General features: G+C 41.7%; 2 protein-coding genes across 14 annotated transcripts in view; one reads left to right on the top strand and one right to left on the bottom strand.

Moving 5' to 3' along the window:
* The first annotated feature begins 2,368 nt into the window (after window positions 1-2,368).
* LPIN2 (lipin 2) lies at window positions 2,369-77,168 on the top strand. 13 transcript variants are annotated; one of them, XM_050942133.1, is made up of 21 exons: window positions 2,640-2,711; window positions 28,636-28,833; window positions 29,802-30,002; window positions 40,157-40,252; window positions 51,884-52,182; window positions 55,299-55,406; window positions 58,442-58,565; window positions 60,169-60,505; window positions 60,811-60,910; window positions 62,302-62,489; window positions 63,894-63,987; window positions 64,396-64,465; window positions 64,598-64,687; window positions 66,025-66,107; window positions 67,311-67,455; window positions 68,084-68,232; window positions 68,755-68,841; window positions 70,328-70,480; window positions 71,622-71,736; window positions 72,576-72,679; window positions 73,003-77,168. In XM_050942133.1, exons 3-21 carry the CDS (start codon window positions 29,811-29,813, stop codon window positions 73,145-73,147), a joined length of 2,679 nt encoding a protein of 892 aa, XP_050798090.1. In that variant the 5' UTR covers window positions 2,640-2,711; window positions 28,636-28,833; window positions 29,802-29,810; the 3' UTR covers window positions 73,148-77,168. The 13 variants fall into 13 exon arrangements, with proteins under 13 accessions (XP_050798084.1, XP_050798094.1, XP_050798097.1 ...); XM_050942135.1 differs by lacking the exons at window positions 2,640-2,711; window positions 28,636-28,833 and adding exons at window positions 14,429-14,724; window positions 15,521-15,561 and having other exon boundaries at window positions 29,896-30,002; XM_050942136.1 differs by lacking the exons at window positions 2,640-2,711; window positions 28,636-28,833 and adding exons at window positions 14,429-14,724; window positions 15,524-15,561 and having other exon boundaries at window positions 29,896-30,002.
* Window positions 77,169-84,325: 7,157 nt separating this feature from the next.
* Window positions 84,326-144,179, bottom strand: part of EMILIN2 (elastin microfibril interfacer 2) — a 65,924-nt gene continuing 6,070 nt past the window's right edge. The window contains exons 3-8 of the mRNA XM_050942122.1: window positions 123,358-123,533; window positions 112,274-114,193; window positions 94,844-95,206; window positions 93,718-93,756; window positions 86,962-87,096; window positions 84,326-84,772 (exon numbers count right to left, since the gene is read on the bottom strand). Of these exons, the coding sequence (XP_050798079.1) occupies window positions 84,435-84,772; window positions 86,962-87,096; window positions 93,718-93,756; window positions 94,844-95,206; window positions 112,274-114,193; window positions 123,358-123,533 (2,971 nt within the window). The 3' untranslated portion in view covers window positions 84,326-84,434. The remainder of the gene's footprint in view (window positions 84,773-86,961; window positions 87,097-93,717; window positions 93,757-94,843; window positions 95,207-112,273; window positions 114,194-123,357; window positions 123,534-144,179) is intronic.

A 144,179-nucleotide genomic window follows, 5' to 3' on the forward strand; every position in this document is an offset into this window, starting at 1 on the left:
ATAAATACTTTAAACAATCTGCAATCAAAAATCAGTGTGTGCCTGGTGAAGGGAACAGACTTCAGTTCTGTGTCCAAAATTTTTTTAAATAACAATGAGAAACACATGAGTCAAAAATAATTAAAATATGTTGACATATCTTTCCAGGCCATTTGTTGTAAGACATGCAGAAGTCAAAGCAGAAGTCAAGTCTCTTAGCTGTGTGGTACTTCTGCACGTACAAAAGATATGAAAGAAGCCTATAAGCTGAGATTCAGAGAGCATGTGCCTCCCCACCGTAGTAAGGCTTTCCCTACCCATAGACTCCATCATTTTCTAGCAATGACTGCTGTCTTGTGTTGATTATGCAAAATACCCAATTTTGTGATGTCACACAAATGTAAATGTAAAAACACAGGTAAATATCAAAATGGCCCTTCACCTAAATGGAATGAAATCCATTCTTTACAAAACTCTGATCAGTTATTGGTTTAAAAAATCTACATTAAAATAAAGAGGTAGCAGGTCTAGTCAGGAGCGGCGCCAGGGTTTCTGACGCCCCAGGCGGACGGCCATTTCGCTGCCCCCCGTGGGTCAGGTGGACCTACCGCAGTCATGCCGGCGGACAGTCCGCTGCTGGAAAGTCCCCGGTGGAACTGCCGCAGTGATGCCGGTGGGCGGTCCGCTGGTCTAAAGGCTCTGGTGGACCTGCCGCAGGCATGACTGCGGTAGGTCCGCCAGAGCCTTTAGACCAGCGTACCGTCCACCGAAATGACTGCAGCAGCTCCACTGGAGGCTTTCCAGCAGCGGACCGTCCGCTGGCATGACTGCGGTAGGTCCACCGGACCTGCATGCTGCCCCCCCGCTAAAATAGCGCCCACCTCCAAATTCTGGCACCCTAGGCCATTGCCTAGGTCGCCTAAATGGTAGCGCTGGCCCTGGGTCTAGTCTATAGAACATTGGAGACCTGGGCTGCATTTCCATTTCTGTCACTGACCTGCTGTCAACTTGGGTAAATAATTTCACCTCTCTCTGCCTGTTTCCCCTTTCATCTTTTGTATGTCTTGTCTAAACTGAAAGATATTTGGGGTAGGGACTGTCTCTTATTATGTGTATGTACAGTGCCTATCAAAATGGGGCTCCAGTCTCAGTTGGGGCCTGTTGGCATTATCATAATACAATTAAATAATAACTATCTTCACTGACCTCTAAGCCAGTGGTGTGAAACATCCAGCTCACTTGAGGTATTTACCTGGTTTGCTTGACAAGTGCAGATTCTATAGAATCTTAAGTTTTCATTTAAAAAAATCCAAGCCCCTCATGGCTGCAAAGATAACTTTCACAGTATGAATCAAGTGTAGACAGTCTGAATGAACAGCTCTGAGAAGTTCGAACTCTACTATTCCCTACTTTTCATCTCATTGGGTGTTAATGCGTACATTTTTAGTGTCATCATTTGTTATGCTTTATTCAAACATTTTATTGCCTCTAACAGATGGGGATGAGGAAGTGGGTGGGAGTGAAATCTATGACATAGAAAAAGTGTGTCACACAGGAGTGCTGGTAAGAAAATGAACTTTATTTGCTGGGCACAGTACTGTCAACTGAGTCAAGGCTGCAAAATATACAAGACAGTGGGATCAGAATCCTCTGATTCCAGTGGCTACTTTTACAAATGGGAAGAGAGATTAGCAGCTACTGCAAGGAGGGAAATACCAGGTGGAGAGAAGACAAGAGAAAGAAATAGAAAAAGAGGGATGGAAAATAATGAGAAACTTCGGGAAGAAACAATGGTGGTGCTGAGGGAGAGCATATTTCCCCAGAATTACCGGGAAGGCAGCAAGGCCCATCACTAACGATATTACAACTAAAAGTTTAAATAATTACACAAAGGCCACAGCCAGCAGCCTACCCATTGCCCTTGCGCAAACTTCCCAGCACCAGTGAGAGAACCAACGTGGGAGCTACGGCCCTGTTAAAACCGAATACAACCCCTAGAAAGGCTGTTACTACAAGCAGGGGAGAGAGCGTCGTTAACTGTCTCTCTGTCCGTCCCCGGCCCACAACTCCCCCTGAGCTTTGGTACTTTGCAAAAGTACGGAAATGGACACAGGCACATTTCTTGTCCAGAGAGCGGACCTACAGCAGTCATGATAATGCAATGGAAGACACCCCATTTGCAGTAATATATTGGCATGGACATACTTCTGCAGAGCATCGAGCAGACAGACAGACACACACCCCGGGATAAGCAGCGATGCACTGGGAGACCCGCGCGTTAACAGCCGTGATGCACGGAGACAGACCAGTTTGCGGCGAAGGCGGCGGCGGCGCTGAACACACCGCGGCTTGCCCACAACACACGGCGCCAGAAGGCCGAGCGAGGGCTGCAGGACGGCTCTGAGACACGCGCACACTCATGTTGATAGCCCCTCCCCCTGGTGCTGCTGTCGCTAATTGGCCCGTGGCCCTGCCGCCTGCACGTCGCAGAGGCGGCAAAGCTCCACCCTGGGCGGGCGCGCGCCCCAGCTCAGAGCTGCAGAGCCGATTCGCCAGGGAGCGGGGTCACGTGGGGCGAGGCGGCGGCGGCTCAGCTGAGTGGAACTGGCTGCGCTCGGGGACCCGGAATCCCCCTTCCCCCGCTTCAGTGCGCAGGCGCGCCTGCTTCACGGGCTCCCGGGGCAACCGACGCTCCATTCCGCTCGGCCCCAACCACTGCTCCTCGGCGGGAGGTAAGCGGAGGCCCGGGCTTTGCCCCGGCGCCCGGCTGGGGCTGCGTGTCCTCACGCCCGCAACCCCCAACGAGCCCGGGGAGGGGGAAGGGCTGGATGCGGCCAAACCTCCCGCCTCCGCGGTGCTCCGGGCTGCGCCTGCGGCTCCCGGCCTCTCCCTGGCCGCTGGGGGGACAGCACCGGCTGCCACCTCATCACGGTGCCGCCGCCCCGAGGGCTTCCGGCCTGAGCGCTGCCGTGGCGGGAGTCGGAGCCGCTCGCGCGCGCTCCCCAGGGGCTGGGGGCGGGTCTGTCGGGGAGAGACACCCCGGGAAGCCGAGGCCGGTGGAGCTAGAGCAGCAGGAGTGTGATGGGGCCCCGCAGCCCGACTCTCCGGGGGAGGGACCTGGGTGGGGTGTAGGGCGAGCCTCCGCGTCTGGCACGTACCCGCGTGAAGCGTGCTGGGAGCCCGGCCGAAACATGCCAAATAACGGAACCAGGATTTGAAAAATACTTACCCCAAACACCTGCCAGCCCCCGCCCTTTGTACCCGTGCGCCTCTTACGCAGAAGTTGTTGAACTTGTTTAGCTGCGGGGCATTTTTGTCTTGTTTTCCTGGTTATGTCTGTTGCGTAGCAGAGGGTGAAGTTATGAATCAGTTGGCGTGCACTCGCTGGGTCTGCCTTTTGAGTTGCTGCCAGTGACCTGCTTTGTCTGAGTTGCTTTATGTAGGCATCTGCAGTTTTCATCTTAAGCAACCATGGAATACGCTTTGAAAGCCTTGATAGTTCTGAGCAGGGCTGGATGACAGGGTGTTTAAAACCCCTGCATTTGGTGCATCAGGACATGATGGGAAAAATGCCCACATCTTGACTATGCCTCTGTTCCATAATGACTATCACCAGTTAAGCTACACAGGAGTGATCTGTACATCTGATGATTTCTAAATACTCTTATAGGATTTAGTAGCCAGGGCTGGTCTGAGATGGTGTTTTGTCAATCACGGGAGAAAATGTTTTGAGTCCTCCCCAGACATCACTGTTCATGCTCCTCTCCTTTCCCACTGCCCCCAACACTGAAAAAAAAACTGATTTGGCAGAACCCTGAGATATTAACTTGGCACTGCTGTAAGTAGCTATGTCCCATGAAGATGCGTGTTGCCAAATTGGGATTCCGTCTGAAGAGAAGGAAGATTGCATATGATTCATATGTAATGGTAGGAAAATCCAAAGCATCAAAGTAGTTTCTTAACAATATGAAGATGGGCCCAGTGTCTTTTAGAGTGGTAACTAGTTAATGTTTGTGAAATGCATTCAGTGTCAAAAGTGGTGTCTACGTATTTATGGTGGTTTGTTCCTGATGAGTAGAGGGAATGTGTTCCGTCTCTCTCACTGGTTTCTGTACACCCTTGTATCTGAGATAAAGATCCATTACACTTTTCAAAGATCCTCCAACAAAACCAAGGAAGACCAGATTTGATAAATCTGATTTTGAAGGTAAAAATAAGTAATGTAAAAAAAATCCTTAATGTTTTTACTGATTTATACACTATAAAGGAGCAAAAAGAGCATAAACCCAATCAAAAATAAAGCACCTTGTTGGTCACTTTTGAATGGTGTCTAAAGCTTTTTGAGGGCTGTGTAAAGGTTGGGCAGTTTTAGCTTGCATTTAGAGAGGCTTTAGTTCCTGCCATTAAGCCAAAAATTCTTTAACTGTGGTCTATGGAGCACTTGCTTGTGGTTGATGGAGATGAGATTGGTTGCAGTGTTGCTGCTCCTTGTTTCTAACTTCTAAATAGCATGAAGACAAATGAAAATATTTGCCTGATGCTATGTTTCCATGAAAACAATTTTTGTAATTGCTACAGGTATGTTATATGATTGTACCAATCACCTCCCTTTCTGTCTGCTAATGTGAATAGGAGAGGAGGTGGTCCATGAACACTCTGCTATAGTGTGGGTAACATTCTAAAAAGAATTTTAGAACCCCCTAAGCTAAACAAAGGAAAAGAGATGTCTATACATGGACATAATTACTGAGGCTGTCAGGTTGCTTCTTGAATTAATGACTACATCATCAGTGCATCTTCTTGGGTTTTATTTTCAGATACAGCAAAAATAAACCTAAAAGGAGTGGGAAGCAGCAGTAACAATAAATATAATTTTATCAGCTAGTATCTGAGTTCTTTGTTTAAATATATCAATATTTAAGGTTGATTCTTTGTTTTGTGAACTTTGCACCACATTTTTGAATATGGAACATTTGGTTGTATGTCTAATTGTATACACAACCCCTCCCCCTTTTACATGCAAATCTTGTAATGCCGGTATATAGCAGGCATTTGTCTGCGACAGCATTCAAAACAGCCTATTTGTTCGTAAAATGGATATTCATGGCGTACAGTGGGCATGCACACTTTGCTCATCTCTGAAATCTTGGCCTTGTGGATTTAAGAAATCTCCATTTAAAATGGGCAACTATAACACTTAAAATGTAGATTATTTTTTAAAATGTGGGTGTGATAAAGCAGAAACAAATTTATTAACTACAAAAGATAGATTTTAAGTGATTATAAGGGATAGCAAATAGATCAAAGCAGGTTACCTATCAAATAAACAGAAATGCAATCTAAGCTTAATATACTAAGGAGATTGGATATGAATAGCAAATTCTCACCCTAACTAATGATTTAAGCTGGCTGCCCTTGCTTGCAGCTTAAAAACCCTGGGTATTCCTTTCACAGGCTAGAAATCCCTCTAGCCTCGGTCCAGCACTTGTTCCCAGTTCAGTCCTTGTTTCTTAGGTGTTTCCAAGAGTCTCCTTTGGGTGGGGAGTCAGTGAAGAACCGTGATGATGTCATTCCCCTGCCTTAAATAGCTTTTGCATATTACTTGAAATTGCATACTTAGCAAAGATTCCTTCACTGGCATCGTGCTTGGCCACGATGCTCTTCTGCAACTGGCTGGACTGCTCCTGGATTACAAACAGCTCCTGGCTCTCCGGCTCGCCCGTCTCCCATTCTCCTCCTCCTTTTCCTCATCGAAGACCTCCTCCTTAGTGTTGCCTGCACTGGCCTGGGTTTCCGACTCCTCAGAGGTTTCCACGCTGCTCTTGAGGGTAGTAGTGTGGTCACCGCTGAGAATCGCATGCTGCACCTTGTAGAAGAGGCGTATCTGCAGTGTTGTACCAGAGCAACTATTCGCCTTCCTTACCTTCTGATATGCCTGTCGCAGGTCCTTGATTTTCACATGGCACTGTTGTGTGTCTCTGATGTAGCCCTTTTTCCCCACGCTCTGCACAATCTGCTTGTAGATGTCTGCGTTTCTATGGCTGGATCAGTGTTGTGCCTGCACAGCTGCTTTTCCCCACAGACCAAGACTATCCACCACCTCCTGTGTACTCCAGGCTGGATCGCATTTGGAGTGTGGAGCCCCCGTGATCAGCTGTGCAGGTGAGCTCTCCATGCCAAACAAACAGGAAATGGAAATTCAAAAGTTCCCGGTCCTTTGATAGGGGAGTGACTGTTTCCTGTATATCTGACTTCTGTGTAGCAAAGCTGAAAATGTTTACCAGAGCATTGTTAGACACCTCCTGCAGGGCAGTCAGGTCAGCGTAAGCAATGCAGTGTCTACTCTGCCTCTTTGTTGACCTAGCAACATCGAATTAAGCACTACGCCTCTTGTGGAAATGGAGTAATTAAGCCGATGTAGTGGGTGAGTTACGTCAGTGAAAGGGACCTGGTTGCATAGACACATTCATTATTAGGTCAGCATAAGGTCTCTTAACTACACTACCTAACTGCATAATGCAGATCGGCCTAACGCTCATAACCCATTTGGCCGAGGAAATGAGATTGAACTCAGTAATTAAACTCAAGTCTCCTGAATTAACATACAGAATATTGTAATTGGGCCATTCCATAGGTTAAAAATATTCTGAGTAATAACATTGAGGTCTCATTCTGTAAACTGCAAAATTCTGCATTGGTGTACACTGTACAGCTCCATTGACTGAGAAGTCTCCAGGTATATGCAAGTATGAAATGTAACAATCTCAAAAAGAGATCCTGTCTTTTGGCTGGTGGCATGGTCACTGTGCTGGTTTTTTGAGAAAATAATGGAAAGTAAGCAATGGAGGAGCATTCCTGCGAAGGAGGAAATGTTTCAGTATTGTTCACTGGAACTGAAATATAGGTTTATTTCACCTTAATGAAATATACAGCAAAGATGGACCTCTCTAGATCTTGTTAATCAAATGGAGGACAAATTGGAATTTGTCTTGTGATATATACTGAAGTAGAGTTACCATCTTCAAGCAATTTTTGTAAAACTTGATATTTTTATAGTTTTTTTTTTTAATTTTTTTGGTACTCTTGTTCTTCTGCTGATACATTATTCCTTTGATTTTATTTCCTCTGATTCCCTGGATGAAAAGTCTTTCTGTTATCAGGGTCAAGGAGCTCTTAGGCTGCATTGCATTACAATAATATCAAGCATAGGTGATCTATGAATGCATAATGTAGAAAACACTACCACATGCTGGGGGTTAACAGATTTATCCCTTTCACAAACAGTAGTTTTGTGTGTGTCTATAAAAGTTCAATCAGCAATACCAATATTTTATACTAGAAAACAGATCTAGTCTTCTCTTCCCTCCTCACCTTCCCAGGGAAAATTCTGGAATCTTGATTCTCCCCTCCCCCTTAAATCCATTCATAATAAAGACTGTTTTATATGCAAACTGAATACATGAATAGATTCTTCTTATGATGCATGTGCTTAATTCAAATCAATGTTAAGGGACGTTAAGTGCATCAAGGAGAAAATTGTGTGTGAGAGAGAGAGAGAGAGAGTGTAAAATCATTTAACATTGAAGTGTGAAAGTAGGTTAAGGAAAGTTTCCGGTTGTCATTATGTGGCTATCAAATTGCATATTTGGACTTTTTGGTAAAGTCTTTATGGGACTCTGTGTTTGAAATCTCTATGCTTGTATCTGATAGTGATGATGATGGTATAATGTGTGGATACAATGCAATATATGTTTAAAGGTAAGGAAATGCTATTGATAGCATGAATTAAATTATTGTTGGATTTCTGTTCATATTTCCAGTCTTGTAGTGTACATGGATGCTTTATTTTTTGTTTAAAAGTAGGTGAGAAAGAGGTGAAAATAAAGTCCTAGATAATCCAGATTAGTGCAAATACAAAACAGATGAGATTTGTGGAGAAAGGAGATAGACAATCTCTCTGCCATAGGAACTGTAATAAAGGCTCTTCCCCTGGTGTTGCATGCTTGTGCCTCTCCACAGAGTTCAGTCACTAAATTGAGTTGTAGTGGTGCAGAGGGATGTGTACTTTGGTCATCCCAGGAAGAGATTGAAATGAGAGGAAATACTGCACAAATTTCATGGCTCCCTTTCATGATTGCTAGAGAGAGACCCGGCCAGTTGTGATGTGGCTCCAAGAGGAGCTGCACTGCTGTGAAGAGAGAGGGATTATTAAAGTGGCTGAAGTCTCTTAGGATGGGTCCATGAAAGTGCAAGATTGGGAAGGTGTTCAGCCTCAAATAAACAGATCGCTTTTCCTTTCCACTAAAAGGAAAATGCCAAAAAAACTAAGGTCTTTGTCTGCAGGTATAACCCAAGATATGAATTTAAACAGATACTGGTATAATTATCTTTCTCTTCTCCATCTTGATGGGTATAGGCACTTTTGAAAAAATTCTTATATAAAATCTTTTTTCGGTTTAGCGTATGTCTCTTGGGAAGGGTTTGAAGCTAAACCAAGGTTATGAAAATATCTTATATGAAAATGAGCCTATCCACGGGGAGGGTCAAGTTACTTAAACCAAGCTTTTCAAATTGGTCAGTAATTGTGTGTTCCTTGTTTTCTGGGTGCCTAACTTGGTACCCTGTGATCTGATTTACAGAAATGCTGAGCACCCAGAGCTGCAACTTAAGTAAATGAGAGCTGTGTGTTGAACATTTTAAGTTCTGTATTATGCTAAGTATTCTCAAATATCAGGTCCTAAGTGTCTCAGATTGGACACCTAAAACTAGTGGATACTTTTGAACTTAGAAATATAGGACTGGAAGGGACCTTGAGAGGTCATCTAGTCCAGTCCCATGTACTCATGGTAGGACTAAGTATTATCTAGACCATTCCTGACAGGTGTTTGTCTAACCTGCTCTTAAAAATCTCCAATGATGGAGATTCCACAATCTCCCTAGGCAATTTATTCCAGTGCTTAACCACCCTGACAGTTAGGAAGTTTATCCTAATGTACAACCTAAAACTTCCTTGCTACAATTTAAGCCCATTGCTTCTTGTCCTATCCTCAGAGATTAACGAGAACAATTTTTCTCCCTCCTCCTTGTAACAACTTTTTAAGTACTTGAAAATGGTTACTATGTCCCCTCTCAGTCTTCTCTTTTCCCTTTTTTCAGTCTTCCATCATAGGTCATGTTTTCTACACCTTTAATAATTTTTGTTGCTCTTCTCTGGACTTTCTCCAATTTGTCCACTTCTTTCCTGAAATGTGGTGCCCAGAAGTGGACACAATACTCCACTTGAGGCGTAATTAGTGAGGAGGAGAGTGGAAAACAAATTTATCTTTTTCTGCCTCAGTCCCCCATCTGTAAAATGGGGATAATACTCACTTTTCTGACATGGTTATTGTGAAAATACAGTAAAGGTTGGATAGCACTTGGATATTACAACAACTGCCATAGAAAAGACTATGAGGAAATTAATTCTGTCTTCAGAACAGGGTTTGGATAATGTGTCCCCAAGCCTTGTGTACTTCACACTTTGAACAGTATGGATAAAATAAAATATTAGCTGCTCATTAATTGCACTCTTCTGTGCACTGAATTTAGTAGTAGTCCTGTGGAAAAAATATTATGTGATCAAGTAATTAGACTATTCACAATGCCTATGCCCAAGGTGGTCAAAATGAAGGTTGTGCTGGGAATCTTAATTCTGGCATTTACTAACTGTTGCATACTTGACTTTGCAACCTTAATGTCTTAGCATATTTTTTTCAAATAAAAAAATTAACTTTATTTCTAAAGAGAATTACATTTTGTTTAATTTACTAACATTCAAGAAACTCATTGAGAGGTTAGAGTGTAGCTTTTATCCAAAGCTTCTCCCACCATCCACCCCTGGAGATATGAATGCCTTCTGGTAGGTGCAACTGAAGTGGTGTATAGAAATTTCTCTTAAAGCAGCTATCCAGGGTCAAAGGATCTGTTGAAGTACTAAGTGTCAAACTGGAATGCTGAACTTCTTTAAATAATGGCTAAAAAAAATTGTATAGAAAAGGTAGAGTAATAAGTTTACTCAAAGGTGTTGAAGCTGAAAAATCAATCTATAGATAAAGTGGCTTAGTCTCTAAAATTTGTGGTAAAATATGACCAGTATAAAGAAGGTAAAAGCAGAGGAAAAGCAAGTGGTTTCACTGGCTTAGGAATGTGCCACATGCAATCTTTTTTATGTAGTTACTAGCTTTGATTTAAGCAGGAATACATTTATATCTTAGGGAAGTGGTCCCCAACCTTTTTGTGGCCAGTAGCACATTCATGTTTTCAGAAGAGTGTGGCGGGCGCTAACAATTTTTCAAGGCTTATTTTGTATTTGTACATTAAATAATATGAAAAACATCATATTTAATATTACATAATAGATGAATCCAGAGAGAAAAGAGAAGCCGGAGAGAAGCCGCGAGGACCGAGAACACCAGCGCCTGCAGCCCCAGAGTTCTCTGTCCTCGGCAGGGGCGGGGCCGCAGCTTCTCTCCCCTGCTGGGCACTAGGCGGGTGCACATAAGTGCCCCAGCGGGCATCATGGCACCTGCGGGCACCATGTTGTGGACCACTGTTCTAGGGTATGCTTATGCCTTATGTCTCTTTGCCCACTTAAGAGGCTTTGTCTAACAAGGTTCTTGCTAGGAGAACTTAGGTTTCATAAGTATCAGGAAAGTTGAGAAATAGCAGAAGCAAGTAAGCTGTTTGCAGACTGGAGAAGATTCACATTTGAAACTGTAGTACTTAGGTAAGATTAGCATATACAAAAATTAATTTCTTACTCCCCCTTTACCTCACTGATAAGAAAGAAAACTGGTCTATTCTGTGGCAGTCATTGTAGTATCCAAGTGCTATACAAACTTGCAGGGTGGATTTGATTTAAATCAAATTGTTTTAAATCATGATTTAAATCACTAGTCACAAAGACTTGATTCAATCATGGATTTCTACATAAAAGTGCAGTCTCGTTGGTTGTTATAACCTTAATACATATTCTTCACAACTCAGAGATAGATGTAGGTATCATTTTTAGAAGGTACACATTATACGTTTTAAAAGTGATTTATTTTGAAAACTTTTCAGATTAATTTTACAGCTATATCAGAAAATGAATGATTGATTGTTTTTTTCATTTACCAAAGGTAATTGAAGCAGATATTTATGAAGTCATTGGGAGGTGAGCTATCTCCAATTCAACAGGTTAATCATTCATATTTGGAGGTTTTTCTTGCCATGCTGTATTAGGAGGAGAACATCACCAGACAGATATTTAAATTTTTATTTATCTAAAACAGCGTTATGTATTCTGGATTTTTTTCTTAAACAGCAAACATATAATATTTTAACAAAACAAGCATTTGAATTTAGTTAAATACTCAAGTTTTTTAAAATCAGGTTTGTTTTTGTTTGTTTTTAACTAAAATAGTTAAATGAAATATTAAAAAAAAAATTAAATCGACTGTGTCAGCCAGGTCAACATGAGAAACTTAAAATGTTGGCTTCTGCAGCTAACTCAGTCATCTTCACCTTCATTTTCCTGTTTTTTTTTTCATAGTCTGGAAAAGAAAAACAAGCTTTCCTGGTTTTTCAGGTCCGAAACGATTTCTCAGTTTGAAATGAATTAGTCCAAAGGAGGAAGATATTCTTTCTATGCTGGCAGAAGAAGCTACTGCTGTTTAAAGTGAGATTATCTCTTCAATGGTCTCTGAATCCAAGTGCTTAAGTTACTTCCACCAGTTCACTGGTGCGACTTTCTTTAAAACATCATCAGCAAACATATTCCTTGAACGGTTCTTATTCCCAAACAGGGTCTCTTTTACGGCCTGCTACCATTATAGGTTTTCCCTTCTAGTGAGAGAATGGTATGGTAGATCTCAAATCAGTGAAGGCTACAGTCAGAAAGACCTCAAGACTTCTGGAATATGCTGCTCAAACAGTTTCACTTTTGTTTCTACTGTCTGTGCCCCCCTTCTGACATTTATCTCCAGACTTCTTCTCCTTGTCCAAATCTATTCCCCCCTCCAACAATCTTCTATTCATTGAACTTTTTGAGACTTTGCACTTTTAGAGAGAGGTGAGGGATTGATTCTGTGTGCACAAATTTGCAGAGGGACAGTAGGGTTGAGATCTGTTACTTCTCCCCTCTATATTTTATTTATTTTAAAAACATTTTTGCTGTTAACAAGCATGTTATCTCTGGAGACACAAATCCACAGGTTGAGAACTGCAAAACTAAGTATCTCTGATGGTATCTTCTAGGCTGAGCACTGAATCCCATTGGGTGGATAGAAAAATTAACCTAAATAATCTGTATAGAAGCCCCTGGAACCCCATAAGATTGGGTCCCTAATCCATGAACTATTAGAACTCATTTACAAAACTTTTCTTAAACATTAGATGAATATATTTTCTCATACTATAGAATTAGAATTAATAATCCCTATTCCATTATGAGATACATTATAGCTCAAAGATATCTTAATTAAAACTGTCTTTAGATAGATGTTTTCCTCAAAAATCATTTTATCAAAAAAATCAAATTTAAAGAATTTTTCTTTTTTAAAACTATTGATTTTTATCCACCCTGCAAACTTGACAAGTACTTCATTTGTCAGTTGCAAGTAGGGTCTCCTTACTACTAGCCCTGCTCAATGTGCAATACAGACCCCAAATATACTTGGGGATGGGAGGGGCTTTTCCTTACTAGGATTTTGGCGGGGGGGGGGGGAGAGGGTGTCGCAGTGTACCCAAAGTTCACTACTAATCCTATCAAGATTACAAAATTGTTGTGTGCTGCTTTTAGTGGGTTTAACTTCAAAACTGATTGGTATTTTTACCACTAAATACTCCAGACATATAGTGAATAAAAATTACACTGGTTTAGGATTTACATGTTTTGAATTCTTACTGATCCAGGGCCAAAGTTCTATCAGGGCTGAGGACTAATGCTCTGTACTCCTGGACAACTGGGAATTTGATTTGATGAATGATGTGTTATAGATTAGCAAAGTGTGAGATACTGAACCTCAAAATTATTTCACTTTTAGTAACATGCTTTTCTCTCCAGTGTGGTTCTACTTTCAAAAAGGAATAAAAATTACATTCTCACATTTAAGTCCTAGTTGCTGACTTAAATGAAGGTGGTGAGTGATGGGTGACTGTAAAATCTGAGGGCAAGTGGAGTCTGCCCTTGTCCATCCTCATTTTAGTTACTGCAAGTGAGGGACTATAATCAAGGCTGCATATCTTTCTGGCAAAAATTTAGATTAATCAGATTGGCTTCAACTGTGGCCTCTAGTTGAAGAGTCTTGAGGCCATTTGGCTGCAATCAATAACTAATTTACCTTCATCCAAGTCTTACTTTAGAAGAAGGTAGAATGGAAATGGTGGTTCAACATGTAGGACTTCTCAGAAACAGTTACGTAAATTTGAAGTTAAAGAAACTCCTGTGGTAGTTACAACCTCATTATTTTCAGTTGCAGTTGATAGAGATTGATGAAAGCTGTGTGGAAGAAAAATGATAACATTCTGTGTTAGAGGGTTCATATTTTTCATTATGTGGTCAAGGTCACCTAGACTTGGAGGAGAAAATTGCTTTGTTTTTATACTGAATTTCTCAGTGATTTCATATAGCCTTGATACTAATTAGAGAAGTAGTGCTGCTGTACACTCTTACAGATTAAGAAGTTTGTTTTTTTTCTTCGCCTTTACTGAAATAGTGATTCTGGTACATGGTGAACTATTAGGGTTTGTCTAAACACACAAATTGTACCACCACAATACAGGTATAGTTAAAGTGGTATTAACACGCTAATGTGGATACTGTTGCACTGGTATAAAAGAGCTAATATGTATGGCTTAATCTTAATTGTAGGGAGATAAACTATACCAGTATAACTTCATGCACACTAGGGATTGTACCAATTTAATTATTCCAGTAAAAAAAAAATCACACCCTAACTGAAATAGTTAAATCAGTACAAAACCTTTGAGAGTCAGGACTTGGGTTGAATAGTGGGATTTTTTTCCTTTAAAACTTAAATCTTCAGTTCAACTCCACCGATTTTAGCCGCTGATGGAGTACCAGGGTAGAATGGCTGATAATGTCATATAATTGTACCCGCAGCAAGCTGTGATCTGTACTAAAGCTTACAACATTGCTACAGGTGGTAGTTACAATGGCAAAACATCTAAATCAGCAGTGTTGACAAAGCATAAGAATCATTAACTAAATCCCTGTTTCATTACATAGAAGTCTCATCTAATATCATGTGACTTAGGGTAAATGATTTTGTATTACACTATCAGTACAAACACATGCTAAAGTATATTCATGTTACTGCTTATCTCACAGAGGAAGGGGGTTGTGACAGTTCAAGCAAATCTTATTGGTGAAGGAGTTTCTATGTGACTTTTTCTAAGTAGCTATTTCCTTACTAAACCATACCATTACGTGTGAAAGTAGACTGAACATCAATCTCTCTCAGGAAGGAAGGACTGCAGAGGAGAAAATCTTACTATTTTAAAATACTTGTGGTAAAATTCTGCTTCCATCTTAAGAAGAAAAGTTTGTACAGCATAATGTTATGCTTTTTAGATTGGTATTTACCTGTACTATGAAAAGTTAACTTCTTTGGTGAGATGTATTTCTCAGAAAAGTTAGATATTGAAGATGACATAAACAAGAATGCAGTCATTGCACATGAAGGAATCCCTTCTGGTATCTTGGTGAGTTCTGTCCCTGATATCCTTATTTACTATAAATATAGTGACTTCATTTTGTGTGGAATAGTGAAGTAGTTAATAGTCACAGTGGATCTGTTAGAAACTAAATGTTTCTCTGGCTCTTTTTGAGTTGCATTACTCTTTAGAAAACCTTAATTTGAACTTCAGCAGACTTGATTTGGTTTCACAGTCTCTTTTGTAACTACATGCTAAACCGCAACTTCTGAATCTTTTTTATTATGTTTATTTAAGAGCAAAATGTATTTTTGTGTTTTGCTATGTATACCTTGGCATACCCAGTTCCTCTGTTAGATATACCTCTGTATATCCAGTTAACTTTCACTATAAAGAATATGAAGTGACCTAGTTAGAAATTTATTTTTATACGCAAACTGAAAAATGGAGTATAAAGTAAAAATTAATGAAACATTTAAAAAACATTATTTTAAATTAGGATTTTTATTCAAGTGACATTTGGAAGCTGCCAGTCCCCTGTATTATTTATTGTAACTAAATACAAGTAAATTACTGTGTTTGAGTTGGAATATTATAGCTGCAGTTATAGTCTTGCTGATCTTGTAAGTAAATATGTACAAAACTCTTAATTAAAATGACCAAGATACTAATAATTATAAATGAGGAACAAATCTAATAAAATTTTGAGTAAATGACAATCCTATCCAGTTAAACATAACTCCTACCTAATAAATATGTATTTTTACATGGGCAAAACCAGAAACATTGAAAAAAATCAAGACTACACTCTTTTTTTTCTTTTCCGTTCTTCCCTTTTCTGTAGTAGTAATGAAAAGGAGCAACCCTTTATTACTAGCTCAGAAGGTACGTTGCACTAGATACAATATGAAATCAATAGAACAATTTAATTCTGTTGTCCATTAAGACCTCCATTGACATGATTTTTTCATAGTGATAGTTATGGTTCATTCCCTTTGTAGAGGAAACATCCTGTCAGTAACTTGTGTGTTTGAAAGGTGCGCTGTGTATCATTTGATTGAAGAAGTTGGTCTTACAACATGTATTAGCATGTAATACTTTGGATTTCACAAACAATACAATTAGCTTACCAAAGGTTGGATTAGTAAACCAGATGGAGTACACCAGGACTCTGAGCTAGGTTTTAAAAAATTGTTTTTCCATTGTTGAACTGAAGAAATGCCACAAATACATAGGAAGCTCTTCCTCTTCTTGTAGATGCTGATCCAGTTATGTCACGTGCTTGTATATAGATGTTCTATTAAAAGTTCCTTAACTATGAACAATGCTTATTAAGGTACATTGTATTACTTTTGCAGTATTCAAAAGTGTGCTACGTGCTTTATGGCAGACAGACATGGTCGCTGCCTCAGACCTTAAATTTAGAACTCCTTAAATTTGAGAATTCCCTGCCAAAGGTATTTTAAAAATGTAATTTGAACCTCTAGTGTCTAGAATAAATCATACATAGTCTGAGCTGAAAACTCCTGAGTTGTGTCCCATTTGCCATTATGAAATCTACAGTCTGAGGAACTGAGGCGAGTAAAATCTAGGGGTATGGAGAGTTAATTTAGTTAATACTGGATTGAGTATCTTGTGCGTGGAACAAACTATGCTACATAACCTAGCTATTTTTAGTTTCATAAACATGTTGCTTCATTTGCAGACTAAGTAACTTTTCCCCTGGTTCTGTATTTACTGTTACACTGTCTTAATAGAAGATAGAACAGGCAGTTTCAATTTTTTTGCATTCTGTCATGGCTTTTTGCCTGAAAAACCTTTAATGCTGTAGGGCAGTGTTTTCTGGCAATGCAATTTTTTTGCCTCCTGCTTAGAGCCACAGCATGTTCCACCAATATTTGAATATTTTCAGCTATAGAGAATCTTAAAAATGCAAGCATATAAATTAAGTATTCAAAAACCAAGGCCTTTTGAGCATTAAAAGTTACAAGAAGTTCCCCTCTGCTTTGGAGCCCTCAGTATTGCGGGGCCTTTAAAATCTACTGTTAACTCAGCAGTATTATTGACTAAAATTTAACTTTTGGCTATTACTCAGAAGTCAAGAGAGAAGAGTTTGACTGCGGCAGGTAGCATGCATGTTCTGAGTCCCAGGGACAAATGAAAGATACTTTTTTTTTAAATGCTGTCACATTCATTAAGCCTAACTCAGCTTTCCCAGCAGACTCTCACTTTTTATACCAGCCATGGAAGTAGACTGCTTTTAGGTGGTTCCAAAGATGAAGAGGAAGCCCTGATTTCTTTCTTTTCTGTCTGCAGTCAAGGCAATGTGAGATTTTAGCCATATAAGCCTGAAAGTAAGAGGGGAAACATTACCGGAAAAGTTTCCTTGTAGCATTTCTAAATCTGTGGTCAGAACTGCTTCTGTCACACTGGTGAAGCATCTGCATGTATTTAAGCAATGACATTGCTGCTACTTGTCAAATTCAGTATTACTTACTTTAGGCTTTCCAGAATGCTCTTTAAACAGTAAATCACAATAAAAAAAAATAATCCAGAAAACCTGTGGTCCTCTTGACGTATTGAGACTCCAGGCAGCTATACATTCTCAAGTATGTGGTGGTGTTTGACCCCTATTCATGTCACAGTTTGGATCTACTGAAATAACTATCGGTAGTTCTCATTACCCCAAATAAGATATTCTAACTTCTTCTAAAATGTAGTCTCTTTTTGCACTTGAAACTTAAATGCCTGATTTGCAGCTTATTTAAAAAACAAACTGGACAATTCATATATAACAAAGAGTTGAGTGGCTTTCAATTTTGATAAATGTTCTTCATGACCTTCAGTGTTACATCTGCTGTTTTTGTAAACATAATTCTGTTGTTGTTGCTACAGTAAGGTAGCAAAAATGCTTATTTCTAGAAGAGCTTCCACAAGCTTCTTTATTGCAGCTGCATATTGGTCTCCATAATTCTGTCATGCAGCTGTGTGTTTGCATGACCCCCTTCTTTAAGCTACTTCCAGCAAGTACACACATGCAAATAAGAAAACAAATTAAAAGACTATAACCGCCTTTTTTCTTACTCACAGTTCTGAATAGATAAGAGACTGTAGCAGGGAGATTGGCAGAAACCTGGTTGCACCTCTAGTCCGGTCCAGGACCCAGAGAGAACAAAGCCAAACCCAAAACCCACAAACAAAGGCTTCCCTCCACGAGATTTGAAAGTATCTTGTCTCCTGATTGATCCTCTGGTCAGGTGTTTGCAGGTCACTGTTTGTTTGTTAGCCCTTTATAGGTGAAAGACATATTAACCCTTAGCTATCTGTTTATGACACCCCTCCAGTCCTGGCTCAATGCACAATACCGTCCGGCCAGAGATCCTATCGACACAGTTGTCACAATTCCCCAGGACGTCTTGGACTCTCTCCAGTGGTGGCTGGACCCTTCCGTGGTGTGTGCGGGGCTCCCGTTCCATCTGCCCCAACCCTCGGTGTCCCTGACAACAGATGCCTCCTCCCTGGGTTGGGGGGCTCACCTCGGGCTCCTGCAAACCCAAGGCCAGTGGTCACCTCGCGAGCTAGCCCTCCACATCAATGTCCGGGAGTTGAGAGCGGTCCGCCTTGCCTGTCAGGCGTTCCATCACCATCTGCAGGGCCGTTGTGTCTCGGTATTCACCGACAACACGATGACCATGTATTATATAAACAAGCAGGGCGGCACAAGATCCTCTCCCATGTGTCAAGAGACCTTACAGCTCTAGGACTTCTGTATAGCCCATTCTATTCACCTCATCGTGTCCTTTCTCCCGGGCATTCGGAACACGCTGGCGGATCATCTCAGCAGGTCCTTTCTTTCCCATGAATGTTCCCTTCGCCTGGACGTTGCTCTTTCGCTCTTCCGGAGGTGGAGGTTTCCCCGAATGGACTTCTTTGCATCTCGCGGGAACAGGAAATGCCAGATGTTCTGCTCTTTTCAAGGCCTCTCACCGGGTTTGGTGGCAGACACCTTCCGTATTCCGTGGATGACGCACCTGCTCTATGCCTTTCCACCGTTTCTGCTTGTCCACAAGGTCCTATTGAAGGTGCGCAGGGACAAGGCCCGCTTGATCATGATAGCTCCAGCGTGGCCCCGGCAGCACTGGTACTCCATGCTGCTGGACCTTTCCATAGCCAACCCTGTCCCTCTGCCCCTTCATGTGGACCTGATCACTCAGGACCACGGCAAGCTCCGTCACCCGGACCTTCAATCGCTCCACCTCACGGCGTGGCTCCTGAGTGGCTGACCCGGTCTGAGCTCCGTTGCTCTACCCTAGTGCGGCAGGTGCTCCTGGACAGCAGGAAGCCTTCCACTAGAGCGACGTATTTGGCCAAATGGAAGCGTTTCACCTGCTGGTGCGCGGAACGGAATTTCCTTCCCACCGAGGTCTCCATTGCTAATATCTTAGACTATATCTGGTCCCTCAAGCAACAGGGCCTAGTGATATCATCTCTCCGGGTTCACGTGGCGGCCATCTCCACCTTTCACCTGGGGGGGGATTGGCCGCTCGGTGTTCTTGCCCCTTATGGTGACTAGATTCCTTAAGGGCTTGGAGCGTCTCTACCCCCAGGTTCGCTGCCCTGCCCCTACCTGGGGCCTTAACCTGGTTCTGACCCGGCTCATGTCCCCTCCATTTGAACCATTAGCGACTTGCTCCCTTCTCTACCTCTCATGGAAAACCGCTTTCCTGGTGGCCATCACATCAGCGAGATGGGTCTCGGAGCTTCGGGCCCTCACAGTAGATCCCCCGTATACTGTGTTCCACAGGGACAAGATGCAGCTGAGACCGCACCCAGCCTTTCTACCCAAGGTGGTATCGGTTTTCCATGTTAACCAGGAGATCTTCCTACCTGTCTTCTTCCCAAAACCCCATTCGTCTTGCAGGGAGCAGCAGCTACACTCACTGGACGTCCGTAGGGCGCTCGCCTTTTACATAGAGCGAACTAAGCCATTCCGCAAAACCCCCCAACTCTTTGTTGCGGTGGCGGAACGTGTCAAGGGGTTACCCGTCTCCTCGCAGAGGATTTCCTCGTGGGTAACGTCCTGCATCCGCGCCTGTTATGAACTGGCGCACGCCCCCCCAGGCCACGTGACTGCGCACTCCACCAGGGCTCAAGCCTCATCGTCTGCTTTTCTTTCTCACGTGCCCATTCAGGAAATCTGCCGGGCAGCAACCTGGTCTTCTGTCCATACCTTCGCTTCCCACTACGCCCTGGTTCAGCAATCTAGGGATGACACAGCCTTCAGCTCCGCCGTGTTGCACTCTGCGACATCTCTCTCCGACCCCACCGCCTAGGTAAGGCTTGGGAATCACCTCACTGGAATGAATATGAGCAATCACTGGAAGAAGAAAAGACGGTTACTCACCTTTGTAACTGTTGTTCTTCGAGATGTGTTGCTCATATCCATTCCACACCCGCCCTCCTTCCCCACTGTTGGAGTAGCCGGCAAGAAGGAACTGAGGAGCGGACGGGCCGGCAGGGGTATATATTAGGCGCCATAGCGGTGCCACTCCAGGGGGCGACCTGCCGACCCACCGGAGTTGCTAGGGTAAAAATCTTCCGACGAACGTGCACGCGCGGCGTGCACGCGCGGCGCGCACACCTAACTGGAATGGTTATGAGCAACACATCTCGAAGAACAACAGTTACAAAGGTGAGTAACCGTCTTTTCAACCATAGGCTATGAAAGTGCAGAATAGTGATAGAATGTGCCTTTGGATTTCTAAAGGGGTACTGGCACAGTTTACTCACTAGGACCTCAGCAAAAGCAGTACTCCTATTGTTGTTGCTGCTTGCTGTGTTCTACATAATATCTGTGAAAGTAAGGGGGAAAAGTTTCTGCCTGTGTGGCGGGTTGAGGCAGATCGCCTGGCTGCCAATTATGAGCAGCCGCATGCCAGGGCAATAAGTAGAGCACATCAAGGCACACTGCATCTCCGAGAGGCTTTAAAAATCAGTTTCATGAATGATCCAACACTGATGTGACAGTTGTGTGTGTTGTTCCTTACCAACCTGCCCCCTTTTTCACATGTAGTGCCCTGTAAACTAAACCCCCACCAACCACAGTGTACACAAGGAATAAAAGAGCCTCTTGTACTCAATTCATGCATTTTTATTATGCTGACAAACACTGAACAGAGACAGCAATGAATAACAATGATAACCAGGTAAGGGCCTGATAACACAGGGATGGAAGGGCAAGGACACATTGCTAGACAGTGCAATTATAATAAGCTATCAAAGCTGTGGAAATGAGAGCTTTCTGCTCCATGAACCATCCCCTGGAGTTGAGTTCAAGGGATAATGGAACTCTTCCCCTCCATCCCCACCACATTCTACAACATCTGGGAGAGGAGGATATGGAACTTGGTGAGGACGACAGCTGGTTCATCATTGGGTGCAGCGGGACTCTACGGTCTAACTGCTTTTCCTGCACCTCAACCAGATGTCTCAACATGTCTGTTTGCTCCCCCATGAGCCGCAACATCTCCTGGTGCATGTTACGCTCTTGTTCCCTGCTTGCTTTTCTGCCCTCTTGGTCGATGCGTACGCTGAGTGTGAGAGCCTCTAGACATGGAGCTGGGCCCGGTCAGCCTTGGAGGAACGCATCAAATCACAGAACATGTCTTCCCTTGTCTGTTTTTTTGGCCTTCTAATCTGGGACAAACTTTGTGCTGGAGTGAAGGAAGCAACCAGAGAAAATGTTGCAGCTGTGAGGAAAAGAATATGTTGTTGAAAACAAAAGGTTAAGAGTTGCAGTGAATGAAACAATTCACAACAGTAAATACATTCCCATAGGTACTCAGCCAAATTTTGTGTTTTTAAAAGAAGAGCCTGCTGGTAAGGTATAACACATGGCAGGCCGCTGGGAGCAGATTTCAGTTTGCAGGCACGCAAGGTAAGCACATATGGAAGGGTACGCGGTGTGAGAGCAAACCCGGGGAAATTTTTTAGTGTGGAAACTCTTGACACATAAACAAGCTTTTCTAGGAAACGCTCTTTGTGTGGCTGCACTGGCCGCCACTGTATGCCAGTCGTTTACCTCAAATTAAACAGTAACCACAATTGCATTTAACTCCTGTAGTGTTATTAGAAATGTGCACTCACCAGAGGTGCCTTCCCTGCCATCACAGTCCTGCACCAGTGGATCCTGGGAGGGGATTGGCTCCAGAGTTAGGAAAAGGTCCTGGCTGTTGGGGAGAATGGATCCTCCACTGCTTCTTCGAGAGATGTCCCTGTGGGTGCTCCACTTTAGGTCAAGGTGCATCCCAGCGCCTTCAATCAGAGATTTGTACAGCAGTACCCCTACGGGCTGGGCAGGCGCTGTGCCTGCCTCTCAAGCCATCAGTGTTTGAATAGTGCATGCACAGCCTGGGATCCTCAGTTCCTTCTCTACTGTCCTCGGCTAGAGACGGAGTTCAGCAGTGCTCTTCGAGACTAGCTAGTTAGTTTGTTTCTCAGTTTAGTTAGTTTCAGACATTTGAGTTACTACTTTTATTTAAAAAAAAAAAAACACCTCTGCAGTTTCTGACGTGCCTAGCTCCCCAGACTTAAAGAGATGCACCTCCTGTAAGGATGCCATCCCTATCTCGGACAGGCATTCACAATGTGTACTCTGTTTGGAGGAGTCTCATGTACCCCAAAAATCCATCCACTGTAACAAATTGAAAGCGCGGACCCGCAAGGACAGGGAGCTCAAGTTTAAAATGCTGCTCCTGGAAAACTCCCTCAGACCTGCATCTGACCCTGGCCAGCAAATCTCTGTGACACCCTCCAGAGGCAAAGGAAAAGCAAAAAAATGGCCAGCTTCCTCTCCCCTTGGCGAAAAAGTTAAAACCGGCTCTCTGGTCTCCGCTAACTCCGTCTCTCTGCAGCTGAGCGCTTTGCACACGGCAGGCACCTCAAGCACCGACCATGAGTCGGCTGCCCCACTACATGGTGCTGAGGTTCAGGGCTTCCAGTTGCCCGCCTCTTTCATCTCTCCTTTGGCCACCTTTGTCAATACAGTGCCAAGTGCTGTTACGATGCTGACAGTACAAGTGGCGGTGCAGCTTTTACAGCCGCTGCTCTCAGCACTGAGCCTCCTGATGTCTCCAGCCTCCTTTGCAGTGTTTACCTCAGGGGCTCCTACTCCCTGGAGCCAGCTTGCGCCCCCGGGACCCCAGCAGACTCTGCTTCAACCAGCTACACCGGCACTGACTCTTGGTCAGTCAGCTTCACCACAGTTTTTACAGCCAGAGGAATTAAGGGTGTCCCATGCTCCTGACTCTCCTCTTCTCAGCACCATGTAGTGGGGCAGCCGACTCATGGTCGGTGCTTGAGGTGCCTGCCATGTGGAAAGCGCTCAGCCGCAGAGACGTTATCACCGAGACCATTAGCACCCTACCTTCAGTACTCTCCTACCACTTCAAGCCCTTCCAATGAAGGGTGGGAGGATGATGAGGAGGAAGAGGAATATGATGACCAGATGTTTTCCTTTCAGTACTCTCCCCAGACTCATTTCCTACAACTGGGAGATGCATTACAGCACAATCTCCATATCCTCAAGGCTATCCACACTAGTATGGCAATCCCTGGATGGGACCACCCTCCTAACCCAAATAAACTTGAAGTCTTGGTTGAGGGTATAGAAAACCTTGCACCCTCTCCAGCGCCAGCGCCAACTCCAACCAACCATTTTTTTGAACACCGTCTGTGTCTGTTCCTGGCCAACTGACAAACCATCACTATGGACAGATGGGTCCTGGAAATGATCAGATTGGGTTATGCCGTCCCCTTCCTCTCCTTACCTCCCACCTCATCCCTTTTCAGGGACCCCTCTCACGAACAATTGCTCTGTCAGGAGGTACAAGATCTCATACATCTCGGAGCAATAGCGGATGTACCCCCTCAACACAGAGGGAAAGGGTTTTACTCCCAGTACTTCTTGACAGAAAAGAAAAATGGCAGTTAGCGCCTTAGCCTCGATCTTTGGTGTTTGAAAAAGTTCGTCAAGAAACAGAAATTCCAGATGGTTACTCTCCCAACGATAATTCCAACGCTGGAGCAAGGAGATTTTTTGTTTTTCAACCCTTGACCTCCAAGATGCACAGTTCCATGTCTCTATCCACCCTGCCCATCGACGTTTCTTCAGGTTTGCTGTGGGAGCGGAATACTACCAATACAGAATCCTCCCATTTGGACTCTCCACCACACCACATGTCTTCTCCGTGGTGCTAGCAGTCATAATAGCACATCTCAGGAAAAAAGAATCCTCATATTTCCTTGTCTGGACGATTGTCTCCTCAAGTCTCCCACTCAATTAGAAGCGAACCACTTCTCTTGCAGAACTCTTGCAACCCGTCACGGCTTTCTCACTTTGGGCCTTCAAATAAACAAAAACAAATCTACCTTACAACCTACCTAACAAATCAACTTCATCGGCGACCACCTCGATTCCACCACCAGTCTTGCATCTCTCACCCAGGACAGATTCCACACAATGGGCATCTTTATTACCCAGATACGTCCCAGCCCACAGACTACAGTCTGAGACTCCCTACAGCTCTTAGGACATATAGCTGCTTGCACATTTGTGGTTGCGAATGCTCGCCTGTACGTGCGATGCTTTCAGGGTCGCCTAGCCACGGTATACAAACCAAACAAGCACAGGCTAACTGTGCCCCAGAAAGTCAAGGACTCAGTTCTCTGGTGGACCTCTCCCATCAACCTCTGTACCAGAATTCCCTTCCGACAAGATCCCCCTTCAATTACCATCACTACAGATGCATCCCTCACAGGATGGAGAGCACACATCGGCCACCTTGCCGCTTAGGGTCTCTGGGCCACTTCGGAAACCAAGCTTCACATAAATTTGGTAGAGCTCTGGGCCGTACCCAATGGCTCTCTCCATTTCCTTCCCATCATCCCAAACCGCTTAATTCGAATCATGCCCGACAATATCGCGTGCATGTTTTATGTCAGCAGACACAGGGGAGCCCGGTCACACTCCCTCTGCACAGAGGCGGTAAAATTTTGGAACTGATGCCTTCAACACAACATCCATATCTCCTCCTCATACCTGCCAGGTTATCAGAATACCACCCACAAGACGAGCTCAGCCGATGGTTCCCTATGCAACATTAGTGGAAACCTAATGACACCATTCTTTCCAACATTGTCCAGACCTGGGGTTATCCCCAACTGGATCTATTTGCCAGAACAACATACAAAAAATACCCGACATTCTGCTGCAGAGCAGGCCTGGGGAAACACTCATGGGGAGACGCCTGTATGCTCCCTGGACCGAAACTCTCACGTATGTGTTCCCACCAATGCCTCTGTTGCACAGAGTAATTCAGAAGATACGAACAGACAGAGCCAACATCATTCTCATAGCCCCAGCGTGGCCCAGACAACCAGGTCTGTGCAATAGAGGCATTGATGGGAACGCATACATGAGTTTTGGTCCAGGTCTCATTTTGGTATTTCCTCCTGCACATGTCGGTCAAGCCACCCATTCCCCTTCCCCCACTCAGCAACCTCGTATCATAATGCAGGGGGCAACTATTGCACCCTGACGTTCGTCGTCTCCACCTGAAGGCCTGGCTGATCAATGGTTCTCTAATTCGGAGTTAACCTATTCGGACCAAGTACACACTGTTTTGCTACACAGCGAACACGCAACACGCGCACTACTTACCTTCATAAATGGAAATGGTTCACATCTTGGTGTGCTGACAAGCAGACCTCTCCAGTTTCTGCTTCACTCCCACTGATACTGGATTACCCGTTACACGTTAAAACATTTGGCCTCTCTACTAGCTCACTCAAGGTCCAACTCGCGGCAGTCGCCGCCTTCCACCATAAGATTGATAACGTGACGGTCTTGCCCATCCAATCACCAAAAGGTTCCTGAAGGGTATCCAGACATTATACCTGGACATGAAACCGCCTGCTTCACCTTGGGATCTGCACCTCGTCCTCAAAGCCCTGAGGGATACACACTTTGAACTGATGACTACCTGCTTCCTTCCCCACCTATGCATGAAGACCGCCTTCCTCATAGCAATCACGTCTGCCAGACAAGTAGGAGAAATGAGGGTGCTTATGACAGACTTGCCGTATACCACATTCTTCTGTGAAAAGGTCACACTCCGCACACATCCAAGGTTCTTACCTAAGAGACACTCCTCCTTTCACATCAATGAACCTATACAGCTCCCAACATTTTCCCCAAAACCTCATGCTAACACCTTTTGAAACAGCAGTGCACTCTCTTGATGTTCGCAGAGCATTATCGTTTTACTTGGATAGAACAAAAACCATTTAGGAAAACTCCCAGACTTTTTGTCTGTACTACTCAGCATTCACAAGGAAATGCTATCTCTACACAGAGACTTTCCAAATGGATTGCTGACTGCATACGCCTTTGTTACCAACTCAGACAAATACAACCTCCTACGTCTATTAGAACACACTCTACCAGAACTGTCTCCACCTCCATGGCCTTTCTCCGTAATGTCCTACCGTCTGACATTTGCAAGGCAGCTACCTGGGCATCGAACCTTACCTTCGCTAATTGCTACGCTGCTATTCACACTGCAGTGTCTGACATCAGATTGGGTAGAGCTGTCTTGTCAACAGCCTTCTTGCCTCATCCGAAGTCCCAACCATCCTAAGGGATACTGCTTTTCAGTCGCCTGAAGTGAAGCACCCACAGGGACATCTCTTGAAGAGGAGGCGGTTACTAACCCTGTGCAGTAACTGATGTTCTTTGAGATGAGTGCTCCACAATCTGCCGTCCTCCCCTCTACTTTGGAATTCATAACAGACTCCGTTGTAGAGAGAGAACCGAGGAGCCTGGGCTGCGTATGTGCTATTCAAACACTGACAGCTTGAGAAAAGTGCACAGCCTGTAGGGGTACTGTGTACAAATCTCTGATCGTAGGCGCTGGGATGCGCCGTTACCTGAAGTGGAGCACCCACAGGGACACTTATCTCAAAGAACGTCAGTTACTGCACAGGGTGAGTAACCTCCTCTTGCCTGCTGTGCATTCTCCTCCTCCTCCTCTTCCTAATCAACAATGTCTTCCTCGTTGTTGTTTGTGGCCGTGTGGGTCCCCTGGGAGGTATCCACAGTGTGTGTTGGGGTACTGGTGGAGTCCCCGCCTAGAATCGCATGCAGATGCTCACAGAAGTGGCATGTCTGTGGCTCAGCACCAGCTTGACTATTCGCCTCCCTTGTCTTCCCTTGTTTCCCTTTGAGCTCCTTTATTTTCACATAGCACTGCTGTGTGTCCCTGATGTAGCCTTTTTCTCCCATACCCTATGCAATTTTTGGCTTAGATGTCAGCATTTCTTCTGCTGGTTCTGAGCTCTGCCTGCACAGACTCTTCTCCCCACACAGCAATCAGATCCAGTGTGTCCTGTATGCTCCTTGTTGGAGCACGTTTGCATACCTGGGCAGCCATGGTCAGTTGTAGTGGTGAGCTCTCCACACTGATCAAACAGGAAATGAAATTCCTGTTTTAGTGGCTGAAGTGCAGTGGAGTTGAAAGTGTTGTCCAGAGCGGACACATTAGAGCACTCTGGATCACCTCCGGGAGGCCAAATAAGTCGAAATACACCATGCTGTGTCAACAATACCTCTAATTTGACCTGGGAAGGTCGAATCTAGTGCTACTCCTCTCGTTGAGGTAGTGTATAGGCGTTGATTTAAAAAACCCTTTAGGTTGGCAGGAAGGGCTCTGTAGTGTAGACAAGCTAATTATAAATTCAACCTAATGCGGGGAATGTCGATTTAACGGCGTAGTGTAGACCATTCCTTAGAACAGTACCACTCAAGTCTTGTGGCAAATGTGTTTCTTCCTCTTACCCCCCCTTCTTCTCCCTCCCACCCCCACAAGATGTAGGAAGCAGCTCCTTTTGGATCCAGTGAAAACTGCTTCTTAAATCAGTCAAGGTTGCTTGAGAGCAATGTAAAATGTCATTGCTCCCTGTCTTCACTGGTCCAGAATTGTGACTTACCGTATCTAAGCATTTCTAGTCACTGTAGTAGCTAGATCATGATAGATGGTGGGCATGCCACTAACTCCGCAGTTTTAAGAACTTTTCAAGCTTCTTGGTAGTGGAGGTGAAATTGGCTGAAGCTGCATGTGGATTTTGATCAGCCAGAAGGATTCTGGACTCAAGTGAAAAGCTAGTAAATATTTTTTCCGTAGAATTCTTGTTTAAAGCAATACCATGTTTTACAACTTTTAAAAATGGATTATTGAACTTATCTTTCACCGATAAAACAACGCTGAGAGACCTCAACTTCTTTTTTGCATCTCTTGTTTTTTTCTTTTTGAAGCCCATTGTGTATTAATGATGAGATCTACAAAGTTCCTAAGAGTACTTCAAACAGGAAGAGTTTAAGGTTGGCTATGAGCTAGACAGGCATGTGTGACTTTTTCTGATAAATCTGTTTGAAGTCAGTTTTCATAGGGAACGGATACAAGGTATATTTTTCAGTATTCCTTTACCATTGTGGTGGATTTAAATTTTCTGTAGGAAAACTTACAGTATTAGTGTCAGATCTTAGGAACCAACTTCAGTCTTGTCAGTCTCCCAAAGTGAAACTGAAAACTTTTAAACAATTAGCTTCTAAGGTGATTCACAACAATATTTTTTTTGTTGGTGCTCACTGTTCAAATCCCAGTTATTGAAATAATGAAGTATGTATACAAGGACTGTTGGAGAGGCAAGAGTATTCAGACCTGTTGAGCCCTATGCTGCAGAAGTTTTTTAAAAATGAAAGATTTTAATCTTGACTTGTGAAGGCAACTTCTCATTTGTGAATCAATACCATGGAATTTTGTTAGAAGTGGCTAAAACTTAGCCTGTTGTCAGACATGACTCTTTAAGTCCCCTAACTCTTCCTAAATACTTGTTGAACAGGATTTGGCACTGTTGTGAGGGTGAACTGTTGAACATCCATCACAGAAATCAAGAAGCAGTACAGATGCTGCCTTCTTTCAAAAATTGACGGCTTGGTGCCACGAGTGTCCTGGGTTCATGTTCCAGTTAGTAAGACACCCTGACTGAAGAAAATCACAAGATGAGACTGCTCTCTCTGATTCACCACTGTTGATGTAGGTAGGTGTTTCAGCTGAAATACCTGCCTATCTCATCAACTCTGTGGCTGTATTCTGGTCTCCATTACCTTTGTCTGGACTGTTGCATGTAGATGCAGGTTATATATCTCCCACAACCTGCAGTACCATCAGCCCACCTCCCAAAAAACTCTGTCCATCAACGTCTTATAGAAAAATTGCTGGCCAAGAGTCTTCAGTTTCTTAAACTAGTTCAAAACTGATATAACTCAAAAGATTTCAAAAGTTGTATGAGCATAAAATTGATATAATGGATTGGAGAATCAAACCCATTTTCTTCCTGTTTCATTTTTGTAATTTTGAAAGCATACATTGGGAAAAAGGTTTCAGAATGATAGCCATGTTAGTCTGTATCAGCAAAAACAATGAGGAGTCCGTAGAGACTAACAAATTTATTTGGGCATAAGCTTTCAGAGGCTAGAACCCACTTCAGAAGCTCTTTCATGTTTAAAAAACATGATTTAAATGAGATGTTGTATGTCATATTTAGCTAGGGAAAACTCTTGCAGAGATGAGTTATAAATCCCTGAAAGAAAGGATTTTTAGAGTGTTACTGACACATCATCTTAACTATATCAGCACTATTGGATGCTACAAGAATAAGTTAAATTTAAATTAATGTGATTTATGCTACTGCTAGTATGATTTTGAAAGCTCTGAACTGAAATAATTAATATAACAGAGATGGTTTGGTAGACACTGGCAGCAATCTCACCAGAAAAGAAACTGAAGAGTTTTTCCAGTATATAGTCTCTTGTTTAGGTTCTCTAAGAAAAATCTTGATCTCACAGTTCAATCAGTGGAGTACTTGTAAAAAAAAAAAAACTTGTGCTACTCATGTGGCTTATAGTAAACAGACTCGTTGACAATTAAATGACATTGCAAGATTAAATTTGGTACAAATATCTGACTTAATTTTTTCCCTTGTGTGTTTTTTTTTTTTTTTGGCAGTCTCAGACTATGAATTACGTGGGACAGCTTGCAGGACAAGTTCTAGTTACTGTGAAAGAACTATATAAAGGCATTAACCAGGCCACTCTTTCAGGATGCATCGATGTAATTGTGGTTCGGCAGCAGGATGGTACATACCAGTGTTCTCCTTTCCATGTCCGATTTGGGAAGCTTGGGGTTCTGCGTTCTAAGGAAAAAGTGGTAAGTGTAGCAAATGGCATGGGTCTGGGGGATGAACCTGTCACTTGAAAGAAAAAATTATATATTTTTTCCTCTTATGCATGCACACCGTGCAGCAATGCTGAAGCCAGAACACTTTCACACACAGGCGGTATAAGATGATGGTTTTGAGGTCTGATAGATAATCTTTGGCTGCATGGTCATCTGATAAGGAATGGATCACTGCAAAGATAAGTGTGTGCAGATCAGGAAGGAAAGATGAGATTTCTGAGAGCTACCCATTGAGCTTAATATGAGCCCAAGGGATGTATGGCTTAGACTTTTGGAGGTTTTCACAGTGCTGCTAGCTGAAGAAACATGGATCAAGTGGCTGATTCAGGGCTTTGGAGTGGAGCCCAGAGCTGGAGCTGCAGGTTTTTGCCTGGAGCTGGAGCAGAGTCAGAGCACAGCTCCAAAGCCCTGGATATTGTAGTACTGGGACCTCAGTTATTGCAGATTACTTATGCTTAGGGATGTTTATGTGTTAGTCATTACTCTCTTGACCCTGTAACTTTCTTGGTGCTATAAGAAATGTAATCAATACTCTGACACTTTATAGCAATCAAAGTTGCAAAAGAGTCTTATAACATGTTCAGGGGTTTTTCTCACACTTCAGTCAAAACTACCAGTTTGTCTCAAATGACAGCTTTTTACTAGTAAATGTGTATTTTCTTTTGTTGTTGTTAAAACGGGACTGGCTCTGATACACTGGAGGAGGAAGTACTTCATACCACTTCTTCTGTCCAACTGTCATCACTGTATTGACTAATTTAGGAGGTCATAACCTCTACCCCATCTTAGCTGGGAGGAGGGACACTGCAACATGAGATCTTTAGGACTAGGAGGAGAAGGAAAACTGAGGGGCTCTTGGAGAAGATAAGAATGGCCATACTGGGTCAGACCATGGTCCATCTGCCAAGTACCCTGTCTTCTGACAGTGGCCAGTGCCAGAAGCCTCAGAGGGAATGAACAGAACAGGGCAATTATTGAGTGATCCATCCCCTGGCATCCAATTCACCATCAGAAGTTTAGGGACACCCAAAGAATGAGGTTGTGTTCCTTACCATCTTGGCTAATAGCCATTGATGAACCTATCCTCCATGAACTCACCTAATTCTTTTTTGAACTCAGTTATATTTTTTGGCCTTCACAACATCTCCTGACAATGAGTTCCACAGGTGGACTGTATGTTGTGTGAAGAAGTACTTCCTTATGTTTATTTTAAACCTGCTGCCAGATAATTTATTTGAGTGACCCCCCAGTTCTTGTGGTATACGAAGGAGTAAATAACACTTCCCTATTCACTTTCTTGACCCCATTCATGATTTGATAGACCTCTATCCTATCCCCCTGTAGTCATCTCTTTTTTCTAAGTTGAACAGTCCCAGAGTTTTTCATCTCTCCTTCTGTGGAAGCTGTTATACTCCTAATTATTTCTGTTGACCTCTGTATCTTTTCCAATTGACTCTTTTTTTTGAGATGGGGCAACCAGAATTGCACGCAGCGTTCAAGGTGTGAGCATACCATAGAGTCATATAAATGGCATTCTGATTTTTTTAAATCTCATTTTCCGTCCCTTCCTATTGGTTCCTAGTATTGTTAGCTTCTTTTTACTGCCGCCACACGTTGAGTGGATGTTTTCAGAGAGCTATCTGCAATGATTCAAAGATCTTTCTTGAGAGGTAACAACTAATTTAGCCCCGATCATTTTGTATGTATGTTAGGATTGTTTTCTAATATGCATTACAGTAGAAACTCAGTTACGAACACCAGAGTTACAAACTGACTGGTCAACCATGCACCTCATTTGGAACTGAAGTATGCAATCAGGCAGCAGTGGAGACCAAAAAAAAAAAAAAAAAAAGAGCAAACGCAATACAATACTGTGTTAAATGTAAACTATTTTAAAAAGATTTGACAATGTAAGGAAACTGTTTCTGTGCTTGTTTCATTTAAATCAAGATGGTTAAAAGCAGCTTTTTTTTTCTGCAAAGTAAAGTTTCAAAGCTGTATTAAGTCAATTTCAAAGCTGTCTTAATTCAGTGTAAAAATAATTCTTTTCAGTTTTGAAAAAAACCCTGTCACGTTTTGTTCAGAGTTATGAACAACTTCCATTCATGAAGTGTTAGTAACTCTCTTCTGCTGTGCTTTGTACTTAATCAACATTTAATTTAATCTGCCATTTTTTTGCCTAGTGACCCAGTTTTGTGAGATTCCTTTGTCCAAACTTTGTCAGCTTCGGACTTAACTACCTTCAGTAATTTTATATCATTGACGCACCCCTGGGGTGCAATCTGGAGCTGTGGGACCGTTGTGTCCCCTTAACTCTTCCATCTGGGCTGCGTCTGTCAATGCTGTGCTAGTGACAAGGAGCAAATCCCTCCAAGTGCTGCGATCATTCAGCCAACAACATGCAGGGACGTACCCAGCTAAGTTGCATGAATGCTCTCCAAGCCACTCATGAAATGTACAGGGGGAGACATCAGCAAATCCCTCCCCCCCACAGCCTTGCACCCCAGAAATGTACCGTCTTAACACTGCTCAAGACCTTCTCTTGAACAGTGCAAGCTCATTAATTAGTTTGACACTTTGTCAAAGGATAGTGGATATGCACCATCCTTTGTAATCTGAGCAGATTCCCTAAGCACTTCAGATAAACTCACTGATAAGGATAAAAGAGTAAATTAAACATATTAACTACAGAAAGATAGATTGATTTAATTGCAGTTAACTCAGGTGATGAACTCAAATTAATTGTCGTTTTAATTGCACTGTTAAACAATAGAATATCAATTGAAATGTATTACATATTTTTGGATGTTTTCCTACGTTTTCAAATATATTGATTTCAACTGCAATGCAGAATACAAAGTGTACAGGGCTCACTTTATATTATTTTTTATTACAAATATATGCACTCTAAAAATGATAAACAAAATAGTATTTTTCAGTTCACCTCATACAAATACTATAGTGCAATCTCTTAATGCAAAAGTGCAACTTACAAATGTAATTTTTGTTACATAACTGCACTCGAAAACAAAACAATGTAAAAGTTTAGAACTTACAAGTCCACTCAGTCCTACTTCTTGTTCAACCAATTGCTCAGACAACAAGTTTGTTTACACTTACGTGAGATAATGCTGCCCGTCATCTTATTTACAGTATCACCTGAAAGTGAGAACAGACATTCGTATGGCACTTCTGTAGCCGGCACTGCAATGTATTTACCGTGCCAGATATGCTAAACATTCATATACCTCTTCATGCTTTGGCCACCATTCCAGAGAACATGCGTCCATGTTGATGACACGGGTTAAAAAAAAAAATGTTAATTAAATTTGTGACTGAACTTCTTAGGGGAGACTTGTATGTTTCCTGCTCTGTTTCATCTGCATTTTGCCATATATTTCTGAGCGATTGGCTGAACCAGAAATAAGACTGAATGGGCTTGTAGGCTCTAAAGTTTAACATTATTTTATTTTTGAATGCAGGTCTTCTCATACATAATTCTACATTTGTAAGTTCAATTTTCATGGTAAAGAGATTGTACTACAGTAATTGTATAGGTGAATTGAAAAATACTATTTCTTTTTTTACAGTGCAAATATTTGATATCAAATATAAATTGAGCACAGTACACTTTGTATTCTGTGTTGTAATTGAAATCAATATATTTGAAAATGTAGAAAACATCCAAAATATTTAAATAAATGGTATTCTATTATTGTTTTAACAGCACTATTAACTAAGATTGCTTTTTTTAATGGAGCAATTAATCACAGTTGATTTAAAAAAAATAAATCACTTGACCATCTTCAAATGGGAGCTGTGGGGTAGGTTCTTTGCGACTTAAGAGGGAAGGGGTTTTACTCCCGATATTTCCTAATTCCAAAGGCCAATGGGGTGTGTGTGCGTGTGTGACCGACCTGTTTTAAACCCATACCGTCTCAATGGCTACCTTGAGAAGCTGAAGTTCCGCATGGTTTGTCTGGCCTCTGTCATTCCCTCTCTGGATCTAGGGGACAGGTACGCTGCCCTCAACTTGAGATGCTTATTTCAATGTCTCAGTTTTCTAAGGCCGCAGGAGGTTACTCAGGTTCATTGTAAACCAGATTCACTATCATTTATGGTTCTCCCGTTTTGGCCTTTTGGCAGCTGCGAGGGTATTCACAAAATGTATGGCAGAAGAAAAGAGGTACAGGTTTACCCGTACCTTGACGATTAGTTGGTAAAGGGCCATCCCGGACCCAAATGAGGCCAGTATCCAGCTCAATAATCGACCTTTCAGATGTGGGGCCTGCTCAGAAACTAGCAGAAGTCTACCCTGGTGCAGAGGTTAAAGTTTATTGGAGCAGTGCCCAATTCCTCCCAGGCCAGGGTTTTCCTCCTAGAAATCCTGTTTTCAGGCAATAAGGCCCACACACTCATGACAGCCCATTTCTACATCAGACTGTTAGGCCACATGGCCGCGTGCACATACGTAGTACAGCATGTAACGCTATGCCTCAGACCCCTTCAAGCATGGCTGGCCTCAGTGTACTCACCAAGCTGCCATTGCCTGCACTTGGTTCTCATCATTCCTGCCCTGGTCCTCGCCTTGGTCAACTGGTGGAAGGACCCTGTGTTGGTCCACTTAGGCGTCCCCTTTGCCAGGACCCAGCCCTCATTATCTCTAGTTTCGGATGTGTCAGCTTTAGGATGCGGAGCTCACCTGGGGCATCTCAGGACACAGGACCTGTGGTTCCCGGAGAAGTTCTCCCTACATATAAACATCAAGGAGCTAAGAGCGGTCAGCCTGGCCTGTCAGGTGTTCTTACCCACATTGTGAACAAGAACGTGCTAGTGTTCACAGACAATATGGCAGCCATGTTTTACCTCAACAGGTAGGAAGGGACTTGCTCTTCCTCCCTGTGTCAGGAAGCTATCTGCTTGTGAGAGTTCTGCATAATGCACTCGCTTCATCTCAAAGCTTCTCACATTCTGGGAGCCCGAAACAAGGTGACAGATCACCTCAAAAGGTCTTTCTCCAAGTCATTTCGAATGGTCCTTTCGCTTTGATGTAGTAAGGGTAGTTTTCTAGCGATGGAGGACTCCCCAAATAGACCTGTTTGCCAGAATAGGAAATGTCACCAGTTCTGCTCCCTGCAAGGCTCACTCATGGATGCTTTCCTGCTCCCTTGGATGGGGCAGCTGTTCTGTGCATTCCGTCCCCATTCCCCTTGTGCACTAAGTCCTGCTTAAGAGCAAGCACAAGTCATTCTCGTAGCCTCAGCCTAGCCCTACCAGCACTGGTTCGCCATGCCGCTAGGCCTTTCAGTAATGACTCCAATGCTGCTCCCTCTCCTCCTAGACCTGATATCACAGGACCACGGTCAAATGCTCCACCCAAACTTCAGTGCCCTCCACCTAACAGCTTGGAAACTTCATGGTTATATCCCGAGGAGCTGGTCTGTTTGGAGCAAGTCTGCCAGGTTCTGCTATGTAGTAGGAAGCCCTCTACCAGAGCTACGTAACTTGCCAAATGGAAGTGTTTTTTCCATATGGTCTTCCCAGCAAGGGGTTTCACCCATCTGGTCGTCACTGCAGACCGTTCTAGAGTATTTGCTACATCTGAAATAGCAAGGTCTAGCAATTTCATCAGGTGAAGTACTCCTGGAAGTGATTTTGGTGTTCCACATCTCAGTGGGTGACCAGTTTGTTTTCTCGCATGAGATGACCATTGGTTTTCTCAAGGGCCTAGAAAGACTATGCCCACAGATTTGGGAGCTCATCAACTGTGGGACCTAAACCTGGTCTTGTCAAAACTCACAGGCCCCCCATTTGAGCAACTGACAGCATGCCCCTTGTATCTTTTCTGGAAGGTGACCTCTGTAGTGGCTATCACTTTGGCAAGGAGGGTTTCAGAGATCAGGGCCCTTATGTCAGAACCCACATACACAGCCTTTTTTAAGGACAAGGTACAGCTTTGTACTCATCTTGCGTTCCTCCAGAAAGAGTTTTCGCAATTTCATGCCACTTTCCTGCTGGTTTTCTCTGCGAAACCAAACGCAAGCAGAGAGGAGCAATGTCTCCATACCCTGGATGTTAGACGCACCCTTGCTTTCTATATTAAGAGGACAAGACTGTTCTGTAGATCCACATAGCTTTTTGTGACAGTGGCGGACAGGATGAAGGGCCTTCCTATTTCAGCTCAGAGGATTGCATCCTTTATCACATCATGCATTCACACACGCTATGAGCTGGCGAGGGTCCCGCCACTGGCTATAGTGACGGCCTATTTTGCAAGGTGCAAGCTTCCTCAGCAGTGTTCCTGGATCAAGTCCTGATCCAGAACATCTGCAGAGCGGCGACTTGGTCATCGGTACATACATTTTTCTTCCCAATGTGCAATCACCCAGCAAGCTAAAGATGATGCTGGATTTGGTTGAACTGTGTTGCAGTCCGCATGTCCATGAATTCTGATCCTACCTCCTATGGTACTGCTTGGGAGCCACCTAGCATGGAATGGACATGTGAAAGCACTCAAAGAAATAAAAACAGTTACTAACCTTTTCATAACTGTTGGTTTTTGAGATGTGTTGCACATGTCTATTCCAGACCCACCCTTCTCCTACTGTCAGAATTGGCTGGCAAAAAGGAAGTGAGGGTGTGGGTCAGATGGACCCCTTATATCCGTACATGAACAAGGGCACCAGAGGGTGCTAGAGCTGAACCAATGGATACCACTGAGGGAAAAATTTCTGGTGACTACATGCAGTGTGTTCACACCAAACATGGAATGGACATGTGCAATGTATCTTGAAGAACAACAGTTACGGAACATTTGATAACAGTTGTGTGTTTTGTTTTTTTTTTAACTACTGGCTTCATCATGCACCACTGTCAGGGGCGGCTCCAGGCCCCAGCACGCCAAGCGCATGCTTGGGGCGGCATGCCGCGGGGGGCGCTCTGGCGGTCACCGGGAGGGCGGCAGGCAGGGCTCCGGTGGACCCTCCCGCAGGCATGCCTGCGGGAGGTCTGCCAAAGCTGCAGGACCAGCAAACCCTCCGCAGGCATGCCTGCAGGAGATCCACCGGAGCCGTGGGATTGGCAACCGGCAGAGCGTCCCCCATGGCATGCCGCCTTGTTTGGGGCGGTGAAATGTCTAGAGCCGCCCCTGACCACTGTTAACGAGTAAGCATTCCAAGTGTAAGTTCATTATCACATTGAGGATGGCTCCATCTTATAAGCGTGGTTTTTTTCCATATTAATCTTACTCCTGTTGTATGTAACCTAAAACTTCATCTTCCTGGCAATATCTGTACTAGCTGCCATATTTGATATAGGCTGTCCAGTGCCCCTAACAAGGTAAAGGGACTAAATAGAAACAGATTTGTCATATTCAGACTTTCAAGGTGAGCAAATATCATATGGCTGCAACTTTTTAAACAGTAAGACAAGCCCATTGTGTGTCCTTGTGACAAATACTGGGAATATAACCTCCAAAACTAAATACCTTTGAGTGGATTAAGCTAAATGAATGTCCAGTTTCCACAAAATAGGTGGCTTCACATTCACAAAATGAATAGTCTTGATTTGAATATTGAAGTTTCCTATTCTGTCTGAATGTTTTTGGCTGGAATTAACTTTGCTGCCCAGGATTTCACCATAGGAAAACGATATAAAATGCTGAGGCATTTACTCATACAACTTTGCTCCTAGGTTCTAAAACAAATTTGATGCATACTTTTATTTTTGCTTTCTTATTTTGAAGTTCATGGATCTGAGCAAGAAGGGTAATCTCTTACCTCACCCACCTGCAACTAGTCTAACTTGGAATACCTTTGTATGACTTTTTACATTGGAAATACAATGGAAAATGGGGAGTCGTGTGTCTTGTCTCCATTGCCACGTAAGCAGTACAACCAGTAGCAGCATTAATTGAGCTTCAGAAAGTAATACACCGGACCCTCACTAGAACGCGGGGTTTTGGATCCATGTGTGGTCCCATGTTAACACGGGGACCACTTTACGATGGATTCCAATGCAAGTAATTAAATTTGGGATCCATGCAGAGTCCCGCGCTATAAGCAAATTTGTGCTATATAGACACGCGTTCTAGGGAGGATCTGTTGTAGTCAAAACTCGTGCCCAGAGTAGTATTATGGCTGATATTACATAAAATAAGGAACCAATCCTTTAAAAGGTATTCAAGAGCAAAAACTGTTTATCTGCCATCCAGCATTCTGACCCTCACCTAGGGTTTGACTACACTAAAAAATTAAGTTGACTTAACAACGACATACAGCAGCCACAATAATTCATAGAATCATAGAATATCAGGGTTGGAAGGGACCTCAGGAGGTCATCTAGTCCAACCCCCTGCTCAGAGCAGGACCAATCCCCAACTAAATCATCCGAGCCAGGGCTTTTTCAAGCCTGACCTTAAAAATCGCTAAGGAAGGAGATTCCACCACCTCCCTAGGTAACCGATTCCAGCGCTTCACCACCCTCCTCATGAAAAAGTTTTTCCTACTATCCAACCTAAACCTCTCACACAGCAACTTGAGACCATTACTCCTTGTTCTGTCATCTGCTACCACTGAGAATAGTCTAGATCCATCCTCTTTGGAACCCCCTTTCAGGTAGTTGAAAGCAGCTATCAAATCCCCCCTCATTCTTCTCTTCTGCAGACTAAACAATCCCAGTTCCCTCAGCCTCTCCTCATAAGTCATGTGCTCCAGCCCCCTAATAATTTTTGTTGCCGTCTGCTGGACTCTTTCCAATTTTTCCACATCCTTCTAGTAGTGTGGGGCCCAAAACTGGACACAGTACTCCACATGAGGTCTCACCAATATCTAATAGAGGGGAATGATCACATCCCTCGATCTGCTGGCAATGCACCTAGTTATACATCCCAAAATGCTTCTTGTCCACTGTAATCCCTAGGTCCTTTTCTGTGGAACTGCTGCCTAGCCATTTGATCCCTAGTCTGTAGCAGTGCATGGGATTCTTCCGTCCTAAATGCAGGACTGTGCACTTGTCCTTGTTGAACCTCATCAGGTTTCTTTTGGCCCAATCCTCTAATTTGTCTAGGTCCCTCTGTATCCTATCCCTACCCTCCAGGGTATCTACCACTCCTCCCAGTTTAGTGTCATCTGCAAACTTGCTGAGATTGCAGTCCATGCCATCCTCCAGATCATTAATGAAGATCTTGAACAAAACCGGCCCCAGGACTGACCTTCCGGGCACTCTGCTTGATACCAGCTGCCAGCTAGACATGGAGCCATTTATCACTGCCCATTGAGCCCGATGATCTAACCAATTTTCTATCCACCATATAGTCCATTCATCCAGCCCATACTTCTTTAACTTGCTGGCAAGAGTACTGTGGGAGACTGTATCATAAGCTTTGCTAAGGTCAAGGAATAACACATCCACTGCTCATCCACAGAGCCAGTTATCTCATCGTAGAAGGCAATTAGGTTAGTCAGGCATGACTTGCCCTTGGTGAATCTATGCTGACTGTTCCTGATCACTTTCATCTCCAAGTGTTTCAGAATTGATTCCTTGAGGACCTGCTCCATGATTTTTCCAGGGACTGAGGTGAGGCTGACTGGCCTGTAGTTCCCCGGATCCTTCACCTTCCCTTTTTTAAAGATGGGGACTACATTGGCCTTTTTTCAGTCATCCAGGACCTCCCCCGATTGCTATGAGTTTTCAAAGATAATGGCCAATGGCTCTGCAATTAAAGTGGTAGTTCATATCCACACTGTTCCTTCTGTCAGCGGTGTGTGTCCTCACCAGGAACACTTCCACCGACTGAAGTGGGGTATTGACAGCTGGAGCCCCATAGCCGAAGCTGTCAGCTGGGTGCTGAGCTCCAGTTAATAAGGTATTTTAAGCATGTGGCTAGTCTCAATAACCTCAATCTACTTCCTAAAAAAGCACGGATTTCTTTTGTGGGGTAGGAGAGTACAAAGAGTGAGGTATGACAGTCTTCTTGGGAGAAGCCTGCAGTTGGAGTGGTGATCATAAAGTGGAATGCAGGCATTAATATAAAAATAATCAGAAAGGAATCAGTCTAAGGTAAATATTTGTGTGTTCTGCTGTGTGGAAGATACTCTACATTAAATTGTTTTTGCCCCCCACAGATTGATATAGAAATTAATGGAGACACAGTTGATCTTCACATGAAGCTGGGTGACAATGGAGAAGCTTTCTTTGTACAGGAAACTGAAGAAGAATACGTAAGTGTTTTGTGGCATTTGAAGAGTACATTGCTGAGTACATTGTTTAGTTAATTATATCCTGTTACTAGTGCTGTGTCTCATGTTCTCAATATTAAAATACAACATTTTTAATGATTTTTTTTATTGCTGATTCATAACTAACTTGCATTATTTGCTTGCAATAGTTCAATAAAATACTGTATCTAACTAATTTCCTGGTGGCAGGAGAGTAACAGATCCTCCTTATCACACTTTGTTTTTCAGAGCTGTAATAGGAAGACTTGCTGCACTTTTCACCCTGTTTGCTTAGAACAATAATCTATTATGTTGTTAACTTTAGGGTGACGTTGACTGTACAGACTGTGCAGTGACTATTAACTACTCTTTGCAAGTAGTTCAAGTCACTTGTGTTACTGACCTCAGTATCAGTGTGGTTTGTTTACATTGGCAGGGTGCAGTTTCTTATCTCTGAATTTTCACTAGTTAACTTGTTTTCCAAGACTAGGGGTATGTCTACACTACGGGATTATTCCGATTTTACATAAATCGGTTTTGTAAAACAGATTGTATAAAGTCGAGTGCACGCGGCCACACTAAGCACATTAATTCGGCGGTGTGCGTCCATGTACCGAGGCTAGTGTCGATTTCCAGAGCGTTGCACTGTGGGTAGCTATCCTGTAGCTATCTCATAGTTCCCGCAGTCTCCCCCGCCCATTGGAATTCTGGGTTGAGATCCAAATGCAGTAACAGTGTCGCTGGTGATTTTGGGTAAATGTCATCACTCAATCCTTCCTCCGTGAAAGCAACGACAATCATTTCGCGCCCTTTTTCCCTGGATTGCCCTGGCAGATGCCATAGCATGGCAACCATGGAGCCCATTTTGCTTTTGACCCTTCAGGCATTGGGAGTTCAGCCAAGAATGCAAATGCTTTTTGGAGACTGCCGGGACTGTGGAATAGCTGGAGTCCTCAGTACCCGCCCTCCCCCCATGAGCATCTATTTGATTCTTTGGCTTTCTTTGGCTTGTCACACAGCACTGTGCTGTGGGCTCTGTCTATCATAGCCTGGAGATTTTTTCAAATGCTTTGTCATTTCGTCTTCTGTAACAGAGCTCTGATAGAACAGATTTGTCTCCCCATACAGCGATCAGATCTAGTATCACCCATACAGTCCATGCTGGAGCTCTTTTTGGACTTGGGACTGCTTCACCACCTGTGCTGATCAGAGCTCCATGCTGGGCAAACAGGAAATGAAATTCTAAAGTTTGCGGGGCTTTTCCGGTCTACCTGGCCAGTGCATCCGCGTTCAGATTGCTTTCCAGAGCAGTCACAATGGTGCACTGTGGGATACCGCCCGGAGGCCAATACCGTCGATTTGCGGCCACGCTAACCTTAATCTGACATGGCAATACCGATTTCAGCGCTACTCCTCTCATCAGGGAGGAGTACAGAAATCGGTTTAAAGAGCCCTTTATATCGATATAAAGGGCCTCGTTGTGTGGACGGGTGCAGGGTTAAATCGGTTTAACGCTGCTAAATTCGGTTTAAACGCGTAGTGTAGACCAGGCCTAGAAAGTCATTGTAGTGGCTTGGCTTTCTGATACAGTTGTCCTGAATATCCCCCAAGGCCTCTTGAGATTGTAGGCTTTTCAGCTCTTGATGCTTACACATCTGTTGCCTTAAAAAGTGTAGCCCTGGGGAGTGGAGGAAGCCCAGAGTAACCAGTACAGAATAGTTACTACTTAGAAAGCAAATTAAACTAATCAACAAAAAGGCACTCTGAGGGCTTGTCTACACTATGCAACCTTTAGCCACAAGGTTGTGTCGATACAGCCTTGTTGCTAAAAGGCAGCGCATGTCAATGCTTTCTATTGGTATTTTGTCGGCATTTTTGCCATCAAAATACTTCCAGCCCCATGAGTGGCAGTAGTTTTGTTGGCAGGAGAGCGCTGCCACTTGTCAGCCAAACTTTTGTCTTGGGCAGGGAGGGCTTTTTGTCACAGTATAGACAAGCCCTTAGTGCAGAACAAGATGGTCCACACAGAGAAGTTAGTGTGGAATAGCTATCACACTTTAAATTTAGACCCTACTTACTTCCCTGAATAGACAAGCCCTTACTTTCTTCAATACTTCATATTCATAGCAAACTGCATTACATACACATATGTCAAAGCTTGTCTAAGTTGATAGATATTTTGTGAATCATAAAGCCTCTTCCACATCCTGGTCAGGGACTTGGGGGTCACAGGCATTGATATTTTTGGAGGGAATAGGAGGCATACCAAAAGTAAACACTTTTTGGACAATGAAATACAAACATTAGATTATAAATGAATGTGCAGAGTCATGAAAACTTGCAAATCTTAATGAACTAGCTACTGGGGATGGTGGTGGGAAGAGTGGCAGTTCATTTTTTTTTTCTTTTGAAATAAAAAACACACTATAGAAGCAGTGGTTGTGACTCATTCACAATGAAAGGGAAAGATCAGCATCAAGATTATTAGTACCCAAAATAATAACTTGTGAAGAAGAACCATAATGTCTAGGAAGAGAATGGAGACTCAAATTTTAACAGCAAAAAATCTAAGTACATCGGAAGTAGGAAGTCTGCCAAGCAATCAGTAGTGCCACTGAATGATTGAGCTACTACAAGAGCACTCAAGGAAGAACTGTGGAGAAGTTAAATGAATTATTTGCATCAGTCTTCACTGCAGAGGATGTGAGGGAGATTCCCATACCTGAGCCATATTTTTTAGGTGTCAAATCTGAGGAACTGTCCCAGATTGAAGTGTCAGTAGAAGAGGTTTTTAAACAAATTGATAAATTAAACAGTAATAAGTCACCAGCACCAGATGGTATTCACTGAAGAGTTCTGAAGGAACTCAAATATGAAATTGCAGAACTACCAACTGTGGTATGTAACCTATCATTTAAATCAGCTTCTGTACCAGATGACTTAAGGGTAGCTAATATGACACCAATGTTTAAAAAAGGATCCAGAGGAAGGCCTGGCAGTTACACCAATCTGTTAGAATTCTTTGAGGAAGTTGTCAAACATGTGGACAAAGGAGATCCAGTGAATATAGTGTATTTGACTTTCAGACTTTGACAGGGTCTCTCACCAAAGGCTCTTAAGCGAAGTAAGTGGTCAGAGGATAAGAGGGAAGGTCTGTCCTCATGGATCTGTAATTGGTTAAAAGACAGGAAACAGGGTAGGAATAAATGGTCAGTTTTCATAATGGAAAGAGGTAAATAGTGGTGTCCCCTGGGGATCTATACTGGAACAAGTGCTGTTCAACATGATCTGTAAAAACAGAAAAACTGTGAGGTGGCAAAATTTGCAGACGATACAGAATTACTCATGATTAGGGCTCCGTGTTTGTCATGGAGGTCGCAGAAGTCACGGATTCCCCAGAAGCCCCGGACCACCTGCTCAGGTGGGGGGACAGCCACACTGGCCTCTGCTGGAGTTGCTCTGCGGTGAGCCACTCAGGTGGCCCTGCAGCCAGTCACACTAGGTGCTGCTGGTGCGACCCAGGGCCAGCTGCACTGTCTGCTGCTCTGGTGGTCCCTGGCAGCTAGCCCTGGGGAATGCCTGAGCAGCGGCCAGTGCAGCTGGCCCTAGAGATCACCTGAACAGCAGTTCTGCGGGCAGTGGGATCAGCTGCAGCTCGGTGGCTCCTGTCAGCGGTCCTGGGGCGGCCAGAGCAGCAAGTGGCCCCCCAGGGCTTCCCTCCTCCGCGGCTGTACCTGGAGCAGCAACAGGACCCTGGGACCTCCCTTCCTCTGCACTGGCCAAAGCCGAAGTGTGACCCTACCCCCGCTCGCCCCCAAACACACACACAGCTAGTGCTGCGGGCCTCCCAGGTTTCCCCCCCACCAAGATTCAATCGGATATTTATAAGTATGGGCCATGGTTTTGTTTGTTTGTTGCCCGTGACCTGTCCATGACTTTTGCTCAAAATACCTGTGATTAAATCATAGCCCTACTCATGACAGTTAAGTCCAAAGCAGACTATGAAGAGTTACAAAGGGATCTCACAAAACTGGGTTGTCATAACCTATTCCCAGATTTGGACCTTAGCGTCCAAAATATGGGAGTTAGCATGAAAACCTCCAAGCTTAGTTACCAGCTTGGACCTGGTAAAGCTGCCACCACCCAAAAAATTAGTGTGTTTTGGGGCACTCTGGTCCCCCCAAAAACCTTCCCTGGGGACCCCAAGACCCAAATTCCTTGAGTCTCACAACAAAGGGGAATAAACCATTTCCCTTCCCTTCTCCTTTCCAGGTGTTCCCTCCCTGGGTTCCTGGAGAGATGCACAGAAGCAAGCTCCGTGAATCTAAACAGAGGGATGCCACCCTCCCTGTTTCCAGTCCTGGAAACACAAGTACTTCCCTCTTCACCCAGAGGGAATGCAGAGTCAGGCTAGTAAATCTAACACACACAGATTTCCCCCTGACTTCTTCCTCCCACCAATTCCCTGGTGAGCTACAGACTCAATTCCCTGGAGTTCTCCACTAAAGAAAAACTCCAACAGGTCTTAAAAAGAAAGCTTTATGTAAAAAGAAAGAAAAATACATAAAAATGGTCTCTCTGTATTAAGGTGACAAATACAGGGTCAATTGCTTAAAAGAAATATGAATAAACAGCCTTATTCAAAAAGAATACAATTCAAAACACTCCAGCAACTACACACATGTAAATACAAAAAAAAAACAACATATAAACCATTGTCTTTTCTGTACTTACAACTGGGAAACAGAAGATTAGAAAGCAGGAGACAGAAATCCTCTCATAGCGGAGAGAGAGACAGGCACAAGACAAAGAACTCACACCCAAAACTTCCCTCCACCCAGATTTGAAAAAGTCTTGTTTCCTGATTGGTCCTCTGGTCAGGTGTTTCAGGTTACTCCTTTCCAGGTGAAAGAGACATTAACCCGTAGCTATCTGTTTATGACAGGTGGACTAGGCAATAAAATGGCAGATGAAATTCTGTGTTGATAAATGTAAAGTAATGCATGTTGGAAAACACAATCCCAACTACACATACACAATGATGGGATCTAAATTATCTGTTACCACTCAAGAAAGAGATCTTCTCTGAAAACATCTGTTCAATGTGCAGCGGCAGTCAAAAAAAAAACAACAAAAAACTAACAATGTTAGGAACCATTAGGGAAGGGACAGAAAATAAGAGAAAATGTAATGCCACTATATAAATCGGTGATATAGCCACACCTTAAATACTGGATGCAGTTCTGATTGTCCCATCTCAAGAAAGATATATTAGAATTGGAAAATGTACAGAGAAGGGCAACAAAAATGATTAAGGGTATGGAACATCTTTTGTATAAGGAGAGATTAAAAAAACTGACTTCTCATCTTGGAAAAGAGACTAGTAAAAGGGGATATAACAGAGGTCTATACTTACTCCTTCACATAACACAAGAACCAGGGATCACCTAATGAAATTAATAGGCAGCAGGTTTAAAACAAACAAAAAAGAAGTACTTCACACAATGCACAGTCAACCTGTTGAACTCATTGCCAGCAGATGTTCTGAAGGCCAAAACTATAATGATGTTCTAAAAAGAATTGGATAATTTCATGGAGAATAGGTCCATCAATGGCCATTAGCCCAGATGGTCAGGGATGCAACCCTGTGTTCTGGGTGTCCCTAGCCTCTGATCGCTGGAAGCTGGGAATGGTCACTTGATTGCCTGTTCTGTTCATTCCCTCTAAAGCACCCTGCATTGGCCACTGTCAGAAGACAGGATACTGAGCTAGACAGACCATTGGTCTAATCCAGTATGGACATTCTTATATTCTTAATATAACACGTAACATGACTAAATACAAAACTGAAAGCAGTTCTTTTGCAGACAGAGGCAGAGAGCAAACCAGTCACTGATGGGAATTGATCAGTCAAAAGTTTAAAAAAAAACAAACAAACAAAAAAAAACCCACCACCAACCCAACAACTACTTCCTGAATGTCTTGGGCAGGACTTTAACACAGCTGTTGCACTTAATATAAACTAAAACCAAGTTGTAAAACAATAGTTAATCCACTACTGCCTATCCTATCTGTATAACAGTGTTCCAGATAACTATTAGTGGGTAAGGTACACATAAAGGCAACAGAAAAAGTAGTTGCAGGGCTGAGAATAGAATTGACACTTCTGGTTTCTAGTCCCCTGTCTAGCTGAAATATTTGATATTTCCTCTGTTTCAGCTGCTCATTCTGTCTCACCAACACTTAGTTTTCAGTTTTCTTTTAAACTATGCCATAGTGTGCTAGATGCACAGACAGCCACTGGACACTTCAGCTCCTTAATAAGATAGCTCGTTTCCAAGTGTCTCAGATTACTAACACTTTATCCATGTATACAGTATATTCGCAAAGTTCAAGACCTGAAAAGGGCTTCCAAGATATTTTGAAAGCTGAGCAGTCTGGTTACAGATCCATTTAGTTATTTGGAAGAAGCATGTGCATCATAATAGGAAAGGCCATTGAACCTCTTACCTTTTTGCTGTAAAATGTTCAGCTGGGAAATAGGCTTGAAGCTGTTTTGGATTTTAATAGAGACCCTTATGTCCTGCTTTCAGGAATACTGTAATGTGACTTCAACACTTCATTTCTTAAATAAGATCTTTTAAAGCATCCTTTGTTTTTATTCTCACTCCTGACTTCAATCTTAAAGCAGCATACTATATAATAATTAGGGCTGTCAAGCGATTAAAAAATTAATTGCGATTATCACAGTTTTTTAATCACATGATTAATCACACTGTTAAAGAATAATAGAATACCATTTATTTAAATTTTTGATGTTTTCTACATTTTCAGATATATTGATTTCAGCTACAACACAGAATACAAAGTGTACAGTGCTCAGTTTATGTAGGATTATGTAAAAAATAAACAAACAGAAAAAACCTGCATTCAAAAACGAAACAATGCAAAGCTTTAGAGCCTACAAGTCCACTCAGTCCTACTTCTTGTTCAGCCAATCGCTCAGACAAACAAGTTTGTTTACATTTATGGGAGATAATGCTGCTGCTTTTTGTTTACAATATCACCTGAAAGTGAGAACAGGTATTCACATGGCACTGTTGTAGCCAGCGTCTCAAGGTATTTAAATGCCAAATACCCTAAAGATTCATATGTCCCTTCATTTTTCAACCACCATTCCAGAGGACATGTGTCCATGCTGATGAGGGGTTCTGCTCGATAACAATCCAAAGCAGTGCAGATCAATGCATGTTTGTTTTCATCATCTGAGTCAGATGTTACCAGCAGAAGGTTGATTTTTCTTTTTTGGTGGTTCGAGTTCCACATAGGAGTGTTCTTTTAAGACTTCTGAAAGCATGCTCCACACCTAGTCCCTTTCAGAATTTGGAAGGCACTTCAGATTCTTAAACCTTGGGTCGAGTGCTGTAGCTATCTTTAGAAATCTCCCATTGGTACTTTCTTTGTGTTTTGTCAAATCTGCAGTGAAAATGTTCTTAAAACAAACAACGTGTGCTGGGGTCATCATCTGAGATTGCTATAATATGAAATATATGGCAGAATGCAGATAAAACACAGCAGGAGACATACAATTCTCCCCCAAGGTGTTCAGTCACACATTTAATTAATGCATTATTTTTTGAATGAGCGTCATCAGCGTGGAAGCATGTCCTCCTGGAATGGTGGCTGAAGCATGAAGCACCGTATGAATGTTTTGCAATGCTGGCTACAAAAGTGCCACGCGAATGCTTGTCCTCACTTTCAGGTGATAAAAATAATAAGCAAGCAGAATTATCTCCCGTCAATGTAAACAAACTTGTTTTATCGTCACGATTGGTTGAACAAGAAGTAGGATTGAGTGGACTTTTAGGCTCTAAAGCTTTACGTTGTTTTGTTTTTGAGTGCAGTTATGTAACCAAAAAAAATCTACGTTTGTAAGTTGCACATTCATAGTAAAGAGATTGCACTACAGTACTTGAATGAAATGAATTGAAAAATCCTACTTTTAGAGTGCAAATATTTGTAATAAAAAATGTGAGCATGTTGCATTCTGTATTGCAATTGAAATCAATATATTTGAAAATATTGGAAAGAAGAGCTCTGCATAAGCTCGAAAGCTTGTCTCTCTCCCAACAGAAGTTGGTCCAATAAAATATATATTACCTCACCCACCTTGTCTCTCTAATGAACACTTATGTTTTTGTCATTACTGTAATATTAATAATACTAGGTACTATATAAAAAAAAATGATGCGATTTGTCAGTGTCACAGTTTCAGGGTAACTGCACCTGTATTCCCACTCCTAGAAGACACCCACTTGATGATCTCCAGCTCCCAGCCATTACCTCTCTTGGGCACAGATGCGTGTCTCATTTCATCCTGATTAGGGTTTTTCCAGGCTGCATGGTTGCATGCCCACACTGATATCCCCAACAAGCCAGGCTGCCTAAACAGGCCAGCACCTGCACTTTGCTTTCTCTCTAGAGTCTGACCAGCATATTGCTCACAGTTGTTAATTACCACACAACTCTTTCTAAGCAAGCACATTTATTTTTAAAGTAAAAAGTTTACAAAGAAAACATATTAAAAACAAAAAAACCTACATGCATGCTAAAAAGCTTATCGGAGGTCAGCCCTAACTCCAACATGCTGTGGTAGTGTCAGTTCTTCAAAACCCACAACTGGGTTTTCACCTTGGTCACAAGTTCTTAACTGTTTCAGATTCAGAACTAGAACCCAGGCTGGGCAGTTCTGCCATTTCTTTATACAGCTTAGGCCCATACACATACCTTCCCTCCCTCTCCCCGCCCACGGCCTAGCGGCCCTCCTAAGCCCAGCACCCCAACATGCACAGACCTCCCCCACTGCCCAGAACCCCCCCCGAGACCCACTCCCCCATGCCCAGCTGCACTCACCAGCCCTGCTGGGAGGTGACTGTCCACTGGGCTGAGCTAGCAGTGCAGCTGGGGCCAGTCCCAGGATGTGGTTCCTCGGGAGCGGTGTGATCAGCCAGGCCTGAGCCAGAGTGGGGCCTGCCCAGGTTGCTTTCTCTCCGGACCCACTTGCCTGGTGGGGCCTGACTGAGCCCCTGTTCTACTCTCTCCCTTCCCCCATGAACTGTCTGAGACAGCCAGCCCCTGCACAGATCCCAGGTGACTTGGCCCTTGAGTACACAGGTGGGGGGTCCTGCAGGTGGCGGACAGCAGAGACTGCTCAGAGCTGGAGCCACAGTGGGGAGCAGGGCAGATCCCTGGGATGTGACTCCTCAGAGCCCCCTCCCCCTGGTTGCATCCACTGGCCAGCAGCCCTTCCCAGCCCACATAGTAGAGCCCAGCTGCTAGTCGGCGAGCTTCCTACAGGTAAGTGGGACCTGCTGGCTTTGAGCTTCTCACACAGCAGGACCTTGGCCCTGGGCTGCCCTGAGCAAGGAGCCAGACCCTGAGTCCATAATGGGCTCCTTCCCAGTGTAGGCCTGGTGCCTTTGGTGCCATTGTAAACCCGCTACTGTCTGGAACAGATAATCAGCAAAGACCCACACCTCAGGACATATCTTCAAAAGCCTGGATTTCTGCATATCCAGAGTTGTGAAATTTGCATTAATTTCCACCTAGATATTCCCCAGAAAATCCACTTTACACTTATCCTAAATGTCCATTCTTGCCTGGCATATTTTCAGTATAGCCCTTAATTCCCAGGCTCATAGACTCATAGACTCTAGGACTGGAAGGGACCTCGAGAGGTCATCGAGTCCAGTCCCCTGCCATCATGGCAGGACCAAATACTGTCTAGACCATCCCTGATAGACATTTATCTAACCTACTCTTAAATATCTCCAGAGATGGAGATTCCACAACTTCCCTAGGCAATCTATTCCAGTGTTTAACTACCCTGACAGTTAGGAACTTTTTCCTAATGTCCAACCTAAATCTCCCTTGCTGCAGTTTAAGCCCATTGCTTCTTGTTCTATCATTGGAGGCTAAGGTGAACAAGTTTTCTCCCTCCTCCTGATGACACCCTTTTAGATACCTGAAAACTGCTATCATGTCCCCTCTCAGTCTTCTCTTTTCCAAACTAAACAAACCCAATTCCTTCAGCCTTCCTTCATAGGTCATGTTCTCAAGACCTTTAATCATTCTTGTTGCTCTTCTCTGGACCCTCTCCAATTTCTCCACATCTTTCTTGAAATGCGGTGCCCAGAACTGGACACAATACTCCAGTTGAGGCCTAACCAGCGCAGAGTAAAGCGGAAGAATGACTTCTCGTGTCTTGTTTACAACACACCTGTTTATGCATCCCAGAATCACGTTTGCTTTTTTTGCAACAGTATCACACTGTTGACTCATATTAAGCTTGTGGTCCACTACGACCCCTAGATCTCTTTCTGCCATACTCCTTCCTAGACAGTCTCTTCCCATTCTGTATGTGTGAAACTGATTGTTCCTTCCTGAGTGGAGCACTTTGCATTTATCTTTATTGAACTTCATCCTGTTTACCTCAGACCATTTCTCCAACTTGTCCAGATCATTTTGAATTTTGACCCTGTCCTCCAAAGCAGTTGCAATCCCTCCCAGTTTGGTATCGTCCGCAAACTTAATAAGCGTACTTTCTATGCCAACATCTAAATCGTTGATGAAGATATTGAACAGAACCGGTCCCAAAACAGAACCCTGCGGAACCCCACTTGTTATACCTTTCCAGCAGGATTGGGAGCCATTAACAACTACTCTCTGAGTACGGTTATCCAGCCAGTTATGCACCCACCTTATAGTAGCCCCATCTAAATTGTACTTTCCTAGCTTATCTATAAGAATATCATGCGAGACTGTATCAAATGCCTTCCTGAAGTCTAGATATATCACATCCACCGCTTCTCCCTTATCCACAAGGCTCGTTATCCTATCAAAGAACGTTATCAGATTAGTTTGACATGATTTGTTCTTTACAAATCCATGCTGGCTATTCCCTATCACCTTACCACCTTCCAAGTGTTTGCAGATGATTTCTTTGATTACCTGCTCCATTATCTTCCCTGGCACAGAAGTTAAACTAACTGGTCTGTAGTTTCCTGGGTTGTTTTTATTTCCCCTTTTATAGATGGGCACTATATTTGCCCCCTTCCAGTCTTCTGGAATCTCCCCCGTCTCCCATGATTTCCCAAAGATAATAGCTAGAGGCTCAGATACCTCTTCTATTAACTCCTTGAGTATTCTACGATGCATTTCATCAGGCCCTGGTGACTTGCAGGCATCTAACTTTTCTAAGTGATATTTAACTTGCTCTTTCCTTATTTTCTCTTCTAAATCTACCCTCTTCCCGTATGCCTTACATCATACCCCCACCACATCTCCTCCAAGAGGTTACACACAATTCCAGCCCACAAGACATAATTTTTGCCTTTAGGTATAGTGGACTTCAGAGATACTTAAATTTAATTTCAATAACGTCTCCCAGCAGTCAGTCATGTGGGACAGTATTGCTGATCAGGCAGGAAATTTGCCATATCTGCCAGTCAGTCCTTGATGCTGCTAACCTCTCCACCCCACTGCACCCCCACATTTATTTAACCTTTTGTTATTCTGTTTATGTATACATAAGAAATGTATCTGCTTACTTATTATTCCCCTTGTTTTGGTTAGGAAAAAGTTCCTGCATATCTGGCAACCTCCCCAATAATCACTGAGGATCAATTCTTTAAAGAGATTGAAGATCACTTGCTGAAGTCAGGTGAAAATGAAAGGACATGTCAGAGCTCTGAAGTTACACACGTCATGGAAACAGAGACTGTGTTCGCCTCAGGGTCTGTGAAGAAGAAAAAGCGAAGAAAAAAGAAATACAAACAAGACAGCAAGAAGGAAGATCAGATCTCTTCTGGGGTTGAAGAGATTTTTGAAATAGAAATAAGCTCTGATGACGAGAGAGGTGTTAGACATCTGAGGTAAACTGTTAAATACATACTGAATGCTTTCATGTGATATTACTAAGGCTTCGTACTGTGACCTGTGTATTAACCTCTTCTCCCCCACAAGCTGAGCATCCCAGCCCTCTGTCCTGACTCTCCCCACACACACTCAGCTTTCTGCCCTGCACCCTCCATACTCCTGGACATCTGTCCTGAACCCCCCCAGCCCAACACACACACAGCCTTCTGCCCTGCATCCCCACAGCCCCCAGCCCTCTGCCCTGAACCCCCCCACACACCCAGCCTTCTGCCCTGCACCCCTCACAACCCCCCAGCCCTCTGCCCTGAACCCACCCAACCCCAACACACACCCAGCCTTCTGCCCTGCGTCCCCACAGCCACATCCCTCTGCCCTGACCCTTGAACCCCCCAGCCCTCTGCCCTGAACCCACCCAACCCCAACACACACCCAGCCTTCTGCCCTGCGTCCCCACAGCCCCATCCCTCTGCCCTGACCCTTGAACCCCCCCACACCCAGCCTTCTGCCCTGAATCCCCCCACCCAACACACAGTCCTCTGTCCTGCACCTCCCCACACCCTCAGCCTTCTGCCCTGCATCCCCCCCACACACCCAGCCCTCTGCCCTGATCCCTGAACCCCCCCCCAGCCTTCTGCCGTGAACCTCCTCCCCAAGTCCTCCACCTTGACCCCTGAACACCCCTCCCCCCCCCCAGGTCTGGGGTCCTGGCCGCAGGTCCTGCTCAGCCCGCTGCCGGCCTAGGTGAACAGAACCCCAGGCCGTCAGCATTAGATCAGCATTTTAATTTAATTTTAAATGACGCTTCTTAAACATTTTGAAAACCTTGTTTACTTTACATACAATAGTTTAGTTATATAATACAGACTTAGAGAGAGAGAGACCTTCTAAAAACATTAAAATGTATTAATGGCACGCAAAACCTTAAATTAGAGTGAATAAATGAAGAGTCGGCGCACCACTTCTGAAAGGTTGCCGACCCCTGTTGTATACATATGTTCTCAAAAGTGCCTGACTTAGCTAAGTTACTGCAAACAACGAGTTACTGAAATTGTGATGTATGAAGCAGAAATAGAGGATGTTGTGTATGCATCTGTCTTATCTTTTACCATTTAGACACATTGTGCTTTTGACTGTTTTGTGTGGCTCCAAACTGGGATGTTGTGCTTTAACAGCCAATTTATAGGTTTTCTTTTCTTTGACTATCTGAGCATATTTGTATGCAGTAAATTGAGACATTGGTTTAAAAACATTTTATAGGTCAAATTATTACACTTTATAGCAGATTAAATTAAACATATTTACTTAGGGCATATATAAAATGGATGAGGGAGGGAAAGAAATGGCAGCTGATCAATATTGCAAAATAGATAACTGAGGCTGGTGCGGTTCGGGCATGATCCAAGGCTCATTGAAGTGACTGAGGTTTTTTGCATTGACTTCACTGGGCTTTGGACCAGGTTCCTAGAGACTTTCATGTTAAAGATTCTCACACCAAATATAGTGTTGGTCACTGAGGACTGAAAGTTTGTTATTCGTCTGATGGTTCAGTGCTTTATGTGAAATGAGTTGATTAATTGTCTAGTTCCTGTGAATAGATTCCACTTGGCACTAACTACCCCCACAAATGGCACTACCTGGAAGTCTTGTTAGTATTCCCAGTGTTTTTGTGTATGTGTAGGAAAAAACATTTTCATTTTCTGGGGTCTTCAACGCTGAATGCACTCATGAGCAGTGTGAGGAAGCATATTGTCACCACCAATATACTTCTTGTCACTAAGGCTGTTAATTTAGCACCTCCCGTAAACAATAAATATTGTAAGTGAAACAACAAATACTTGCTTATGTTAATAAGTGGAAAAATACATTTTCATCATATAATATGTTCCAGTGTTATCACCCACTAACTATGGACTCTTCCCCGTTTTGAGTGAGAGGTGTGCAAATGAGTGGAAAAATCATTGTGGTGCATGGAATCTGGAGGGGGCAGTATAAATTTTCATAGGCTATACCTAGATTTTGGATCTCTCTTTTGGACTGAGAACATGCACTGCATTTCTTTAAGAAATGTTATACAAAACCAGTATGGCCATTTCGCTGATGAAGGAGAAGCAATTTTTGTTTTTGCATATTAAACTTACAGCTGTTAAATCACATTGCTTTTTAAATAATCATATGCCAGATTTGTCCTCATGGCCTAGTGTCCTTGCTTTAGTGTTGCTTTAGTGTTTGGATTTGGGAGGGTGGGGGGGGAGGGGATAGACGAGGGGAGAAAATAAATTGGCTTCAGAACAAGTTATTCATTTCTAAGAATAATTATCGTATTCAGTACACTTGTTCAATTACAAAGCTCTGACTGTTTATAGATACAAATATTTGAAAGGGGCGTCTATGAATGAAATGCAGTGATTACCTTACAGCCATAATACCATGTGCTTTGATCTCATTAGCGCTCTTCAGCTAATCACAGTTGGGCCTGGTGTTGGGAAATTAACTCAGTTACATCCTCTGCTCATAAATGTAACTGAGGCAACTAATAGTAGTATCCATTGTTAGTCTGGCTAACTTCTAGGTCCTATATGACTTACCTATATATATATATATTTTTTTTAACACTGCATTATCCACAAACTAGGCTAATATTCAAAGAATACAGTGTCAAATCTATTTTGGGCATTCCTTTGTTGTAGTATTCTAAATTAATAGATTTTTGGAGGCTTTTGGTGAGGATCATCAATGTTGTGCTTGAATCTTTCCCCAATTTCAGTTTTTGCATACATGCTAAATAGCAAGTTTGTGAAGGATGGCATCACTTGGTATATATTTGTGAGATCTCTTAGATGAACACTAAATTGTTTAGTTAAATATGTGGTGGGGAACATTTTTAAACTTTGCTAGGATCTTTTTTACGGGTATTAAAGATGGCTGTGCAGGCAAGAAAGCAGCACCTCCGATGATGAACTCTTTCTTTAGTTATCTCTCAACTATCAGTCTCTTCCTTTCTCTTTTTGACCTAAGATTTCTGGTAAAAATAATTCAGTTCCTCTAGGTAAGTTGTTAATGGAGATCTGTCATTGACTCACTTGAAACAAAAATGGTTCTTTTGTCTCCACAGAGGATCCTCAAATTCTTCACCAAAGAGTGAAGAGCAGAAAGAGCCTTTGATTTATCACTCCAAGGATCATTACCCTTTATCTGATGGAGACTGGTCCCCTTTGGAGAAGTAGGTCATTTTATGGTGTCATCTTTCTGTATGATTTTGTACTCTTATGTTATGTAATGCACCACCTCCGTAACTTCTTCTGACCTATAAAACTACATAAAGAAGGGTGCTCAACATCTGTGGCATTCAGGGCTGCATTTGCAACTTAGCACGGGCCTAAGGACTGTGCACAATTTATGTGTAAATGTATGTTTTTTGGGGGAAAAAAAACTGTTGTACTTGTATCATCCTTTCTGAATTAACAAAAGCTGCTGTTAAAGTTCACCAGGGAAAAAATAAAATTGTAGCTGATCATTTTATTCACACCTAATAAATTATAGGAAGAGGGCAAATTCCTAGACACTCAACCTAAGGTCAGCCACAAATATGTGTGTCACAGAGTAAACATTTGTGAAGTGCCTAGGCTAACATTTGTTATAACTTTTGTTGAGTTAAATGACAAATTACTTAAATTAAAACAGGACCACAAACTCTAGACAAACCCCAAATCCAGAGCAGAGGAGCAGCCAGTTATATTTGCATAAAATCTCCAGGTTTTTGGAGCTTCAGTCTTAGCAGGTATTTGGCATTCATCGCTGTAGTATCTGTGCTCTTCACAAGAATTAATGAATTTATCTTCACAACACAGTTGTGAGGTAGAGGAATATTTTCCCCATTGTACAGATGTGGAATTGAGATAGACTAACTTGCACAAGATCACACAGCAAGTCTGGGGTAAAGCTGGAGGCTGAATAAGTCTTCTGTTTTCTAGTCCAGTTCCTTAACCATAAAATCATCCTTCCTCTCTAGTTTGAGGCAATCTACCAATTTTGGGGGTGAGAGCAATTTTGGTGACTGAGGGATCCTTTAGCTGTTTAGCAGGGGGTGGCTGTTGGGGAAGGAAGAGGAAGACTTGGCTCCTCCTCTTTGTCTGACAACACGGTTGGCAGGAGCTTTGAGCTTTTCAAGTGTTAAAGTATACAGTCAAGAGGAGCAAGCCTTCAGCTTGTTCCAGTTCTTTATAGTGCAATACAGAATCCATCAGTTGGAGTAGTGTTTCATTGAAGTATCTGAGCACTGTTCCTTCCGTGGATAACAAACTTGTTCTTGTCATGATAGTTAATGTCTGAAGGGTTTTCATGAATAAACTAGGAAGAACACCATCATCCCTCCTCCGGTTCTGCGTGGAGCAAAGTTTCCTTTTGCATTGCCAATCCAGGTGGAGATGAACACCAAGATTTACATGACAGAGGATGGATTAAGCAGAGTGGAACCTGCACCTAGAAATATCCTCACTCATATTAAATCTGTTTGGCGGGATGGAGATTGACCTCTTTGCATCGGGAACAGCAATAAACCGCCCTGTGTCCTGTCCTTGTATCATGACCTGGGATGTGAGATAGTGAAATGACTTCTTCCAAAGCTGGGAAATTGCTTTTTTCCACTACTCCCCAGGACTGTACAAAATATACGAAGGAGGAGATCAGCAATGATACTATTGGCTTTCTATCTGAAGAAGCTGTTGCTCAGCTCTTGCACATAATTAACTTAGCATTAGATCTTCTGATGAGTATGCCTCCAACCAGGACCAGATAGGTTCAAAATCAATGCTTGGATGATTATCACACTTGTGATAATCTTGTTTACCCTAAAAAGTCAATCAGTAGAATTTATTCTACTCCTGGTGCGAAGACCAATGTTTAACTAGCACATTAAACCAATGAAACGGCTTAAAGGCCCTCCCAGAGGAACTCACTGTGGGTGTATGAATGTTCAAGCAAAAGGTCAAGTTTCTGTAATATGTTATCAGCATATTCAAGAAAAGAAATTTTTCTATAAATCCCAAGATTAAATGCTTCCTTCAAGTAACCATCCTTGTTCCAGCCTCACAAGATCATAGGTCATTCTGCTATTTAGAACAGTACTCATATTGTAATTTAGGAAAGTAAATTGAATTATCCTGCCTGTCAAAGTTGTCTCAATTGAAGGCAAATTCAAGGGGCAGGGCATTCTTAGGGTTGCCAGGTGTCTGGTTTTCAATTCAAAGTTCAGTAGAAAAGGGGACCTGGCAGTGTTCAGTCACTATGGGCTGGGGCGGGTGGTGCCAAGTCATCAACCTGCACTAGCCCCTGCTCAGCCAGGGCCACCTTTTGCCTGCATTTCATAGGCAGGCAGTAGGCTCCGTGTCAGGTTACAGCTCCTGTCCCAGCCCTGGAGCAGAAGCCCAGCTGGGTGGGAGAGGAAAGTGGAGAGGATCAAGTGATGAGGAAGTGGGAGGGGGCAGAGGAGCAAGAGGGAGTGGGAGCGTGGGAAGAGGTGGGACAGGGTCTGGGGGGGGCAGGAGGGGGAGAAGAGATGGGGCAGAAGGGGTCTGCTTTTCAAAAATTAGTAGGCGTTCTGTCATCAGTGATTGAGGGATGTGCTTCTGTCTCCAAGCTGCAAGCAGGCTGAAATACCATTGTAATGTATCTGGACCTCATTATTCTAAGGAAACTTTCAAGTAAACGCACAATATTTTCCCTGATTTGATCATAGGCTCTACTAGTTTTGTCCCCACTCAGCCTTGATGGGGGTGGGGTGTACTACTGTATGCTGTTGTATATTGGAATGTAACCATCTATTTAACTTAACTTGCAGCAATAATAAGACTTTTTAGTAATGGATGAAACTTTTCAGGCTTTGCAAACTGGAATGCTGTCTCTTGTCTGGAACATGGGAATTTAAAACATATTCTAAATTAACAGGAGGAAGTACATCTGTCTCATGATTGCAGCTAAATCAAATAACTTTCAAAAAGAGAGAGAGAGAGAGAAAATTGTGGGGGATTATACTGAGAACACTTCAAGTACAATGAAGAAATCTGTTTAGTGTGATCACTATGTAAGCCCCTGCATGTGATTTTCATTTTAACTTAATTTCTCTGTCTGAAAACCCAACTGGGCTTCTTGCCTTGTTGCTGAATAATTGAACCTGTGTTAAACTAGGGAAGACTAACAAAAGTAGCTGCACAACAAATGCATTTTAAATACTGTAGTTTTCTGTGTTTACTCTGATAGCCCTTTCTCAGACCCAGTCTGTCCGAAAAGTGATTCTGAACTAGAAGTGAAACCTGCAGAGAGCTTGCTTAGAGCTGAATCTCATATGGAGTGGACATGGGGAGGATTCCCAGAATCTACTAAGGTAAAGTTATTTACGAATGAATTTTATATACTGTCTGGGACTTTTAATGTGACTGAATTTTGTCTTCCTTAAAACTCTGCTTTTCACATTAGACTATTGGGGAAAACTGAGTAATTGTAAATAATTCAACAGAAATAGCATGAAAACAGCACCCTCTTGTGGCTGGCTAAGCTGAATTTTTATTGATTTCAAAAGCAGGGCTGCAAAAATCTCTTCCAGAATGATCTTTAGAGTAAAAATCTGCAGCTCTCTAATTTGCTGCTAGGAACAGAAGGTAATTTTAAAATAATGCATTAGATGCAACAGGAATGATCAAGTCTAGTAACCTTTTTTGTAAAAGATAGGACCAGGCTCATTCCAGGGGAATCGTGCAAATTCTAATATAGGGAACTTGATGGCTGCTCACCCTCACATTGTGGACTTTTAGCTACAAAATGCAGCCCCACATAGGAGTGGTCCTGAATAGGACAGGTGAAGAGATTTGCTGGACCTGTACATCCTTAGACAGCTCCCTTTATAAGTGCTCCTGATCTTCCCCAGTAGAAGGATGACATAAATCCACTGTTCTCCAAACTGAGGCAGGGAAGTATAATGTAGCACCTTCTCTGTACCTCGAGAGATGATGAAATTTAGGCCCTAAATTCATAGACAGCTCTGTGTGAGTTGACCGCTGTTCTGATGCAGAGCCTCAGTGAAGTTCACTGGACCCATTCATACAACAGTGTTTTTGGAAAAAGGCTGTCCATGAACATTATTTTTAAAAATTGGGTTATTATTGAGAAGAGACATTTCGACTATAAGCAATGATCTAGCATCATCAATTGAAAAGTCAGGGTTAGTTTGAATGTGTCAAAAACCTATCTAGATTTGTCACTGCAATTTTTCAAAAGTGACCTAACCACATTCGAAATGGGGAAATGGAGAGGTGGTTTTAATGAGGTCTCTTTTAATACAGCATCGTGAATTCAGGTTGTGCTAATTACTCATACATTCCTCACCAGTGACAAGGGGGATTGAATAGGTTTCCTTGTTTTTATATGCTAAATGATGTCTTAGCCAGGCATTTGTGGTAACACCAAAGTGTGCTAGGTGCTTTCCTAAGAGAAAAAGGCCCAGTCCCTGGACTGAGTTCACAATCTAGATAAATAAGTAAAAGGCGTGAGACATGATGTAACATATATACAGTATGTGTAAACACAAAAAGTGCAAGTATAAAACATAAATTAAAATGACAAATATTCACATCTTACTCTTCAAGCTTGTCAGTCAGGAAGCTTCCTGTAGGCATCATGGCAGAGGTGAGCCTTCAGGAAGAACTTGAATTGTGGATGAGCTTAGAATATAGAAACCTGGACAGATTTTTATACTCTGAAACTGGTGAACAAGTTCCTATGTGGTTGGCATTTCTGGGACTTTATTAATGAGACTGCATGTGAAGTTGCTAAAAGGTACAGTAATCCAGCGGGCTTTTGGCTTTTTTGGTTTGAAAAGTAGTATCTCTGGCATAATTACTATAAGCACTTGTTAGCTAATGTTTAGAGCTGAATAAAATAAATGACATATTGCATGAAGTACATGAGAACGAGATCTTTCTTCTTTTCAGATAAGCAAGAAGGACAAATTGGAGCATCCTAGAACAGCTACCATTACCCCATCAGAAAAGACTCATTTCAGGGTCATTCTCAGCTCCGATGAAGTTGAAGATGATATTTTGGTGAAAGATTCTGTCTGCACGGTACTGAAACCTGAGCCAAGAACTCATCCTCTGTTTAAGCAAATAGAGGTTAAAGATTCTCTTGCGTCTGCAGTCATAGAACCTCTGCTGGAGATCCCTCAAGAATCATCCAAGTTAGATGCTGATCCTCTCCCCAGCCCATTAGTAGATAGTCCTTCAGAAGTAAAACCACCAGCAAAAATTGACTCTCCTTCAAAAAAGAAAGGTATTCATTTTGTATTTAAAAGAACTGGTACATTCCCACAGAGAGTTCTGAAATTTGATGAAGTTATCCCAAAACTGTAGCTTTACACTTTCAATTTTGAGATTTAAATACAACTAACATTTTTAATTTAAAAAAAAAAAAGCAATCAGAAAACCTCACAGACTACAGGCCAACTAACCTGCAGGCATTCCTGTTTAGATTCCCATATGAACAATGTTCAGAGTGCAGAAAACCGTGCCTCCCACAGCACTGTATTTAATACATGTATTAATCTCAAACCACCTAATTGTTATGACAATCAACAGGGGTGCACAAGCGAAGCCAACACCAGGGGCCTCATGATATTTACTTGGATGACTTAAAGGCTTTGGAACCTGAAGTTGCCGCACTCTACTTTCCAAAAAGGTAGCTTGGAGTTAGTGTTCTCATATGGCAAAGCTTATATTGCAAAATAATTTATCTGTTAGTTTTAGGAGTGGATGAGCCAATTGAGATAAAAGACCTCAGCCAATCCTTGTTCAAAATTCAAGCCTGTCTTTGAGCTTTTAGAGTATATAATAGGATAAATCAATGTTGAACTTGTTCTGTATATCTCTCTGCTTCTGATTTTGGCAAGAAGGAGAGAGAATGAAATATGATGTGAAAGTTTGCAATTGTGGTATTTCTATCCCAGCTGAACCGAGAAAGTGCTGGGGCCTTGTGGGAAACTTTAAACTACATAGCTATTTTGGGAAGCAGTATTATTCCCAGTAATTTGTCTTAGTGCTAATGTGTTTTCCCATGTAACTGGCATCACTGTTTTCATGGAGTGAAATTTGTATCCTTAGTGTTACAAAATAACTCCATTTATATAGTAAGAAAACGTATGTAACTGAGTTAACCTTTTTTCATATTCTATGTAGTTAAAATGTTTTAACTCCTAAGACACTCTCCAGTATGTCTTTCTAAGAACACCTTTAAAAGGAAATATTTAAATTCTACAGGCTTTACACACGGTCATAAAGCATCTAGTATATCTGCTTCATTTCAGAGAGAATCAGTAGCAGTAGAAAAGGTGAAATATGATACATCTAATAATTTTGAGAACAGGAGTACTTGTGATGCCTCAGACTAACAAATTTATTTGAGCATAAGCTTTCGTGGGCTACAGCCCACTTCACTGGATGCATAGAATGGAACATATAGCAAGGAGATATATATACATACAGAGAACATGAAAAGAACATTAAAGGTAGGAGGGTTGTCCCACTCACTCCAAGAGGCTAATTAATTAATTACTCTCAGTATCATGAGCATAAAATAGTATTTCACCATTATTAAGAGTTTTTTTTTTTAAGTTACTTAATTACTGATCGTTAGGCCCATGCACCTATTCAGTTTTCAGACCATTGGACAAATAATCTCTGTCTATTTATTAGAGTCTGATGGTTTGGTCTGGATCATTACAAAATAAGTTCCTATCACAAAGAATATGTCAGTAATGGTAGAGCACCTGACATTCCATTTTAATATTTCAATCCTGAGATGAAAGGAAATGTTAGTGAGAGAAAATACCTTGTGTGAACATCTGAGTGCACAAATACTCAGATTTCCTTTTTCAGAAAAGAAAATTTGGCAATTGTAGAACAACTCTTTAATTTTGTAACAAAATGTATTTGAAATACAAGAATATGTAGTGCTGCAATTGCATTTTGTATCGTGCTGCACGTAATACTGTGGTTGCATATAACTTAAAATACATGCATATGTGTATGCAAAAGAATTACATACACAAAATGTGAACTCCTTTCCTTTAGTGATTCTGATCCAAGTTCCAGACAGTGGACTGAGTCGGATACCCTCTCTGGTTCCCAGTCACCACAGTCCGTGGGAAGTGCTGCTGCTGACAGTGGCACAGAGTGCATGTCTGATTCTGCTATGGACTTGCCTGATGTCACGCTTTCTATCTGTGGAGGTCTAAGTGAAAATGGAGAGATCTCTAAAGGTATGTAAGAAACTAAGTCAAATTAAGCCAGAAACATGAATTGAGTACAGCCTAATTAAGTTATTTCAGGTTGTTAGTATTCTTATTTTAGAAGACTGCCATATGAAGCTTTTAGTTTTTATTTTGGAAGCATGAGAGAGCTGAAAACATGCTCCTATTTTATAGGCTTTGGGTAAATCAACTACTGTGGAATCATATATACAGTATTAAACTCTCAAACATTTGCAAAGGATAGATGATGTGTATTCATATTATGGGGGGATCAAGCCAAAACTGGACAAGAAAAGCTCCTATCTTCCTCACAGCTATTTCCCTCCTTCTGCTGCATCATATGTGAAATGTCTGACCACCTTTGGTACTGGCTCCCTCTGCGTTGCTTCCTTTGCCATTATATAAAACTTTAAAATTGTATTTGTATCCCATTTCTTGATAGACTTTCTTTTTAATCTCTTACTCTGCAAGAGGAAGGATGGCAAATGTCGTCATCTTGGACTTTAGAAATGAAGATTCATCTTCCTTTCCCCTCACAAAATATTTCCTTATCCTGATCTTTTATGTCACATTGGTTTTGTCTCTAGACTTTCCTGTTCAATTATTCGCACTCTGTAGAAAGTGAAAGTTAACCATTCATGTTTCTTACTCTTTTCTCTTTAAATGTCACTTATTTCCTGAACATAATGGGATATTTGTTAGCGTCTGTTTTATTCGATATTCAAGTTTTGCCATAATATTCCTCTCCAGCAGTCAAAGGGATGTAATTTTTTTATAAAGTCCAAGATTGATACACATTTTGAATGTATATCTTGGTGATGTGATTTGTATAAGGTATAAAAATCAGACTTGAATTATAAAAAGCTATATTTAAAAAAAAAACTTCCTCATGCAGGGCTGGGGGGGAGAGGGTTAGTGCACTGGGGGGAGAACTTAACTCAGTAACACTGAATTGCTGTAAAACTGCATAGTTGCTGCCAAAGTCTGTTATCAGTAATGGATACTTATTGGCACTCACAAAATTGTTACTTGTAGATCAGTGTGTAGATTTCATGATTTGATACACTTACTTTTTATTTTTAAAAAGAAACTTTAAATCAGTCTCACTTCCCTCCTGTACTACTTTACTACTTGTTACTGTGACTGGTGGAGTGGGGAGTCTGGAAGGTGAGGCCCTTTTGCAATTGAGGAAATGTTCATGGGAGCTTTCACCTTTTTCACCTATGATGTGGACCATTTTCAGCATCTCTTTTGCTTGATGTTAGAAAATCAGCAAAGGTAATTGAAAGCTCAAGGAAAAGGATTTATTAGTTTGTATACAAAATAACAGACTTACTAAAGGCAATCTCAAAAAGAGGAGGCAAAAATAGTTAATGTTTAACTGAATTTGATAAAAATGTCCTTGTATTGCAGAAAAATTCATGGAACATATTATTACTTACCATGAATTTGCCGAAAATCCAGGACTCATAGACAATCCTAATCTAGTGATAAGGATTTACAACAGGTAATTTCCCATTACTATAAAATGTTTACATGTCATATAGCTTTCCTTTTTTAGTAATACATTTTAAAGGTACTATATCTTTCAGTTCCAGTTCTAACTTATATTTCCATATGTATTTTGTATTTGTGATCTTTTGCTCATGCAACATGCCTTTGAATTGCAGGTTAAAGTCAGATTTGCATTTTCTAAAGCAAGATCTTGCAGCATTTGTCACTAACAGTAAACAGTGTGCATTAGGAAAACTGTTTGGCCTGAAGCAAACATTAATTGCATGTTTTTATGAGCAGCCTACAACAAAAATAAAACTTTATTTTTACCAAGCAAAGAGCATGTTGCACGCTAATCAGTTATTTCTACTGAATTCAGTCCTTATTGTAGCTTCTCATCAAGACTATCTCCTTAAACCAGGTACTATAACTGGGCATTGGCTGCACCCATGATTCTTAGCTTGCAGGTGTTCCAGAAAAGTTTGCCTAAGGTAAACTAACACAAATTTATACTTTAATGCAACTTGTATATATAGTAATACAGAACTATAATTTTAATATTTGTGTGTGTGCGTATATGTATGTATGTATACACACAAATTAACTAAACTAAACATTTTCAGGCTACAGTAGAGTCTTGGGTTAAAGACAAGATGCCCAAGAAATCTGGAAGATGGTGGTTCTGGCGCAAGAGGGACAGCATGGCTAAGCAAGTAATTGAAGCCTATTTTACCTTTTAATAGTTATGTGAATCAAAATCAGATGTGAAATTTTGCTCTTAACTGCATCAGACATGCTGATCAGATCTTTGGCAGTCAGTGCTATAAAACTGCATGTTCAATTATTCATCAATATTATGTAACTATTTAAATTGCTTTTGAGGTTTAGAGACTAAAATATCACTAGTAACATTACCAACTAAACACAATAAATTTGGATTGAAGGATCTTGGGGCTTGTTTAAATGCCCTGCAGTTTGGACTATGGGGATGTGAATTGCAGCACATACTAGCATGCTACACTGTAACTCCACTATGTGGATGCTGTTGGCACAAATTAAATTACCTAGTTTGTGACGCTGGGTACGTTTTAGTTCATGCCAGCATCCACATGAGGGAGTTGCAGCACAGCACACTGCAGTTCACACCCCCTAGTTCCCACTGCTGGGCCATGTAGACATGTATTTCAGGCTGTCCTCACTGTAAACCATCAATTGTCTTCAAAACTACTTTTCAAATAACTTGAATTTTGGGAACTTCTTGCAAATAAAAGGGAAATAGAAAAATGGGCACAGTGTTCTGTCAGTCTGCCCCTTACGTAATTACAGGACTCTCGTTTTGACTAGGTATTTTAGGTTGATTTAAGCTTTCTTCCAATACTTTTAACATGTGTTTCTTTAACTTCAGCACTTTTTAGAGTTTATCTTTAGTGAATCTAATGTTTCTAAAAGATGTTGGATTGAGAGCCTTGATTGCCACAAAATGGTCAGTAGCAGTGCCAATTTCCGTCATGCTCTCCTGCACACATACCACAATACCAAGCTTGGAGAGGTCCACTTCTTCTAAAGATGGCTGTCTGCAAGCCCATTCATGATCTCTTAAGTGCTACTGAAAGGGCTGTAAATTTTAATAGCAATTTCTGTTATAGAAATATTTACCTGCTAGGATCAAGACCACTAAACACTAGTTTTGTACTGATTTCATCCTTTTTCTGTTTTAAGACCGTCATAAGCAACTTGGTTGCAAGATTTTGACCATAGATGGTGCCCCAAAAAGTGCCTGATTAAAGCATTATTTACATTAATTAGTATCTGGTCTGCAGAGGCCTTCTTATTTGCCTACAGAATTAAATATTTTGAGGAGAAATGGTCTATGAAAGGATCTCTTATGAAGTAGTCCCCAGACTGAGCAAGTCTGAGTACCTCGTACAGATAGAGCAGCAAATTTACTGTTTATATGATAGCTATTTGGTTATGCCCCAAATTTAAATTAGTTCTTGTCAATGCAGATGCCTAAAATGTTGGTATGTTTTTGATTCTTGTGCTATCTTAGCCACCAGAGACAAAGGAGGGGAAGTCTGAGGCACAAAGAACAAATGACCTGCCAGCAACTACAAAAGAACAAGTTAATAGCAGGTGTGTTCCTGTCTGAAGATTCCTTTGCAGACTCAATAGTGTCATGATTTTTGAAGAATTCAATGGGGATTTACTGTGGGAAGAAATGTTTCCTCAGAGCTACTAAACAAAAACAGATAGTTTTGGCCAATACTTCTGCAAGAAACTGTGTGGAAGTAAACAGTTCAGGCACTAGCTATGCATACTAACTTCTTAAATCATATGACAATATGTAGGTGTGTGGTGTCTGGTTTCTTATTATAAAATCCTAATGTTCATTGGTGGATTTGCACAATAAGCCCCCTCCCCTTTTTTTGGTAACATACAAGAATCAAACAATAAACATAGTATTGAATGTAATGAGTCAATCACCCAAGAAGATAGTTGAAGACTAGTAGTAACAGCACAAAACTTCTTTCTGTCTAGTGCTGGCTGTTACAATAAGTCCCCATAATATTTTATTCCCCTTGCCTCTCTTCCAAGATTTTAGGAAGGGAAGAGAGTAAGGTTTAAGAAAGTATCTAAGTGTGCTATGGTGGTAGGAATACCCCCAAAAACTTAAATGTAACTCCAGTTATTTTAAATCCTGAAACTTTAGATTAATTGGCAAAGAAATAAAAACATACAAGGTAATCTTTAGAGGTTAGCCAGTAAATTGTGTAATTTATTAGTCCACCTTTAATCTTTTTGGTTCTCGGAGATCTGTCATTAAGAATTATTATAAAGTACTGCCCAATATTCCTTTTCATCTGTGGTGTAACTAGTTCAATAGCACAGCAGTAGTGACAAACAGGTCTCATCTTTTTTGCTGCTTTTACCCAACCTTAGTCAGCTCCAATGTAAATAGCATTGTTTCAAGGCTTCACCAATACCAGGATGTTACAAGACTTCTCTACCCCACCCTACTAGCATACACTAGCCCTGGTTTGACACATGCTAACTGCAAACCTCACTAATCTGTGGTTGAGTTTACCATTGTAGTGTGTCTTAGCCAGATTAAGATGTGGTGGGTATTTTTGTGTGTGTGCAAAATACACTTTCTATCCATAGATTAAATCTGTACACCTGAAGGGCTAATTTTCTCAAGGCCAGTGGCAAATCCTTGATACAAGCAGAAAATCTTGATACTTACAATTGGTCTTACACATATGAGAAGACATGAGTTTTAAGCCAATACAAAAAATCTTCTGCAGCTTACTTTTATTTTGGTTGATGTCATATTAGGCCGACAGAAGATGATTCTTCTAGTGATGAAGAGTCACAAGAGTTGAAAGAATCCCTAAAAATAGATTCTATCCCAGTGGAACATGCAAACCATGGGAACACGATCTCTTATAAGAAGTCACTTAGGCTGTCTTCAGACCAAATAGTAAGTCGTATATTTTTGCATGTTGCAGCTCTGATAAGTGTATTTTTTCATATTGAGTTCTTCACTAAATTTACTACAGTAACCACTGAACTTAAGTTTCTAATAAAAATAAAGTAGGTCCAGAATCACTTATATGGGGTCCCACATTTAACACTTTGGACAAGGAACAGCCAGATTTAAAGGACCAATGAAAGTTAACTCAGTAGTATAGAATAGGAAGTATTTTTCAGGAAGGAGATGTACATTGACTTTTTTTTAATTCTTTTTTTTTTTGTTTAACCAGAAGCTAATTGATGTAGAATAATGCTAAAATAAAATTGAGGATAGATTCCTTTACTAGCAGAGGGAGAACATTGAGAAATTTCCAGGATTGTTTCTTTTGGTAGGCAAGAGGTGTGGGTTGTTGTATCTGGATAGTGCACCAAGCTAACGTTGGATTCTTGTGAAATGGCTTTAATTTGAGGACACAATAAACATATAATTACAAATTATATTTAATCTGATCACACAAGTAGATGTGTATAAGCACCCACGACATTTCCTGCAGCTCTTTTGCTATTATATATAATATATATTTATAAACTCTTAACTATGCAAAACACTTTAATAATTTTGGTTTATTTTAAAGGCAAAATTGAAGCTCAGAGATGGTCCAAATGATGTTGTGTTCAGTATTACAACCCAATATCAAGGTACTTGCCGCTGCGCAGGAACAATATACCTCTGGAATTGGAATGACAAAATCATCATCTCTGATATTGATGGAACAATAACAAAGCAAGTACCGTCACATCATTGTTGCTTTTATTTAAATTTTGGATGATATGTTTCACTGTTGTTTATAGCACCTTCCTCTGAAGAGCTTATAAAGAGTGATTCCAAGGGAGTTTGAATCCAGCCTGTCCTCTATATTTACATCATAGTGAGAATCCCAGTGAAAGACTGCTGATTACAGTGTTGTTTGACTGTAATTTGTACTTCTACTTACAGTAATCTATGATGAGTTTTGAAAGAATATAAATGTATCACCAGTGGCTTTCAGTGATATCCTGGATTTTTTCTCCTCCAGTTTAGTGGGTGGCTTGAGACTGGGTGTAGTGGCTTGCTACTGCATAGTGGGCTCACTAATGGCTCAATCCAGACTAGCTACCAAAGCTTTGCCGTAATCGCTAGAATCTGTTGCACAGAGATTCTTTGAATCTTCCACAAATATTTGTTGCAAAACAAATTCAGTGACATGCATAAAAAAAATACAAAATCTCTCCTTGTAAACTTAGTTCCGATGGTTCTTGTTTTTAGGTCTGATGCCTTAGGGCAAATTCTCCCACAGCTTGGCAAGGACTGGACCCATCAAGGCATTGCAAAACTCTACCATTCCATCAATGAGTATGTATCTTACTTTGAAGCAACCGGGTATTTTGGATTACTGACTAATAGAATTAAAATGAATCCGATTAACTGAAACACATGCTATTGCTTTGCCCATGAACTACCACTTTCCTTGGTAATTTGATATTTTGCAATGTATTTCCAAGGAATAAATTCAGATTTTAGTTTTAAAAATTGTAGTTTTATAACAGAAATTCTAAAGACCTTCTTAACTGTTGTGCTGGTTGGGAAGCAGAATTGTAACTGTTCTTCAGATTGCAGTGAGTATGTTACACTTTAAAAGAATCATGAAAACACTTATTTTGAAAAAGTTATTTGAAATGTAAGTGTTGGGCCTAAACTGTGTGCTTTCAGTTATTTATATCTTGCATAATTTTATACATGTAAGTTACTGAACTCCAGATGTACATTGATCCTGCTTCTTTAAAATGTTCATTCTTTGAAAAGCATAGAGTCTAGTAATCTTTTTAATTGTTTAAATTTTGTTAACTTGACAAATATATTTTTCTCTCCTGATTTGGTCCTTTGTGTGGCAAACACTTTTCAAAAACATATTGACAGCACCATCATTCACCAGCAACCCTGGGAATAGCATTTAACTGCATTTAGTATTGTGCCTGAGGGATACAAGATGAGTAATTGTTTGGGGATATTTCCAAATAATTTATTTTTAATCGAAGTTTTTTAAGTTGAAGTTTAGAATCATTGCCTTGACGGATTAGATTTGAGGCCTTGGAACCTTCATGTTGACCTCAGATATAATGCAAAGGGCCAAAAGTTGCCTCTTCATGCCAATTACTGTCAATGGGAGTTGGGCAAGTTCAGTATCTTACGCACTGGAAGCAGCAATCTTGGCACTGTGAGCCAAATTTCATAGGCCGCTAAAAATGCACTTGCATCCGCTTGCACACAAGACCAACACTGTGTATATGCTCAAATGCAGCTTTTTTTCATGTGAATAAACATGTGTGCAAAGTCTGCAGGAACATTTTTAGAGATTTGCTGAACAACGAGTTTTCAGTAATTCTGACGTGACATACTGTAAGTAAATATTTTTGCCTACAAGCAGCAGCAGAACATTTTAATATGCAGAAATGGAGTCCTTATCTGCAAATGCACGTTTAATAATTGCTATAACTAATAGAGAGGGTTGAATAAGAGTTGGATATAGGTTTGTTTACAACATTAATTTTTTTTGCCAATTATCCAGAACCACCAGGTTGTGCATAAATCTAACCTGTAATAGTGTGATCGAAGTACTTAGTACCTGCTCTCCTTTTCCCTTCTCTATTAGGCTTGCTTTTTGAATCTTTAAATTATTACAGACTCTTCAAATTAGGGACAACCTCCTCTACCTGTGCATGGTGAGTGTACAATGAGGTTATTGCCCTGATTGGTGCTTCTAGGCACTACCATAATACAGTGATCTTGGCAAAACATTTTTTTGGCTGGAATATAAACTAAGCAGAATATTCTTCCTTAGGAATGGCTACAAGTTTCTGTATTGCTCTGCTCGTGCCATTGGAATGGCAGATATGACAAGAGGGTACTTACATTGGGTGAATGACAAAGGAACAATCCTACCCAGGGGCCCCTTGTTGTTGTCCCCCAGCAGCTTGTTCTCGGCCTTTCATAGGTAAGCACGTTGGTATTTTATTGGCAATTTTATTTGTAGTAAGGAGGCAGGGAAGTGGGCAGAGATAAATAGAAAAGGTGTGAGGAACTGAGTGAAATGGCTGCTTTATGAACTATCATTATACCATTGTTCTTATTTTTACCCCTGCAAACTGAAGAGGGCCCATGGCTTTATTATGACCCCCTGAAACCATTTGCTGATTCCGAAACGTTTCATTTGCAATATAATGTTTGTGATCATATGTATGTATGAAAAGCTGTTACAGCAGGTAAAGTGTCAGTCTGGTAAAGGAGGTGTTTGTCTACTCCTCTCCCTCTCATCCTGTGACTTACTCTTAACATAAGGTTCTGTATGTATCAGTAAAATTCTGTCCAGAGAAGTATGGCTGCAAAAACTGCAGAGTTGAACTTCCACAAGCTAATCTGGATTTTCCAGCTTTTCACTACCACACTGGACGGTATTAGAACCTTGGGAATTCTACATTGTAACAAGAATGTAATGATTAATATTATGTCTTATAAAGAACCCAGAAATGTTCAGCCTTCTAGATTTGTTATCTAAATATCTGAGACAATCACTGTTGGAAACTTCAGTAGACTTATCACTTGTCACTGATGATAGCTAATTAAGGTAAATGTAATATAGTCTTAAGCAAAGTAAAATAAAAATGAACTGACACAGTAAGTTGCAGCTAGCAGTGGCCCCAGTTCTACCACCCAGTAGTCACTGGTAAAACTGCCATTGTCTTCATTGAGAGCAGGACTGAGGGTAGGCCTAATGTGTTCCTATATATTCTCACTTGCCATTTTTCCTGATCTGCTTAAATGATCCTCTGAGGTAGCAGAGACCGTGTCAGAGCAGTTATGAATTTGGTTTGGCATGAAAATTTATGTGCAGAATCTGTTGACCCGCATTTTACTGCGATTGTCGATGAAGGAAAAATGAGTTATGTTTTATTCATCTTGGGCAAGTGGATTGTTTTGGTTTTTTTGTTTGTTTGTACAGCTGGTACAATATCTGTACATTGGAAATTTCAGCCACACAATGTACTGTGAGAATGCAAACACCAGCTGAATAGGGGGAATTACCCCTTTGAAATGGTGATTTAGGATTCAGTGATTGTGTTCAAATTTTATTCTAGGGAAGTGATAGAAAAGAAGCCTGAAAAGTTCAAAATCGAGTGTTTGAATGATATCAAGAACTTGTTTGTGCCGAATAAACAGCCTTTCTATGCTGCTTTTGGAAACAGGCCCAATGTAAGTCTGCACCTTTCTAATTGAAGGGTCAAAACACCTAAACAAATTTTATTTGTGAAGCAAGGGAAATAAGGGTTTTTTTGGTCCTTTTAGAAATGTAAGAAGGAAATTGAACAGCTTTAAACACCTGATGGCATTTCCTTTTTATGGCCCAGTCATACAAACACACTTAGAAATAACTTGACTTGTGCAAGCTGTTCTACTGGCTTTGGTGGAACTACATGTATTAGTGAAGTTACTCACATGTAAATGTTCTCAGAATCTGGCCTTTAATAAATATAACATTCCATCCTTTGGTGTTTCTGCAGTGGTGTTCACCACAGTATCTGAGAGCCAAAGTTTATTAATTCCATAGCAACTCAATGCAGAAACTTTATTCTTTCACACAATTCTCTTTCCTCTCTCCCTGACTTGTTTTCAACCACACAGGTACTGAGCCCTGAACCAGCAAGGAAGGGATGGGCCCCAAAAGTATTGCTTTTCCATTCCAGTAATGGAATATTCCCCCCAAGAAGCATTTTGTCATTTGTGGCCTAAGGCCTAGGAACAAATCTTACTTCCCAGACTGAAGCTGGAAGTTCATCTTATTTGCTGCTGTATATTCTAATCCTTTCTATGCTGTCTAAGGTTTATGGCTTCTAAATATGTCTGACGCTTTGCATGTCGTCTTTTTAACTTTTGAAGAGCCAAATTTCAATTACTTCAATCTACTTTTAAATGTATCTTCGTGTTCTTTCTGTAAAGTTTTTTTTTTTCTATTGAGCAGTGTTCACTCACATAAGGGAATCTGAAAGCAGAGTAATAACTTCCTTCTGCACCACTGTTCATGCTTTCTGCAGGATGTATTCGCCTACACGAAAGTGGGAGTCCCAGACTGCAGAATATTTACAGTGAACCCAAAGGGTGAACTGATCCAGGAACAGACAAAGGGAAACAAGTCCTCGTAAGACCACTTTTATTATTTCAAATGGTCAGAAGAAGTGGGGGAGGGCTGAGCTTCAAGCAAGACAGTAACCATTGTAACAGTGATGCTATAATATGAAATCTTAAGGACTTGTGTGAAATCCTGCCTACTAGAGATCTTCAGCCTCAGATATGTACTGAAATGTATTCAGAAAGAAAAATGTAAACTAAGTAAAGTGGAAAATAGCTTTTGGAGGAACACTACCTCTTTGACTGTCGGCTTTTGGAATTACATTTCTAAAGCTGCGCAACAATAGAACACTGACTAGACTGTGAAATAACCATCTTCTTTTTCTAATGTAGGTATTTCAGGCTAAGTGAGCTTGTGGAACATGTGTTCCCACTGCTCAATAAAGAACAGAGTTCTGCTTTTGTGTGCCCGGAATTCAGTTCCTTCTGCTATTGGCGACAACCATTTCCTGCGGTGAACGTGGAAGACCTAGCCTGAACAGCTCTGCTCACCTGGAGATGGGATTTTGTATCCAGTCATTCAACTTCAGTTTAAATATGAAGAGAGAACGTCTTTTCTGGAGATGCTAATTTATACATTGGTACCATGAGTCTTACTTGAGAGTACTTTAAGTCTATGGGTTTGGCACAAACAAACAAACAAAATGCAAAGTTTCTGTTTGTCCTTTGACTTTTTAAGGCATTTGAGATTCGCCTATGTGATAGCAGCAGTACTGAGATACTAGATGGCAACACAAAGGTGGAGTTTTTGCTGCATCTTTGCCTTTCCATAGATACAAAACTTACTTTAAATATAGACTTTTTGTATATTAGTCTCCTTAATATTTTTTTTTTTAAAAAGAAGCCAAAAAGTGCATGGAAGCTGCCAAATAGACTATCAGCCATGTTATAGCAGTTATAGACTAATTTTCAATTGGTAATTAGGCCATTTTAAAAAGGAGTAACTGTCTGAAACAACTATGGCTTCATTTCTCATAAACAAAATATAGAAGATGTCTTAAACATTAACCACCTGACAGAAACTAAAGATATAAAGTTCCTCCTTAAATGTAAATAGTATTGTCACATGTACAGTCCAGGGTATATTAAAGGTAGAGGCTGTGCTTGTGCAGCAAGGTGCCACTCATGTTAACTCTACCTCTTACATTTTTCTAAACATACAGTGATTTGACCATATTATGAGCTTCTTGCGTATTTTCAATCCATGTCTTGAGAAGTTTCAGTATGCCGTTGGATTCTTGAATGACTTTTGTTATTCCCAAGCTGCAACCTTCCATGGCAATTTTCAGTCCAGAGATTGAATAGCTGTAATACCTGAGAAGTTGGCATTTTTTTACAGCATTGAAATGCATATATGTGTGCACAGTAAAAAGCATGTACAGATTATATTTGGGGAGTTGTCATTAAAGAAAATTATGTATTTAATTTTTTTAATTGATTCTACTGCAGGCCTTCCCAGAATTCTGTATTAAGAGTTTTCAGTTGTTGAAGCAAGGACTGTGCAGCAGTGAGCCCCCAGGCGCAATGTTTGTGTTCTGAATGCTGTATAGCAGAGTAGAGCCAACAGAGTTTTCAGGTAAATGACAAGCATTGCTGTGTGGCCATTCCTTGGTTTCAGACCTGCGCCTGTAAATTACTGTATTATGCTAACTGCCTCATAGGCCTAATACTTACCAACTCCAAAAGCAGTTTGCCTGCAGTCTTCACTGGGTATCCCAAAAATTCTTGAAGGCAAAGGTTTTTCCTTTTGGTTTGTACAGCAAACTTAGGAAGGGTATAGTATAAAGCTGGAGTGAAATTCTGTGCTGTGCCTTTAGAGGTGCAGAGTCGAAGTGAGGATGTTGACCCTAGGCTGTCAGTGAAAACAGCAGATTTGGTAGATTTCTTTTTTAGAAGGAATCTTTTTTATTTCCTTTGTCAGTCTGAGAATTCTCCATGTGAGGTTCTAACATGAGGCGCTAACTCCAGTCAACTGAAAAACAGATTCACTGAATATTTTTGGATCAACGTATCATTTGAAGTAGGTTATTTTTAATGACTAGCTCACAGCAACTGGAATTATAAGCAAAGAGGTGAAGTCGCAAAGGGGACCTGGCTCTTTAGTGAAGGAAAGGAGAAAGCGAGTTACATCAGTTTGAACTTTTTTGTGCCATATAAACAAATGATTTAAACGGCAGCCTCATTAGAGTATATGGATTTCATAGTATGCTAATAATCATTTCTGCAGAAAAGTTGGCCATTTCCCAAGTCTTAGTGGTTAAGTAGATGGGACTACATTTTTTTCATGATCCAAACAAATGTCTAAAGATGTTGTTTTATAAGTTAGTATTTGCAGCAACCATAATTGTACTAGGATTACTCAATCAAGAGCCACAGTCTGTCTTTAATGCAAGCAGTAGTGGGCTGCAAATGCTATTGCTGGTTTATTGTTTATGGTTTATTGTTTCACAGGTTCAGATCAGAACGGAACATGGCCTATTTTATAGATCACTGCACTGAGCAAAGGCTTATAAACCCTAGTCTTTAAAAGCCCTGTATCTGTTTTTATTTTCATTCTTGGTTTCTTCTAATAGGGAAAACCATTTCACAAAGGGTAAAATTTTCATAAGTTGCTTTGAAAATCAATGAGATACAGGCTATTAAGTGAAAAATTTTCCTCACAGTGATGAGAAAATCTTTCCACAAAAGGAATGGATCTGGATCTCCTAGATCAGTTCTTCTGGAGTAGTCAGAATTTCCTTCACCACTTTTAGCTCATTCTCTGATGGCCTTAGCTTAATGCAGTTGTTGTTTTTTAAGCACTTGATGAAAAACTTAAAACATCCTGATGAAATTCCAAATTGGGCAGAAGGCAAGAATGTGGCTGTATTGTACTTTGCTAGTTTTCTCTTAATCTGGGTTTTCATGTTCTCTACAGTTTGACACATACAGTGATGAATTCTGTGCACTTTAAGGTGAGGACAGGGTAAAATCAGTATAAAACCTGTTTTAAACAATAAACTGAATAGGGTCAAATGTTTCCTTTAAGCACCAGTAGTTTAAATTAATGTGAGCACTTGGATTGTGTTGCAATTTTGGGGTGAATTTTTGGCATTTAGGAATTTCCAAAAAGCTGCTGAATAAATATGCTGCCCTTTCACTCTGTCTGTCATAGTTACAATTCTGCTATATCATTTTTGATACAATGCAAACTTGTTTGAATCTTTTTGATAAGCAAATTGTTTTTTTTAATTTGAAACCAACTTGCATTTGGAGCCCTACTCAGATTAGATGGTAATATTACTTTAGAATCCATTTTGGGGACTGAACTTGGTTATTCTGTGCAGACTATTACTTACATACTTAGGGAAGTAAAATGTCCAGTATTCCAAACAAATTCTAGAAAAGAAATCTCATTAACTGTCAAATGGTAGGTTTGTGCTACAGTATTACAATATGAAGTGGATACATTAGAATTAGTCTGCTTCCTTTATTTTACCTTGGTAGAAATAGATGGTTTGAAAACAATGTTTGTGCTAAGCCTATTTCAGATCAGCACAAATTAACTCATTCTTTCTGTGAAAGAGAGGAGCTTTTAAGCGTGTGTACACACACACCCTCTTAAGACTGTTGTTGAAGATGCAGATCCCCTTTGCACTGGAACAGTGTTTGACACCATAAACTTCCACAGTATTTATCTGGGGATAAAAAAGGAACACTGCAGTTCAGATCTAGTCAGTCCATCGGACACTGTCCATTTCTATAGTGATCATAACTTAGTCACTTGTATGTATAGAGGTAAGCATTTCTGGATTTTTTTTTTTTACTTTCATGTGTTTAAGCTTGTACTTCAAAAATGTGGGGCTTCTAATCTCTGAGTATAGAAGTGCCGGTGTGAAGCTGGATCATGTATTCTTAGCCTTGTGACATCATTATTACTGTTTCTAAAACATAAGTCTTCAACTGGAAAAGTTTTAACACTTAAAATTGCCAAAAGTTATGTAATTTAAGCCAAATGGGTAAAGAGATACATTTGACATTGTATTCAAGTCTCCTAGAAATAGACTTTTGAAGGAGTTAAGCAACTGAATTACACCATTATGAAACATTAGAAATGTCTAGTAAATTTTAGATGCCTTTGAATTGTCACTTTTGCCTAAGAAAGTTTTGTTTCCTATGTTAAATCCTGCTAAGTAGGATGAAACTCTGCTTCATCATTTAAAAAAAAAAAGTGTTTATCTCCAGATGAAAGCTGCATTTTGGTTTGTTTTTAAGGTGAGGGTCAGGAAAACTCTTTTTAATACTTTCTATTTCATTATTAAATTGAGAACATGTGAAATAGTTGATTGTTAAACTACACAATCACTAATAAGTTAGTGTTAAATTGTCAACTCTGAATATGCCAGTACAGTGGTCTTTGTAAAGACTGGACTGTCTTTGGGTAAATAACCTACACTTTTTGGTGCAATGTTTATTGATGTTCAAAACAGTGTTGCCACAATAAACAAACTTAAACTAAAGAGTTTTCTTCTCTTTCTTTTTAAAGAATGAAATTCTCATTGGCTCTTATAATAAATTGCCAAAGTTCGACATAAGGATGTATGTAAACCAGCATTTCATATTTTAGATGGAATCAGGTTTATCTAATAAATACCTATTTTAAAAAAAAATCATCAGGAAGAAAAGCAAATGTTCCTTTGGAATACTTTCCAGGGGCTGATTAATGATATACAATTACTGTAAGGTTGCTGATTTTATTTTTATCAGTACAGGTAACAGAATTGAACAAGATGAGGTACTAATACAGATCACGTTTCACATACAGTCTACTAGGGAAGTTTTACTTGTTCTAGTCACTTGATATTTTCAATGAGTTACTTTTATCCAACCAGCTTTTTTTACTCTATTCATGATAATCCATCTGATTCAGTAACTTCTAATTTGAGATAGTAGTGAATTGTGTACAGAAATACTCACTAGACAAATAAGTTGTGCCTTTGACTTTTCACAGTATAAATGAGTATGTGCTTGATGTTTAAGTGGTGGGAAGGGCATACAATTTCCTCTTGTACAGAGCTCTATAGCTGAGCCCCAGACCACCTCAAAACTACTGGAGTGTGGGCTCTGCTACAGCAGATGTGGTGCCACTTCCAGCCAGTCTTCCTGGTGTACTCTATGTACTTTGCCTACTGTCTGACTGGGGATAGCACATGTGGCAACTTAAAGTAACAGAGATTTGCGGTCACTTACATGGCCACAAGTAGCATAATACCAGGGATTGCCCACAATATTTACTTAAAGTGGCAGAAATAATCTGTCCTCGTTCTAGATACAGGATCCCAAACAAGATGGACAAACATCTGGACTAGAATGGCAAACCCTGTAGTTCAGTGTGCATAGACCTACTGTTAGGAGATGAAAAGTCTCGCAAAGTCCTAATGTCTCAGAGCACCAATGGCAATGGAAGAAGTTGACATAAAGAAAGAGACTAGCTGTGGTGCTGCTGGGTTGGAAAGAACACAGGTCCCAAAAAGGTGTACACACAATGTAATTTTTTACCTTGAAAAAAGCAGGCCTACCCGAGGCTGTATCATTACTGAAGGCAGTCAGATTGCCCTCTCTGAATCAAGTGTCTATTTCCTCTGCTGTGGTGTGGGAACACTGTTCTGCACCTGCATCGAAGAGATCTGTGAGGCAGGTGAGTGATCTGATCAGAGGCACCAGCTGAACTGACTGGCTAGCTAAAAACTGTACCTCAATATTTCTATGCTCTTGTAGCTAAGACCTCCACAAAACCCAGACCAATGTTTCAAAACTGGATGACTCAGAGGTGGCCTAAAACCCAGGCAAGAGCCAGGTGGAAATTGTGATGGAAGAGCCAAAGGTGAATAGCAAAGCAGTCGGTTTTAAAACAAACACCCTACACTTCTACTGGCTGTGCTGCACACATGCTTTCCAAGGCTAAAAAGGGAGGCTAGACAGTGCAATGTTTAGGCTCTGCTTTTTCTCCACTTACTCTTCCTAGACATTACTCTATACAAAAGCATATTAATCATACAATAATGCCCCTTACTGGAAAGCTGTCTATTGTAAAATCTCTCATCATATTTTTGAGATAACAAACTGCTTAATATTATACACAGTTAAAGCATATATCATAACTTAACACACCACCAACTGGCTTTTACTCCGACTTAACTTTACAAAGCTTGAAAGAACAATCCTTAAAACGTCTGCTGCATACCTTGCAGGTGATTTGATATTGGAGTGAACACGGGTCTGTCTTGTGACAACAAGAGACTGACTTGCACTTGGTTCCTATGGCACTGTGGTGTTTGTTTTGAGTCTGTTCTGTTCTCTCTCTGTCCATCTGTGTCCTGCTAATCAAGTTTCAGTGGACTGCATAGTTCACTGGCCTCTATTCAACTTCTTTCATTACTGCTTGCAGTAGTAAGGCTGGGGCTAGACATCACGATACATGTGCATCTTGACATCAAGCATGGTACCAGGCTACTATTAATGCAGTCTGTGGCCTGGTCTACACTATGTGATTTTAGCAGCGTTAAACTGATTTAACGCTGCACCCGTCCACACAGTGAGGCCGTTTATATCCATATAAAGGGCTCTTTAAACCGATTTCTGTACTCCTCCCTGACGAGAGGACTAGTGCTGAAATCAGTATTACCATATCGGATTAGGGTTAGTTTGGCCGCAAATCGACGGTGTTGGCCTCTGGGCAATATCCCTCAGTGCACCATTGTGACTGCTCTGGACAGCAATCCAAACTTGGATACACTGGCTAGGTAAACAGGAAAAGCCCTGTGAACTTTTGAATTTCATTTCCTGTTTGCCCAGCATGGCGCTCTGATCAGCATGGATGGCGATGCAGTCCCAAATCCAAAAAGAGCTCCAGCATGGGCCGTACGGGAGATAATGGATCTGATCACTGTATGGGGAGACAAATCTGTTCTATCACAGCTCCGTTACAGAAGACGAAATGAGAAAAGCATTTGAAAAAAATCTCCAGGCTATGATAGACAGAGGCCACAGCACAGTGCTGTGTGACAAGCGTAACAGAAAGCCAAAGAATCAAATGGACGCTCATGGAGGAAGGGAGGGGGACTGAGGACTCCAGCTATCCTGCAGTCTCCAAAAAGCATTTGCATTCTTGGCTGAGCTCCCCATGCCTGTAGGGTCAAACACATTGTCCGGGGTGTTTCAGGGTATACCTCGTCACTCTACCCACCCCCCGGTGAAAGAAAAGGGGGAAAAAAAATCATTTCTTGACTTTTTTTTATATGTCACCCTACCAGCAGCATGCAGTAGACATAGAAGCAGTGCTGCGGCAATGAATAGCAGCATCCTCTCCCCTCCCCGGTGGCAGACAGTACTGTGCAAAAGGACTGATAGCTGTCCTCGTTATCAGCCCAGTAGTGCTCCTGGCTGGCCTCAGGTGAGGTTGGCCAGAGGCACCTGGGTAAAAATAGGAATGACTCCTGGTCATTCCTGGTAGATGATACAGAATGGCTGGTAACTGTCGTCATAGCAACTGGGGGCTGAGTTCCATCAGCTCCCCCTCTTTCGTGTCTAAAGAAAAGATTCTGTACTGCCTGGACTATCATAGCAGCTGGAGGCTACCTCCCCCTCATTTTATCTCACTAAAAAGTCAGTGTTTCTTATTCCTGCATTCTTTATTACTTCATCACACAAATGGGGGACACTGCCACAGTAGCCCAGAAAGATTGGGGGAGAAGGGAATCAACAGGTGGGGTTATTACAGGGGCACCCCCTGTGAATGGCATGCAGCTCATCATTTCTGCAGGATCTGACATGGAGCAGCTGTGCTCTCTGGTTCTCTAGTACGCTTGCCCTATATTCTAGCCAGGACTGATTCTATTTTTAGATAAACCATAAAGGAGGGATTGACTCAGGGAGTCATTCCCATTTTTTTCTTTGCGCCCCCAGCCAACCTCAGCTAAGGCCAGCCAGGAGCACCCATGACAGCAACAAATGGTACAGAATGATTGATAATTGTCATCTCATCACCAATTAACAATGGCACAGCAGATGGTACAGAACAACTGGAAACCATCTCTGCTACCTTGCAATGGCAAATGAATGCTGCTGTGTAGCGCTGCAGTACTGCCTCTGTCAGCGGCATCCAGTACACATACGGTGACAGTGACAAAAGGTAAAACGGTCTCCATGGTTGCCATGCTATGGCGTCTGCCAGGGCAATCCAGGGAAAAAGGGCGCAAAATGATTGTCTGCCGTTGCTTTCAAGGAGGAAGGAATGAGTGACGACATTTACCCAGAATCACCCGCGACACTGTTTTTGCACCATCATGCATTGGGATCTCAACCCAAAATTCCAATGGGCAGGGGAGACTGTGGGAACTATGGGATAGCTATGGGATAGCTACCCACAGTGCAACGCTCCAGAAATCAATGCTAGCCTCGGTACATGGACGCACAGCGACGAATTAATGTGCTTAGTGTGGCCACGTGCACTCTACTTTATACAATCTGTTTTACAAAACCAGTTTATGTAAAATCGGAATAATCCTGTCGCGTAGAGTGTTTCTCCACTCAAGACTAGCTTCTGTATTTTCTCTTCGGCTTTTTGCACTTTTTAAAAAACAGTCAATGCTGTACTGTGACTAAATTCCTATTCCAAGGTAAATTGCACAAGCTCACTTAAAGTAACTTGTGGTCTGTCTGAATCTATACAGGTCAGGATACCACACTGCTTCTTTGTCTAGGATGGCTGCTATGGTAGTTCATCTAGTTCCCAGAAATGTGAGTAGTTGTTTATAATAACGAGGTGGTGTTTGGTGAAAAGGTCCATTCCCACTTTGCTCCAAGGTCAGTTGGGCAATGTTTTTTCTTGTCTTTTAGCGGCTTTATCTGCATTTCCTCACCTGTATCACATCTGCTCACCATGACTCAGAAATCCTTGGTCATGTTTGGCCACTATGTGGAATCTGTCTTTCTGGATACAGACCTCTGTTTTAGAATAGTTCTGACAAATTCTTGTTTGTTCTCAATGATCTGGTTATTCTGCTTTGACTGCCTTTATATACGATGCTATCTGGCAAGCTCCTCTCATCTCCATAGTTCTAGTGTTCTTGAGAGGTCTTCGTGTGTGTCTGCCCAGCCGCAGAATGACAAACACTAGCTCTTGTAAATCTCTGTCTTGTATGATTTGTTCTCAGATTCTTTCCAACCTGCCTTGAAACTGGCACATAACAGGCTTGACTGATGTTCTTCTGTTAGATTGTTATATTTCCATGCTGCAAGGCTTCTCCGGCTAAATCATCATCAGCAGCAGCAGCACTACCCCCTGTACTTCTCTATCACTGATTCATTAGACAAAGCTTTTTTTTTTTTTTTTTTTTTTTTTTTTTAAAGGGAGCTTGCCTGCCAAGTGGGTTTCCCTGAGCGCTCAGCTCACATTGTTTCCATGAATCATTTCTAGGACAGCCACCAATATTGTAACAACACTTGAGTCACACATCGCCTGGAGCCAACTTCTGGGAGGAGTGTAAGGAAACTTAAGGAGTCTCTCACTTCTTTGCCTATACTAGGAGCAAACTGGTTGTCATGATAATTGGCTCACAGAGAGTGAGGCCATCGGGCCTATGTCTACACTAAAAGACATGGCTTGAAAGCATGAAGCGGACTTAAGGCCAGAGGAAAATACACCCCACCCCCTTAGCATGCTGTATGACAAAGCAAGCAGCTGTATAACACTTCAAGCGGCACTGTGGTTTCAGGGAAAATAACATATAACTTCCAGTGAAAGAAGGAGAAGACTTAAGTTATGAAGCGTTGAGTGTGCTGTCTATCACTAGCTGAGAGACAGCAGCTCCTGTGCTTAGTAGTTTTCCTACTATACACTGCACAAAATCCTAGCCTCAGCTTAGCTCTGACTTGCTCACTGGAAAACAAGAATGTGCCAACAACTTTTACTAAAGATTGTGTTTAAAGTTCCAATAGAGATTGATACTTTGCTTATAAAAACTACAGTCAAACAAGTCTATGAAGAAACTTTGACTCAGAATTCCATGATAGAGTAACAGTTTCTTCTGTAGCTGATGTATTAGCTTCTCAAACTGACCCTGAAAGCTGAGCTCATTCTGTTTCCAAGCAATGAGCTAAAGACTTCCCACAACAGAGTTCTTAATGAGCTTCTATTCCAAAGTTACCACCTCAGCTGTAACAAGATGTTGACTAGATATATATTTATCAGACCTCATCACAGGAAACCTCCTAACAACTGTAGTCATACACAGACTAAGAGCTGTTCTGGATTTGTCAGTAGAAAAGTTAAAATATTTACACATCACTGCTATAAATAAAACTATAAACTGAAGTTTTTAATAGTCTACTTGGTATAGATTTTTACACATCTGCAGCATGTTCCCACTCAGATTGCTGTTGGATTTTTTTCTAGCCACAAAAAGGATCAAAATATGACCAGATTTAATGAGCTAACACATAATTTGACTGGTCACCACTTTAATGAAGGCACGAGGAAATCTACAGTGGCGTCTAAAATGTACTTCATCTACTCAAGACAAAGGGAAGCCTTCTATCTGGTTGGAGTACATAATGTAAAATACACCCTTGTCTGAAAGTTTGTCACTGCTGCTACAAATAACATGGTTACTAAAACAAAGACTAAAGAAAATGTTCTTCAGGTTGTGTATTTGGCAGCACGCTAGTTAAGAGACAGCTTTGATATTCCCTGCTGTAGCCAGTTTTCCCCTGTGGTTGGTGGGTTTGTCACCTAGCATCAGGGTAAAGACTTTTTTTTCTTAATTGTAAAACCTCTGAAAATTGGCACAGGAAAGTGTAGTTTTTGAAAGGTAGTCCAGTTCCAGTTGAATGCACTTTTTCTAATGGCTCACAGATAACCGTTAAGTTTGCTGTTGCTAGCTTTAGCACTCATACTGGAGGGAAAGTTGAAGTTTGTTCTCAACAGTTTTTGTCTTAAGCTTTCAAAGCCAGGCGCTATGACTCAAAGGAAGCTTCTGCTCGTCTTCCTTTTCCCCCCTATCAGCAGAAAGTGACTCAGTTCTGCATCAAGTACTTGAGTTAGGGCCAAATTCTCTCCTTACAGGTGTTTCCAGTTGAATATGATGTGACTGATTTATTTTGCAACTGAGAGCGGAGGTTTACTTTTGAACAGACAAACAATATCTTTTTTGCCCAGAGTAACCATTGTCCATAATTCCCTTGAGCTATTTTTCTCTTAAATGAAGGCTGCTGACCCAAAGATCAGCTGTTCAGATACTAAACAACCCAATATCTGGGCAGAGATCAGCTCAGTCCTATGTAATCATCACTTCCTCATCTCTGCACTAGTGGAAACATGAAAGTAGCAGACCAGAGGACTAAAATTGTAGAGAACAAAAATGTAGGATTTCAAATGACCAGGTTTAGGCTTATGGAACTGACGGGGGGGGGGGGGATGGAAATCAGCAAATTGTTTACTAAAGAGTACTATGAGAGCAAATTAGAGAGCTACCTATGGAGACTGGGTACAAATTTACTGTTTGATACAATTTCTACTCTGTAGGGCTTGGGGGAAGGAGTTAGTTTAACTGTTGTAAACATGCCTTTTACAGTGGCAGAACTTAGAAGTCTTGCGGGGGGGGGGGGGAAGGTAAAGTTAAATATGTATCATAAACCCACCACTCAAATCAAATATATAAAATGAATATATTAAAGCTTCAAATTTTATTTCTTCTGAATATCTTACCCTTCTTTTCACGAGGAACCTAGACATGAGCAATGGACGGATAGAGAAGAACTCCACTAAATGTGGAGTACATTTCATCGGAATCCGTGTAGGCCAGCTTGCCCCCAGTAACGACAATGTTTACTTCATCTCCAGCTTTTAGGTGAAGAACGAGGTGGAATGTTCCAGCACCACCACAGGTTCGTTTCCCTGATCGTGGTTTGTGATACTCAAGCAGTTCTCTTCTATAACCAGCTGTGTGGAGCTGAGCAACGCTTGCATTGGCAACAGACAGCACTGCTTCTACATACTCATCCCTTTCAGGAGCAAGGACAGCAGTGATCAGATAGCGCCCTTCATAGGGAGATGTGAAGATGCCTGCAAAGACATTTAATTACAGTTTTACTGATGGAAACTCTCCAGTGCAGTAGGAATAATGACAATGTCATTTTAAAACTACACAGTCATCCACTTGCTCATACCCAGAATAAGCACTGTAGAGGAAAAGGCCTGGTTGCTAATAGAAATTTCACCACCCTCTGCTCTGTCTGATGTGTTTCTTGGGCTGACAATAGGCAGTTATTCCACAGCATGTGGATTTAAAGTAGAATAGCTATTCCAAAAGACATCCATGTGTAGACAAGCCCTCAGGCTTTGTCTGGAGTAGGATTTCAATGTGTGGTGTTTGCTCATGTTATCTAGCCTGATATCATTACCACTACCTAAAACTCTTGTCAGCACAAAGTAATAGTTCTGCACTATGTGCCAAAGTTGATCAAGTCAGTTTGGGGGAGAGGGGGTGCTCAGCCTAAGTAGGGTGGCTCACACCCAGGTCACATCCAGCAGAAAAATGTGGAAATCTAGGTTAGAAAAAGAAGAGTCTGGGCATGGAGGACAGGTCCCCACCCCGTAGCTGGCTGCAAAAAGGAAGGAACAGAGGATTAGATCCACAAAGGGACTTTGGCATTATAACATTCAGCACTGGTGGGGGCTGAGGAGTGGAGAATGGGCACGTGCAGTGCAGGTCACATATACCAAGAGAGATGAGAACTAGGAGCATGCTACACACATGGGGACTTAGTTCAGGACTAGGTAAGGGCATAGTACTGACTTGGCAAGTTTAATTGCTTCTTAGCAAAACTAAGGTAATAATTGGAGACATACCAATCTCCTAGAACTGGAAGGGACCTTGAAAGGTCATTGAGTCCAGCCCCCTGCCTTCACTAGCAGGACCAATTTTTGCCCCAGATCCCTAAGTGGCCCCCTCAAGGATTGAACTCACAACTCTGGGTTTAGCAGGCCAATGCTCAAACCACTGAGCTATCCCTCCTCCCCAGCCCCCCATTACACAGTAGCTAGAAGATTTCAGAAACAGGTTAAACTTAGGTATATCTCCATGTATCAAGGTAACGTACACAATCTTCATCTTCACTGAGTTTTTACCTCAGAATAGTGCTCACAGTTACCCTGAGCTTAAAAATACATCTTTTGCATCTGTGAAGACAAGGTCTGTGGGAATTGGCAGGTTCCCTACTATGCCAGAGGCTAACAGCACTCAGACTAGGTGATGATGGGAAAGGAGAGAAGAAATGACCATTGAGATGAAGGGCACAGCTCACACGCCTCCTGAGGTATGCAGTGGCAGTTGCAGATATCAAAAGAGGAAGGCAGGCAAGCCACTCCTGGGGCAAAGGGGAACTCTAAATTCCTCCTTCACCCACTTCTCCCCCATCTGGGGTAAAGGTTTTGGGATTCGCCATCAGCCTCTTCTGGTTACAAGGACTGTACAGAGCCCTACCTGCACTTCGCACAGCCCCTCTGTTTCTATGTTCCTGTAACCCTCCAACAATACCTACATCTAAAGGAGCCAGGAACTAGTGGCTGAGGAGCAGCTACCTGTGCCCAGGGAACTCCATCATATGTTCCCAAAGGGTCCTTCAGCCATTTCCCCCTCACAACCATCAATTTCTCAAACAACAAGGGACATTTACTAACCATAAACATTGTTAAAGGGGAAATAAGGTTGCTAAACAGGGCCTTGTACCCTTCCAGAACAGACTATGGTGCCCAGAAACACATCTCTAAGAGAGACAAAACCAGGAAATGTAGAATTACAGTCATGCCTTCCATACCCTTAACTCTGCTCCCTCCCTAATCACTGCTGTGAGGAATCATGGAGATTGCAGAGATGGCAAGGGTGGGGGGTCATGACCATAATGCAGCATTTCCTGGTTTTCTAGTATTTGTGTTTTGGTTTTAATGTTTAAATTTTCTGCTGCCAACTTCCATGTTCTGGAAGGATACAAGGCTCTGCTAAGCAACCTGAATTCCCTGTAACTAAGTCTTTTTGTAAATGCATAGATACTGGCACTTAAAGGCTGGGTCATCCTCAGTGTGTGACAAGTAGTTTTAACCAAGGTGTGTCTGATTTATACCATAGAACTATGTATTTTGTTTCAACAACACAAGCACTTTGGCAACATTCAAGATAATGTAATAATGTCTCTATCCCATGATATTGCCCAACCGGCTTCCAGCTCCTCTGTATGTCCCTTTTTGGCTGTTACCTGTGTTAGGATTATAATAGTCTCCATCATTCACAAGCACTTTGTTAAAATGGACCACGCCTGCATCACTGGGGAAAGGCTTCTGAGTAAGACCAGCCGAAAAAGACACCAGAGAGGTGGCAGCAGCAGTAGGTCCTAGAATGGGGAAGAGAACAGAATCCAGAGACAATCAGAATAAAGATGTTGCCTTTTTCTCTTGGTGCTTATAGTATAGTTTGTTTGTGGTCTTGCACATAAATTGTTTTCTGTTAATCTGGAGAGGCTGGCAGGAGTGCCACTGGGTCATTTTCCAATTGTCTCACCACAAAATGACAGCCATAATGTTTCCTCCCATAGTACACCCTACCCGAGAGCAGCAGAGGAGCTTGGCAACTGAGTTCACCTACCAGGGTTTTCTTTAACACATGCTTCTCTTGAGAAGGAGAGAAGGGTATGCAGGAGGAATGGCCTACAATGCCATGAGAGTGTTGCCATAGACTTCATTGGGGCCAAGATTTCAGCCCAGGTCTTTCACGTTGCTTTCTGAGCTCTCTTCTTCAGGAACCATGCTGCTACTGGGATAATCGCTGCCAACTGTGCACCATACTCTTCCTGAACTGGAGTTTTCTCATCTCCATCCTTCTGTTTGATTCCCTCAGCTTTGCCTGGTTTATCTTCCTAGCTGATATCCTTATTCACTTCTCCAATCAGTGATAATGCCCTGCTCCTTTGCATGGTTTGAGCTTCCTCTCAGAAGATCATTCTCCACTACTGGACAAGCGCAACAGCATTCAAAGACTACCTCTGGTCTTGTTTCTCTTAGACACTCTGCACTAATGCTCTTTGGATTAACATTCCTATCTTTACAAAGATCTTACAGCTGAAATTGCTTCAGATTTTCACATTTCCCTAGTACAGCATCTACTCAAAGTTTTAAGTACACGGTACAAAAGAGAAATAGGAAAAGACGACAACTGAGTTTTTTAGTAGGTAGGGAGTGGAAGAAGGTGGAAAGAGAGCGTGGGAAAGAAGGCACTGCAGCGAATCACACCCAGACCTAATACCATTCAAGTCACTCAAGTCCCTCACAGCAGCATTTGGAGATGTGGAACATGACCGCTCCACCGTACGCCATTACCTACCAATTCTGTTCTTCCCCACAAGATTAAAATTATTTTCTCTGTCTGAGTTTCAGGTCTGAAAACTCAAGATCTCAAATAAAAGCATGTTGCATTGTGGAACTACAAAAATAGAAAAAAAAGCATAAATAAAAGTGTAGGTAACACGTATGTGCTTTATTGCTGCCGACAGGCAGGCAGTACAGTTTGTTAGCCAGGTTTCTCATATGCAAGGAAGTCCTTCAGTCAGTTTCAGAGTGATGTGCGATTAACATTCCTTATGCTCCTGTCAATTCAATTGGACTCCAGTAGGGCTAACAACACCTACTTATTTGGAAATGAGTGTGTATAAGGGAATCTAAGTTGATGTAATTTGTATGCTGAGGAGTCGTAAGAAAATGGAGTTAAAATATTGGGGTGACTTATTTTGGCTGACATCTACTTACACCTGTTTTCTGCCTGCAGCCCTTGCTGCACTCATCTCTTCTGGCTTTTCAGCATATAAGTTACAATAACTCAGGGGTCGGCAACCTTTCAGAAGTGCGGTGCCGAGTCTTCATTTATTCACTCTAATTTAAGGTTTTGCGTGCCAGTAATACATTTAAACATTTTTAGACAGTCTCTTTCTATAAGTCTATAATATATAACTAAACTATTGTTGTATGTAAAGTAAATAAGGTTTTTAAAATGTTTAAGAAGCTTCATTTAAAATTCAGTTAAAATGCAGAGTCCCTGGACCAATGGCCAGGACCTGGGCAATGTGAGTGCCACTGAAAATCAGCTCACATGCCGAAGGCGGCACACATGCCACAGGTTGCCTACTCCTGCAATAACTTATGACTTCTCAAGACTCAGTGGGCTGTGTTCAGAGATGAAATAAAACCCCACAACCAAAACATCACACGATTTCCTCTCCCTTCCTCCATGGAAAAGATAAGAGAAAGAATCATGGTGGCGGGTGGAGCCCTCCTTCGGGGAGCCTAGCTGCCTGGCCCCCCTTTCCACTCCTCCGCAGCTGGCCCTCCATATGATCAGCCCAATCTGCCCCAGCTCCACCTCCCCTCCTGAGACCCCATGACACCCCAGGGGAAGAGCTCTTGTCTCTTCCTGAAGAACCTGAACTTTTAATAAATAAATAAATAAATGAATGAATGAATGAGCAAAAAACTTCCCATGTGCAAACCGCCAAAACCCGCAACCTGTTGTGCGCTGCCACCAGCTTAACCTCCCCTGACCTATTATACCCGCTGCCCATAGAAAGCATGAACCAAATGTGACAGATGTTTATCAAACTGCTTAATGCATTGGAAGGCACTCAGATACTACAGTGATGAGGATAGTATAAGAACATGTGTAGAACAGTATAGAAAAGCAAGCATACGTTTGTAAGTGACATGTCAGTCAGTGTGTGAGAGTCTGCCTGAGTCTATGGAAGTGTAACTTACTCTCTTTCAGAGGGCGGGTCCTGGAAGGATGAAGTTACATATCATAGACTCTCTTAGAGTCACCTCTGAAATTGTCCCTAAGTAAGTCTAGGGGCTTGTCTACATGGCATGGCAAAGAGTGCCAGAGGGGTGTTATATTAATGTGAACTAGGTATCTTTTGGACTGCGCCAGTAGGGTCTACCCAGGGCAGTTAGAGCACAGCATAATAGTGTGCTTTACAAATCATACCGCTCTACTGCACTTTGCTGGTGTCATGCAGACAAGTCATAAATAGTTTGAGGGACATCAGGTGGTATAAAGCAGTATAGCTCTTCTGAATGAATGAAGGTACATTGATTTACATCAACTAAAGACCTGGCCCTGAGGTGGTGGGTGTGGAGGGGTTTATTTGTAAGTAGCACTTGCCAGTGAAGTCTGCCCCCCCCAAACACTCTGCTTAGTTTAACTATGTTTCTCCCCTGGGTCTGTTAGGAACATTGCCCCCTCCCCCCATTCTTTATGTTCTTCCAAATCCCACTTTGAATTCAAGAGGACAGAATGCTCACTGTCATCTACTTATTAGGCTCCTTAAATACCCATGTCCCCTACCCAATTCCTCTTCAAATATCACATATCTGGACATCAGCAATTCTTAAAACAACATCTTTGCAATAAACTTTTGTGATTTGAGCTCTTCCTTCGAGCCTAACAAGTAAACTCCAGCAGTAAACAGCTAATGGTGCAAAGGAAAATACAGGGAAATTATTTACCTCAGATAGGTTCACAGATTTAATACAAATAAATGCAAACCAGAGTATTGTCACTATCAGTGGTGAAAAGAAAAGGTTCTAAAGTGTTGGACAAATACCAGACACTGTCATAGAATTTTAGGGAAGAAAGGACCACTAGTTCATCTAGTCTGCCTTTCTGTATATCACACTCTACCGCCACTCAGCACTCGCACACTAAACCCAACTACCAACATTAAACCAAAGTATTGCAGCCCACAGGGGACTAGACTATTATGTGCCATAGGCAGAGAACAGGAAAGACTAAGGTACACCAGTACCCAAGGCCCCTGCAGTGGCAGGGAATGGATTAAATGAGATATATCCAGATAATCCCGCCAAAGGACCCGAACTCCATACTGCAGAAAAATAAAACATTAGATTTTACTGTCCAATCCATAATGAGAAAGAATGGCAGGATAGTTTTTATGTTCAATATAGTCTCTCTTCAGAGAACAGACCTTGTCTTATTATGTGTTTGTACAGCGCTGAGCACGATCCAAACTGGGACTTCCGGACACTATGGCAATATAAATATTTAATAATTATTATTAATAATGTCATAGACTTATACCAAAGTATCCTAAAACCTGCCATTCAAGACAACGTGGAAAAATTCATGATAGCTAGGTATTAGACAAGTCTGAACAATTCAGAATCAAACAAATGTTACATACAGAAATATCTGAATGTTTTATTTATATACTTCAAAGGATAAAAGGTGTTCATGATCAATGGTGTCCACTGGCTCAGCTGTATCCAATACTGCACTTTGGATACAGTTTCTTTTTAAAGGAACTGTCAGCTTTCAGTGAAACCCTAGTATGAGTATGCAATCTTCACAAACTGCGTTAATAGAAGCATGAGAGGCTCAGTCCTTGACTTGCTGTGCGACTCAGGGCTCTTACAAGCTCTCTCTCATCATTTTGCAATCCTATTTGTCATGGCCTGTGTCTGAAATTTTCTCAACCCCCAATGAGCAAAGATTCTAAGAAAATGGCTCCAGACGCCATAAAATTCTAGTGTGTCATTTTTATCTGCTGCTGCTATTTCTGTCAACAATGATTTAATGAAATGTGTTCTGTATAGAAAAAGCTTAGAAGGATCCACTTTAATCTTATCATTTAGTATTTCTTTGTTTTGGTTCCCTTGCCTGTAAAATACAGCTAACATTTACTTCCTTACCTCATAAGTGAACTGTAAGATTTAATTCATTAACATCTCTAAAATGCTTGAAAAGCTTTGGATAAGAAGTGGCATGCAAGTGCAAAGCACTATTTTCTTGGATTTTTTTTTTTATTTTTCTTGAACTACAGGTGAACTTGAACTTTAGCCGTTAGTTGTATATCAATGGATATTCTTGAAATTGAAGAGGTTAGATTAAATTCTATGATACAGAAAATATGGAAATTATTACCCAAGAAGAGGATAAGACCAGTCCAGCGGACTGGAGCAGAGCCATCAACTCGGCACTTATAACACTTTTAACACTATAGAAACTATACAGGAGCAGAAGTTAAAAGAGTGCTGGGTGGGATGGTCTAGTAATCTAAGTCTCAGGCTTGAAAAAACTATTATTTTGGGAAGCACACATTCAAATACAAGATGGGCCAGCTCAGCCCTATGTTCCGTTGAGATATTAACTCTGTACACAAAATCGACTGGATGTGGGTCTTTGGATGAGAAATTAAAAATGGAGGTGGTGTCTATTTCCATTAATATATTTCCTGAGTGCAAATAATGGCTGCCACAATAAAACGTTATTTATGTATCTCAACATCTTTAACATTTAAAGCATATTATACCATTATGTTTCATATGATTTAACCATAAGCCAGTGAAAACACTTGTCTATAAAATGCAAATACCGGTACCAAGGAAAAAAACACCATGAGAGTATGATCTTAATATATAAGTCTAGAAGTTTATCATGGCTTCTGTTGACACCAATACTTTTTTCCTTTTCTTCTTATCCCTTTCCAGAACCTTAACCTATTGCTTCTTGTTCCCACCCCCACACTTCCCAAATACAAAGCCTCCTCTAAGGCTACATTAAGTTTCTAATCAGTTAGTTTTAGCCTCAAGATTGTAGCATGAACTCTTACAATTGTCTTCATTTCAATTCCCAGACCAATTCGTCATGCCTTGTGTCTGCAATTTTCTTAGCCCCAGCGAACTGAAGTCCTAAGGAAGTGTCTTCAGAGGGCATAAAAGTCTGTTTCATTTTTATCTGTTGCTGACGTTTCTTCGAACATGAATTTGATTAAATCATTCTCTGTGAAGAGAGTGTAGGAGGATCCACTTTGATCCAAGATAACAATATTCATTGCTTAGATATAAAAAGGGCTAAACTAAAAGATTTTTTTAAAGGTTATAGAGTAGTCATATCACCTAGCAAACCAATATTTGGGCTAACTAAACTAATAAATTCTGTTCATTTACTGAAAGGTTTACACTTTTTGTAATCCAAATGTATTGGTGAATAGTGGTGTACAGAAAGTACAGCAGTTCAAATAAACTAAACTAGTTCATTTAACTAAGCACTCCAACATTCAGCACTGAGAACCTGTATGTTTAAATGAGTCTAAACAGAAGTGAAATTGGTTTCATTGACTTTCATTGCCCAAGAGGAGAGAAATAAATAAAAGTGAACAAAGTGCATAAACAATGAAAAGTAAATTGGATTTTTTTAATAATCTAAAGTATTCTTGGTAAAATAGGTAAGCAATGTGCTTGTTTAAAATAGGATAATTAAGTCAACAATAGTGTTGCAAACTGAGGTTTGTGATATTTGGTGTTTTTCTTAAAACTCCAGCTTCTAGAATCATATGATTATGTAAGAATCTCAGTTTTCATTTGAAAAGAAAAATATAAGTTATTAGCCCTGATGGTTGCAGAAAAAAGTATGAAAGGATTAACCCTTAAAAGGTTCAAAAACCAGAAGGCAAATAAAAAGAACCCCCAAATTATTATTTTTTTAAATCTGATTTTTAGCATCTCAATGAAACGGGTGTTATGGTTTTTTGGGGCTTGACTCATTATTTTTGAATACTTGGGGTTGGCAGGACAGTGTTAGAGTCCCTGTAAACTTAAGGCTAAATCCTAAAAATGACCCATAACTTTCAGTTAGTTCTCTCAGTAGTGACCTTCCAGGCACTGAAAGAAAAAAATTAAATATATATTAAGTGCCACTTTCTCCATTACTTTCTCATACTCCATGTGCCCTGAAAATCCTCTCAGCCAGGACAGGAGTGCTAGTGTGAATAAAAAGGGGAGAAAGCTATCATCCCTGGTGGTTGTCCCTTTCCAGTATAAAGAGATCAGAATTGTGCTTGTGCCCTAAAAGCGTTCACATTCTTGCTCGTCAATTTCACCCTACTAGCATTTTCTATTTATGAAATAAGTGAATAGTTGTTCAGAGAATTCCTAGGTAACAACTGGATTACCTTGTGAGTCTGTAGAAGGCGGAGAAAATTTTGGATACCCTACAAAACAAAAGAAGTTATGTTATGCAGTGAATAAGAGTACAAAATTGTCTAAATATCACAAGAGTTTACTAATATTTTCTTTTCTTTTTATGAAATAGTAACTCATTTCAACAAGTGCATAGTATCACATGGCAAAAACTCATACCACTAAGGGGATGTCTACACTACCCGCCGCATCGGCGAGTAGCGATCAATCTATCTGGGATCGATTTATCGTGTGTAGTGTAGATGCAACAAAACCGATCCCCAAGCGCTGTCCCATCGACTGCTGACCTCCAGCAGTGCGCGAGGCAGAAGCAAAGTTGACGGGGGAGCTGTGGCTGTTGATCCAGCCCCACAAGGACACAAAGTAATTTTAATTTGATCTAAGATACGTCGACTTCAGCCACTCTATTCTCATAGCTGAAGTTGCATATTTGGATCGATCCCACCCCCCAGTGTATACCAGGGCTAAGACTGTTAAAAAAACAGTAGCAGCCATTGCAAAGGGGACCACATTCCCCATTACAGTGCATCGGCTCTGTTGTGTGTACTATGGCAAAACATGTTATTTTAAGCTAGTGGTACATAGTTTCACAACTGAGGACTACACCGCAATTGTACTGAGATTATGCTTGATGAAGCTTTGGCCAGGGAGGTGAAGTTGGCTTGAGGCCTTCTTTATGTCTCCTCTGGTCCTGTGGCCAGCTGCAGTGAAAATAGACATCATGCAAATTAAATTAGCCAAAGGCTGTTCTAATATAACAGCCCTAACATATGCCAGTTAAGCATCATTTCATATCCTGCAGGGGACTGGCAACGTGCACCACACTCCAGTTCTGCCACATTCTATCCCGTAGCCAGCCCCAACATGCCCCCTGCACCTAGAGCACCTTTAATGTCACTTTGTGTGTTGAGTAACGAACTCACTGCTGGAATCTGACAGCTCAGCTTGTCTTACTTCTTGATGAAAGACCCTGCTAGTCTATAATCTTAGCATAACTACATGTTGTTCTGTACTTCAACATAACGTAAGTCCAGTAACACTGGCTTTGGGGTCGAATATTATAAAGTGATCAGTTAGATAACTTTTCAGTTTTCTCACCTGGTGCTCCTGCATATCCTTCAGCTATGGGCAAGGTATACTGACCATCTATGCCTTTAGGCCGTCCACTTCCTGACATTACAACTGTGCCAGGAGGACCAGCCTGTCCAGACTCCATAATGATCCCAGTTGATCCAGGCAAAAGTGGTAAAGTGGCTGAACCTGGCAATGATGGTTGTAGGGGAGTTCTTGGTTGTGATGGCTGAAGAGGGGCTCCTTGTGGTAGTTGTATTACTATTCTTGGCTGTGGTGGCTGTAGCGGTGTTCTTGGCTGTGGTGGCTGTAGCGGTGTTCTTGGCTGTGGTGCCTGTAGCGGTGTTCTTTCTTGTGGTATCCCCAGTGGTACTCTTGGTTGATTTTCAGCTAAGTATTTGTAGAAAGAGGAAAGTCAAATATTATCCATCTGAGAAAATTCATAAAACTCATTACATTTATATTTCTGAAAAACAAACACCTTTTAAACAGCAAGTTTTTGTTTGTTTCCTTTCTGAAGATGGAATAATAATAATAATAAAAATCAATGGTCTTCTGTTTTAAAAACTTTATGACACTGAAGGCAGATCCAGGGTCACAGTTTACTGAATTTTTTTTTTTATTGTTTGGAAGGGTCTTTGTTAAAGGACTTTTCCAGTAGGATAGCCAGTGTACTGTATGATATCTGGGCCATATAGCGTTAATGTGATAATAGTTGTGTGGCTGTTCTATTTCAAATCTCTTTTGATAGTGTTTACAACATATTTGTAAAAAATGTTGTCCTAACCAAATCTTAGAAATGTAATGTCTTCCTGAAAGTGAATGTATATTATTTGCATGGGGGGGGTGTCAATATTTATACAGATTTAAAAGATAAGGGTACTAAAAAGTTTCTTTGACCAAAGGACCTTACTCTCCATCAAAAACCTGTCCTGTTCATTTTAAGCAGTTCCATCTCTATTTAAATTAACCACCGAAGAGAACTACTATAATTTACACAAGTTTCAACTTGTCTAAATTCACTGACTTCAGTAAAATTAGGGCTGATTCACACTGGTGTCGGTGAGATCAGAATAAGGCCCATGAATGACGCAACATGGCAATGTATGTTGAGCTTCTATTTCCTTCTCTAACATTGTTATACAAAAATCACTAACATCTGAAAAGCAAGGATATTCAAAGTTAATAATAATAATTAATTGTCCCTTAACACTGCTCATTGGGTAACATTTTCAAAAGGTCCTAAATTATTTATGAGCCTAAAACTCACTGAAAGTCCTTGAGTTTCATGCTCTTTGGTCTCCTAGGGTATGGGGTATGTCTATACTACAATTAAAAATCCGCAGCTGGTCCATGCCAGATCACTGGAGCTCAGGCTAAGGAGCTGTTTAAATGCAGTGAATACGTTTGGGCTTTGCCTGGAGCCAGGGCTCTAGGGCCCTGCAACGTAGGAGAGTTCCAGAGGTCAGACTGCAGCCTGAGCCCAAACATCTAGAACTCTATTAAACAGCCCCTTAGCTTGAGCCCCATGAGTCTGAATCAGCTGGCACAGGCCAACCCTGGGTGGTTAACTGCAATATAGACATTCCCCTATAGACATTTTGGAAATTTTACTTATTGCGCCTAAGTTGTACAGTACATATGACGACATCTAATATTATGCAATGAGGGTGAAATTCAACCCAGTGCAGATGTTGGCAGGCTGGTATTATATGTACCTGGCTGTTTTTTTGTATAGGAACGTGAACACTGCAGGGCAAAAGTATATCATTATGTTGGCTGGCTACAGTGGCAATTACAATGGATACTGTGTGGGTGAAATGTAAACATTTTGTCTAAATAAATTGGAGATTGCAAACGGATAGACTCCAGCTGTTTGAATCACTCACGAGGCCTTTTACATTGAGGGGGGGGGGGAAGTAGTATCTACCACAAATTCAAACTCTGGTGAACATAATGAATAGGTTTAGGGTAGTAATAATTTTAGTTTAATAATATGTTTGTAGTACTGACTTAGGCTTTGTGTACACTAGGGGGGCAAGTTGGCCTATACTGAGCTACTCCAGCTACATGAATAATGTAGCTGGAGTCAACATAGCTTAGGTAGATCTACTGCGGTGTCGACACTGCGCTGTGTTGACAGGAGACACTCTCCCGTCGACTTATCTTAATCCTCTTGTTCTGCTAGAGTACTGCAGTCGACTGGAGAGCTCTCCGAGGTCGGTTTAGCTGGTCTTCTCTAGACCTGCAAAATCAACACCCCTCCACTTCATCAATCGCAGTAGCGTTGATCCCTGGTAAGTGTAGCCATGGCCTTAGTGTTGGTTATTGTTTGCTATTTGCGGTGATCTTCATTTGAATAGTGAGGGAAGTATACCTCCATGGTTTAGGCCAGTGTGGAAAATGGGAAGAGTTTGTGACAGCGCGTGATCAAATTCTAATTACACACTGAGATATGTTGTCTGTAGTCCTGTGTCTCTGACAAATATAACACTTGTGAATTCCAGTGTTTTAGGACTGTTTTAGTAAGAACTTTACCTTGCAAATGTGACATTTAATTGAAGATGACCGTAATGAGAAATCCTGCATTTTCACTCTTATCTTGGGGTGGTTTGTTTCTTGTTCTCCATCTCAAAAAAGTAAATTACCCATGGCGCCTTACACTCTTTTGGAAGGTTTCTCTAAAAAATTCTATGCTCTCATAGTACCTGCATCATGTGACAGCTCCCAATTAAAAAATCTCCCTAGCCCTTCCTGGTTGAGTTTTGTAGAATGATACTGATGTGTTGTAATGAGAGGGGAAAGTTAAAGAACCAGGCACCACAAAATTTTGCTGCAAGTTACCTAGGCAATTCTATACACAGGATGCAAGATTAAAGAATGGAATATACACTTTTACTTATTCATATTATAATTTTTTTTGCTTTCATCATGACATTAAAATACTGTAAAGTTATACTTTAAAGACTTTTGTAAGGGCAAAGGTGACTGCAAGTGTTTAATTTATTCCTAACTGAATAACACCTGTGCTTGATTTTTAACCTAATAAGGTAGTCTCTAATCTCAGTAACATAGGTTTAAATCTGAAGTCCACTGAGATCAGTAGAGTTACTTCAGATTTGCACCGATATCACTGACAACACAAACTGGCTCGGTATTCTTATTTCTTGCCTGCATATATTTTTCACTTCTTTACCTTCTCTCATCAGTTTAGTTAAGCTTGCATTAGGCCTCCAGCCTTGGACAGGAGCATGCGGAATGAATTTGCATGTCTGACTAGCTTCCCCTCCCCCAAGCTCTTACAACTTAAACCAAAAGCCTTGGCTCCTTGTGTTTAGTGTGCATACCAATATATTTGAAAATATCCAGATATACCAACTCCATTTTGGAAAAAAACTCATATGCCAACCATCCAAGGTGCGTGTTAGTTGAGATGCATCGCTTTTACAGTTCCGGCAGTTTTCATATGCCTTTTTGGCCTCTTATACTGAATTGCATCATATCATAGCATTGTGCTTTAAAATCACTAGACAAAGGTGATAAAGAAGCCAGCATATTTTTGGACTGAACATCTGTTACCAATCCAAAGAGTGAAGACAAAATTCCCTGGTGTAACTCCACTGAAGTTATGGTGCAAAATTAGGGATGAATTTGGCCAAACCACTTGTATTGTGTTGAGTAGCACATAAAAGAGAAGTATTCCCCATTGTCTACAAAGCAATTGGAAAGGCAAGCAGCAGAGTTTAGACCATTATTATACTTCAAATTAGAGTCTCCTCAGGGGCACCCTCTTCACCAACAGTGTTCGCACAGCTCTTTTTACTATCACCCTCCTGTTCATTCTCAGCTTGCTGACCTCAGATGCCTGTCTAAATTAAACTGAGGAGAACCCCCCCCCCCATCCTAGGCTTAAAATGCCAATTCCTTCCCCCCCTCACTTTTAAACTCCACTGGTACTTCACTGAGAAAAAATACATGGGGGGGGACACAGGTATGTGAAACTTGGGTTGCACTTTGTTGTGGTTTGGCTCTTTCTAGCAATGCCCATTTCCCTAATAATACATTGAGCAGACAAGAACAATGATGGGATGAAATAAACTAGATAACTAAGGAGTCAGTGATTCCACAGACAAGAATCAAGAAGAGCTATGACTTCCAAACTCCTGTTGCTGATGATGGATTCCACAACTGTCAAGTTACAAAAGGCTGCCTGGTGTACCTGGCAGGGGATATACTGAGGTTTGCGCCAGAATTCCTATTACTGTGTTACAGAAAAGTTTTTACCACACATCCCTAGGTGTAGTAATTTAGGTATACACAAGCTCTCATCGAGAATAACTATAGCAGACTGCTCTTAGCAATTCATATGTTTGAAACCCCTCTTCACAGATAATTACAAAAAGAAATATAAGTTGATTGAAATAGTTGTAATCAAAGCAAACTAAAATCCTGAAGCCATTTTTGGCTGCAGATCACACTTTTTCTGGCTGCAGGAACGAATGGCAAAAATGTATTAACAGGCTACATCTAAAGAAGAGATGATTTTAGTGCCAGTTTCAGTGCAGTATCATTTCAGTAATATGCTTCTCTAAATGCTGAAGTAACACAGAGGACCTATTTACACATTTTATAGGATTATTTAGTCTACTTATTCATAATGAGCCAAAGCCAGCAGTCTTGCTCAGTCCTAACAGGCAAACTTCATTTGAAGTTCTAAATGACTTAAAAAAGATTTGACCCATGGTTTATATGCAGTACACACAATAACTTATTACCCTGCAACATTAGTTTGGACTGAGTCATTTAAATGTTCTTGGCTGCAAAATGTCTCAATATAAAATGTCAAGCCAAAGCAGCCATATTCCTAGCTTCAGACTAATTTGCCTTTGCTCAGTTTAGTTGTCTAACTGGTGCATGTAATTTGACAAGGTTTTGTTTTAGAATTCTTATAGGGTATCGTTGCGTTACCACATTCAAACAACTGTAGAAAGAGAAATATGTGTTACTATTCTAGTCTCTCAAACCAAAATGACATCATTTAAATGATACAATATGTTGGCAAATAGTACCTAAATGTAGGTATGAATTTAATACTGATCTATAAGCCAGAACTGAAAATCACCAGTTCAAAGGTACCATAGAAGATATTGCAATCAGACTCATCAAAAAGTTAAATCTTAGTGGAATGATGCACATAAGATAAAGACACGTCCTGTTCCAAGAACGGTATTAATCCCCAAAGGGAATAAGGACAAGGCGTTACTGCCTAGTGGAGCGAGGTTCCCTAACCACTTCCAACAGAGTCTCTCTGTTGCCAAAAGCTTTTTGGAGCTGCAAACATCAAGACTTACTCAGACTGCTGTGCTGGATAGCATTATTTTATTCTGACTCACTCTGGGACAGAAGTATTTGCTTTTTGAACCTCTTTGAGGCCACAGATATTTGACATTAGAAGCTAGTTTTAAATGCTTGTATGTTTAGTCTCTGATGGTTGGGTCTCTTCTCAAGGGTCGCCGTAGGTACAGTTTATGGAGACCATATAAAGTGCTATGAAACTGAATTATACTATGGAAATGTGGGTGTTTTAAGCTTATTTCATGCTTTAAAATACTGCAGTAGATTTAAACAAACATAATCCATGAAGCTGTTGAGAGGTCTGCTTTACATTGTGCGGACAAGAGTGTGTGTGTCCGCAGCAAAGAAAAAATCTTGATCCTTTCTGCATAACAGGTGCAGTTTCTAAATGCATAGGATGGGGCTATAGTCAGGATTAGGTGGATTGTGCTAAGGGTGTGCATCTGTGTGCAGCAGAAGTGAAGTGAGGGAGGAGCAGGGCGAGCTGGATCAGAGGATCTAGTCATGGGACTGAAGTAGCCACTATAGAATGGTTCTTCGGCTGTTCCACTGGCTGGGAAGGAAGATGCCTCCTTCTCCTCTCCTGTCTGTTTCATGCTGTCATAAACAGATAGCTAAGGGTTAATGTCTCTTCCACCTGAAGCACCTGACCAGAGGACCAATCAGGAAACCGGATTTTTTCAACTCTGGGTGGAGGGAGTTTGTATCTGAGTCTTTGTTTTTCTGGCTGCCTGCTTTCTCTGAGCTTTGGAGAAGTAGTTCTACTTTCTAATCTTCTGTTTCTAAGTGTAAGGACAAAGAGAGCAGATAGTAAGTTCTATGGTTTCTTTTCTTTGGTATTTGCATAAATATAAGTGCTGGAGTGCTTTGATTTGTATTCTTTTTGAATAAGGCTGTTTATTCAATATTCTTTTAAGCAATTGACCCTGTGTTGTATCATCTAATACAGAGAGAACATTTGTATGTATTTTTCTTTCTTTTTATATAAAGCTTTCTTTTAAGACCTGTTGGAGTTTTTCTTTACTTCAGGAAAATTGAGTCTGTACTCACCAGGGAATTGGTGGGAGGAAGGAATCGGGGAGATCTGTGTGTTGGATTGCTAGCCTAATTTTGCATTCCCTCTGGGGGAATAGGAAAGTACTTTTTGTTTCCAGGATTGGGAACAGAGAGGGAGATTCACTCTGTTTGGATTCACAGAGCTTGTGTCTGTGTATCTCTCCAGGAGCACCTGGAGGGGGGAAGGGAAAAAGGATTATTTCCCTTTGTTGTGAGACTCAAGGGATTTGGGTCTTGGGGTCCCCAGGGAAGGTTTTTCAGGGGGACCAGAGTGCCCCAAAACACTCTAATTTTTTGGGTGGTGGCAGCAGGTACCAGGTCCAAGCAGGTAACTAAGCTTGGAGGATTTCATGCTAACCCCCATATTTTGGACGCTAAGGTCCAAATCTGGGACTAAGGTTATGATATGGTGTAGCAGCGGTTCATCTCTACAATAGACTTAACCAAGGGGTACTGGCAAGTACCGCTAGATGAACCTGCCAAGGAGAGGTCAGCATTCGTCACCCATGCGGGGGTGTATGAATTCAATGTCCTTCCTTTCGGCCTTCGAAATGCACCCGCCACCTTCCAGAGGCTGGTAGATGGTCTACTAGCTGGACTGGGAGAATTTGCAGTTGCCTACCTCGATGATGTGGCCATTTTTTCAGACTCCTGGCCCGAACACCTACTACACCTGGAAAAGGTCTTTGAGCGCATCAGGCGGGCCGGACTAACTTAAGGCCAAAAAGTGTCAAATAGGCCAAAACAGAGTGACTTACCTGGGGCACCAGGTGGGTCGAGGAACCATAAACCCCCTACAGGCCAAGGTGAATGCTATCCAAAAGTGGCCTGTCCCACGGTCCAAGAAGCAGGTCCAATCCTTCTTAGGCTTGGCCGGATACTACAGGCGATTTGTACCACACTACAGCCAAATCGCTGCCCCATTGACCGACCTGACCAAAAAGACCCAGCCAAATGCCGTTAAGTGCACTGATGAGTGTCAAAAGGCCTTTACCCAACTTAAGGCAACGCTCATGTCTGACCCTGTGCTCAGGGCCCCGCATTTTGACAAGCCATTCCTAGTAACCACCGATGCATCTGAGCGTGGTATAGGAGCAGTGCTCATGCAGGAAGCAACAGATCACAACTTCCATCCTGTCGTGTTTCTCAGCAAGAAACTGTCTGAGAGGGAAAGTCACTGGTCAGTCAGTGAAAAGGAATGCTATGCCATTGTGTACGCCCTGGAAAAGCTACGCCCATATGTTTGGGGACGGCGGTTCCAACTACAAACTGACCATGCTGCACTAAAGTGGCTTCATACTGTCAAGGGGAACAACAAGAAACTTCTTCGTTGGAGTTTAGCTCTCCAAGATTTTGATTTTGAAATTCAGCACATCACAGGAGCTTCTAACAAAGTAGCTGATGCACTCTCCCGTGAGAGTTTCCCAGAATTCAGTAGTTAAAAAGTGTTCTTAAAATGTAGAAGTCTGTTAGTTATATACTTAGGGGTATATGTAAAGGTGCATGTGTTGTATTAATCTGTTTATTTTAAAGTTCTAGAAGGAAATCGCCGCCAGTGAGCTTCCCCACTGTCTGCAATTTGGGGGGCGTGTCATAAACAGATAGCTAAGGGTTAATGTCTCTTCCACCTGAAGCACCTGACCAGAGGACCAATCAGGAAACCGGATTTTTTCAACTCTGGGTGGAGGGAGTTTGTATCTGAGTCTTTGTTTTTCTGGCTGCCTGCTTTCTCTGAGCTTTGGAGAAGTAGTTCTACTTTCTAATCTTCTGTTTCTAAGTGTAAGGACAAAGAGAGCAGATAGTAAGTTCTATGGTTTCTTTTCTTTGGTATTTGCATAAATATAAGTGCTGGAGTGCTTTGATTTGTATTCTTTTTGAATAAGGCTGTTTATTCAATATTCTTTTAAGCAATTGACCCTGTGTTGTATCATCTAATACAGAGAGAACATTTGTATGTATTTTTCTTTCTTTTTATATAAAGCTTTCTTTTAAGACCTGTTGGAGTTTTTCTTTACTTCAGGAAAATTGAGTCTGTACTCACCAGGGAATTGGTGGGAGGAAGGAATCGGGGAGATCTGTGTGTTGGATTGCTAGCCTAATTTTGCATTCCCTCTGGGGGAATAGGAAAGTACTTTTTGTTTCCAGGATTGGGAACAGAGAGGGAGATTCACTCTGTTTGGATTCACAGAGCTTGTGTCTGTGTATCTCTCCAGGAGCACCTGGAGGGGGGAAGGGAAAAAGGATTATTTCCCTTTGTTGTGAGACTCAAGGGATTTGGGTCTTGGGGTCCCCAGGAAAGGTTTTTCAGGGGGACCAGAGTGCCCCAAAACACTCTAATTTTTTGGGTGGTGGCAGCAGGTACCAGGTCCAAGCAGGTAACTAAGCTTGGAGGATTTCATGCTAACCCCCATATTTTGGACGCTAAGGTCCAAATCTGGGACTAAGGTTATGACACATGCTCAGCCCAGTTTCTTGAGTTGGGCACAAGGATTTGGCCCAAAATACAAGCATTATATGTTGTAGATCCTCGGACAACTCAGGAATCACTGACTTTGAAGATCCCCATTCACATCCAATGTAAAATCCACCAGCACAGTCCATCTACCTACACTGCAATAAGACTTCCATGAAACTCAGTGAAAATGAACTACAACGAAGGTCTAAGCCTACTCTCCTGGCCAGTACCAATATTTTTGATCTTTAATCTTTCATTAAATTCCAACAATAATTAATCAGTAGGCAGGCTCATGGCCCTCTCAGGAGTATTAATAGAGATGCATATTCTAGTTAAATGCTTTGGGAAACACAAATTGTTCACTGACAAGAGAAAAGCAATAGAGGTATTAATAGTGGTGAGAGATGGCGGGTTTTCTGTATACATCAGAATTATAAAAGGTTTGGGGCAAAGGTGTTGAACACAACAAACAATAATCTTGACCCCATTATTCTGGCCACACATATTATTGATGTTAAATCACACTGGCGGAAAAGAGAAAGACTTGGTTAATAACTGAACTAATGGCAGTTTATTGAGTCACCAGAAGATAAGGCTGCTTTGACCAAATGGTGTCTGTGTGTGCATTCCTCTCTCAGGTGGCTTCTAATAAGATTTAGACTGAAGAACAGAAGGGGGTTTATTTCAGGACATATGTAGTCGATTTTTGGATTTTATATATATCCTTCTGTCATAAACAGATAGTTAAGGGTTAATGTCTCTTTCACCTGTAAAGGGTTAACAGTGAACCTGCAACACCTGACCAGAGACCAATCAGGAGACAAGATACTTTCAAATCTCGGTGGAGGGAAGTCTTGTTTGTGTGTTCTTTTTTTGTCCGTGTTCTCTCTGGATTCTGAGAGGGACCAGACATGTAAGCAGATTCCTCCAATCTTTCTGAAAAAAATCTCTTCCGTTCTAATTTTAGTAAGTACCAGGAAAAGGCAAGTTTAGTCTTTTGATTGTTTTCTGTATTTGCAAATGTGTATTTTGCTGGAAGTATTTTAAATTGTATTTTGCTGGGGGGAGGCTTCTCTCTAGTGTCTATAAGCTGAAAGACCCTGTAACTTTTACCTTCTAAATTACAGAGACAACTTTTACTTTTTTTCTTTCTTCTTATTAAAAGTTTTGCTTTTTAAGACTCATTTGATTTTTTTCCCTTGTTGAGGCTCAAGGGAATTGAGTCTGTACCTACCGGGAAATTGGTGGGAGACAGGGAGAAAGAAGGGAGGGGGAAAAGGGGGAATCCCTTTGTTTAGTTTCACGGAGCTTGAATCTGTCTCTCTCTCCAGGATAGCCCAGGGAGGGAACGCCTGGGAGGGGGAGAGAAGGGGGGGAAAAAACCTTATTTCTCTGTGTTGTGATTCAAGGAGTTTGAATCACGGTGATCTCCTAGTTTAGCCAGGGCGGGAAAGATCAGGGAGGAAGAAAGGAGAAGGAGGGGAAATGGTTTATTCCCCTTTGTTGTAGACTCAACAAATTTGGGTCTTGGGGTCCCCAGGGAAGGTTTTTGGGGGGACCAGAGTGCCCCAAAACACTATATTTTTGGGTGGCAGCTTATCAGATCTAAGCTGGTAATTAAGCTTAAAGGAATTCATGCTGGTACTCCATCTTTTGGACTCTAAGGTTCAGATTGGGGAATTATACCATGACACCTTCTCCTTAGAAATTCACCATTATCTTGTATTTCTATGGGGGTTGGGTCTAATCAGGCACTGAGTTAGGAACTAGGAGTGAAATCCTGACCCTGCTGAAGTCAATGGTAAAACTTCCACTGACGACAATGAAGCCAGAATTTCACCCCAAGAAATTTCTTAGAGTTATGAGTCTTCCTTGCTTTCTTTGCTTAAAGAAATGGAAATTTGGGGCTGAGATTTCACGTGAGAAGTTCCCAGAAGAGATGGTTACTCACCTTGCACAGTAACTGGTTCTTTGAGATGTGTCTCCCTATGGATGCTCCCCACTCTAGGTGTGCATGCCTCAGATTGGAGATTTTAGGTAATCATGTCTGTTCGGCCTGCATATGCGCCCGCTGCAGCCTAGTACCCTGCACCGTGGCTATATATAGCTGCACAGGCAAACCACCCTCAGTTCCTTCTCTATCCTGGAGCAACATTGTAAAGAACTCTAAAACAGAGGAGAGGAGGGCAGGTAGTGGAGGACCCACAGGGACGCACATCTGGTAGAACAACAGTTACTGCACAAGGGTGAATAACTCTCCTCTTCTTCAAATAGTGTCCCTATGGCTGCTCCACTTCAGGGGACTACTGAATAGTATTGTCTACGGAGGGGTGGGGCTTCAGAGTCGAATCTCAGATTGAGGATTGTACAGTCGAGCCAAACATGGCATCAGAAACTGAGGCATGCACAGTGTTCAGAAAATGTATGAATGTAGGTTCAAGTCATGGCTCTACATATTTCCATGATGGGAACATTCTTAAGAAAGGCTATTAAAGTAGAGAAGGATCTTGTGGAATGAATTAATCCTCCAGGAGGAGGCTGAAGTTCAGGAGACCGATTGCAGTAGGTAATGCAGCCAGATAGCCACATTAGAGTCTGTGCTTGGAAACTGGAGATCCTTTAGTTCTGTCCACAATGGAGAGTAACAATCTGGGAAATTTTCTAAACAGCCTAGTGCTGCCTTGGTAACAAGCTAATGCTCTCCTGAGACTGAGTGTATGTAATGCCTCGTTTCTTTTAACCTGGTGTGGCATAGGGCAGAAAATCATAGGTTGCTTTATGTGGAAGTCCAAGGATACCTTTGATAAGAACTTCGGATGTGGTCGCAAAGTGACCTTATCCTTAAAAAAGACTAAGGGATGGGGGATATGCCAACAGAGTCCCTCTCTCTCCAACTCTTCAAGCAGAAGTAACGGCTATTAGAACAGGCTGTTTTCATAGATGAGTGTAAAAGGTAGGGTGACCATCCGTCCTGTTTTTAATAGGACATTCCCATATTTAAGCCCTCTTGCAGGAGTCCCACTTTAAAAAAAAAAAAAAAAAAAACAGGTAAGTTGTCCCGTATTTTCCGCTCCCCCGTTGGTCAGACAGCACAGCCCAATCTTGTTTGTGGCTGATGGGTGTGTGCGGGCAGGCAGTGGCCAGTCAGTGAGAGCACATGGTGACCTCAGGCCGGATGGAGAGGCAAGAAGAGGCGATGTCAGGTAGGAGGAGAAGCAGCCCTCTGTGTGGGGTTGGGGTGGTAGCCCTCCCGATGTGAAACCTAAAGCAGGAGTTCTCAATCGGGGTCTGCAAACCTTTTCAGGGGGGCCACTGGGTGCCGATGCTGAAACCCAGAGCCTGAGCCCCAGTGCCACCACCCCCGTGGGGCTGAAACTCTGATCCCCTGCATGGAGATGGGCAGTGCAGGGCAGCTGCTCCTCTGGCTGGTGCCATGGAGCCGGGCAGCCATAGCGTTCCGTCCTCTCCTGCTGCTGCTGCTGTTGCAGGGGGTTGAAGCTGCTCCTCAGCTCCAAGCTCCCTTTTCTCATGGAGCCAGTAAGAGCTTCAAAGGTCAGGGACCTGGCTCCATGGCTGGCAGAGCCCTCGGGGAACAGGGACCGCATGGGAGCCCTCCTGGTGCACAGACTCTAGTGACCCTTTCCCAGCACCCTGAGCTACCCCCAGCCAGCACAGCCCCTAGCTACCCCCTACCTGCACCCTGAGCTAGCCCCATCCAGCACAGCCCCTAGTTACCCCTTCCAGCACCTGAGCTACCGCCATGCAGCACAGCCCCCAGCCAGCACAGCCATGCTTGGGGTGGCAAAACATAGAGCCACCCCTGGCCTCGCCTCACACCTTTGAGTTATAATTTTTGTTTACGCCTTCCCCCTGCCACACCAAGACAGGCTGGGTGGTCTGATTTAGGGGGTGGAGCTAGCTTGAGCTCCACTGGCCCAGCCAGACACCTGGTGCCCCCCTTCTGCTGCTGGACCCTGGTGTTTTTAATAGCATGTTGGGGGGACCTACTGCATAGTTCTGGTTAATTGCCTTTGAACTCGTTTGAATATGAGCAATTTTACCAGGTATCCCATATTCAGCATAGGCGAAGATGGTCACCCTAGTAAAAGGGAGCAGATAGCCATAGGGTCAAAGGAGGGCCTTTTAAGGCATCTGAGCACCAAGCTGAGGTCCCATGCTAGTGCAGGGCATCTGATTTGTGAGAAGATGTAAGCCAGCTCCTTCAGAAACCTCCTCGTTGTATGATGAGCAAAGACAGAAAAACCCTCTACCACTACCATATGATGGAAGGCCATAATAGCTGCCAAGTGCACTCTAATGAAGTTTAGAGACACTCTAACAAAGCTCCCTGTGAGAGGAGAGGGGGAAAGGTCGGGAGGGTAACTGGTTGACAGAGAGCCGGATGAAGTAAGGGAACCATCTTTGTCTTGGCCACATCAGAACTACTAGAGTGACACTGGCCTTGTCTTTTCTTATCTTGAACAGCACCTTGGATATCAAGGGAGTTGTGGGAAATGCATACAGCAGGCCTGAACTCCAAACAAAAGTGAAAGGCATCTCCCAGGGAATGATGACCCTCTCAAGCAGAAGTGGGAGCACTTCTTGCTCTTGGGTATGGCAAACTGATCTATCCGCAGGTTGCCCCAACACTGAAATATCTGATGAAATGTAATGTGATCTATCTCCCATTTGTGATCTTGGAAGAGGGGCCTGCTGAGGGCATTTGATGTTATTTGATATTTTGGGCATCTGATATTTTATACACGCGGAAGGTAAGCTGCTGAGATAATAATCTGGTTACGTATGCACCAATTCCAGAGTCTCATTGGTTCAGTACAGAGGGAAGGTGATCTCACTTTCCCTTGACAATGATATAAAACATTCATGACAGATTGTCCATCGTTTTCTTCATGTACTTGCCCCTGATTTCTGGAATCAGGAAATACCTGGAATAAAATCCTTTCCCTCTGTGTGGCATAGGAGCTGTTCTATAGTATCCCAGTTTAGGAGGATGTCAATTTCCTGTCAGAGAAGATGCTCATCTTTTAAGGTATGCAGTGACTTGCCATTTTTTTCTGAAAACAGCTTCAATCTATCAAAAGGAAGGTCCTTATTTTGGCCTTCCCTCAGAAACCCTGAGAGCTGAAGCCAGGAGGGCCTCCTTGTGTGTACTGCCATGGAAATAGAATAAGCGGCTGTATCAGTGGCGTCCAGAGAGACCTGCAGAGATGTTCTTGTCAGCTGCTGACCCTCAGCAATGATTGCCTAAAATTGTTTCCTCTGCTCTCTTGGAAGTTGCTCAATAAAGACTTTCAGCTATGAATAGTTAGCATGGCTCTATTTCACCATGAGACCTTGGTAGTTGGTGTACCTAAATTGTAGAGACGTGGATTAATAGGACTCACAGCCAAATAAGTCAAGTCGCTTTAAGTCTCTAACATAAGGTGTTGATTTAGTGTGGTGCTGTCTTCCACATTCATTCACAGTGTCAACCACGAAGGAGTTGGGTGACGGATACAAAAATAAACATTCCAAGTCCTTACAGGGAACGTAATTTTTTTTGTCCGTCCTGTTACAGGTATGCGGTATTGTGGCCAGGGTATGCCAAATTATTTTTGCATGGTTTAGCAGGACCTCATTAATCAGTAGCATGGTGTGGGCAGATGATGATGTGTGCAGAATGTCTAGCAGCTTATGCTGTGACTTCTTTTCCTCCTCAAGTGGAATTTGCGAGGAGTTCTCTTTCTCTTTCCTTTTAATAAGGTCCTGGAACTGTTTAAAATCATCAACCAGGCATGGTGGAGGAAGCATGGTGGCTTCATCTGGGCAGAAGGAAGAGATGTTAGCTGTTAGGGTGATTTCCTTGTCCAGTCTCACTTCCTGCTCCTCAAAGATCTCCTCCTGTGGATCAGGCACCCTAGAGTAAGAGGCAGGTGGGGATTGTCTGCTCTCTTGACGGCAAACACTAGGGTCCCTGGAGAATGGCTGGCAATAAGCCAGCCATGAGTTCCAGTATGACCAATGAGGTGGTGCATAGGGCAGGGGTTGAGACAGCACCCAAGTGTGTCCATGCCAACTGCATGGGGCATGTCTCTCACTGGGATATGCTGATTCATTGAAGGTCTCAGGAAAGAAGTTTCCTTGATAATGGAAGGGAGAGCCCTGAACGGCAATGTGGGAGATTGATGAAACGTGCCCATCATCTTCCTTCTCATCGACACTTGGTAAAGGTGGAGCACTCAGAGAAATAGATTGACACTCCGATGGTACCAGGTGAATGTCTGGAGACTGAGAGGTGTTCAATACCAGCAATGGTATTGAAGAGAGGTGTTGAAGAGAGGGGATTCAGGTGTTTCTGTTACTGCCAGGTCTTGCAGGAATCAAAACTCTTGTGGATCTGAAGCAATGAGTGGTACTGGTGAGGCAGGTTTGCAGAAGTAACTGTGGCACAAGGAGCAGTTGGTTAAAAAGTCTTATGTGCTCTGATGAATAGCCAGTAGGTGTTGGTCTGGTCTTCTGTGATGCCAAAGTGCTGGGTACCTATTAGACTCTGCTGGTGGTCTTCTCCCTCCACTCCAATCACCAGCTGCTACCAATCCTCTGGAGCAGGAACCTTGGGTTTACTGGTGTTCACGGTACCTGAGGAACCTACAGCCTTGTCAGTACCAAGTTGGAGACTGGTACATGCCAAAGCGGTTGTCTGCACCAGAGACTGCTTCTTTAAGGTAGAGTCTTTACCTAGAGGACTTGAAGACTGCTTTCTAGAGTCTTTTTGAAAGGATTACACAGATTTCTTTTTCAATGCTCTAGAGGAGTGCTGTGCCAAGGAGGTCAAAGTGATTGACTTGTTCCAAGACCGTTGTCCGGGAGGGTCCCCTGGCCAGGATCAGAAGCCAGTCAATGCGAGCTCTCCATGTAGATGAAGCTTAAATCCTGGTTCTTTCTGGCTCTTGATTTTAATGCCAAGCAGAAATTACACTTTTGGGGAACGTGACTCCCCAATGCAACGGACACACCAGGAGTGCCCATCACTGACTGGGATAGCCTCTTGGCATGAAAGACCGTGTTTAAAACTGGGAGACCCGAGCATCTCCTTCCAGCATTTAAGCTCCTCTGAGGGGAGAAAAAAAATAGGCGAAAGGACAATAGTCTATACCCTAAACAAATACGTAAATTTTAATAATTTTTTTTATTTTATAAAATTATTACAACTAGCATACACATAGGAAACACTAAGAACTATCAATAACTAGTAAGATATGAGAAAAAAAACACAGTTGAGGTAAGCTCAACTCAGATGCTGCTAAGTTTCTGTGTCAGGCCAAGGTGGTTGAGAAGGAGTTGAGGGCAGTTCACCCGCAGAGCTCTATATAGCCACTGTGCCAGGCACAAAACTGCAGGGGGCATGCATGTGGGCCTAACAGACACTGCTATGTAAAATCTTTGATCTGAGGTGCATGCACACCTAGAGTGCAGCACCAATAGGGGGCACTAGAAGAAGAAAGATTTTTATTTCTTTTATCAAAATACACATTTGTTGCTGTTTAAACAATTCAACTTGTTTCTTTTTTAAAATGACAATGTTTATTTCTATGCCACTGTGCCTTATCTAGCATTCCCAAGCCTCCCTTCTTTACTTAATTATCCTATACTTACATGAAAATAACTTCAGAGTAAAAGATTGTAAAGCTAACACATAGAAAAGTTCAATTACATTTAAATCCTAATATCCGTGAATAATGAAATTGTGCTTTCCTTGATTTAAATATATAGCATAATAATCCATTTTATGTTGAATACATCATATGTATAAAGCATAAAAATAAAATAAAGCTGTGTGTTTCACAACAAATTGAAGAGTGCAAATTTCACAATACAGTCAACTTTCTCAGTTTTTAATAATGGTAACAAAGACAGGAACTCAATGTCCTTCAGTAAACTCAGCTTCTTTGTAAAACTATACACCACTAGAGTCTTAGTTCAGATCTTCAGCTGGTGTAAAATGGCATAGCTCCATAAAAGTCAATGGATCATGGCTGACTTACATGACCTGAGAATCTCATTTGTTTAATAAGAAACCTTAGAGTGATATGTAGGAGTAGCCAAATTAGAGATCTGTGTCATAATTATTTCAAGTCTAAATTCCTCTGGCTTTGATTTTTCCTAATTTATCTCTCACTTCACTAAAAAAAAGGAGGGAGGTGAATACAACAAAACAAACTGGAACAATTTTCACTGATGTTCACTACCTAAAACACTTATTTGAAATTCACCACTTGAGGGGAAAAAAAGTACCAAAACATTTGTTTTGGTGTTGCTGCTGCTTTGTTTTTAATCTAAAAGTAAGAGCAGTAACATTCCTAACATATTAATTGTATTTTTTGAAAATGTGTGCAAAGAGCTTTATATGTAATTTTGGAAAACAGAATCAAATTACTATCTTTGTAAAACAAAACAAATGTTTAAACAATATTTTTTGCTCCCCCTTGTTAAGCTGAACTGAATTAGGGGACTTGTTTAGTTTAGTTCCACTCTCTAAACTTTTCTGGTGAGAAAGCTAGTGGAGAAAATAAAAAGGAAGGTTAACTTACGTGCCCCAGACTGAATTTTCATCAGCTCCTGAAGGTCAGTGGTGATTTTGGTGACCTGCTTGTGGAACTGTTGGACAGAATTTTTGAGGCCAGAAATGTCTTTGGAATGAGATGTCATGGTTCCATTCATCTGATTGATGCAGTTCCATAAGCTAGTGACATGCTTGTTCAGACCTTCTTTTATTCGCTGCAGGCTACCTGAGATGGAGTCCATTTTGCTGCAGATTTTTTCAACATGGGACAGTCTGCTATCCACATCCGAGACTCCCTCCTGAATACCACTGGTGTTCTCTTTACATTTCCTGAGGTCATTAAAGATTTGTTCTTTCAGTTGTTCCATCCTCTCCTTCACCTCATTACAGCAATCATCATTTGGGTGAGAAGTTTGATTCATAACTGTTCTTTGTATTTCATCTATTTTTCTGAATACACCTTGCTGGGTCTTTTCACATGTAGAATTGACACCCAGAAGTTGCTCCTTACAGCTGCTCAAGCCAACTTGAAGATTTTTCACATCTTTATCCATGATGTTTAGACCATACCGGAGTCTACGCAAATCCTTTTGGACGTTCTGTTGGTTGCTCTTAGTAAAGTTAAATTTCTCATTAAGGGAACCATTTAAAGACTTCAAAAGAGCAGAGTTGTCTTCTACTTTCAAAAGCAAGTATTCATATTTGTTGCTACAATTTTCTATGCTTTTCTGAAGGTCTTCCATATCTTGGGGTGCAGATTGGCATTTCTGCCAGCAAAGGTGTTCAATGGCTTGTAGTTTGTTCCTCAGGAGATTCATCTCAGTTGTAAGCTGCTCATTTCCAGATCCTGAGTCACTGTGCAAGACTGATCCTGAACTAATTGATATTCCATCTGAGGCTGTGGCATTGGCAATTTCTAAAATAGTGCCACCCAGCCTGTCTTCCAATGCCTGTAGTTTTTGATCAAGTAAGTCTCTGACTTCATCTACGTCAGCAGCTATCGCACCTCGGAGAGTTTCCTCAATGTAAAAACAATGTTCTTCAGCATTCCTCTCTGTAACATTGATTCTAGCATCTAGCTCCTCCCATCTTGGGCCAAAGATGTCTTCTAGATTTGGAGTGGAAATACGAATGATTTCATTATCTATTCTGGCATTTAAGATTCTGTGTACTTCCACAATGCTGTCAACTTTCTCATCCAAATTCTTTATCTGTTGACCAAAGTCATCACTGTGGCTAGTCTTGCAGCAACCTGATTGATTTGAAGGAGCCTGGATCTGAGTTCGTAGCTCATTTATTTCTTTCCTCAGGTCATTTTCCTTTTCTTCTACAAGTTGTATTATTTCTGAACGGCTAGTTTCGTGGTCATCACATTGTTGCTGGATATTCATTAGTTTGTATTCACATGAGTTTTTCAGATCTGCCATTTTCTTCTCCAATCCTTCCAGCATTTCCTGTCTCAGGGCCTCAATTTTAGAATCTAGATATTCCTGATATAAATCATCACTCGGTATTGTTATTGTAGGTCCTCGTGCTGCTTCCTGCAGTTGTTTTAATTGCCCTTCATAGCTTTTCACTTTCCCATTCAGTTCTTCCAGCTTGTCATTTTTTGTCTTCAAAATATTTTTGACCTCAGCTAGTTCAGACTTTATGTCTTCCACCCCAAAATCAGTAAAAGGCTCTTTCTTGCCAAGTATTCCAGGCAGATGAATACTGTCTGTTTCACCACCCACGACACTATCAGGCCCTGGGTGATCATGAAGGTTGTTCAGCCATGAGACCAACATCTTACTGGCATCTTCTTGGACAGTTAGTTTCAGGTTTTCATTCACACCTGCTAAGGAGGATTGAAGATCAAGCACCGTCTGCGTAAGTCGAAACAATTCATCCTCAAGGAATTGAATTTTCTTCTCGGGGGATTCCCGTGGCATTTCCGTTGGTTCTGAGTCTGTTTTAAAGACATAATGGAAACAAAATTTGGATGCAAGTATGTCCAAACAACAACAGTTTAGAACAGCTGGAGGTCAATTTTAATTTCTTTAGGTCAAGTTAAAACATATTAATGTTTTATAAATATTATATAGCTTGGTGTCATCTTTTCTATTTTCAGTCCTTGTTGTCAGTGGTTTATAATTCAGTCATTATCAGTTCATTAGAACATAAGAACGGCCATACTGGGTCAGACCAAAGATCCATCAAGCCCAGTATCCTGTCCTCTGACAGTGGCCAATGGCAGGTGCCCCAAAGGGAATGAACAGACAGGTTATCATCAAGTGACCTATGCCCTGTCACCCAATCCCAGCTTCTGGCAAACGGAGGCTACGGACACCATTCCTGCCCATCCTGGCTAATAGCCATGAATGGACCTATCCTTCCATGAATCTATCTAGCTCCCTTTTGAACCCCGTTATAGTATTGGCCTTCACAACACCCTCTAGCAAGGAGTTCCAGAGGTTGACAGTGTGTTGCTTGAAAAAAAAATACTTTCTTGTGTTTATTTTAAACCTGATACCTATTCATTTAATTTGGTGGCCCCTTGTTCTTGTATTATGAGGAGTAAATAACACTTCCTTATTTACTTCCTCTATACTACTCATGATTTTATAGACCTCTATCATATCCTCCCTTAGCTGCCTCTTTTCCAAGCTCAAATGTCCCAGTCTTATTAATCTCTCCTCATATGGAAGCCATTCTATTACCCCTAATCATTTTTGTTGTCCTTTTCTGAACCTTTCCCAATTCCAGTATATCTTTTTTGAGATGGGGCGACCACATCTGCATACAGTATTCAAGATAGGGGCATACCATGGATTTATACAGAGGCAATATGATATTTTCTGTCTTATTATCTATCCCTTTTCTGATGATTTCCAACATTTTGTTCACATTTTTGGCTGATGCTGCTCATTGAGTGGAGGATTTCAAAGAACTATCCACAGTGACTCCAAGATCTCTTTCTTGAGTGGTAACTGCTAATTTATATGTATAGTTAGGATTATGTTTTGCAATGTGCATTACTTTGCATTTATCAACATTAAATTTCATCTGCTATTTTGTTGCCCAGTCACCCAGTTTTGTGAGATCCTTTTGCAGCTCTTCACAGTCTGCCTGGGACTTAACTATCTTGAATAGTTTTGTATCATCTGCAAATTTTGCCACCTCACTGTTTACCCCTTTTTTCCACATCATTTATGAATATGTTAAATAGGACTGGGCCCAGTACAGATCCCTGGGGGACACCACTATTTACCTCTCTCCATTCTGAAAACTAACCATTTACTCCTACCCTTTGTTTCCTATCTTTTAACCAGTTACCAATCCATAAGAGAACCTTCTCTCTTATCCCATGACTTCTTATTCTGCTTTAGAGCCTTTGGTGAGGGACCTTGTCAAAGGCTTTCTGAAAATCTAAATACACTATATCCACTGGATCTCCTTCATCCGCATACTTGTTGACCACCTCAAAGAACTCTAGTAGACTGGTGAGGCATGATTTCCCTTTACAAAAACCACATTGACTATTTCCCAACAAATTATGTTCATCTATGTGTCTGACAATTTTGTTCTTTACGATAGTTTCAACCAATTTGCCTGGTACTGAAGTGAGGCTTAGTGGCCTGTAGCTGCCAGGGCCACCTCTGGATCCCTTTTTAAAAATTGGCATCACATTAGCTATCCTCCAGTCATTTGGTACAGAAGCTGAGTTAAATGATAGGTTACAGGTGACAGTTAGTAGTCCTGCAATTTCACATCTGAGTTCCTTCAGAACTCTTGGGTGAATACCATCAGCTCCTGGAGACTTATTACTGTTTAGTTTATCAATTTGTTCCAAAACTTCCTCTAATGACACCTCAGTTTGGGACAGTTCCTCAGATATGACATCCAAAAAGAATGGCCCAGGTTTGGAAATCTCCCTCACATCCTCAACAGTGAAGACCGATGCAAAGAATTCATTTAGTTTCTCTGCAATGGCCTTATTGTTTTTGAGCGCTCCTTTAGCATCTCGATCGTTCAGTGGCCCCACTGGTTGCTTAGCAGGCTTTCTGCTTCTGATGTATTTAAAACATTTTTTGCTATTACTTTGGAGTCTTTGGCTAGCTGTTCTTCAAATTCTTTTTTGGTCTAATAATATTTTTACACTTCATTTGCCAGAGTTTATGCTCTTTTCTATTTTCCTCATTAGGATTTATCTTCCACTTTTTAAAAGGATGCCTTTTTGCCTCTCACTGCTTCTTTTACTTTTTTGTTTAACCACAGTGGCTCTTTTTTGGTTCTCTATGTTTTTAAAATTGGGGTATGCATTTAAGTTGAGCCTCTATTATGGGGTCTTTAAAAAAGTTTCCACACAGCTTGCAGGGACTTCACTTTTGGTGCTGTACCTTTTAATTTCTGTTTCACTAACCTCCTCATTTTTGTGTAGTTCCCCTTTCTGAAATTAAATGCTACAGTGTTGGGCCGCTGTGAAGACTTCCCTGCCACAAGGATGTTAAATTTAATTATATTATGGTCACTATTACCAAGCAGTCCAGCTATATTCACCTCTTGGACCTGATCCTGTGCTCCACTTATGACTAAATCAAGAATTGCCTCTCCTCTTGTGGGTTCCAGAACCAGCTGCTCCAAGAAGCAATCACTTAAGGTGTCAAGAAACTTTACCTCAGCATCCCTTCCTGAGATGATATGTACCCAGTCAATATGGGGATAACTGAAATCCCCCATTATTATTATTATTATTGTTGAGTTTTTTATTTTAACAGCCTCTCTAATCTCCCTGAGCATTTCAGAGTCACTAACACCATCCTGGTCAGGTGGTCTGTAATATAACCCTACTGCTATATTCTTATTTTTCAAGAATAGAATTACTATCCATAGAGATTCTATAGTACAATTTAGTTCATTTAAGATTTTCACTTCATTTGATTCTACACTTTCTTTCACATACAGTGCCACTCCCCCACCAGTACGACCTGTTCTATCCTTCCAATATATTTTGTACCCTGGTATTACTGTGTCCCATTGATTATCCTCATTCCACCAGGTTTTTGTGATGCCTATTATATCTATATCATCATTTAATACTAGGCACTCTAGTTCACCCATCTTATTATTTAGATTTCTAGCATTGGTATATAACCATTTTAAAAACTTGTCATTTTTTGGCTGTCCCCTATTGCATGATGTAATTGAATGGGAATTTTTTATTTGATTGTTTCTCATCAGATCCTCCCTGTATATTATCATTTTCCATCCTCTCCTCCTTCTTAGGACATAGGGAATCTCCATTTATAGATCACCCTCCAAGGGATGTCCAAACCATATGCTCCTCTGCACCTGTTGGCTTTCCTCCAGCCCTTAGTTTAAAAAATGTTTGACAACCTTTTTAATTTTAATCCCCAGCAATCTGGTTCCGTTTTGGTTTAGGTGAAGCCCATCCTTCCTGTATAGGCTCCCCCTCTCCCATTCCAAGCTAAAGGACTGAAATCTTTAGTGTTTTGGCTGCATCCTGGACTAAAGATTAAAAAGATCCTTACGCCTGTCCGTGCTTTGTAGACCCATGATATCTAGCCGTTAGTATACACATTAAATAGCTATATTTACCTAGAGTTTACATGAATGGTTATCTTAGTGCCATTATATCTCTCATAACAATTAATAAATATTGGTCACATTTTAAGCAGAAAACAACTTTGCCTTTTTCTGCTCCTGAATTATTTTTGAATAGGCATTAATTTCAGTAGGACCACTCATGTGCTTACAGCTAAGGCAGGCCTGCACAACATGCGGCCCGCGAAGCCTCACTGTGCGGCCCACGGGGGGATTCTAAATCCCCCGCACAGGGCGCTCTGCAGGCAGCCCAGAGCCTTTTGAATCCTGGCTGTGGCAGGGAATCAAAAGGGCTCTGCGCTGCCCGCAGCGGCGGGGAGCCCAGAGCCCTTTAAATCTCAGCCCCAACAGGCAATCAAAGGGCTCTGGGCTGCCTGCAGCGGTGAGGAGCCCAGAGCCCTTTAAATTCCAGCTGTCACCAGGAATCAGAGGGCTCTGGGCTGCCTGCAGGGGCAGGGAGCCCAGAGTCCTTTAAATCTCAGCCGTGGCCGGGATTCAAAGGGCTCTGGGATGCCCGCAGCCATGGGGAGCCCAGAGCCCTTTAAATCTCAGCCTCAGCCGGGAATCAAAGGGCTCTGGGCTTCCTGCAGAGATTCCCAGCTGCGGCTGGGATTTAAAGGACTCAGGGCTCCCCACAGCGACCAGCAGCCTAGAGAACTTTGAATCCCAGCCCGTGGCCGCTGATTGCCCCCTCCCCTGATACTCCTCTCCCAGGACTCCTGCCCCTAACTGCCCCCCAGGACCCCACCCCCTATCTAAATACCTCTGCTCCTTGTTCCCCAACTGCCCCCTCCTGAGACCCCTGCCCCTAGCTGCCCTTTGGGACCCCAGCCCCTATCTAAGCCTCCTTTCTCCTTGTCCCCAACTGCCACCTCCTGAGACCCCCTCAACTTCCCCCCAGGACCCCACCCCCTACCTGTCCCCTGATAAACCCCTGGGACTCCCATGCCTATCCCACTGTTGCCTGTCCCCTGACTGCCTCCTCGAACCTCCACCCCATCCACCTCCCCTGCTCCTTGTCCCTTGACTGCCCCCCAGAACCCTCTACCCCTTCTCCAACCCTGAGCCCCCTTACCGTGCCACTCAGACCAGCGTGTCTGGCTCTCTGCAGCTCCAGACACATTGCTGCCATGCTCCCTCGCGGAGCCCACAGCCCCTCCACCCCCAGCACCTGCCTTTCAGATTTGAACACCTCAAAATTCAGGATGCTCAAGCTCAGTTTGGGCAGCTGTTACTTCATGTCTCCCAAATCAAATATACTGATCCACTGTAACTTGCTGTAGAAAAAGTAGGATAAAATTGAGCAAGAAATGCTTATTAGGACTGGAACTGCTATTTTCAACAGCCATTGCCTTTTTGTTTATTTAAAAGGAAGACAGTGGTATTGCATTGGCAAATCCCCCATAGAAAGAATGGAACAAAAGAATAATAAAGGCACCTCAACTTTTCCTCACTTATGGAGGACAGTCTTATAATATGCATCCAGATATCCTCCAATCACACAAGCTGAAAATTGTTCCATTTTACTGCAACTCTGTAACCATATGGGAACCAAGCCTGTCTGTGTTTTGTGCACATCCAAAATTGCTGCTGAATGACCCGCCCTGGGAGTGAGTTACCAGTGACCCAGGGCTGGGGCGGCAGGAGGTGTGTGTGTGTGTGGGGGCACTGCCGGGGGGGGAGTCCAGGGCTGGGGCAGCAGCGGGGTGGGGGGAGGGCACTGGTGGGGAGGAAAGGGGGAAGCCCAGCACTGAGGCGGCAGGAGGTGTATGTGGGTTGGTGGGGGGAGAGCCCAGGACTGGGGCAGCAGGGGGGAGCCCAGGGCTGGGACGGGAGGCAGCCAAATTTTTTTTTGCTTGGGCAGCAAAAAACCTAGAGCCGGCCCTGCTGGGTTTCCCCAGTCGGAGCCCCGGGTCCTTTAATTTGACTCTGAGGGCTCCCAGCCACCTCTTCAGCTGGGAGCCCCTGGTTGATTTAAAATAAAGTATCACCTCCCCACGCCCAACTTTTCTTTTTGGCCCACAGCTGAGTTGGTGGGGCGGTGCTGGGGAAGGAGGGTTTGTTTCCGCAGGGCTGGGTGGCCCCGGGCTGTTTCTGCGGGGCCGGGAGGTTTCGGCCCTCAGCTGTTTTCTTTGGAGTAATGTGGCCCTTGCCACTTTACGAGTTGTGCAGGCCTGAGCTAAGGCTTGTTCTTAAGTAGCTTGCTGAACCAAGGTCTAAACACATTTATATGATGGAGTAATATAGATTTAAAAATTGTTTTAAAAATTCCAAGTTATTTAATATACATTTTAAAAGTCCGTAAGAAATGTGTTTTCTACATGCAAAAACTAGAAAAGGAAAAAGGAAAATTCTCATACACAAAGAAAATTATTATATCTTAACACTGAATTTATTTTGTCAAACAAAGGTAAAAATTTAGTCTTATAGCTGAAACTCAGTTCTTAACTAATAACTGCACTTCAATGGCAAGGTGATATATGGTCAAGATACAGTGGGCAATCATATATAACATATATGCACAGTGAACTAATATAAATTGAATTTTCAGCCTGATCATTAATTTTTCGATTTAGTCATTCAAGTCAGGTCTTTGATGTAATTTTTGTATACATAAATACAATATATACTGTGATGGGTTGGATCACAGAAACCCCCCTGGGGCTGCCAACTGATGTGCCAAAACTACTACTTCCCCTGCTTTCCCTGCCAGCTTGGTACTCCAGCACCCTGTCTTGTTGAGCCAGACACACCAGTTTGCTCTAACACAGACCCAAGGTCTGAACCACGTGCCCCAATGCCGTAATTGAAAGCAACTTAAGAAGTGTTCCTGTCTTTAACAGTCAGATGCCCACCTCCCAATGGGGTCCAAACCCCAAATAAATCTGTTTTACCCTTTACAGAGCTCATACAGGGTAAACGCATAAATTGCTCGCCCTCTATAACACTGATAGAGAGATATGCACAGCTGTTTACTCCTCTCCCCCAGGTATTACTACATACTCTGGGTTAATTAATAAGTAAAAAGTGAGTTTATTAAATACAGAAAGTAGGATTTAAGTGGTTCAAAGTAGTGACAGACAGAACAAAGTGAATTACCAAGTAAAATAAAACAACACACGCAAATCTAAGCCCAATACAATAATAAAACTGAATACAGATAAAACTTAATTACATGGATCATGACTCTATGCCACTTGGGGAGGTGGTGTTACTAAATCAGCGCAGAGAGGCGCTGATATCGGCAAGAGCCAAATTTAAGTGAAGACACTTCCATGGCTAGGTTGGCGCAAGGCAGCTTACATCAACCTAACTCTGCAGCATAGACCAGACCGAAAAAAAATGCTTTTGATAAAGAATGAATTTACGGCTTATTACAAGAATGTGCAACCCACTAACTTCTCCGCCTTTTTTTGTCCTATGTCTGCAAAGGGTGTTAAGGGTCCCTTAGAATATCTGTTAACTCTTATTCCAAAGGATCTGTTCCACCTTGTATTTAGTGGTGACACTGAGTACCTTTTCTAGCCCTGAGGAAGAGCTCTGTGTAGCCTGAAAGCTTGTCTTTCACCAGCAGAAGTTGGTCCAATAAAAGATATTACCTCACCTACCTAGTCTCACTAATATCCTGGGACCAACATGGCTATAACACCACTGCAAATATGGGGAGTATATAGTATTTTATTTTGCATAGTATCTTTCATACAAACTATATCCAAAAGTGCTTTACAGAATTAAATCATACTATTGCAGAGATAAATAAAAGAGAGAGAGAAGTAAAGTAAAGAGAGAAAAGTTAAGAAATACAGGTAAAGGAGAAAAAATATGCTTTCAGCTGTGATTCGAAAAGAGACAAGGAATCTTTTGGTACTGAAAGGATGCTTCAGGTGACAAGTAAATGGCATGGGATGTCCCAGATGGATAAGAAAAGGCTCTTGCTCAAATACTGACCAGACTGTGTTATGAGAGAGGTCAATGATAGGTGAGGTAGTGAGGAGGGAAGTGGAATGAGACAAGTCAGTGAGACAGCCTGGAACAAATCCATGAAAGGTTTAATAAGGGAAGTTGTTAAAAGGATCCTGAAATAAACAGAGCTAGTTAACATGTTTAAGGATGGGAGTGATGTGATTGTGCTTCTTTATGCATGTGAAGATGCTGACATCATTATTCTGCACGTGCTGGGGTCCTGAGAGCTGAGGCTTGGGATATCTGTGGAAAAGGAGTTCCAACTGTCAGAGTGAGATCAGAGGAAAATATGGATAAGGATTTCAGCAGTAGTAGATTTGAGGCAGTAGTACACAGGCAATGTTATGGAGCAGATTTGCAGGCATATGTGTTTTAGTGTGATGCAAAGTTTATGGAGTAGAAACAAGTTGGAGGACTATGCTGAGATAGGAAACAGAGGAGATGAAGTTGTAATTTTTATTGTTTGTTTTTAAACTGGCATTTAGCTGACGGATGTTGTAAAGAAGCCAAGAAACCACAAGTTTACTTAGTCAAGATTGGCAGAGAGGGTAATGTGAATTTTGCACAAACCTTTAGCTGAATATGTGTCGGAACTGTGGCTAGTGCAGATGCATTGATCTATTTTTATTTGGGAACTTAAGATCACAATTATGGTTTTTATCAGTCTGGAGGAAAGACTCTATAGAAATAACTGATGTGCTAGTTATTTGAAATACTTGCCAGCATCCGTTGTCCTTTTTCCACGAATAATCACTTACATTATCTAATATAAGTATTATGTTGAAAATAGCTTTATTTACTACTTAAAACCATAACAATCTGTTCACTTCCAACCCAATCTATGTAACAAATGCTAATGGAATTCTGAGTGCTGTACACAGTATTAATTTCTGATAAATGTTGTAATAAATTCCTCCAGCAGAAGCTTTCTGTTTCCTTGTCTTCTACTTAACTGAGACTAAAGTTACAATCTTGTAGTAACTGACCTTCATTTACCCTCACAGTGTTTTATGAAAACATCATTTACTCTTACAGGTTTCATCTCAACAATTGAGTTTTACTATTTATCTGCCCTTCAGGATTAGTTAGTTATGTTTGAACTGCCCTTTTGCAAGTAAAATGCTATGCAAGTATTATGCATTATTAGTATATAATTTTAAATGATCATGTATTACTATTATTGCTTTTGGTTCTACAGCAGTGCTAATCAAACTCATCTTCCCTGCAACATTCTGAAAAAAAAAATCCCACTAAAAACCTTTAAACTGTTACCACAAACAAGTTTACCACAAAGAATTTCCTGAACTATTACTGACCAGCATGGGTTTACGACCAGCCTTCTAATCCAATCAATCATCATTTCACAGGAAACATGCTGAATCAATATTGTTATAGCTTTGCTATTTCCCCCCGGCCCCCTACTATTGAATATTGTTTTTGAACCATGCAGTAGCCGTGTAACAGAAGCCACTTTTCTTTTGGTTCAAAGCACAAAATACACAACTAGACATGATCATGCATACCAAGATTCAAACAAAAAGTTACCCAAGACTTTCTTCACACCGGGTCGGGGTGGTGAAGTGGGAAACAGAATAGTTCTTGGTTGTTCTGCTGGACCGTCTCTGCAATCTTCACCTTTATAACCAGGACAACATCTCCACTCCAGTTCTGTTACTGTCTTATAAGCAATTGTATACCGAGGTCTGAAACTCATACGGTAGCTGTCAAAATAGAAAGAAAAATACTTTAAAAAGTCATCTATAATCATTCAGCCATTTATATCAGACCTAGATTTAAAAAGACAGTAATCAATGATGATTAATAATACCCAGCAAGATTTATTTTTCTCTTAGATAGAACATAACACTCTAGTTATACATACACATGCACACCTACCCACTGTTGGTAAGAGTTAACAAACATGATGTGCTGCCTCTATAAATCGGGTTTTCAAACTATGAACTGACTGACTTATAGTAGAATGGGAAGTTATTGAGAGTGCTGGTGACAACCAGTGTTAATACTGCACTACTGATTCAACATCTTTCCCTTCCACTGAATACTTTCTCTCACATCCTTAAACACAGAGTAGCTGCTGAATCAGAGCCAACCTGAATCTCATAACAAAACTTTTTCTGCCTATTTTGTCTCATTCAAAATACTGTTATTTTTCTGCATTATGTTGACTTAATTTTCTTTTCCAACATCAGCATCTGTGATATAGTGACCATTGTCAGAATTAGGAAAGAAGTTCCATTCCCTGAGAGTGGCTTACGAAAAAAAGGTTTGACAGTGGGCACAGAATAGGGATATGAAGGACAGTCAGAAGAAAGGCTTGGAATGATCAGGGGAGGGGAAAAAAGGAGATTAAAGGAGAGAAGTAGGAAGAAGTTAAGTTGTAGAGGATCTTGAAGACAAACCTACGTAAATGTACACAGGCAGGGAGCCAGAAGAGACTGATTTCTGTTCTCAAAGTGGCTGAAGTTTGAAAGCTGCAACTTGGCCTACAAAGATTACTCATTCAGAAGCACCGCTGGGCCTTGTTTCAGTCATTATTAGTTTTATTGGACCATCTTATGAGCATTTGATAATCACATACTGAGTGTGCACAATAGAGTTTCTTCTCCTAAATTCATTAAATGCACACTTAAGAAAGGATGTGGTATGTGTATATCAGTGGTTACCTGTATTATGAAGCCCTTCATCTCTCTCAGTGCTTCAAAACCAGCCCTGATAATTTTCACACAATGTGGCTAGATTCTGGTGCCTCTGGTGGTAATGTCCAGGTGTTGTTTATCCAAACAGTTCAAGATTATGGAATTACCATGTTCTGTGTACTTTGTAACAGCAGAGCATTGAAACCCTACAAAATGAAACACCTTGTTTCTATAGTTTCTAATTACCCCCTCATCTCATCAGCTCTTTTCTTTTTAGAAAAATCCAGAAAAAAAAATTAAAGGTAAATTTTATATATATATATATATAAAATTTTAAGTTTCCATGGGTAAGCACTCATAAGTCAGTAAATTACAAATGTATTTGGAATGTGTAACCTTAATTTTGCACCCTGTATTTATGTATTACAACAATCTTTAATCAGATGATCACCAACTATTTCTAAATATTAAGTTTTTTCCCTATACATGATACATGTGGCATCTTGCAATTTTTTCATACTATATTGACAGACATCAGACCATCTTCTCCTTATGGGTCTATGCTGTATTTAAAACACTGAAGCAAGGCAACACACACACACCCCTCATTTCAGGGTAAGAGACGAGGAAAACAAAACAAACATGGACTATTTCCTTTAACCGTGTCTCCATAAATTATTACACTTAGAATAAAAAGTAACATGAACAAATACAGTGTTACCTATTTGTTTGAAATAATGCCTACACTGTGGATAAAATTAGTATCCTGTTGCTATCCTTTATACTGCTTAGGGTTTGGTTTGGTTTTTTGTGTCTCAGATTTGCTTAGGCTATCACCAGAACCCACAATCAGACAATGATAAACACACACACTCCACAACTTTGATGTCTCTGGAAGAGTAATGCAATAGAATGGAAGTCAGGATAACAACATAGGACTCAATGGGAGTTTTGCCATTGACTTCAGGACCATATGGAGACAGGCAACACTCTGCAGAGCGAGCACCACAGACAACAAGCTGACACAAAAAAACTATATATGAATGACTGTATTAAATTAATCATTTTCTAACACTAAATTGGGAAGAGTGTTATTGTTTAAATGAAACAGAAATTAACTACCAGACTGAAAAGTTTAAATTCTGCTGTGTTTGGGAAACAATTCCTAACACAAATGAATTAAATATTATTTTAACTGTTACTCTTGCTGACTTCTTGCCACATGCAAAAACAATTGCTTTAGTAATTAGACATATTTTATCCAACATCTTTTATTTATTAAAATGTGTCTTTATCACTGTCATAACATTTCTTCCCAGATCTGGACCTTAGCGTCCAAAATATGGGTGTTAGCATGAAAACCTCCAAGCTTAGTTACCAGCTTGGACCTGGTAATTGCTGCCACCAGCCAGGAATTATACAGTGCCTAGCTCACTGTGGTCTCCCCAAAACCTTCCCTGGGGGACCCCAAGACTCAGGTTTCTTGAGTCTCACAACAAAGGGGAATAAACCATTTCCCTTCCCCCTCCTCCCCTCCCGGTGTTCCCTCCCTGGGTTCCTGGAGAGATATACAGAAGTAAGCTCCGTGAATCTAAACAAAGGGATTCTACCCTCCCTGTTTCCAGTCGTGGAAACACAAGTACCGAGAGAGCTAATCTCTCTTCCCCCCTCATCCAGAGGGTATGCAAAGTCAGGCTTAGTGAATCTAACACAAAGAGATTTCCCCCCTGACTTCTTCCTCCCACCAATTCCCTGGTGAGCTGCAGACTCAATTCCCTGGAGTCCCCACTAAAGAAAAACTCCAACAGGTCTTAAAAAGAAAGCTTTATATAAAAAGAATGAAAAAGGACATAAAATATAGTCTCTGTATTAAGGTGACAATATATAGGGCCAATTGCTTAAAGGAAAAAAATGAATAAACAGCCTTAACCAAAAAGAATACAATTTAACACATTCCAGCAACTACACACATGTAAATACAAAAAAACAATATAAACCTATTGTCTTACTATCCTTGTACTTACAACTTGGAAACAGAAGATTAGAAAGCCAGGAGACAGAAAAATCACTCTCAGAGCCGAGAGGGCACAGACACAAGACAAAGAACAAAGAACTCACACCCAAAACTTCCCTCCACCCAGATTTGAAAAAGTCTTGTTTCCTGATTGGTCCTCTGGTCAGGTGTTTTTTGTTATCCCTTTCCAGGTGAAAGAGACATTAACCCTTAGCTATCTGTTTATGACAATCACAATCATAATTTTAATATAATGTCCTACATCTGGTATCCATTTACTGCCCTTCTATACTGCTAATTAAAATATTTAATAAAATAATTTTCTGAAGTCCCTGATCCTTGTGGTTATTTTATCTCAAATGCAGGAGTCCAGGGGATTTCTCATCTGCTACTCAGCTAATGTTAACAAAATAATAATCAGAGTGAGTCAATGTATCATGGTTTCAAATTCTGACCTAGCGCACACTCATACAGACTCAATTTCCAATATATTTTCATGAATGTAAAATTTAATCTCAGCAACTGTAGGTTGCACACAAGTTTATCATTTCTGTTATGATTTCCAGCAACAGATCTAACAAATCCTGTTCGTAAATGCAAAGTACAGATGTCCTAGGTCAAATTCCTGAACATTAAATAGATTAATGTAGTGGAAAGTGGAACAATGAAAAAAAAGACAACATCCTGGCCACCCACGACTTTCCTGTTCATCTTCTCTTGTGTATAACATTAAATCACTTATATTATGTATGTACATTTTGTTAAGGTGCTTTTACTTTGAACTACTTGCTGGAGACAGTGTGACTGAGGATTAGACAGACATTTCAGTGGTTTGAGGGTCATTACAATCTCTCTCAGAAAGAGCATCTAACTGAAATACAAACTTTGAACTCATAGGTCAATTTTGGTACAAAGGAGATGGCAATAGATACTCTCTGATTTCCATGAAACATTTAACTACTCTAAACTTGGTGTGTGTTCCATTCCATCCCTGTGTGGCCAAACTCCTTTTTTAAAATTAAGATATTTTGTTAATCTGCTCCAAATACCATTAGCTATCATTTTGTAACAAACTTCTAAAAGACAAGGTTTAAAGGCATATAAGAAAAGAACTCTGACATAGAATTTATCTCACTTTACTCCGAAAAATTGTGTAATGAATTTTTTTTGTAGCAGTCACTTTTGCAATTCTTAATGCAACTATTACTCTTTACCCTGTGCACACTTTCCCTGTGACCTCCTTCATAGCTAAACAAGAGGAGATCATCTCAAACAATATTCAGGTAAAAATAAATCATGACAGAAACACACAAGTATAAAAGAGGAGTGCAACAAAAATTAAAGCTAACCAGGACACATCTTATTCATACAGACAATTTACATATGATTTTACTACATTCCTTTCCTACTAATTAAAAACATGAATGATTACAGTATGCTTCCCATTACTTGATACACATGGGGTTATATATGGAAATACAACACAGAGTATGTCATCAATTACATTTTTTTATTTTAATATTTAAAATGTATTTCAAAATACTTCCAATAATTTAATTAAAAAAAGTCTAAAATATTGGGCTGTCCCTCCTATTCTGATTCGACAGTTTAAAAAAAACCCACATGGTAGGTCCCGTGAATCAAGAAATCCCTCACCAACCCTATTCCTTGTGAATTCTTGCAAAATTTGATAGCCCTTACACACAGCATACAGCTTACTCAGACCCACTGGCTCTGATTTGAGTTTTAGCTTTACCACATCAGGTTTAAACTCATCTGAATCTTAAAATAAAACTCCACTGGAGCAAAACCAATCAAAAATTAAAATTCTTCAAAAGCCATACAAAGAACAACCTACAAGTTCTACACATTGTCATAAATATAAAGGGAAGGGTAACAACCTTTATGTATGCAGTAACATCAAATCCCTCCTGGCTAGAAGTACAGAATCACTTACCTGTAAGGGTTTAATCAGTTCAGTTAACCTAGCTGGCACTTGACCAGAAGGACCAATGGGAAAAGATACTTTCAAATCTGGGGCGAGGAGGTTTTGTTTGTACTCTTTGTTCTGCTCCCTTTTGGGACAAAGGAAGAGACCAAGTAGGTAACCCAGCTCCTACTGAAATGATACACCTAATATTACAAAAATTCTAAGTAATAGCAAGAAAATGCATTAGATTATATTTTGTTTTAGCTTGTGAATTTTTCCTATGCTAAGAGGGAGGTTTATTCCTGTTTTTGTAACTTTGAAGTTGAGCCTAGAGGGGAATCCTCTGTGTTTTAAATCTTTTTATTACCCTGTAAAATTACCTTCCATCCTGATTTTACAGAGGTCCTTCTTTTACTTTTTTCTTTATAATAAAGTTCTTTTAAGAACCTGATTGATTTTAGTGTCCTAAACATAAAGGGTCTGATCTGTACTTTTATTAAAGGCAATTGGTTGGTATGTTATTCTCAAGCCTCCCCAGGAAAGGGGAGTGAAGGGACTTGGGGGGATATTTTAGGGAAATAGGAACTCCAAGTGGTCCTTTTCCTGAATCTTTGTCTAAATCACTTGGTGGTGGCAGCAATACCATCCAAGGACAAGGGAAGGAATCTGTGCCTTGGGGAAGTTTTTAACCTAAACTGGTGGAATACAAGCTTAGGGGGTCTTTCATGCGGGTCCTCACATCTGTACCCCAGAGTTCAGAGAGGGGAGGGAATCTTGACAGCTATAATTTTCAAGAGAACTATAGGCATACCTTAGCATTTAAACTGGGATTTATGGAGGCACTCAGTCAAGCAGTCCCATCGACATCAGTGTGTCTAGTCATCTACGGCAAACAAGATTTGACCTTAATGGCTTTCCACCATGTTCCCAGCTACATAAAGGTTGATTTCCTTAATTGCTGTAGCATTTTGTCTACTGATATATTCCAACATGAATGTTAAAATTACTCACACTAAGTAGTACATGACTACTCTCACACTGCGGATGTGTTTCTAGGTGATAATTAACAACATGCACCTAGTGTATACATCCAGTTAGTGATTTTCCCATAGTCATTTCTGATTTTCATAGTCAAAAACAGTTACACAGCTGTTCAGTAACAAATGTTCTTCAAGGTGTGTTGCACATGTCCATTTCACTTTAGGTTTGCATGCACCAGTGCTCTGAAGACAGAAAACTTTTTCCCATAGCTGTTCTCACCAGGGCAGCTAATGCACCCTCTGCACCCTTGTGCTGCCAGGTCAGTTATAAAGGGTGGAGCCGCTCCACACACACATACCCAAGTTCCCTTCACACTGGAAGCCATGTTTGCTGTAACTCCGATGTAGAGAGGAAGGGAGGAGGGTCATGGAACCAACATATGCAACACATCTTTAACAATAACCAGTTACTGAACAGAAATGTAACCGTTTTTTCTTCTTCAAGTGCATGCACATGTCCATTCCAGTTCCGGTGATCTACAAACAATTCCAGATGGAGTGGGTATTCAGGGTCTACAGTACCACTGCAGTGGACTGCATACCACTTTCCCAAATTCAGCATCGTCTCTTGAAGTCTGGGACAGAGCAAAATGAACAGTGAATGTATGAATAGACGATGAAATCACAGTCCTGCAAATGTCACTGGTGAAATGTGACCCAAGAAAGCAGACTATGCTGCCTGTGCTTTTGTAGAGGTAGTGGATCGTTAGCAATATCATAGCACAGAGGAATGCAGGAGGAGATTCAGGAAGAGCTCTTTTGCAAAAATGACAGGTTGCCCTTTCATTTTATCAGCAAAGGAGACAAATAATTGTGGAGATGCCCTAAACTCTTTAGTCCTATCCAGGTAAAAGAACACCACCCTACGAATGGCTAAGGTATGAAGCTTTTCCTCACCTTTGTGAGAGAGAGAGAGATTTTGGAAAAAAAGTTGATTCAATATATAGCCTGATTCATATGAAAGTCCAACACCACTTCAGCGAGACACACACTGTGTGGACGCAAACCAACTTTGACCTTGTAAAATACCGTATAAGAAGGATCAGCAACTAAAACCTGAAGTTCCCCTACCCTTGTGGCTGAAGTAAGCTTTCCTGGTGGACATATCTTCACTGAGAGATGAGAAAGAGAGGATCTACAGTAGAACTCCAGAGTTACAAACACCTTGGGAACGGTGGTTGTTCATAACTATGAAGTGTTTGTAACTCTGAACAAATGCTATGGCTGTTCTTTCAAAAGTTTACAACTGAACACTGACTTAATACTGCTGTGAAACTTTACAATGGAGAAGAAAGATGCTGCTTTCCCTTTATTTTAGCAGTTTACATTTAATATGGTATTGTACTATATTTGCTTTTTCTGGGTGGGGGTCTCTGCTGCTACCTGATTGTGTATTTCCAGTTTCAAATGACTCGTCAGTTTGCAACTCTGCTGTTTGTAACTCTGAGGTTCTACTGTAGCTATAAGTTCAAATGGAGGCCCATTAAAACTGAGAGAACTAGGGCAGATCCAGGATGGTGTTGGGTCCCTAATGGGATGAAATAGCCTGTCCAAATATGAAGGTCAGAGGACTAGAAAAAAACAACAGATCTTCTGTCCACATATGGATGGAAATCTGCCAAATGAAGTCTCAGGGAACTGACAGAAAGCCCTTTTTCCTTTAGGAAAAAGTAATCTAAAAGTAATCTAGAATAAACTGAATGGGATCTTGTGCAGAACAGACCTCTTTCTTCTGGGACCACACGGAGAACCTTTTCCATTTCTTGAGGTAAGTATATCTGGTGGAGGGTTTCCTGATATTTAGCAGGACATTTTGCTCTCCAGTGGACCAGCTTCCTGAGGCGTTAACCACTGAGCATCCAAGCAGGGAGATGCAGATGGAGCAGACTGGGATGAAGAACTCTGCCATGATCCTGGGAAACGATGTCCAAAACTGAGGGAGAGGCATGGGATCTCAAATGGAAAGGGCCCAATAGGTCAGAGAACCCATGCTAACAGGGCCATGCTGGTACTATCAAAATGAAACTGGCTTGGTCCTATCTGAGTTTCCTCAGAACTCTTAATAGCACTGGGATGGGAGGAAAAGTGTAAAGAATTTTCCCCTTCCAGATTCGCAAGAAGACATTTGGCAAAAACACTAGGCTGTGGCCCGCCCTTGAACAGAACTGGTGACACTTCCTGTTTTGTCAGTTGGTAAATAGGTCTATTACTGGCATTTCCCAAAGCTGAAAAATGGAATTCCCCATGTTGGGTCTAAGAGACCATTCGTGATTGGTGCTGAATGATCTGCTGAGATGGTCCTGTAAACATTTCCGAGATCTGAGAAGATGAGCTGCTTTGAGCATAATCCCGCTGGGGAAGCAGAAAGACCAAAGGCTCATTGCTTCTTGCCAAAGGTGGTCCAAGTTGGCACTTCCTTGCTTGTTCAGATAGAACATTGCCACTGTGCTGTCTGTGCACACCTGCACAGAATAACCTCTGATGCAAGTTAGAAATGCTTTTGCAAGCCAGGTGAATAGCTCAAAGCTATTGAACACTGATGTGGAGGGAGAGATCTTGACTGACCAGCATCCCTGAGTATTGAGGTCCCTTAAGTGAGCTCACCATCTGCAAGATGAAGCATCTATGACCAGGGTCATGGAAAGCAGGGATGGGGCAAAGAGAACCCTTGTGTATACATTCACTAGGTTCATCCACCAGTCCATGGATGTGGACCCTGATCTATAGATTATGTATAAGACTCCTAGTTATTTCTTTGATGGGTGACAGGTTCCTCTCCCAAAATCAAGCTTAGTATTATTAAGATTATTATATAGTTGGGAACCTTAATGTGCATAGGCACAAAAAACTTACACTACAGGAACTTTTTTATATTTACAAATAACTTCTTAATACATTTAGCAAAGTCACACACACTAACTCAAATAAGGTAGCTAGAGATAATACAGAAAGTACATCTGAACACCCATACTTACACCATCCCTTGGCAGAACTACCTGAAATATTAACCATTATCTTCCTCTTCACCACTGCCAATCATTCCGGCCCCTCCCAAGGGCTACATCTCTGTCTCCTATTGCCCACAGACTGGGATGCCACTTTTATAATATGTTATGCTGATGTTAACATGTCTAATGCATATTCAGTAGGAGTTTTACCCCTCCTCCTTATTTGTATTTCCTCCTCTTACTAATGTTAAGGTTTTCTTCTACAGGTTAGTATATTTATGATTTGACCTCATTATCATATACATCAATTCGTTGTCATGGCACTCTTACAGCAGGAATGAAAAATGTTAACCGCCTTAACCATTAACCCTCAGGCCGGTCCTGGCAACCCCATGCCTCCCCAGCCCCAGCCACAGAGTCCCAGTCATGCAGGCCAGATCTGCCCCTGCCACTTATAGACTCACAGACTCTAGGACTGGAAGGGACCTCGAGAGGTCATCGAGTCCAGTCCCCTGCCCTCATGGCAGGACCAAATACTGTCTAGACCATCCCTAATAGACATTTATCTAACCTACTCTTAAATATCTCCAGAGATGGAGATTCCACAACTTCCCTAGGCAATCTATTCCAGTGTTTAACTACCCTGACAGTTAGGAACTTTTTCCTAATGTCCAACCTAAATCTCCCTTGCTGCAGTTTAAGCCCATTGCTTCTTGTTCTATCATTGGAGGCTAAGGTGAACAAGTTTTCTCCCTCCTCCTGATGACACCCTTTTAAATACCTGAAAACTGCTATCATGTCCCCTCTCAGTTTTCTCTTTTCCAAACTAAACAAACCCAATTCCTTCAGCCTTCCTTCATAGGTCATGTTCTCAAGACCTTTAATCATTCTTGTTGCTCTTCTCTGGACCCTCTCCAATTTCTCCACATCTTTCTTGAAATGCGGTGCCGAGAACTGGGCACAATACTCCAGTTGAGGCCTAACCAGCGCAGAGTAAGCGGAAGAATGACTTCTCGTGTCTTGTTTACAACACACCTGTTAATGCATCCCAGAATCATGTTTGCTTTTTTTGCAACAGTATCACACTGTTGACTCATATTAAGCTTGTGGTCTACTATCACCCCTAGATCTCTTTCTGCCATACTCCTTCCTAGACAGTCTCTTCCCATTCTGTATGTGTGAAACTGATTGTTCCTTCCTAAGTGGAGCACTTTGCATTTATCTTTATTGAACTTCATCCTATTTACCTCAGACCATTTCTCCAATTTGTCCAGATCATTTTGAATTTTGACCCTGATGTTAAATATTTCATTTAAGCGGTTAACTGCTTAAATGAAATATTTTAATCATTTAAATAGTTAACTTTTTTAATGGTATTTACATCCCTATCTTGCGGTTGGATGTTCCATCCAAAACACTCCAGAAGCTGGTGTTAGTTCATGTTTCTGTGGCTGGCCAATGTCACTATGGACAAAAGTCACCCTTGCACTCTACTTCCAATTCCCCAACACTTAGGGGTTACCTAAGCTTATCTATGCCAAAGATCATAGGCCTCAAGCCTTATGCTAACTGCTGATGCCAATGTCTTACAGGATGCAGGCTTGAAGGTTCCTTGCATTAATGCTAACTATAATAATGCAGAATATAATACAAAGCAGTGAATACAATAGAGGTAAGCTAGCCAACTGGGCTACAGATGACAGAACCCTTACAGATATGTGATCCAGCATGTCAGGAGATGATGAAAGAAATGGTAGACAGACTTCAACCCTCTCTGAATGGTTCTGAGGTAAAGTCTGACATACTGAGTCACCTACATACAAGCTGCCACAGGAGCCAAAAGTTCCAGGCAATGCCTCGCTGTTCTACAAGAGAATGCCTTGAAGTTCTTGCATAGCTCCAATATCACCTGAAACCTGGTCTGAAGTAAATATGATCTCACTGTGGTTGAGCCAAGACGACTTGATCAACAAGGACAACTCAGAACACCTCCCAACCGTAACAGGGACTGGATCTTTTAGACAAACACTAGCACTTGCTATCTGGACCTTCCTTGAACCAGTCCGCTGTTCCTGCCTTCCTGAGATGAGCCACAACCATTGCCATGCACTTTATGAAGATTTGAGGAGCTGACAACAGCCCAAAGAGGAGGACCATAAACCACTGTTTAATTTGTGCCAGAGCTTGGCAGGGGTGAGGCCCAGCACCTCTTGGCTTGGCAGTTCATAGCCCTGGCACCTCTGTGTTTGCTGCATCAGTTATGAATGTAAAAAAAATTGCTTTAACCCCAGCACCAAATTGTCTGAGCCCTGGCATCTCTTTCAAATTAAGCACTGCCAAGAACTGATAATAAACATCTGCTACAATTAATCTTAAGAACTTCCTGTGACTCTGGTGAATGGCCACATGAAAGTAGGCATCCTTTAAGTTGAAGGCAGAGAATTAGTCACCGGGGTCTAGGGATGGGATAATAGATGTTAAGGTAACCATGCAAAACTATATTTTTTAATGTATTTGCTGAGGTCTTGCAGATCTCAGACAGGACTAAGACCTCCATTGAACTTTGGAATGAGAAAATAATGGGAATAGAATCCCTTTCCCTGATGCTGAGAAGGTACTTCCTCTGCAGCCTCTAATTGCAGTACAGACTGAACTTTCTGGATTAGTACGCTCTCATGAGAATGGTCCCTGAAAAGAGATGGGGAGAGGGAATGGGAAGCAGGGAAGAGACGTGAATTGTAGGGTATATCCCAGTTCCACCTTGCTTAGAACCCATCCACCTGTTGCAATGCAGGTACAAGCACTCAGAACAGGAGTGGACAAACTACATTTTAAGCTGGTTCAGGGGCCACACCATGCGGCTCAGCCCTGCTCCAGCCGGGGTGCAGGATCAGGGCTGCACCACGCGGCTTCCAAAAAGCCACAGCATGGCCCTGATCTGGCTCCTACGTGCTCCTGATCTCCCGCCGAACCCCTCAGTCCCAGCCAAAAGCATCCTGATACATCCCAAACTCATCCCCAGCCCCACCCCCAACCAGAGCCCACACCCCCTCTCTCACCCCAACCCCAATTTTGTGATAATTCATGGCCCACCATACAATTTCTATTCCCCGATGTGGCCCTCAGGCCAAAAAGTATGCCCACCCCTGAGTTAGAAACTAGGATAACTTGCTGCCAAAGGGAGGGGAAATCATGCTGAGTGGTTCACTGGCCTCGACCAAGGCATCAACTAGACTATTTGGATGCTACAGGATGTTTGCATTAGCAGAAGGTGGAGGAGGAGAACTCATCCTCTGAGACTTATGGTGTCTCTGGTAAGATTGTCAGATACTCTTGTTGGACTTGAGGGCAAAATTGCTTTCTCTTAGGGCTGGAGTATAAATGCCCAAAGATTTTCCAGTTGTGTTCGATCCAAAATCTTTAAGAGAATGCAGAGCTCCATCTGCCTTTTTTTAAAATAAATTTGGGTCCTCAAAAGGCAAGTCTTCATTTGTTTGTGGGACTTCTGACGGCACGCACAATGACTGAAACCTAGCAGCACAATGCTGTAGGCACCACCCAAGCAGCTGAATCACCATGTTTAGAGCAGAGCCTGTAAAGATGATCTTGCAGCCAGGTGGCCTTCATTTATAAGAGCTTTGTATTCCTCTTTGACATCAGCTGGCAGCTTGTCTGCAAATTTTAATATGGAGTCCCAGATGGAGTAATCACTGTGGGCTAAGAACAGCTGATGGTTTGCAGTTCTGAACTGTACATCTAAATAAATCCAGCTTTTTTACATCTTTATCTTTGAGAACAGACTTAGAATGCCCCGCCTCACTTTCTCATCCATGGCCGCTGCCACCACCAGAGAACCTGGTGTGGGATGTGAATCGAAGTACTCATGTCCCAGAGAGGGAACTTGGTAGTACCTCTTCTCTGTTCTTCTGGCAGAGAAGATGGAGTTTGCCAAAGAAGTCTGGTGAGCTCTAAGATAGCCTCATTAATAGGCACAGCTACGCTAGCAGGTCCTGCAGAATGCAACTAGTTTGTGGGATTATCCTGTACAACTCAATTTGGATACCTAGGAATGCGGCCTCGCTTTTCAACAGTTTCTGGCACATTCTGTAATCATCCAGAACTGGGGAAGATGATTGTGAAACAGTTGCCTCATCTGACGAAGTAGTGTTGAGTAGAAACACTGAAGTGTCAGTCTGTCTAGTGTCTGGTTAACCTCAGCAGCAGGTGGATCAGAATCCACAGGGATAACCTCCCTCAGCTGTTGGGTACCCGTGTCAGTAGAGAGAGCAGTATCAGACAGAGAAGAGTGCCTGGATAGGGACTTAGTAAAGCAGCGTTGAGGAGAAGATGATCTGGAGTCCCGATGACCGCCCCCACCACCACGGATTCCAACAAGACCACTGCTGTACTTGATATGGTACCAGAACCCAACCCCAACACAACCTATCTAGATATGCTAGATAAGAGTCACTGGGCTGGAGCCTTGACCTGTGCCATGAAGAACAAGGAGACAGCTGATATCTCCTGTAATGAGATCTCGATATGTAGGATCCACATCTGTACCCAAAGAAAAGTCAACACTGAAATGCCACGGTGGCACAGTATATGGCAGAGTAGCCAGAGGTTGGGACTGGACTAGCATTCAGAGGATGGTAGCGGAAGAATTATCCAAGGTTTCACTGCTGAACGGACTGTGCACTTGACTGTTGCACCACAGAGTCCAGACCCTGAGGGTACCACCAAAGGCCCAGTTCCCAAAGATATCAGATGCACTGGTGCCAAGCAATATCCCAGTACCAGTACCTGCACGGAAGGAATAATCAGTACCTGGATCTCATCCTGTAATGGACGAGTTCAGCACTGACAAAAGATCCCTGTCGTGGTGTACACCTCAGGCTTTGTCAATACCAATACCGCAGTGTGTACTGCAGAGGAAGTCAATGCTGTTGAAGGTCCCAGCAACGGAGTTGGTCTACATGGCACCACATGAGGATCCAGAGTCAATGACCGTACATTGCTAGAATGCAGTACCAGGGAGCTCCTACCAGAAGTCGTCTTCTTGTGAGAATCTGTAGGGAATCTAGCTTTCAAAAAGAGGTGGCTTTCTTCTGGCTAGAATGGCATGCAATCAAATGGGGGTGCGAAGCTGCTTTCATCAGGATGAAAGGCAAACTTCCCTCAACTACTTAGTCCTGGTCTTAAACCCCCTACAAATAAGGCACTTATGCCTCAAAGTGACCTTCTGCCAAACACTTTAAACAGCAGGGGTGAGGATTGCTGACTGGCCTGGACATGTTAGAGCCAGAACAGTGCTTCATAACTCAGAGATTTAGGCACACCCCTGTAACCAAAATCTCAAAGAAAACACTATGAAACAAGGACATTTTTAGGGAAAAAAAGTACAGTATCACTAACAATAACTACTGCTAATTAAAAACTATTTACAATAAATTCTTTCTAGAAAGCTTTCTAGAGGGACAAAGGGAAGAGAATATGAGAAACTTTCACATTCCCCAACTACCAACCACAGCCAGTGAGAAGAAACTGGGCTGGGGGTGGAGGGAGAGGGTCAGAGTGGCCACCCCTTAATACCTTTAGCCGGCAGCACAAGGGTGAGGAGAGTTCATGTGCAGTACTGCTACATATGGTAGGGAATATCTTGGATCCACTGAAGTCAATGAAAGTTTTCCATTGATTTTAATGGAGTCAAGATCTCACTCAGACAAGATGCTTTATGATGCAACTCACCACCATTCTACAACATTTGTAGTTTGATTTTATTAAGACACTTCATATTTTTCTAAAGTCGGAGTTTATTCCAAAAGCATATACTACAAGTGGTTTAAATTCTTTTGTGAATTCCTAGGATGGCTGGATTTAGGGTTTTGGGGCCCCCAATGTTATTTTTGGGGACTTCCATCACTTCAAGCTCTCCTCACCTTCTCAAATTCCCGAAGAATTGGTACTTGTGGGTCTCAAAATCCAGCTCAATTCTTAGCTTTTTTATTCTTAAAAACTTTTAATTCTGAAAACTAAGATAACAGCTTTTTATTGTTCTATATGCCGGTAAATAATTGTGTGCATACAATCCAAATATTTCAAAAACAGAAAAATATTTTATGGGGCAGGAAGACTGATTAACTTGCTGAAAGCATAAAATGTGTAGGGAGAGCGAGCTGTAAAGTTAGGAGTAAATCTAGACTACAGTGTGTGTTAAAATACCATTAACAAAGAACCAAATAAACATAATTTGAAAAATAATCAGTTTTTTGGTCTGATATTAGGAAAAAAATCAAGATTTTTTTTACTGAATGCACTAAAGAAAGAATTGTCTTTCTATTTCTGGCACTGTTTACTGTATTAGGTTGCTATTTTTATTTCCAGTTCCTAACTTAATATATAAAAAGATAGAACATTTGCTGGGCGGGGAGGTGAGGAGGAAGGATAGGGAGTTACTTGCTGAATAAAATAGTTTCCCTCTAGCAAGTAAAGACGGAAAATGAACAATAGATGGCTGTAAATCAGAATTAAGTGTGCCATTAATTTTACGCACCTGGCACTGGCAAAATCGTCACAAACAAAATTCCAGTGTCTGAGTCTTACAGCTATGATCTGGCACTGCTATGAACACTGGCACAGTGAAACAAAAAGAAGAAAGAGGAAATCAAAAATAGTATTTAGGAATCAATCTTACAATCTTCATACATGCATAACTACCATTAAAATCAATGAAAGATGTGTGTGTACCACTATTGCCCAGACCAGCTAAGTCTTGAATAAATACTTATTGGCCAAACAATTTGATGAACATTTATGGGGACTTGGTGGGAAAAACAGTTTAAATGTAGCATATCTACACCGGAGGGGCTTGTCTACACTTAAAAGGCTGTATTGATGCAGCTGCACCACTCTAAAGGCAGCGCCACCGCCAGCAGCAGCGCAGAAGTAAGGGTAGCAGTACTATACACCTTCTACAATAACCTTGCAACTCCCTATGACTTCTTTTTTAGGTCTGGACCAGGGCTTTGGAGCTGTGCTCCAGCTCTGCTCCAGCTAAAAACATGCAGCTCCACTGCTCCGGAGCTGCTCCGTGCTCCAGCCTTGGGCTCCGCTCCAAAGCCCTGGTCAGGACCCCTACAATTACACCACAGTGAATTTCAGATGTAAGTAGCTGAAATTATGAAATATATTTTAAATCCTATGACCATGAAATTGACCAAAATGGACTGCGAATTTGGTAGAACCCTACTCACTCATTGCTAACTAGAACAAATTAGAGCAGCCTCTGACACTCTCAACTGTGCTATGGGCAGGACAGAGAATCCCATTCACTATAGCTCCACTCCTATATGCCATTCTCTGCAACACTGAGCAGAAGCTGGGTGCAGCTGAGACTCTAGCCTGGTATCACTTCAGGATGTTTGTTTCTCTTGTAAGGGACAGGTGGAATATGGGGCACTGTTAGAAGAGAAAAACAATTATTCTCAGTATCACCCCCTTAAATTCCACTTTTAGTTACAAAATCCACTGCATTTAAAATGTCCAGTATCATGAAATCATTCGTTTTCCAAAATCCTGGCTTTCTTGAAACCAATGGGAGTTTTGCCATTGACTTTAATGGGGCCAGAGTTTCACCCATGGAATTTAACTCATCTATTACTCTGAGTTCTGCAACACAGGCAGAGAAGGGAAAAATAAGACAAGGTACTGTACTATCTAAAATATTGCATCTACAGCCACATCAGTGTTTTCATTTCACAGTGATATATCACATATCCTGCTAGAGTCTCAGACAGGTTCAGACTCAAGGCAGCTAGCCCCTCTCACCGTTGTGGCTACATTCTATTTTCACTGCATTAGCTCAATCAGAGTGAGCGCAGGTATGTCTCCTTGAGCTGGGAATTACACCCGAAATGTAGATATGTAGAATCTAGTTCAGTAATATGTCCCTAATCAAACAGCTAGTCTATGGAACAGCTTGGAATAGAACTTGGATCTCATGACTTCCAATCCCATGCTTCTTCTATGGTTGCTTCCTTCTACTTTTATGCCAGCAAGATAAACATGCCAAATACCAGTAAATCACATGCTGCCAGATCAGCACTAGGTTGGTGTTTCAAAACAAACAAGAAACCTAAATACTTCCAATAATAAGAAAACAGAAAAAAGGTCTGTATTTTAAAAAGGGGTTGGGAAAATGCTGGTAAATCAACATTATATTGTAATTAGGGCTGTCGTTTAATTGCCATTAACTCACGTGATTAAAACTAGGATTAAATCATAATAATTTTTTTTCATCTCAATTAATTTTTTTGAATTAACTGCACTGTTAAACAGTAGAATACCAATTGAAATTTATTTTTGGATGTTTTTCTACATTTTCAAATATATTGATTTCAATTACAACTTAGAATACAAAGTGTACAGTGCTCACTTTATATTACTTTTGATAACAAATATTTGCACTGTGATAATAGGTTTTTTTCAGTTCACCTCATACTAGTACTGTATCGTAGTACAAATGTAGATTATTTTGTTACATAACAACACTCCATAACAAAACATAAAACTTTAGAGCCTATAAATCCACTCAGTCATACTTCTTGTTCAATCAATCGCTAAGACAAACAAGTTTACATTTACAGGAGATAATGCTGCCTGCTTCTTATTTACAATGTCACCTGAAAGTGAGCACAGGCGTTTGCATGGCACTTTTGTAGCCAGCATTGCAAGATATTTACATGCCAGATATGCTAAACAGTCATATGCCTCTTTGTGCTTTGACCACCATTCCAGATGACATGCTTCCATGCTGATGACGCTCATTAAAAAAATAATGCATTAATTAAATTTGTGACTGAACTCCTTGGAGGAGAATTGTATGTTTCCTGCTCTGTTTTACCTGAATTCTGCCATACATTTCATGTTACAGCAGTCTCAAATGATGACCCAGCACATGTTGTTCGTTTTAAGAAAGCTTTCACTGCAGATTTGACAAAAAAGCAAAGAAGGTACCAATGTGAGATTTCTAAAGATAGCTACAGCACTCAACCCAAGGTTTAAGAATCTGAAGTGTATTCCAAAATCTGAAAGGGGTGAAGTGTGGAGCACGCTTTCAGAAGTCTTAAAACAGCAACACTCTGATGTGGAAACTACAGAACCCGAACCACCAAAAAAGAAAATCAACCTACTGCTGGTGGCATTTGACTCAGATGATGAAAATGAACATGCGTCGGTCCACACTGCTTTGGAGTGTTATTGACCAGAATCCCTCATCAGTATGGACGCATATCCTCTGGAATGGTGGTTGAAGCCTGAAGTGACATATGAATCTTTAGGACTTCTGGCACATAAATATCTTGCGACACCAGCTACAACAATGCCATGCAAACACCTGTTCTCACTTTCAGGTGACACTGTAAACATGAAACCGGCAGCATTATCTCCTGCAAATGTAAAAAAAACTTGATGGAGTGATTGGCTGAACAAGAAGTAGGACTGAGTGGACTCGCAGGCTCTAAAGTTTTACATTGTTTTATTTTTGAATGCAGGGTTTTTTGTACATAATTCTACTTTTGTAAGTTCAAATTTCATAAACAAAACTTTTTTTTACAGTGCAAACATTTATATTAAAAAATAAATTGAGCACTGTACATTTTGTATTCTGTGTGATAATTGAAATCAATATATTTGAAAATGTAGAAAACATCCAAAAATATTTAAATAAATGGTATTCTATTATTTTTTTAATTGCACGATTAATTGCTATTCATTTTTTAATCACTTGACAGCCCTAATTGTAATACATTAACCATTGATAATATTAACAGCAGATGGTTAGTCAACTCTGTTTTCACTTCATAATCCCAGATTCTGGGCCTGATTCTCCTTTTACACTGAAGTATCTCAGTTGAGGTCAGTGGCGTAAAAGTTGTGTATGAGAAAAATCAGACCCCATTTTACAATTTCTTGAGAACCGGAACTATGGAGGGCAATTGGCAAAGTAGGGAGATAGGAGCTGTGTGCTTAGGACAGGATACACTGCAAAGGATGAGGGAAAAATCAGAAGTTAGAGGAGGAAGATGGGAGTAGGAGAGATGCAAAGTGTAGGAGCAAGGCAGCAGTGTGAACAGAGCATTGTGATGAGCAGGAAGAAAGGTAAAAAGCGTCAATGACAGTGGCTACCCCACAGATCACCAAAGAAATTTAAGAAGAGATTAAAGTAGAGCACTGAGTAGAAAGGACATATGTTTAACTGTATTTTGAAATGTCTTCCTAATAGATTCCCTCTGCCAACTCAGGCTAGGTAAAGCATGAGCATGTGATGAGTTCTACAGATGGACTGGAGTTGGAATTCGCACCAGAGCTGGCAAAGTTGCTTGATTTTGAATTTCTATTAGCAGCAGCTGAAGCTTTTTGAGGGAGGAGACACTAGGACATAGTAGATTCTCACTGCTGTTGTACTCATTTTTCTCTACAAAATGCTCTGTGCTTGAACCAGAGTTATTGCTCTCCCTTCATCCGGCTTAGGTCATTATCATTTAATCTACCCTTCTCTATAGCTGGGAAAGCAATAGCTCTGGTTAGTGTTAGAATGACACAGATAGTACTGTATCACTCACTGCCTCCCCACATAACTTCTGCAGCAAGATTTCATTTTGATCCATTCTATCTCATCATTTTTTAAACTTGTTCACAAAGGCAAGGAGGACCAGAGGCACTCGGGTTGGGAGTGCGGATTCCGGGCTGGAGCCAAAAATTAGGGGTTCAGGGTGTGGAAGGAGGCTCCAGGCTGGAGCAGGGGGTTGGGGTGTGGGAGGGGTCCAGCTGGGGGTTCAGGCTCTGGGGTGGGGCTTGGGGTCTGGCAGGGTGCTCTGGCCTGGGACCAAGGGGTTTGGAGGGCAGGAGGGGGATAGGGGTGGTGTGTGTGTGTGTGTGTGCGCGCTCGATGAAGCGCTTACCTCAAGCAGTCCTGGAAGCAGCCGCAAGTCCCCCGCCCCCCTGGCTCCTTCATGGAGGCATGGGTAGGTAACTCTGCGCACTACCCCATCTGTGGGCAGCACCCCCGCAGCTCCCACTGGCCGCAATTCCCAGCCAATGGGCTGGAAGCTGCAGAGACAGCGCTCGGGGAGTGGGGATGGAGGCAGCCTACCTGCAGAGCTGCCTGACGCCTGGCCGCACCTCCACTAACAACAGCAGGGATGGGGAGCCGCTTGTGGAGAGCGGCTCAAGTTGAGCACCCCCATGGACCTCAACATATTTACCATGGACACTCGTGTCTGTGTACGGACACATTGCCGATCCCTGAATTGAAACAGGTCAGAAGTACGGGTGGGTGGGGGGAGAAAGAGAGAAAAAAAGCAAGTTGTGATCAGAACATTATATGAAGGTCTTATATCTTGAGGATCACAAGGGGAACTGAGGAATATTCTCCATTATGGGAAACCTGGCAGTGATGTAGAGCATTCCGCTATTGTTCCGGTGGTTTGTTGAATATCAGACTTTAAATTGGTCAGTGGTCCTCTGGACCAGCAATGATACTTTGGAACTGGTCCGGCACTCAATAGAAGCAGCCCCAGACCTCCAATCAGTGCAATTTTCAAATCATGAAAAAACAGACAAATATCAACTGCAATATTTGTATTAATGTGAGTTGAGGGGGAGTTTGTGAAGTTTTTGGAATTATTGCAACATTTATGAATGATGTATGAAATGAAAATTCCTATCCAAGTTTCAGAGAAGAAAGACAGTGTTGTTTGCTGTGTGCATAGACAGAGA

This window comes from Gopherus flavomarginatus, chromosome 2 (assembly GCF_025201925.1).
Source record: "Gopherus flavomarginatus isolate rGopFla2 chromosome 2, rGopFla2.mat.asm, whole genome shotgun sequence".
Classification (NCBI taxonomy): Eukaryota; Metazoa; Chordata; order Testudines; family Testudinidae; genus Gopherus; species Gopherus flavomarginatus.

Bases quoted from the DNA above. Each gene is read 5' to 3' on its own strand.
- LPIN2 (XM_050942127.1), top strand. From the start codon at position 2,399: ATGTTGATAGCCCCTCCCCCTGGTGCTGCTGTCGCTAATTGGCCCGTG. The intron at 40,253-51,883 runs GTAAGTGTTTTG...TGTTTTGGTTAG, and splicing joins AGGAAACTGAAGAAGAATAC to GAAAAAGTTCCTGCATATCT. The intron at 60,506-60,810 runs GTATTCATTTTG...GACAATCAACAG, and splicing joins CTCTCCTTCAAAAAAGAAAG to GGGTGCACAAGCGAAGCCAA.